This window comes from Dipodomys spectabilis, unplaced genomic scaffold (genome assembly GCF_019054845.1).
Source record: "Dipodomys spectabilis isolate Male_0828 unplaced genomic scaffold, ASM1905484v1 ptg000054l, whole genome shotgun sequence".
Classification (NCBI taxonomy): domain Eukaryota; kingdom Metazoa; phylum Chordata; class Mammalia; order Rodentia; family Heteromyidae; genus Dipodomys; species Dipodomys spectabilis.
The window spans coordinates 32,629,720-32,773,898 of NW_024870731.1; the positions used below are offsets into that span (position 1 = coordinate 32,629,720).

At 42.6% G+C, this 144,179-nt stretch overlaps 2 protein-coding genes, 1 long non-coding RNA gene and 1 pseudogene across 3 annotated transcripts; all 4 read left to right on the top strand.

Moving 5' to 3' along the window:
* The first annotated feature begins 8,985 nt into the window (after positions 1–8,985).
* Gxylt2 (glucoside xylosyltransferase 2) lies at positions 8,986–62,029 on the top strand. Its single transcript, XM_042680136.1, has 7 exons — positions 8,986–9,260; positions 28,642–28,834; positions 31,410–31,541; positions 43,554–43,805; positions 46,025–46,148; positions 56,647–56,819; positions 61,645–62,029. The coding sequence occupies exons 1-7, from the start codon at positions 8,986–8,988 to the stop codon at positions 61,825–61,827; spliced, it is 1,332 nt and encodes a 443-aa protein (XP_042536070.1). The 3' UTR covers positions 61,828–62,029.
* Positions 62,030–63,767: 1,738 nt separating this feature from the next.
* LOC122108043 lies at positions 63,768–64,268 on the top strand (annotated as a pseudogene).
* Positions 64,269–79,838: 15,570 nt separating this feature from the next.
* On the top strand, positions 79,839–127,572 carry Ppp4r2 (protein phosphatase 4 regulatory subunit 2). Its single transcript, XM_042679756.1, has 9 exons — positions 79,839–80,086; positions 81,059–81,140; positions 110,659–110,829; positions 120,482–120,575; positions 121,902–121,939; positions 123,442–123,516; positions 123,821–123,964; positions 124,525–124,811; positions 125,056–127,572. Exons 1-9 carry the CDS (start codon positions 80,053–80,055, stop codon positions 125,370–125,372), a joined length of 1,242 nt encoding a protein of 413 aa, XP_042535690.1. The 5' UTR covers positions 79,839–80,052; the 3' UTR covers positions 125,373–127,572.
* A 10,756-nt stretch (positions 127,573–138,328) lies between these two features.
* On the top strand, positions 138,329–141,802 carry LOC122108098. Its single transcript, XR_006147473.1, has 3 exons — positions 138,329–138,926; positions 139,922–140,147; positions 140,303–141,802. It is a non-coding gene; the product is annotated as an uncharacterized LOC122108098 (long non-coding RNA).
* The last annotated feature ends 2,377 nt before the right edge of the window (positions 141,803–144,179 follow it).

The following is a 144,179-nucleotide window of genomic DNA, read 5'->3' on the forward strand; positions in this document are numbered from 1 at the left end:
CTTTTTCTCTGGGCGACATAGCTGCCTACTCCTGATACATTAGTGGACTTATGCTAAACCACACAATCACTTTGGTATTTCTTGGTTGCTTATTGTTTCTGAGGGTGTGTGTGTGTGTGTGTGTGTGTGTGTGTGTGTGTGTGTGTGTGTGTGTGTGTGTGTGTGTGTACTCTTGCTTGGCTTTTTTGATCAAGGATAGTGTTTTACCCCTTGAGCCCATACCTCCACTTCTGGCATTTTGATGGTTTACTAGAGATAAGAGCCTCACAGATTTTTCTACCTGGACTGGTTTTGGATCATGGTCCTCAAATATTCAGCTTGAGTTGTTAGAATTACAGGAATGAACCAGAGCCCCCAGCTGTGAACCATTTTCTAGGTGATTAAAAATTGCATTGTTTGATCGGTGGATGGAAGCGCTCTTGTCTCCTTCATCACCGTGTGGTATAGATGAAGAATCTGGGACTTAGGAGAGCTGAGACACTGCTCCAAGTCACACGGCTATTAAGTAACTCAGGCAGGATGACAGCTTCCACTTTCCCCTGCTTCCAGCCTTTTGCCTATAAAACAAGTGTTTCTCTTCTTGATGTTCTTTTTGATGAGAGAAGGAAGAGAGAAAAGATAATAAAAGATGAAAGAAATGATTTCTAACTTCAAATAATTTAGGTCTTCATTACAAAAATAGAACACTGAAGGATTAGTAGTTGTGATTGCTAACTGATATTTGCAAAGGAGCAAGGACTACCAGTAATCACCCCTGCTGTGGCACCCTCCTGTAATTCATCCGGGTTGCCCAGTATAGCTAATACCATCCAACAGAAGTCTTCTGACTTGACATCTGAAGCTAGGTCATAAAATACTATGCCTGCCCTGATTCCTCATGCACAAAATTGTAAGTAGAGTAAAGTGGGGGTTGTTTCAAGTCAGTGGGTTTAGATTTGAACCTCCTGCTTGCTAGCAAGCACTCTACCACTTCCATAGAACCAACCAGTTAAGGTGGAACTTTGTAAAGCAGCAATTGATAAATGAAGCTTGGGGATAGACAGACAGACGACAGACAGACAGACAGACAGACAGATAGACAGACAGACAGACAGACAGACAGATAGATAGAGAGATTAGATAGACAGATAAAGAATGCAAAAGTAAATGTCAGATCTGGAGATGGAGGAATGCTTTGTGTTAGAACAATGACAAAAATCTCTTTTCTGAGGAGAAAGTCTGGGATTTGAACCAAGGCTCTGGGATAGAAAGAGCAGGTGAAAAGGGTTTGATCCAGGTCACTTGATCAGACCAGAAGAGTACAGAAATTGTGGCTACTGGACTGGCAGGGAGTCTCTGGTAAATGTGAGGGGTTGTGGATACCACAGGAAAAAATCTGGATAGCTGGGCAAGACTATAAAAACAACGTCAGACAGCAGTCTTCCCCACAGATAAGGAGAGTGAAAAGTGGGTTTGGGGTGGGGTTGCCATCTGATTGGTAGGAGACAGGAATTGTCTAGGCTAAGCCCCCAGTGTTTTTCCATCCAGGAACCCACATCAGCTAGGGAAACAGGGTCACTGTTCCTTGTCTGATCCAGATGGGCTTTCTGCCCCTGGCATCAGAGATAATATGGCATCTATCCCACATGTCTGCGCAGACACAGAGTGGTTAAAGCCAAGTTCTCTGATTTTGTGTTTATAAAGTCCCCTATCAACCTCTCTTCAACCCCCCCCTTTCATAATAAAAATAAAGCAAAACAAAAGCAGCCAAACTGGAAAACTTTTAGTCTCTGAACTTTCACCAAATTCCCCATTAAATCTTTATTTTTTAAAAAACTTTATGGAGGTATAATTTACATTTCATAATATTCACTCCATGTTAAGTGTTTCTCAGTGGTTTTTAGTATCGGGTTATGCAATCATCAACATAACCCAGAACATTTCCATCACTCCAGTGAAAGCGCTCTGCCCATTTATATTTCATCATTGTTCCCTGCACAAGCTGCAGGCTATGCATCAGCTTTGTTTCTTCATATCTACCTTTTCTGCACACTTGTGTGTGTGTGTGTGTGTGTGTGTGTGTGTGTGTGTGTGTGTGTGTGTGTGCTGGTCCTGGAACTTGAAGTCAGGGCCTGGGCACTGTCCCTGAGCTTTTTAGATAAAAGCTGGTGCTATTCTACTTGAGCCACAGCTCCACTTTTAGTTTTTTGGTGCTTAGTCAGAGATTAAGAACTTACGGACTTTCCTGCCCAGGCTGCCTTTGAACATCAATCCTCAGAATTTAGCCTTTTGAGTAACTAGGATTATAGGCATGATTCTTCATTGTCTTCTACTATGACTGCTGAGAAATCTGATTTTTATTCACTTGTAGGTATGCAGGGTTTTCTCTTTCTCTCTCTCCAAATTTTTTTCAGGCTTCTACTTTTTTCTTTACATTCTATTTTTTTTCTTGTTAAATATGTCCAGGTATAGATTTTGTTTATTTTATCCCTCTTGGAACTTGTGATTGTTTTCAATTAAATGATTTGTATCTCTTTAATTTCTATCAAATGCTCAGCCATTTTTACGTTTAACGTTGCCTCCTTTTTAAACCCTTGGTCTTATCTAACTGGAGATATATTAAATCATCTCACTGATTACTGCTATTGAATCATCTCCTAATCTTTAAACTCTTAGTTTGTGTTTGTTGTTGGTGCCTCGATCAAACCCAGGGCCTCACATAAGATAGGCAAGTGCTCTATTATGGTGCTATATCTGAACTTCTTAATTCTTTACATTTCTTTCTTTTAGGGTTACATTTTGAGTAACTTCCTTAAAAACACCTTTCAGTTTTTCTTCCCAGCTAGATTTTCTATGGTATTTGCCCCACAAACTGAGCTCCTAGTCTTTATCATATATTTTAATTTTTAGACCTTATACTTCTTGTTTTTGAATCTTGTGGTTCCTTTCCACAGGCTTATCAATAATATAGTTCCCATTCATTCCCTTATTGATATTCCTTGATATTCCAGACTGGCCTGTCTCAATGTCTGCTATATTTGCAGGTTGCAATTCTTGTTTCTCCTGGTTTATTTCCCCCTGTGCTTTATGGTTTAGACTTACAAAATCAAGTTCCTTGGAATTCTGTCTGTACTAATTCCTAGGAACCTGGTGTATTTGTTTCCAAGGACTGTCATAGCACAACCACAGCTGGGTGGCTCAAATAACAGAAATTCATTCTTGGAGTTAAGGAAGCCAAAAGCCCAATGATAAAATGCAGGCTAGGTCAAGTATCTTCTGAAAGCCTTAAAGAGAACACTCCTGGCCACCTCCAGCTTCTGGTGCTCCAGGGTATTCTTTTACTTGTGGCAGCGTGGTTCCAATCTGCTTCCATCTTCATCTGGCTGCCTTCCATGAGTATGTACTCTCTCCTCTCCTCTCTTTTGCTCTCAGTAAGACACTAGTCATTGGGCCTGTGCTAGGTGCAGAATATTTGAACACATGATGCCCAAACCTGATTTCCAAAATTTGAGGTTCTGGGTAGACATGAATTTTAAAGGTACACAGTTCAACCTATTAGACCTAGAATTAAGTGGTGATTGACCAGTGGAAACCTATTTTTGCTTTTAGTAATTAGAGGAACTACCAACCTGAGAGAGTCTTAATCTATAGTTTGTTTTGACTTCCTGTCCTCCCAGGGCACCCTGGGATGCAAAGCAAGACCCTGTGTCAAAGTAAAAAAGTCTAAAAAAGTTTTAAAAAGTCTTGTTGGTGCCCATTTACAGCCTGCTTAATGATCTTTGTACTAGCTATGTCTTTTAGCTGTTTTCTCCCATCTGTGGTTTGTCTTCCTCGTTCTCTTAACATTGTTTTTCACAGAACAGATGTTTTTCATTTTAATGAAAATCAATGTCTTTCATGGATTGCATGTTTGGTGTTGTAGCTTTTAAAATTGCAGCCTTATCAAAGTCTCTTAGATTTTACCTTGATGTTTTATTGTCTAGAGATTTTTTTCATTTTTGTGTTTTCATTTATAGGTTTATAATCCATTTCTGATTGTGTGTGTGTGTGTGTGTGTGTGTGTGTGCGTGCGCGCGCGGTGCGCACATGTGAGTGCGTGTACACCAGTCCTGGGGTTTGAATTTAAGGACTGAGCAGTATCCCTGAGCTTCTTTTGCTCAAGGTTAACGCTCTACAACTTAAGCCACAGCTCCACTTCTCGCTTTTTTAGTAGTTTATTGGAAATAAGACTCTCATGGATTTCTTGCCTGGGCTGACTTTGAACTACAATCCTCAGACCTCAGCCTCCTAAGTAGCTAGGATCATAGATGTGAGCTACTGTTGCCTTCCTCTGATCCATTTTCAATTAAGTTTTGTGAAGGATATAGTGTCTATAACAAGTTTCTTTTCTTTGCCCTTCTTTTTCTTCTCTCCTTTCCTCCCTTCCCTCCCTCCCTCCCTCCCTCCCTCCCTCTCTCCCCTCCTTCCTTCCTTCCTTCCTTCCATCCTTCCTTCCTTCCTTCCTTCCTTCCTTCCTCTCTCCCTCCCTCCCTCCCTTCCTCCTCTTCCTTTTGTTTTGGTATGTGGGTATTCACACATTTACTGAAAGGACACCTTTGCCAGGGCAATCATGGTATTTATGTGGTTCTAGGCCCTGCGTTCTGTTCCATTGATTTATCTGTCTGTTTTTTCACTGATATCAAAACCAGATTATCTTGATTGTTGAGCTTAAGTCCAGAATCTGGGTGGTATCAATGCTCCAACTTTGCTCTTCTACTTCAGTATTGAGTTCGCTACTCTGGCTACTCTGGGTCTTTGGACTTTCCACACAAACTTTAAATTGGCCTATCCACATGCAGATAGAGTCTTGGTATGTAGAGCAAACTGGCCTGGAACTCTTGGTCGTCCTACCTCAATCTGCAGTGTTGTCTATTTTCACACTTAACTTTGGTGTTCTCTGATCTCCTGAGATACAGGTAGGATCTCAGGTTTAATATCTAGTATTAATTTAAGGCAATTTAAATATTTCTTCTGGTTATCTCTTTTTGATGGTTTAATTATAGTCTGTCATTCTCAGGTATTTCTTTATAGCTTTTTCAGTTTTCTCTTTGCTTTTCCAATTCAAGACTCTTCTGTTGGCATATCTTCAAGCTCAGAAGCTTTCCTCAGTGGTGCTAAGTCTACTAACATTCTTCCTATGTGTTACAGAGGGTTTTATCTCCAGCATTCCTTTTCAGGAGAAGTAGCCTTCTATAATGGCTTCCAGTAATCCCCAACCACTGGTCAACCTGGTGTTAGTCCCTCCTCTTGAGTGTAAGCTGGATTGAACAAATAGAAGGCTGCAAAGTGATGGTGTGTCACTTCTGAGATTAGGTTGTAAAAAAAAAAAAAACCCACAAAAAAACCAAAACAAAACACAACAAAAAATGATTTGCATCTTACTGGTATTGTCTGTTTGGCTCTTCTTATAAGCCTGCCTTGATTGCCTGGGGTAGGGTACTTGGGAAGCCTCTGTCTCACAACCAACCAAGAACTGAGGCCCTCTATCCAATGATTCAAAAGAACTGGATCCTTCCAGCAGCCCTGTGAATGAGTCTCACAGCAGATTCGTCCTCACTCAAGTCTTCAGGTCTGGACCAACACATCTGAAGGCAGCCGTGCAAGAGGGAACTTGTAAAGCAAAAGACTCAGCTAACCTGTGCCAGATTCCTATTCCACAGAAACTGTGAGATGATGTATGTACTATCCTATGACACTAAATTTGGAGTGGCAGATAAGTAATCTAGGAGCTGAAGGAAAGGAAATGATTGCCATCTAATTTCTGGCTTGAGCAACTAGTAGCCATAAGTGTCAAGATTCCAGAGGGAGACATAGATTTGGGAGGCTAGAGGGTAATAAACACACATTTTGCCTATTAGATGGCCAAGTGAGGTGTTAGGTAAGCCATGCTTGCCAGAGTTTGAAACTGCTTTTCCACTGGCATTAGAAGTTATACTTTCCCACCAATCAGAGCAATGAAATCCAAAACCTGGATTAAGGAAGTAAATTGAGGAATCGGTTTGCTTCTGTTTGAGAAAACAGAATCCTCTGTTAGGTTCAGTCTAGCTAGTCCAAGTTCTACTCTAGTATTTCACACAAAACCCTTGGCTACTACTGAGGCTGCCTTTACCTGGGCCTCATGTTATCCTGGTGCATCTGTTCTAAGAAGGGAGTTGGCAAAGCAGATTTGGGGAATTCTTGTTTCATTGAGCCATATTCCAAAATAACAGTGGCATTTCTAAGTCTAAAGGCCTAAGTACCAGGTCTTAGCCTTGCCTAATTGGTCTCCATATTGGCCTTTGGCCTACTCAGGGCAAGTTGTTTTGTTAAAAATTATGTCCAATAGCCTAAGCTCTGTAATAGAATCTGCCAACTACAGTGTTGACCCAAAGCGTCCTTCCCACAATTCCAGATGTTAAGTCTCAGTGGAATGCCCCTCCCTTCCCCCTCCCTCTATGGAGAACCACCAAATTATATCTGCTCATCTGCAACATCTGCTGCCCACATTTCCAGCTTGCATGCATCCTGCTATTTCCTGGATGCCTGACTGACAAGAGGCTCCAGGTTCGTTTGATCCTCACTCTAGAACTTAAAAACTACAAATGTTTCCAAGGACGTAAGCTAAAATGTTAATACAAGAACAAATCAGAATATAATTTGACTTTCATAATGATGTGTAGGGCAACATGGAGTCTGGTAGAAACTCAGGGATGTGTTTTATAACTAGTGTTCTTTGTTCCACAGCTGTACCACAAGAAGAGTTAATAGAGCTCAGGCTGTCAGAGAGAATAATAGGAGAATGTGTTTGAATGGATCAGCTTGTTTCTGGGATGACCTGGAAGAATAGGTAGGAAATTCTGACCTTGAGCTGTCGATTGTGGATGTTACAATCTCTGAAGAATCCATTCTTTGGGTTGTGAAGTAATTACACAAATCTATTTCAAAAAGAAAGTAGACTTTGCACTTAGTATGATACATTTTTTTTCTTTTTTCTCTTACGTAGCCCAGGTTGGGCTCATTTATTATTGTGCTATTTACACACACACACACACACACACACACACACCCTCACTCTCTTTTGTCCCCCCTCTTCCCCACTGGTTCCCATCTTCCAAACAGTTACCCCTTTAGAAATCTATATGTATGGATAATATATATGTATTGATATAAAATATGTTATTATATATAGAAATGAACTTTCTATGGGGCACTTACTGTAAGCCAAGTGGAATGCATTTCCTTGAAAGTATTACTTAATCTGATGTCCACAAATACCACTGTGGCAAGCAGTATTATCCTACCCTTCCCCCTTTTTGGTGCCAGTACTGGGTCTTGAACTCAGGGCCTGGGCTGAATCCCTTAGTGCTTTATTCCTTGAGTCATAGTTCGACTTCCAGCTTTTTGCTGATAAATTGGAGATAAAAGTCTTACAGACTTTCTTGCCTGGGGGTGGATTAGTATTATGATCCTCAGATGGCAGCTTCCTGAGTAGCTAGGATTATAGATGTGAGCCACCCTACCTGGCAGTCTTTTTCATTTTGCAAACAAGGAAATGAAGGCTGAAGGAAGTTCTTCAGTTTGCTGGGGATCACCAGTGAAGCAACAGTGTCAGATTTCAGAGCTAGATTTTGAAATTCATTCTCTAATTTCTTTAGACTACATGACTCTAGAGTGTTTTTAAACAAAAATTACTGGCCATCACTGTATCACTGTATGGAGAGACCTGTCCTGAGCAAACCAGTTAAAGATGTCCCAGCCTGAGTGAATGTGCTCTCCCAAGTATGAAAGTCCCTGATTAAAGAAAATAAATCATGGGGAAAACACATGGAATGGACAGAAGAACGAGTAACTCAGGGCTTGAGGGAATCCTTTACATGTGTGAATGGAATGGGAGGGAGAGAGTGAGTACTCAAGGGATGGGGGATGGAGGTAGGATAATGGATGGATGGATGGATGGAGGATGGATGGAAGATTGGTGACAATGGATGAAAGATGGATGGGTGATGGATGAAGAATGGATAGTGGAGACTGCCTGGCTGGATGATTGATGGAAGATGGAAAGATGGAGGATGAATGGATGGAGGATAATGGATGGATGGAGGATGGATGGATGGATGGTTGATGAAGGATGGATGGAGAATGGATGGAGGATGGACGGAGGATGATGAATGGATAATGGATGGTAGATGGATGGATGGAGGATGGATGGATGACGGATGGATGATGGATGAAAGATGAAGAGATTGAGGATGGATGGATGGATGCATGCATGGTTGATGAAGGATGGATGGAGGATGGACAGAGGATGATGAATGGATAATGGATGGTAGATGGATGGATGGAGGATGGATGGATGACGGATGGATGATGGATGAAAGATGAAGAGATTGAGGATGGATGGATGCATGGTTGATGAAGGATGGATGGAGGATGGACAGAGGATGATGAATGGATAATGGATGGTAGATGGATGGATGGAGGATAGATGGATGACGGATGGGTGATGGATGGAAGATGAACAGATGGAGGATGGATGGATGGCGGATGGAGGATGCAAGATGGGTGGAAGATGAGTGGGTGATGGATGAAGAGCGGATGGATGGAGGATATATGAATGGAAGGACGGATGGAGTGGTTTGAATCTGCACTCCCTGAGGTCCCAGCGCCTCGTGGCCACGGGTGGGCAAGCCAGCCGGGCGGCTACTCCACACAGTACGGTAGAGAGAGCAGCTCCTCCGGGAGGCCCACTCCTCCCCGCCCTCCTCGCGGCTCCCCTCCTTCTTCTCCTCCCACCTCCTCCTCCACCGCCGCCCGGCTGCCGCCCGCCGCGGTCCGAGTCCCGGGCGGGCAGGCGGGCGGGCGCTGGAGGCGGCCCCTGGACTGTGCGCTCGTCGTCCTCCCCCCACCCCCGCCATCGTCTCCCCGCGCGCGCGCCACGATGCGCAGAGGGACCGCGCCACGCGGGGGCCAGCGCCGCCGGCCCGCACCATGAGGCTCCGCAGCAAGGCGGCGGCGCTGCTCCTGCTGGCGCTGGCCGCGCTGCTGCTCGCGCTGCTGTCCCTGCGCCCCGGCCGCGCCGAGACCCGCGAGCGCCCCGCGCCACCCGCGCGTGCCGCGTCCGCCCCGCAGCGCCACCCCGCGCCGGGGTCGGCGTCGGTGCCGGGGCCGGGCGTCCCTGCCCGGGCTCCGAGGAGGCGCCGGCCCCCACGTCCGCGCCCCCGGGCCAGCCGCCGGGGCGCGGCGCGGCTGGAGAAGTTGGCGAGGTGAGTGGTGGCAGCAGCTCCAGGATCCCATCGCCCCCCCCCCCCCCAACCCCAACCCCGATCGCTGCCGAGTTCGGGGGAGGCTGTGTGGGTAGGAGGACCAGACTCCCACCGTGGCGCCCCCCACCCCCGTGGCTCCAAGCGAGGGACGTCTGGGGGGACCGAGGGGAGTCGAGCTGTCAAGGCCGGGTAGCTCGGGCGTTCCTGCACACGCGTGCCCTTTGTTTAAATGTGTCCGAAAGCCGTCGAGAAGCGAGGAGGCTCCGTGTCGTTCTCTCGTCTCGCTCGGACAGTTCACCACCCGCAAACTTCGATCTGAGTTTGGGAAAGTTAAAGAGGTTTTACCCACACTGGCTGCCATTTGGTGAACCTGGAGGGGGGGGGGGGCGCTTAGGGCGGGCGCGCGTGGGACCCCGCGAGGTTGGCATGGACTCTTGTTTGGGAGGAGTGATGCGTGGTCTCGAGGACGAGAGGGCCCCCCTCGGGGGGGGGGGCAGGACTTTCCCTAGAATCTTCTGAGCTGCCCAGCTGGTGGCTCAAAAGAGTCCAAACGAGGAAAACGTGTTGATCTTTGATATTGTGCGGAGATTCTCTCTGCCTGACACCAGGTGCCTCTCCAGCCCAGCGTTTTTATCTTTGTCTCCCCCATCCCCTTCCCCACCGCCCCACCCCGTGGCTGGAGTACCCGCAGGTTGGGGCGGGGGGAGGGGGGTTGAGGTGATCTCCTTTGTGGTGGGGAGCTTTTCTTAACAGTCCCTTTGGTCTTGTAGTGGGGTCTGTTTCCTCTGCGCTTTCAAAGCTGTTGCTGAGGGCTCTAGCAATGTCTGCGTGTGCTCAGCTCCCTCCTTACTTGAAACGAGTAAAGAATTCTTTTTTGACCATAATGACTAAGTCTGTGTTGGCGCTTTTACTGCAGCAAAGAGAAGAGACACGAAACCTTAAGAAGAAATTGAGCTGTGTCAGCTTTTACTTCTCTTCTGCCCAGATGGGTGCTGGCAAGTTAGAGGGAGAAAAGAAAAGCCCCACCGTTTAAGAATTAAGCTTTTAAGTATTTACAACGCTTATGAACATATCCGTTCTGCAGTAGGATGGATAGGATCTCCCTCTCCCCCCCCCCACACACCCCCATACTGTTCTTCTTGTAATAGATTCTATCAGGACTTAACTGCCAGGTGACTGTGGCATGTAAATTTGATGGGACAACCTCTAAAATAATAACAAGTAAGGTCACCAAACACAGCTTACCAGCACTAACAGCAGTAGGTAACAATCATTGCAGTTCACCTTTACTTTATATGTAGAACAAATGCACACTACAACCCTTTGAAAGTAGTTCTCAAGCCTCCTAAAGTGGGCCAGCTACCCATCATCTGAAAACGTAGCAAATACAGGTTCCCAGGTTCTGCCCACTCCATTGGCTCAGAAACCCTGGGCGTGGGGCCAGCAGTCTGTGTTTTTGCACTCCCCACCCCCACCCCTTTGTTCTGCATACACATTCAAGTTGGAGAAGCTGCTCTGTGAGAGCAGTATTACTATTCTCCCCATTTTACAGATGAGGAAACTACTCTGGAAGGCTTAGCAATATATCTCGGCTTCACTAGGAAGAGGGGAGATGACAACCCAACTGCATGGTCCCAGGTGACTCTTGCCCATGCTGCTGATGTCATAGAGTGGTCTTGCTTGGGGATCAGAATGACATTGAGATTTTTTCCCAAAGAAACGTTGTAGAATTTTGGAGCTGCCTGGTTCTCTGAGGTGCTGGGAACATTGGGGCAGCACCTCCTTGTCTCTATCTGAGCAAATTGGCTGTGACTAGGAGGGGATCATGAGTGGAATCCAAATGGATGCTTTAGAGAAGGTATATTTCCACAGGCAACCGAGCCCCTGAAAGCCATTTTTCTTCTGAACATATCTCTTAGATGATCGTGGAAACCGTATCCAATACCAAAGGAATAAAGAACAAAATTTACAAACTGGGGAAAGAATTACACACACACACACACACACACACACACACACACACACACACAGAGCCACAGGAAGTCTCAGGCCCAAATGCATAAACGACTGACATTTCCTGGGACTTATTTATGCTTTCTGTTGCTACCTCCACAGCAATGGGCAGCAGATGGTCATGAAGCAGAAAGAGACCAGGAGGAAAGATCGCTGCATGGGCTCCTTTATGGCTTTCTTAATTCTGCCTGGGCTAAATTTTTGTGGTTTAGGAGGAATTTCATTTAGGGAGGGGAAAAAAAAAGCCTCATGGCTTCAGAAAACCAGTACTTTCATCTCTTTATGTGGCCAGGGTCCAGAAGAGATGGAGGCTACGGGATCTCATTTCTCCCTCTTTGGGAGGGTCAGACTTGTGTCTGTAGCCTGCAGAAAGCTTGGAGTTGGATGGGGAACAAACCACCACCTGCTGACCACTCACACATAGCCTGGGCTGGCTGGCCTCTCCAGGGTCCCGCTCAAAGTGAAGTTCTGCCACGTCAATGCAGAAAGCATAGCTCTCGCTTTCTACAGCTTGTTTTCATTTGGGAGAAGTTTCCAAGGACTTGCCTACTGAGCAGGCAGACCCTACAATTTTCAAACTAGTCATTTGTATTCAATCTGTCCTGTGGCAGCCTCATTCCTTCCGTAAGGAGCAAAGTTTTAGGTGAAGGGTAGAGATCTGAAAATGGACACCATCTTGGAAGTAGTGACCCTAGTATAGAAGAGAAATTAAATCCTTCATCTCACTTGGCTTTTTGGTGAGTTATACCTGGCTAACTTCCAAAAAAGAATTTTAGATGCCTTAAAACAGTAAAAGCCACAAATATAATAAGGCTATTGAAATAGTTATATAAAGAAAAGTCATACAGAGGAGGAAGAAATTAAGTACTATTTGCCACCATTACCAGGATGATTAAATGTTTAAATTTAGCTGTAAGCTTCCTGGCAGCCATGTCAAAAGAGAACCCATGATAGGCTACCTCAAATGTTAATTGAGAGATTCATTTTTAAAAAATTTTTCAGAAATGAAATTTTGAAATGGGAATTTTACTTGGTAATAGATTTTAGAAGATCATCTTTCCATCTTGTTTCTGAAAAACTCCTCCTTGTGTCTATATGTAGAAAAGGAAGTTTAATGTCATGCTATCAGCCCAATTCTTTAAATATGGCACCTGGAATCTAGCAAATAGGGGTCTGGTTCCAAGTCATTTCACCTTATTTTCTTCATCTGTCAAATGGGCAGATAAATTCAGCTCTGACATGCAGTGATCCTGGGGAGATGGGTGGGGAGGGATGATCAAGTTTCATAACAAGATCACAGTCCCTTTTGCTATCAGATTCCTGCAGAGCCATCTCCTCATTTATTGGCTCTAACCCCCACTTTCCTGACTACTCAACCCTCTCCCAAACTTTAATCTTTTCCTCTGTGTCGGCCTGGATACTGTGGTTTTTCTCTTAAAATGTGGTTTCTGAGGAGGCCCCGTAGGAGTCACTTGTCACTCACTATAGGACAGCGTTGTGCAGCAAATATTGATGGCTCATATACTCTGCTAGGTGCTCAGTCCATCCAGCAGTGAATGCATTTGCTGCCTTCCTGGAATTTGGGCAGGGAAGACGACACAGAAAGAAATTGCACTTGGCACCTTCCCCAGCTGCTCCAGTGAGAGGAAGGGTGCATCTTTGATCATCAACAGAAACCATTTCCTGCAATTCCCTTTGGTCTTAGAGATAAGTCTTCTCAGAGGGTTCTAGCCTGAGCAAAGAGATGATTTTATATAGCAGAATGCTAAGTTTGTGGCCATCCTGTAGTTATCTGATAGCCTCAGAGGACAGTCAAGGTCTCTAGGTGGGTTTTTTTGCTTTTTTTCAGTACTGGGATTTCGATTCCTGGGATTTGAGCTCATGGCCCTGTACTTGTTAGACAGCTGCTCTACTACATGAACCATAATTTGCTTTTGTTTTTAGATAATATCATCCATTTGTTTTAGATAGTATCATCCATTTTCCTCAGGGGCTGACTTTGCACTATGATCATCCTACCTCTGCCTCCTGGGTAGCTGGAATTTCAGGAGTGTATCACTCTGCGCTGGATGAGATCTCTAGATCTTGATCAAGATTTTGATCTTTATCTAAGTCTCTACTCTAGATCTCTATCATGTTTTGTAGTTTTCACTTGGTTTTATTCACAACTCATTTTTTTTTTCATGGTCCTTGACTCTCCTACGACCACCCTACCAGAAGCTCTGTTAGTTCTGTTTTGAAATATACCCTCCAGCCCACCATTTATTCCGCTTTCCTTGTTACTACTGAGTTGCTAGCTCATTTCCTACTTGGACCATTGTAGTAGTCTACTTTCCTTCCCCCTTTCCCCCCAGTTTCCAAACAGCCACAGATGTAATCTTTAACAGATATACCAGAGAAGGTCACTTTTCTGGGTAAAGCCCTCCAGTGACTGTCTTCCCATGACAGTAAAAGTCAAGTTCTCCATGTGGTCTTTGAGCTCTGCCTCATCTCAGCCCAAGCAGGCCTCTTATCTAGCTATCTACAAAACAGGACCCTTCCCCCCATTCTCTACTACCTTGCTCTGCTTGGTGTTGGGCTTTTTTAAAATGGCCTTTATCGTTAGCATTAATTAATATTCTATTTTATTTACCCCTTCCTTTCTTGTGCAGGCTGGTGGCTCATTAACCACCCTATCACCAACAGTAGAGTTGCCTCAGCAAAGGGACTTAGTAGGTCATTTTTGAATAAACTAATGAAGGCATTTTGTCTTAGTGCTATGCTGACTGTATTGTTATATATTATTTAATGATATCCAAACAATCTTATATTCCTTAGAATAGTGGAGATGCTGAAAGAGGATGATATTTTTTCCTCTTAATAATTATTTTTTAGAATGGAGTTACAGAAAAGTTGAGAAAGTATGAAGATTGCTACATATCTGGCTTGCTTTGTAATTAAAATCTTCTATCCCTATGATAGACTTATGGCAATTGGGGAACTCATACAGATACATTGCTTTAATCTTTCTTGACATTTCCTTAGTTCCACCAAATATACCCCATTCAGGAGTCCATGTGACAGTTAGTTAGCACTGTCTTTTTAATCTCCTCTGGGCTATGGTGGTTTCTCAAACTGTTTCAGAAGACTGGCAGATTTTTCCCTCCATTTTCCTCCCTTTTGGCTGTCCTGGAGTTTAAATTTAGGGCTTTGCACTTGCCAGGCAGGGTGCTCTACCTCTGAGCCACACCTCCAACTCTTTCTTGCACTAGTTATTTTTGAGGTAGGGTCCTTCTTGCCTGGACATGTATCTGGACCAAGATACCCCTATTTTAGGCCACCTGTCATAGCTGGATGACAGGGGCACACCACTGTGCCCAGCTCTTAGTTCAGAAGAGAGTCTCAGAAAACTTTCTCTCCAGGTTGGCCTCCAACCTCAATCCTATCTCAGCTGCCTAAGAAGCTAGGATTACAGTCATGAGCCATTGGTGACTGGATCCATTGGCTTTTAAAATTTGTGTGTATTTAAGGATCTGGACAGTTTTAAAGACAGTCAGTTATCTTGGAGGGTACCTTGCTATTGGAACGTGTCTGGTGTTTTACTTATGATAATACAGGAATTACAGATTCAAGAGGAAAGCCACAGAAGTAAAGTGGCATTTCCCACCTGTCATTTCACATGTCTATACTGTCAACATGACTTATGACAGCTAATACCAGCCCTGGTGATGTGAGGGAAGCTGTGCATGTCAGGTTTCTGCACTCGTCAGGGACTCCTTTCTACCTTCACAGCACTAGGGATAGCCTCACCTAAGGAGTGGGGGCTTCAGCTCCACCCCCTCAAGGGATGACTGTGTACATAAATTATTTGAGATTCTTGAGCATGGGAGATTTGTTTCTGTCAGGATGGCTGCATCCATCACCACTTGGATGGTCTAGCTTCCTTTTCTTGCTTTGATTTCCCAGGAGCCCTAGCAGTAGTTTACCCCCATCACATTGTCTTCAGTTTAAATGTCTACAATTTAGGGAAGGAAGCAGGAAGGACTAGAAGGTTATGATCAGATCAACTAATTACCTCAAACAAAGCAAGACCTACTCTGGAATGAGGCTTGAGCCCAGACCCACCCAGATCACCTAGGGGAATGTATGTGGTAGATTTTGTGGTTAGTTCTTGAACTCTATTTCCTTTTTGTTCCCCAGTGCTTATGTGAGCCACATCCCAAGGGACAGTCTAGGCCCATGAGAATAATCTATCACTTTCCCAGTGTAAGTTTTGTGTATCCAGGACTAAGAGCAGAGACTACCCTCCTCCATATCCAGCAACAGTTATTGGTGCACAGGTGTCACATGCTAGGCTGGGTTATTCAGCCAGGAGAGAGAGAGAGAGAAGATTTATTTTACACTGTTGGACAGACAACTCTTCTAGGAATATCCAAGGTAAGAGCCTAGCTGCTACTAGGGTTCCAAGGGAGCTAGCTTTAGGAGGAAGGCCTCACATTGGGCAAGTTGTAGAGAAAGAGTTCATACCCCAGTACTACCAAAGAAAGAAAAAGAAAGTAGAGGAATTCTGTATTTCTCCTGAAGAATTCCCAGTCCTTGGTTTATTTCAGACTGAAATTCTGTTCCTGAAAAGTTCTCCTGACAAAAGAAACTTCTTGATCATTTTATTGGGAGTCTCCAATTCTATTCCAGCCAAGAGTGGCTTTGATGTATTTAACATATTTAAAGATTATTTGGTGTGACTTATCCATGCTTTTCCCATCCCATCCCATGAAGGACTGCAATCTTCTAGTAGAAGTTCAAGTTGCACAGTTCAGAATCCACATTTACATAAGTGAAACATGTTAGAGAACATAACTCCAAATATGACTTTCATTACGGGTGGAGATACTAAGGCTTGAAGGGATTGAGTAATAACATGCACATCACCCCTGGCACAAGCTAGCTCAAAGAATGCCACTCACCAGATGGAGGACTGTTCGGGGTACTGTTACTGCCTACCCTGCCTTGGTAGTTACTGAACTGTAACTAGAGCCACATGACTAGCTGTGTGACTCTGAATAAATCAATCCTCAGCAAATCTTGGCTTTCCCTAAGTTCCGTGGTGAGATTGTGCAGGCAAAATGCTGGCACAATCCAAGGCACCAGAATTCCTTAGCAAATGGGTAGGAGGGGCAGGGGGAGTCTGAGGTCTCCAGGAAGCTGAGACTTGGCTTCCAAGTATGATGGATGGATAGCAGGTCCAGCCTCTTGGTCCTCATTACAAGGATGGAGGGGAGGAGGAAGGTGGGATCCTTGACTCTGCCTCTTAGTGAGTTAGACTGTCATTCTGGAGAGCTCCAGACCTGCTGTCCTGGCCAACTGGAGCCCTGATGTCTGCCTCAGGACACAGACTTGGACATTTTCCATCTTAGAAAAGCAGAGGAGCCCAAGAAAACTCCTCTGGTGATGTCAGAGGACACAGCTCTTTGGGAACATGTGTTTAACTTTGTTCTCATTCTTAAATTTTTTTTTGGGGGGGGGGGGTTGGTACCAGTACTAGATCTTAAATGCAAGGCCTAGGTGCTGTCCCTGAGCTATTTCACTCAAGGATCTACCACTTTAGTCAGAACTCCACTTCTGGCTTTTTACTAGCTAGTGAGAGGTAAGAGTCTCATGAACTTTCCTGCCCTGGCTGGCTTTGAACCAGGATGCTCAGATCTCAGCCTTATGAATAACTAGAACAGGTATGAGCCACAAGTGCCCAGCTATTTTTCTATATTTCTTCCTCCCAGTTGTGTGAGAATTTTAAGGTCTCCATTCATCATTGACCCTGAAGTCACAAGACTTAACATTCAAGTAGCAGATTTTTATCCCCTAGGGTGAATGGGTTCATGGAAATTGTGATTGAACACTTGGATCTTGATAGTAGTAAGTTGGAGAGTGTGAATTCTGCAAATAACATGCACTTTTGCTGGGCTGCCTCCTAGCTGGATTTGGTATGGATGTACCATACTGAGGGAAAAGTGAAGGCAAAGGGTAAATTTCAAGTTTATATTTTAAAATAATGAGAAGCATTGTCCAAAAAGAAATGAACTCATTACCTGACTTATATAACTGTAACCCTTCTGTATATCACCTTTATAACAACAATAAAAGAATAAAAGAAAAATCAAAAATTAAAAAAAGGAACAAGGAGAAGGGCTGAGAAAGGCAAGTCAGTGCTAGAGCCTGAGGCCATGGATTCAATCCCTACCTAGCATAATGAAAAGCAAGTAATAACAATGAGGATAATGTACAGTTGATGATAACTTAAGATATGATGGGCCCCGTGTTGAGCGATTTATTACATCGCAATAGGTAGGCATGTTATTGGGTAGGCAGAGCTTTTCCAGTGATAGAACCCAGCTCATGAGTTTGTCTCAGGCACAAAAGAAAAAGTGCTGGCTCATACAGCTGGAGCATGTGAAGGAGAGTCCAGCCTCCCTGTGTCCCCAGTAACCTCCTCAAGAAGTCGCCGTGCTGCCCTTGTTGGCTTGTCTTCTGGGCTTCCCCATAGCCTACCTGGGAATGTACCGTCAGATGGGGAAATGGGACGGGGGTGAGTCTCCAAACCTCATCGACTCAGGACACAGGAAAAGCTGAGAAAAGTGAGCTGCTCATCCTAGAAATGGATAGAACAAAGATGGAGAACAGTAGACACCCACTATAAAAATCAATATGTGCGTAGTGCGGATAAGGAAATTGAAGGCAAGGGATGATTATTAAAAGTATTTGCCCAGCATGGGGCAGCCACATGATTGCCTCAGAAATTGAAACCAAGCCTAACCTCTGTGTTTCCACCAAGCAAACTTTCGACATGAGGGAACAAATCTCAAAATCAGAACCATTTGGTCACTTTCTAGCAAAGATATATACCAGTCATACAATCTGCAAAATAACTGCAAGTGTGTAAATGTTGACTAGCGTGAGCTAGCGCTTGGGATGAGGGGTGTTATTGGAAGGGACCAGTTTTCCTCTTTTGTTGGTAACGCCCATAGGTTCCACTTCAGGAAATGAGATAAAATATATAATGCTCATCCGATTCTTCTCCCTGTGTGTCAACAGTCATTTGGGTCATTTTTAAAATCTTACTAACATTTTAATTTGGAAAGGAAGGGAGAGAGGGAGAAATCGAGTCTCATCCATTCAGGAACAATCATAAAGAAAATACTGAAACTGAGAATTCGTTCAAGATCCATCACGGAATTGTGGAGCGGGGAGAATGACATCGAAGTGAACGCTGGAGGCATGAGGTGTGCATTGTGTCCTTCCTGCACAAGGGAACCCAGAAAGGTTGTGAGTGGAGGCTTCGACTCTACTCTGTGCCAGGAACCCCTGCTGCGACTGCCATCTGCCCAGAGAGGGCTCCCCTTCTAACTCACTTGTGTCTAGTTCCACATACAGCACGATGAAGACAAGTGTGGCTTCTGGGAAATCACCTCAGAGTGTTGCCTGGTTTGGAAATGTCATTGTAGATACAAAGAGATAGGCCCTAGAAGAGAGGGCTTGAAATTACACTAGACTTAGTGTCAGCCCCAAATCTGATGACTCGTGTTCTTAGAAAAGAAGGAGAGGACAGAAGAGATGCATGGATTGTGTGTGGGGCTTATGTCTGTAAAGCCAACAATGGGGAGGCAGAGGCAGGATGCTTGGGAGTTCAAAGTCAGCCTAGCAAGACAGAAAGGAAAGAAGGAAGGAAGGAAGGAAGGAAGGAAGGAAGGAAGGAAGGAAGGAAGGAAGGAAGGAAGGAAGGAAGGAAGGAAGGAAGGAAGGGAGGGAGGGAGGGAAAGAGGGAGGGAGGGAGGGAAGAAAGAAAGAGAAAGAAAGAAGAAAAGAAAAAGGAGAGAGGGGTAGGGGAGCGATGTCTAAAATCAATGTCTAAAATCAAATACATGCACACAGTCACCAACTCCAGATATCAAACACCTACTAGACTTTGTTTAGGAACACAGCCATGTTTCATGAACCAAATTAAGTATGTACTATTAATAACTAAATGCATTTATCCAACGGTTTTATTAAGGCCCCATGGCAGGTTTTTGGACCGCTGTTCACATCATTCATATGATTCCAGGACTTGGAGGCCAGCCTCAGCTTTTCTGTCTTGAAAGATTAATGCTACTTGATTTAACTTCAAACCAAGGGTCATTAAAAGTGATTTAAGAGTTAGCAGAGTCCTTAGTGTCATGTCTTGGTTGCAAGGGAAGGGTCTAATCAGAGCTTCAACTGAGAAGTTTTTGTCAATTGATTCATGCCTTCCATAACCCGTGGCTAGCAAAGAGGCTCATGGGAAGCTGTGGCAGCCAGTCCCCATGAGGACATAATTACCCATCACGGTTCTCCTTTAGGAACTGTACTAGGGGATCTCTCTTTCTTCAGCTGTCATCTAGCCTCATTAGTTCCTTCCTCCATGCTAAATTAGCCAAATGGTCTCCACCAGAGAGGGTAGCTCCATGAATCTAATCTTCTCTAATAGGAGCACATTCCACGTGTGTGTGTGTGTGTGTGTGTGTGTGTGTGTGTGTGCGCGCACGCGCGCGCGCACTGAGACTTGAACTCAGGTCCTTGTACTCTCACTTGGCTTTTTCACTCCAAGCTGGCACTCTACCACACCAGTCACAATTCCCCTTCTGGCTTTCTGCTGGCTAATTGAAGATAAGAGTCTCTCAGATTTGTCTTCCTTGGCTGGCTTTGAACTGTGATCCTCAGATTTTGGCTTTCTGAGTAGTTAGGATTATAGGCGGTAGTCACTGATGCCTGACAATATCATAACATTTGTCTTCTACTGATTTTCCCCTGCTATGTCTGGGATTCCTTCCCTAAGTAACAGTAGTCGTAAGTACTGTAAGTACCCACCAGCCTGCACTGCTAGTTCCTGGCACAGCCTCAGATTCCCCTGAGTTTATATACAGCCTGTTAGTTCAGGAGATGAGCTGGTAGGAGGCAACAGAAAGAGAGGGTCTGAGAAGAACCAATTATTCACTTTAATAATTCAGTGGGTTTTGCAGTAATAGGCTACAAAGTAAATAGCACTACACATAAATGCTGTATTCCATTATTTATCCACTCCAGAAATGGAAGCTTAATTAAGTCACACGCTTGAGACTTTCAAGCAATTAAAGAAGCCGCTTGTCTCAAGAAGCGTGGAGGGAAGTGTGTGAGATTCGCCTCCTGCTAAGCCTCCTCTGGGAGGCTGAGCTTCAAAGGCCTGGGGCCTGGACAGTGGGGCCTGGACAGTCATGACCACATCACCCTGATTCTTGTCATATTCTTATACTATCATTGCCTGATTTATATTTTATGTTAGAAGAATTATATTATAAACATAAGTGCACTATTTCCTTACTGAATAGCCGCAATGTTTGAATTACAATCTTGTGTTTTTTTGCCTGTACCAACATTTTTTTTTGTCAGTCGTGGGGCTTGAACTCTGGGCTTAGGCACTGTCCCTCAGCTCTTCAGCTCAAGGCGAGCGCTCTACTGCTTGAGCCACAGTGCCACTTCTAGTTTTCTAGTATTTTATTGGAGATAAGAGTCTCACAGTCTTTCCTGCCCAGGCTGGTTTTGTACTATGATCCTCAGATCTCAGCCTCCTGAGTAGGTAGAATTACAGGTGTGAGCCACCGGTGCCCAGCTCTGTACCAACATTTGAATTCAGGGCCTCACTCTTTCTTGGCTGGTGCTCTATCCTTTGAGTCATGCCTTCAGCCTAACATTTTGCTATTATTTGGGGGATGAAGTCTCATGGACTTTTCTGCCCAGGTTTGACTTCAAACTATGATGTTCTGGTTCTCCGCCTCCTGAGTAACTTGGATTAGAGGGGTGAGCCTCTAATTACAATGCCTTTTAAAAATATGGAATTCCAAGATTTTTAATTTTTTGGAGAGTTGTGCCATCAGCACCACTATCTAACTTCATCATTTTGCACACTTTCTCATGACTGCTGCTATTTTTGTCTCCGTGGCTTTTCTTTCTATACGTTTCAGAAGGTGGAATAATAAACTACATGGCCTTTTACATTTTCACAAGGTTCACAAATTTGCTGTTCTCCAATGTAGCACGTCATGACTTCCTTCCCTTTTAAAAAATATAATTTTGCTGTGATTAAAGTGCTGTGCAGAGGGGTGACCATTTCCTAAGTCAGTTAATGAGTACATTTGTTTATTTCCCCCAGTTTCCCCTTCTCATCCCTGCCTACAAGTTGCATAGTTCATTTTCTACATAGTGTCTATGCCTGTATTATTTGGTTATTCTTCCTCCCTCCATTTATGTGCTCCCCCATTTGCTCCTCCAAAAGAAAGAAAAAAAGGAATAGAGAAAACTAACAAAAGCCTAAAAGTTAAACACCACCACCATTACCACAACAACCATAAAATCCTGTGCTTCCATTCCCTGGTTCCTTTTTATTGCCAAATAATATTTCATTTTTGGATATACCACATTTTATTTATCCATTCACCAGTTGAAGAATGTTATGAGGATTATGGATGATGTCGACAGGAACGTTTGTGTACAAGATTTCATATGGACATATGTGTTCAATTCTCATATGTAGCTAGGAGGAGAATTTCTGGGTCAGATTTAAGTATTTTTAGGAGCTGTCGGACAGTTTTCCAAGGTGGTGGCACTACCTTATAATCCCATCAGTAGGGTCTGAAATTCCTAGCTTCACTTTGTCTTCAGTTCATTGTTTGTTTCTACAGTGCTGAGAATTGAACCTAGAGCTTTGCATGTGATCAGCAAATGTTCTATCTCTGAGCTACCTTCACAGCCCCAAGGTTTTTGAGAGAGGATGTCTCTGCGAAGCCCAAGCTGGCCTTGAACTTTCAGCCCTCCTGTCTCCACTTCCCATATTCTTCCTTCCTTTCTCTCTCTCCTTCCTTTCCTCTCTCTCTCTCTCTCTCTCTTTCTTTCTTTCTCTTTTTTACTTTCTCTTTTTCTTTGTTTCTCTTTGTTTTTCTCTCTCTGTCTCTCTCTCTCTTCTGGACACTAAACTTGGAGCAAGCACTGTTCCATTTGAGCCTGGTCCCTGGCCTTTTTGCTTTTAGTTTGTAGTTTATTTTGCAGATAGGATCTCACAATTTTGCTCAGGCTAGCCTAGAAAATGATCCTATCTTTACCTCCCTCCCCATAGGTGAGATTGCATACGAGCACAACCGTACTTTCTTCATTTACTTTAAACAACAACAAGAACAACAAAAAAACTTTGCCAGAGCCTGAAATGGTCTGTCACAACACAAACAGAAGGTAATTGACAAACACAGAAAACAAAAAGTAGTGTGCATTTCTAACTGGGTCCCGATCCGCTTGCCTGCTGGGGTCCTGTCCTTGCGCTCTGCTGTCTCTTTGACTATAGGATCAGGCAGAGTTAGAAAGTTTGGAGACATCTCAGCACCAAGTTGAGACATTCTCATTGAGGATGCTGGAGAACTAAACACGAAGTAAGTTTCTCACCTTTTGCAAGTTGGTGTTGTTGATGCAGGTATTCCTGCCTTCACCTCCTTGGAATGCATAGAACAGGGAGGCTGAACTTCAGGCCAGCCCATTTCATACTGTTTTCACCAGGATCAACTCTGATCCACTCATGGTGGGGAGGAGCCAGGTGGATGCTACGTCCTTTCCTGCCCACAGGCCCCTAGGCATGGGAGACCCAATGGAAACACGGTGTTTTCCTGAGCAGCCAGGACACAGCAGGAGGAGGGGGCCACTGAGCAATGAGGCTGAGGAGGTGCTCCTGAGGACTGGGAAGAGACCCGAGGTGAGGACTCCAAGAAGCAGTTTGTTAGGGTCTGCACAAGGCAAGAGCATCAGCCCCTCCGTGGGCGGAGCTCTGCCTCTTGACAAACGGTGAGGTAGATGTAGATTCTCTGGCAGACAATCCGCTGCCCGCCCTCCATGGCTTCTGCTGTTTCACCCCCCACACAGCTGGAGATGGGATGAGGAGGGATTGTGATGGTGGTCGTGTCCAACAGGCCAGGGTGGATTCTGTGTGTGTGTGTGTGTGTGTGTGTGTGTGTGTAAGAATGGACCACATGACCGACAGAGGATGAGGAACTTAGTTTTAGGACCTATTAGGACTCTGGTTTGGTTGCTGAATTGTAAGTTTGTTTTAAGCTAGCTTAAACCAAAGATAATTCATTTCTTGGCTGAACAACTACACTGTAGGGGTCAGGTGTGGCTGAATCTAGGTAATGTCACCTAACTGAGCTTCTTATTTCCTGCTGAGCTGTTGATTCCCATTCGGATTCTGCCAATTTGCTAGCCAAGATGGTACCGTCTTAGCAGAGTCTTTAAAGGCTTGTGACTAAAGTTGTCCATTCCTATTCCCTTTTGGCCCACAAGAACATAGTTGCCACCCTTCCCTGCCCAAACTCAGGGATTCCAGGGTTATGAAGTCCCAGGCTCCTGGACTAGACTTCCCAGTCCTGGCTCAGCCCCAGGTGATATTTGAGAGCTGCTGAGTGGAGTGTGTTGTCAGTAGGAGCTGGTGAAAGGCACACCATTCCAACACCCCTCAGCTTTATCCTTCACGTGACCCTGCAACACCAGTGCTCATTCCCAGGAGCCCAAAGTGTATGTAATCAGAGAGAGAAGAGAGTGGAGCCCACAAAGGCCTCATTGAATCCCTGGCACGGACACATACCTGCCACCAGCTGAGGCTGGCTTTTCCTTTCCTGTTTCAGAACTTGTCAGCAGGCATCATGAAGGATTGCATTGGCAGGCAGGTCCCTGCTTTTCTGTACCCTACAGATCCATACCACTGGAGCAAGCCTAGGAAGGAGTGGCCTGCTGTGCTGCAGTGTGTGTGTGTGTGTGTGTGTGTGTGTGTGTGTGTGTGTGTGTGTGTGTGTGTGTTGTGTGTGCATGTGCACGTGTGCTTTCTCTTATTTTGGTGCTGGGGGTGGAACTCAGGTGGTTACCTATATTAGATTAGCTAGGCGTAGCTCTATATCCATTGGGATATATATCCAGCTTATGAGCTTCTTGAAAATGATATAAACATTTGTTCAACAATTTGGGCATCACTGGAACTAAAACATATAATTAAAAAAATGTTTTCTGAGCTATGTGCTGGTGGCTCACACCTGTAATCCTAGCTACTCAGGAGGCAGAGATCTGAGGATCACAGTTCAAAGCCAGCCTGGGCAGAAAAATCTGTGAGACTCTTATCTCCAATTAACCACCAGAAAACCAGAAGTGGCACTGTGGCTGAAAGTGGTAGAACACTAACCTTGAGCAAAAGAGCTCAGGGACAGTACCCAGGCCCTAAATTCAAGCCCCATGACTGACAAGAAAAAAAAAAAAGGTTTTTTCGTGGCCCACTCAACTTGAATACAGTTTTGAGTCCCTAGAAGTAATTACCATTTTGTATTGTGTGATTTTTATTCTTGTGTATAATACTTTTACTAAATATGTCTACAAATAAATTGTGTTCTTTGTCTTTTATTTTCTTTCTCTTCCTTCCTTCTTTCTCTCTCTCTCTCCTTCTTCTCACAGCTGGCCCTCTACCACTTGAACCATGACTCCACTTCCAGCTTTTTCCTGTTTAATTGGAGATTTGTCTGCCCAGGCTAGCTTTGGCCTATCATCTTCCGATCTCAACCTCCTGAATAGCTAGGATTACAGGTGTGAGCCACTGGTGCCCAGCTTTGGCTTGTTTTTAAACTTCATTTAAATGGTATCATTCCACTGCTATTCTCTTACAAACTGCTCTTTTTTCCTTTCTCTCTTGGACCTAATGCTGATATGTGCCATTCCTTTTCATTGCTATACAGTATTCCATTCTTTAACATGTCAAAGTATGTTCATGGTTTTCCTTTGCATGCATAGTGAAATTTATATCCAATCTTTAAAAAAATGTATTTTTATCTTCTTAAATTGTGTATTTAATTTTTTATTGTTATTGTAAAGGTGATATACAATGGGTTGTAGTTACATCAGTCAGGTAAGGAGTACATTTTTTAAAAAGTAATATCACCCCTTCCCTCGCTTGGTCCCAGTTTTTCCCTCCATCTCCACCCACAAGTTGCATAGTTCATTTTCAGCATAGTGTCCAATAAGTACCACTGCTATATTTGTTCACCCCTTGTCCCTCCATTTCTGTGGCCCCCCAAGACAAATATGCAAACAAGACGAAGAAAAGAGAAAACAGATCAACAAAAGGGGGAAAAACCCAACTCTTGTTTCCGTTTCCTGGAGTACTCCCACTCTTTTATGATCACGAACAGGGCTGCTGTGCAGGGTTTTGCACAGGACTTAGATGTTTAAGAGCTTCTCGATTGTTCATGGAGGAGGACATCTGCAGGGAGGAGTGTGTGTCTCCATCTTCACACTCGCTAACTACTGCCAAATGTACTTGGACTCCAAAGTACTTGGACTTCTGATGACCCCAGCAGGACAGGAGCTGCACCCTGCCCTGTATCCACATGGAAACCCAGAGTAGTTTCTTCATTTTTTGAAGTCTGAAAATCAAACAGAATCTCTATTATCTGAATTTTCTATTTCCAAGATGACTCAGGTTCAAACTTATTATTTGTATGGAAGTTCAATAGGTAAAATTAAACTAAGCAGACTTATTCTGTTTGGAGGAGCAGGAGAAGGCGATCATATTTTAGAGAGCTAAGGGGTTGAATGCGTTAATACCTTTGTTTTTGCTGCGGTGGGAATGGAACCCAGGGCCTTTTGCATGCTAGCCAAGTGCTCTACCACTGAGCTACATCCCAGCCCCAGTTGTGTCTCTGTCTGAGACACACTTGTGTTTTCCTCAATGGGAAGTTTTTAAAGCAAATGTTTACACTGGATTTTTTCCCATAGGAAATTTTAGCTGATGTCTTTTGTTTTTTTTAGCACTGGAGTTTAAACTTAGGGTCTTAAACTTGCTAGGAAGGTAATCTACCACTGGAGTCATACCCCTAGCCCTTTTGGTTCTGGTTATTTTTGAAACAGGCTCTTACTTTCGAGGCCAATCTATAGATGATCCTCCTGATTATGCTGCTCATAGAGCTGGGATGACAGACACATGCCATGTCTAGCCTTTTTTGGTTTAGATGAGGTCTCACTAACTTTTTCTCTGGGCCAGCTGGGAACCATGATCTTCCAGATCTCTCTCTACCTCTTAAGTAGCTAGGATTACAGGCATAAGCTACCACATTAGTTTTGATGATGATTTTTGTTTGATTGTCACTTTAGCTTTATAGCATATTTTTCCCCTTCCTTTCCCTTCACTGGAGTTCATTGGGAGTTGAATTTAATCAAGGGTGTGACAACCCACCCATGAAGTTTAGGAAGACCACAAGGATATGACTCATGCAGGCAAGGGGTCCTCATGATTCCCAGGCTCACCCCTGATTTAGTGCTTTTACTTTGACTATCCAGAGATGCATACAACACTCCCTCTCCTCCCTTCCCTGAACTTACTGGCAGCCTTCCACTTCTCAGGAAGGTTTCTTTTTTTTTCTTATTATTTAGGCCCCATCTTGCTCAGCTCTGTGTCTCACTCTTGACTTTTTGTACAAGTGACTTAGCTGCCAGACCTTTGACAATGACTTCATTCTCTTTACTCTTCTACTCTAGACTGCAGCTCCTTTGGGGGAGGTGTGTTGTTCACTGCTGTCATTCTAGAATGACACACTTAATACGTTTTTAGTAAAGATGTTGATTTATATATGAGCTTTGGTTAGCAAAGGAAAGAGCAAGAGAACATTTCAGATACAGACAGAGAAGATGAGGAGGGAGGAGGGGAGAAAAGGAGGAAGGGAGGGAGAAAAAGAAGGAAGGGAAGGAAGGAAAGAAAGAAGGAGCCCATGTGAAGATCTAAAACCAACACAGCCAGCTTGCAAGTGAGACAGAACAAGGGAAAAAGTGTGGTTATGACTGTTATGAATGGCCATCAATGTAGGAGGGGCTGTGGGCCATTCTAAGTGATGTACTTAGGAACAGCAGATTGGACTTGATCTTGCCTTAGCACATCATCATTGTGGAGATCATGTAGGGTGGGGATTACAGCTCAGGCTGGGCCACCAAGAAAGCAGTCACAGTGGCTGAGGTGAGAGGAGACAGTGGCCACAGCAGGCAATGAATGGCAAGGGAATGAAAAGAAGTGGACAGGGTCCAAAGAATGCCGCCATTCTGTGATCCTCAAAGTTGGTGGAGTCTCAGTAATGCACGCGCCACATCTGGACTTGGGTGAGCTATGGAGCAGAGATTCTATTAAGCGTGCTCTGAAGTAATCAAATGGGAAAGCTTTCCAGATGGCTCCACCCACATCTTCAACTTTCCTCTGGTGAAAGAAACCTGGAGTGGAGATGGAGAGCATTATTCAACAGAGCAGCGAATAACGGAGCTGTGTGAAGATTGAACTCTGAGATTTTGGAAAAGAGGGTAACGTTTGACATCCAAATTCTCCTGGTCTCCAAATCTTTTGTGCAAGTAAATTAGTTTCATCTGTCTCAAGATACCTTTTCCAGGCCAGCTTCCCCCAGCTTGCCTGCAAATGTTTCTCCGTGGTGTGTTTTGAGGCTTGGCTGGATCTCCTTGTCTGGAACAAATCTTTTATTCCTAGGAAATAGCTGGACTCTTATTACCCTCCCAGCTGTTGATTCAGTATTCGATACCTTGATCATGTGCAGGTTAACCCTGCCCCATCCCCTGCCCGTGTCTCATTAGGAGGTGTTTTTTTATCCTGAAAGCTGATTTTTTCACCCTACCCTCCCCCTGCCCCCCGTTCTTTGGTGAGACCATTAGGATTCACATGCGTTTCTTCAAGCCTCCTGAGATGTATGTACTGGGGTGGGGGCAGGGAGGTGCATTCATTGTCTTCTCTGCTCACCTCCCACACTTGCACTGTTTTCCTTTGCCCCCAGTGTTCATGCCTTCCATCACACCCTAAAAACATCCAGATGCTGAGAATATCATGTTGCCTGTTTCACATGGGAAAGCCCCAACCCACCCTCCTCCTGTTCAAGTTACACCAAATCTAATTTCCATGGCCTATGCAGGAGGGAGTGCCACAGCCCTGTAGCAGCTGTGGAAGCTTAGCAATGCTGTTTCCAAACAAGGGCCAGTAGGCAGCCAGCAGGCACGAGAGAGCTGAGAGCTGGCAGAAAGTCCCAGACACCTATAGCCATCCAAACAGTGACTCATCCTCTTGTTGCCAGGATAAATATGGGAATCAATGGTATTTCTTTTGCTCTTAAGCAGGAAGAATTGTCAAAAATGCTTATCACTTTATAAAATAGAACAGATTGTGCCTGCTTCTTGTTTTGAAATGTTCCAGCTATTCATTAGCTCTATGTGTTGTTGGTTTTGTTTTGGTTTATTTTCCTCTCTGAGTTTAGTTATAGCTTTATCTTGTTTTCTTTCTTTCTAGGAGGCCGGGAGAAGCCAGGAGTTTCCATGCTGTGCTCCCACGTGAACTCTGGATCCATCTGGCCGTGGTGGCCTGTGGCAATCGGCTGGAGGAGACGCTGGTCATGCTCAAATCAGCCGTGCTCTTTAGCCACAGGAAGATGCACTTTCACATCTTCACGGAAGACTCTCTGAAGTCCGAGTTTGATAAGCAGGTGAAGTTGCATAAATGGGGCCATGGCATCACGAGGGCAGGGCTGATTTGCATAACTGGGGCAGACATACTGCCCTGTAGAAGCTGCAGAATGCACTTGGCTGTGGCTCCATTGTGGGACCTCCCTCACCTCGTGTGCAATACAAGGACATGTCACCTTCTTTGGGAAGACACTGGCAGGATTTAACAGAATGATGCTTTGGGCTGCTCTTTTTATCCTTCATAGGGTTTCTACCTGTAGGGCAGATAGCTTTTTTTCTAATGTACATTTGAAACAATAAGTGACATGCTCATTGAAATCAATTCAAGTAATACAGATAGAAAAACAGATGTGTGTGTGCACGCGCGCATATATGTGTAGGTCCTAGGGCTTGAACTCAGGACCTGGGTACTGTTCCTGAGCTTTTTGTTGTTGCTCAAGGCTATCGCTCTACCATTTCCAGCACATCTCCACTTCTGGCTTTTGGGAGGTTAATTGTAGATAGGAGTTTCATGGACTTTGCTGTCTGGGCTGGTTTTGAACTGTAATCCTCCTATCTCAGCCTCCTGAGTAGCTAGGATTACAGACACAAGCCACCCACACCAGCTCCTGAATATTTTCTTTCAACACCCATAGAAGTGGCTGTGTGTGTGTTCTATATGTTTCCATGTGTAGACACACTGTGTAATGATGTACCCATCTACATATCCATATACATACACGCATGTATCCAGATTGAAACGTATTTCTTTTGCAAAATTAAGTTTCTGCTCTAGAGCTTGTGGGGCTTGCTTTTCTAGTCTGAAAACCATTTGGTCATGCTATTTTCCCGGTCAGCACTGGACATTCTTGCTGAGTGACTTGTCCTGTCTTGGTGACTAACTACAGAGCCACCATCTGTTCTATAACCAGGTCAGCATGTGCTTGGCTATTCCCATCTTGAGTTTTTCCAGTGGACAAGGAGAGCTGAGATAAGGCCTCTGCCCGCCATGGAGGTCCATGTGTGACCTTGGCCCAGCAAGCCAAGCCATTGCTTAGCTATCCAATGCTGGCAGAGAGACAACCTGCATTCTGTTGTTTCAACTGACCTGGGCCAACAGTGCCGGGCCAGGTCACCAGCTAGTCACCCTCAGGAGAAACGCCAAAAACAACACATTTGGCAGAGCAAGGCTAAATCACAGAGAGCTAGAAAGCAAGGATTATAGGGCTTGCTTAAGACATACAACCCTTCTCAGCCTGTTTTGTCATCTGGGTCATAGGGCAAATCATTCTTCTTGTGTGGTTTCAGTGAGACTGTGGGACTCAGTCAGAAATGTGTTTCTTGGGGCTGGGAATGTGGCTTAGTGGTAGAGTGCTTGCCTAGCATGCATGAAGCCCTGGGTTCGGTTCCTCAGTACCACATACACAGAAAAAGCTGGAAGTGAAGTTCAAGTGGTAGAGTGCTAGCTTTGAGCAAAAGAAGCTCAGGGACAGTGCCCAGGCCATGAGTTCAAGCCCCAGGACTGGCAAAACAAAGAAAATGTGTTTCTTCTTTCCTGCTGCAAAGATTCAGAGGAGCGGCTCCTCTCTGTTGGGTGCTTTGCTGGCTCCTGGCAAGCTGCTGCCGAGGCTGCTATGAGTCAGGTGATGTCACCCATTTCAGGCTGTCACCCAACACTGCAGCAGTGTGGGTGTATCCCAGGGCTACAGTTTTAGCCCAACAAAACAAAGTGTCAATTGCCATCCTGATTCCTCTGGAGGCTGAGGTTCCGGGGAGTTCTTCATTTGTGGGGTTTTGTGTGGCTTAGTTGCCTAAGCCTGATGTGTTGGGTGCTACCTGCTGTCTATTGCGTGGGTACTTTAGTTTAAAGATGTAGTTATTTTTGTCATCTCAGGTAGAAAAGAAGAAGAAACGCATCGTCTGACAGCTCTGGTCAAGTCAAGCTTCAGAAGGCTGAGACCTGAGAATCACATTTTAAAGCCAACCCCAGGCAGTAAAATCCATGAGACTCATCTAATTAACCACTAGAGAAAGTGGAACTGTGGCTCAAAGTGGTAGACTGCTAGCCTTGAGCACAAAAGCTTAGGGACAGAACCTAAGCCCTGAGTTCAAGCCCTATGACCAACAACAACAACAACAAAGAGAGAACTCAGGTTCATCTGATCTGTGCTTCTGTACTGCCCAGGGAACCAGGGGATGGTGAGGCCCAAAGGCAGACACAGAGCAGCAAGGTCTTGAGTGTGTGTGTGTGTGTGTGTGTGTGTGTGTGTATCATTTACATGGCTCCTCATTACTGAAAACAAGGCTGTGGAGACGATCCCTGCACCTTTATTTCTTGGGGCTTGTGGGGACCAGTTTTTAAGTTGCCTTCCTGGCTGATCCTTTGATTCCATGCTTCCAGTGTTTGTGCCCAGTCTCCCACCTGCCAACTCGGAGTGCTATTTGTGTTAAATCCTAGCAAGATTCACAGGAGAAAAGGTAAAGCTTGCAACTAATGATGGAGTTAGACTTCCTGTGGAAATGCCTAAGCCATTTCCTGTGGGTCATCCAAGAAGCCCGGGCTGTCTTCCATATTTCTTACAGTGTCTAATTACCCTTGCCTTCCATGTCTTTCAGTTACGACAGTGGCCCGACTCATATACAAAGAAATTTGAGCACAAAATCTACCCCATCACATTTTCTGTTGGAAACCCTCAGGAATGGAAGAAATTATTCAAACCCTGTGCTGCCCAGAGACTCTTTCTTCCGGTAGGAACACTAATTTCATAAGATATAGCTTGGGAACAACTTACTCTAGGAACCAGGGGGAAAGGAGCTGAGATGTGGGTTTAGAAACCTTTTGCTTGCAATTAAAGGTGGGTCTCCCTTGCATCTGTGGTTTGTAGACATGCAGGTCTGCCAGCATGCAGAGCATGTCTTGGGTTAAGTCACCTTTGTGACTATAACTACCAGTTACTAGCTGTGGAGATCTAAGCAAAGGTCCCAATTTCTCCCAAACCTGGTCTCCTTGATAGCTATGGCCCTGAGTTAGTTCTCAATTAATGTTACCATCTCTTAATGTTATTAACCTTTCAGCAATGACTACTACTTAATGAAAACAGGCTAAAGTATTATTTGGGAGGGCCCAGAGTTCTGATTCTGCCTTTCAGTCTTGAGTTTAAATTGCATGTTTTTGCTCCCATTAAAGAAAAATCTTTTTTTTTTATTGTGAAAGTACTGTACAGAGGGGTTACAATTACATGGGCAAGGTAATGAGTACATTTCTTATCAAGCATTGTAGCCTCCTCCTTTGTTTCCCCTTCCCATCCATTCCCATCCTCCCCCCACCCCCCCCCAATCCTCCCCGCCATTAAAGAAAAATCTTAAAAGCCAGGTACAGTGAGTCACAGCTGTAATTCCTGTTACCCTGGAGGCTGGGATCAGGAGGAGCATGGTTCAAGGCCAGCTCAGGCAGGAGACCACATCTTAACCAATAAAAATTAGATGTGGTGGCATGTGCTATCATCCTAGCTACACCAGAAATGAAAAATAGGAGGATCATGGACCAGACTGGAATGAACATAAAAGCAAGACCTTATTCAAACAATGAAATAAAAAAGGCCTAGAGGTATGGCTCAAGAGGTAGAGCTCCTGCTTAGCCTGGAAAGTCCTAAGTTCAAATCCTAGTACTACAAAAGAAAAAAAAACCATCCTAAATAGAAAAATCAGCTAAGGTATATACGAATTGAGAATACCAGTGAACAGAGAAGGCAACTTTGAATTTAACCTTAATATTTCAGAGGGATCCATGCCTTCCATAAGCATTTGTTGAGTGTCAGGTGCCAGGCCCGACTTGGCAGTGATGATATGTGGTCAGTATAAACAAAGTCCTATCCCCTTTGGAGCTTAAGTCTATCCAGGCATTAGAAAAATGATCAGGGCTGAGGTGGACAGTCAGTGTCATGTATGATGTCACATGGGGTTCAACCTGGTCAGAGGAGGGTCACAGATGACCCCTGAAAGCAGTGGCATTTGTACCGAGACATGAATCTGATGAGGCTTTAGAGTGACAAGGGTCTGAGGATAAGAGAGAGAAGGGGTCCAAGAAATGGGCCAAAGTTAGCCTGGCACTGGTGGCTTATGCATGTAATTCTAGCTACTCAAGAGGCTGAGGATCATGGCTCAAAGCCAGCATCGGTAGGAAAGTCCAGATAACTAGCATAAAGCTAGAAATAGAGCTATGGCCTAAGTGGTAGACCACTAGCCTTGAGTGAAAAAGCTAAGGTATAGTATCCAGGTTCTGAGGTCAAACCTCAATACTGGGACCAAAACAAAGCAGAAACATAACAACACCAAGAATTCAAGTTATAAAATTGTCTCCTTACCTTAGATAAAATATTTACAACCCATTGGAACCTCATTTGAAATTACTCTGACATGGAACTGTGACTTTAGAAAACAAACTGACCACATGATGGCATTCATTCATTCCCAACTAAATTAGCAGTCTATTTTGAATGAGAAATGTGTGCTGCCATCCCTTATCTCCTTCTGATAATAGAAAGTGGCCTTCCCTCAAAACAATACGAGAGATTGCAGTTGGCAGGACATTTAGTTTCTCTCAGTCCTGTGTTATAACAACAGATTATACTCTTCACATTTTTGGCCCTTGCTGTGATTTATTGATCTTTTAGGTAATTTGAAATGAAGTCTAGGTCATGTGTTCCTTGAATTTCCCTATAAAACTAATCAGGCCGGTATCAGTAGCTCACGCCTGTAATCCTAGCTACTCAGGAGTCTGAGATCTGAAGATCCATGGTTCCAAGCTTACCTGGACAGAAAAGTCCATGAGATTCCTACTTTCACTTAACCAGCAAAAAGCCAGAACTGGAAGCATGGCTCAAGTAGTAGAGTACTGATTATAAGTAACCAAGTAGGATGGTGCGACCCTGAGTTCCAGCTTCAGGACCAAACCAAATCAGGTGATGCAGAGAAAATGGAGATTATAGAACACAAGCATTCTAGCAGATAGCCACATGGCTAAGAACCATCATTTTCACCATAGAATTTGCATGTGCCCTCAACGTGAAGGAGAGACCCATTTTAAACTAACATTTGCTACCAGAATAACATCAGATCTCAACTCAGCATCTGAAGCCTATCAGATTCTCAGGTATCATCAGGGGAACTCAAATTCCACCAGTGCAAGGTTTATGAAGTCCTAAAAATCAGGAGACCTTTATTTACTCTTCTACTTGTGGAGATAATGGTCTAGGAATAGAATGATTATTAATCCAAGCTACACTGTAGCCAGCTTGATAAAGCTCTATAAGATGCATACTTCCTGCAAGTAATTGAGATGCGTCAAGTATTTAAAACACTATATTAGCTACAAATAAGTCAATTTTGTTCATTAAAATTGATTCTGAAAACTTTCTCTTAGCAAAATCCAGATGTTTTCCTGCCTGAAGAATAACTGATTTTTTAAATGAATGTGTATCAGCTTTCTCCAGTTAATAGGAAGTAGTGAAGTTTTTATAATAGGTCCATGCATTTTACTGCATGCTGTGCCAGTAGTTGGGGTTCTCCAGGGATCTCAGGAATATTTAAAATACCACAGGGATTACTGAGTGGCAGAATCTTTCATGCTTTAGTGTGGGAATGTGGAGATTCATATAGGCTCCTATTGTTCAGAAGTTGGACCCTTCCAGGGTGTTTTCATCACATTTTAATAAACTCCAAGATCACAATACTGCCTGATGTATTCCTTACTGCCATTACCTGCCACAAGCATCCACGTTCATGAAGGGAATTAGGAAGGAATATTATCAAGAGAGTCAGGATGAAACTACTTGTCCCTTCCAACAGGAAAGTCAAGGTCCAATGCAAAGAGAAAGCAGCAATGGAAAAGAAATATGAATGAATGAGACTTTGAGAGAACAGGCAACAATATCCTCAGAGAAAGAAGATACTAGTTAGGCATGGATGGCTCACACATGTAATACTAGATACTCACAAGGCTGAGATCTGAGAGTCATGGTTCAAAGCCAGCCTAGGAAAGAAAGTCCATAAGACTCTTATCTTCAGATAACCACCAGAAAACCAGAAGTGGTGCTGTGGCTCCAAGTGGTAGAACACTATCCTTGAGCAAAAGAGCTCAAGGACAGCTCCTAGGCCCGAAGTTCAAGTCCCAAAGCTGACCCTCCACCCCCAAAAAAGATATTACTTTCATGAAAGAAGCACAAGATTATATAAGAAATGAAATAGAGGATTAAAAAAAAAACTCTTCTAAGTTCATTAAATGATAGCTGAAATGAGTGACTCAGTAGAGGAAAGAAAAATTGAAGAAATCTTTCTGAAAGCATAGGAAAAGAAAACCAAAACAACAAAAATAGAAATAAAATAAAAAACAGCATTGGCTGAGCACTGGTGGCTCACACATGTAATTCTAGTTACTTAGGAGGCTGATATCTGAGGATTGCAGTTCAAAGCTAGCCTGGGCAGGAAAGTCCATGAGACTCTTATCTCCAATGAACTGCCAAAAACTGGAAGTAGAGCTCTTGCTCAAAGTAGTAGAGCAGTAGAGTTGAGAACAAAAGCTCAGAAACAGCACCCAGTTCCTGAGTTCAAGTGCCACAACCAGCACAAAACAACAACAACAACAAAAAACACCAGCCAGTGCCAAATAGTAAACAAAAATAAAATGATCAGAAGCTAGAGAAGCTGGTTCAACATCTGAAACAGGAACAAATCAGTTCCTGAAAGAACAAAGAACTCAAAAGAGTGGAAATCATGGGACTGGGAAGGTGGCTCAGTTGTAGAGTGTAGAGTGCTTGCCTTGCATGCATGAGACCCTGGGTTCGATTCCTCAGCACCACCTAAGCAGAAAAAGCTGAAAGTGGTATTGTGGCTCAAGTGGTAGAGTGCTAGCCTTGAGCTGAAGAGCTGTGGGACAGCACCCAGGCTCAGAATTCAGGCCCCACAACCGACAAAATAATTTAAAATAAAAAGAGGAAACCAACAGTGAAACTAATTCAAGAAAATTTCCCAGAACAAAAAGTTTAAGTTTCCAGATGGAGGGAACCTATCACCAGGTAGATTTCAAAACAATGAGGAGGAAATGGTCACATTATATAATCAGAAAGGCTTCAGACTTCTCAACAGCAGTGGCAGAAGTGTTAGAGTATTAAATCAATGCCTTTAACATTTGCAGGAATCCTTGTTCTACCAACCTAGAATTTTATACCCAGCCAAACTAACAAGTCAAGTGTGTGGATAGAGCCATACATTTTTGGATATGCATGGTTTCAAATTATTTACCTCCTATCAGTCCTGTCTGAAGGAGCTACTAAATCTTGTACTCTATCAATACTGGATACATCAAGAAAGATGAAGTAGGGGATGGGTAGCTACTCAGAAGGCTAAGATATGAGGATTTTGATTTGGGGGAAGAGAAGTTATCTCATGAATATGAGATGTCAGCCCTGTCAGAAGAAAAAATATTTTATTTCTCACACCTAGAACCTGCATGTTCTAATAGAAAGTACTCCAGAAAACTAGTTGGATGGCTGGGCATTGGTGGCTCATATCTGTAATCCTAGCTACTCCGGCGGCTGAGATCTAAGGATTGTGGCTCAAAGTTAGCATGAGCAGAAAATGTTGTGACATTCTTATATCCAATCAACCACCAAAAAGCTGGAAGTAGAACTGTGGCTCAAGTGGTAGAATTTGAATAAAAAAGCTTATGGACAGCTCTTAGGCCCTGAGTTCAAGGCTAAGGACCAGCACATACACACACAAAATTATCTGGGTAAATGGAGGAATGAAAAAAAGAATGGCTACATGTACAGATGAACAGATAGATGGATGCATGATAGATGGACAGACAGATGGATGGAGAAAGGGCTTTAAGAGCCAAGCATGGTGGTACGTACCTACAATCCCAGCTCTCAGGAGGTAGAGTAGGAAGATCACAAGTTTGATGCTAGCCTGGTCTGCATCGTGAACTCTTATCTCAAAAATAAGGAATAAGAGGAGGAGAGAACTCTTGACAATGCTTTAAGAAATGGTGCAGAGGATTTCTAGATCTAACACTTAGGAGAGTGTGTAGGCTTGAACTCAGTAAATGTTAGTTGGATTTGACCTTCAAATAGAAGAGGAAGGAAAACCTATGAGAAATCAGTCCTATTTTGGTGAAGGACTTCAGTTCTTGTGTGCAGTTGATTGGTTTTCAGGAACTTTCTAGCAGAGCACGGACTCCTGGGAGGCACCACCCAGCTGAGACACTAGACTGCTTACATGACAGTTGTCCTGGCTAGTGGGATGTCCACAGCCATCACGAAAGGAGATTATGTACTTGCTGGCTGGGATTGTAACACCTGATAAGAAAGAGGAGGAAGCAAGCCAAAAGTGGGCATGGAAGCAGCTGGAAGATCTGAGAAAGACATTATCTAAGAACATGATAGAGAAACCAGACACTTCCAGCCATGCAGATGAAATCTAAGACCAAATACCCATCTGATGACCTGGAATTTCAGGAACACCCTCTTGAACAAAGCCAGCATACAATTTCCCTACTCGGAAGCAATCTGAATCTTGTTTGCCAAGATGAATTATCACAAGAGTCAATTTCACTCATGGGAGCATGTACAAATGGAGCCCAGTCATTGGTTGTGCCCTGCTCCGGGTTAGTGTTTCTAATATGAGTATGTAAGTTATGTGTCATTCCACAAGGGGGCACAGTAGAAGCAAAAATAAAAACCAATGGGCTTTCCCTTTTGTAGGACTCTATTTTAAGCTAATAATTGAATGAAATAATCTTGGAAGAGTTAAAGGTTTGGAACACTCTTTAGTTGTAAATGTATACTTATTTTTTGAAAATTTCCAATATATGTCTTTTTAAAAAATCAGAAAGGGGACTGGAGGTATGGTTCAAGAAGGTCCTGAGTTCAAACCCCAGTTCTGCTACATCTCCCTCAAAAATAAAAAGTATTATATCAGAACAATTCTTTCCAAGTTTCCATTTTTCCTTCCACTTAGCTATTTTTATCAATATCAAAAGGAATGCTTGACCATTGGCCAGATCAGATAGATTTTTTTTTTCAACACAGAGACAATGAAGGGGAATTCTGAAAGGAGATAATTAGGAAGTATGTTGTGTGTGATTCCCTCCATCAGTATTTAAAACTATCCCTAAGAGCATGTGTCCATGTCTATGTATACGAATATATATTTACTATCTAAAGTGACATATACACCTTCATTGAACAGTGCTTACTGATCCTTAGCATGTGCCAGACCCTAGAAATATGATTATGAATTAAAGACTCAGCTTTCTATTATGCATGACAGGGAAGAAAGAATATAGGTACTAATCATTATCATTAGCAAACTGTTATTTTAGGTGGTGATAAGAAATTTGGGAGAGAATGAATTAGGGAATGAAGGCATCTGAAATGTATCTTTTGAACTGAGCTATGACTTCCTAGTTACACTTTATACTGACTAGCACAGAGGAAACTCACAGGCCATGTGTGCTGAACTTTTCACCATGAAGGGAGGAGAAAGGGTCATGCAGTGGCCGTGTGGCAGGAATAAATAAGAACAAACAAGTTTAACTTTGTTGTTTTTTTGTTTGCTATATTTGGGATTGAATCGGGGCCATGGACAGCTGGTCATATATTCTGTCACTGAGCTGTTTTCCTAGTCCTTAGCTGTGTGTGTGTGTGTGTGTGTGTGTGTGTGTGTGTGAGAGAGAGAGAGAGAGAGAGAGAGAGAGAGAGAGAGAGTACTGGGGCTTAAACTTGGGGTCCCTTTACTCTTGCTTGGCTTTTCTGGTCAAGGCTGGTAAACCACCACTTGAGCCACAGCTCCACTTCTGCCTTTTTGCTTGTTAATTGGAGATCAGAGTCTCACAGACTTTCCTGCTCAGGCTGGCTTCAAGCCTTAATTCTCAGATCTCAGCCTCCTGAGTTATTAGGACTACAGGTGTAAGCCACCAGCACCCAAGCAGCCCCTAGCTTTTTGAGACAATGGGGACGAACAGGAGCCCATTATGCCCTTCTCTCCACAGCAAGGCAGTGGCACTGGCACTGCCATTTGGTTTGTTGCTCAAATTTGAGCAATAAAACCCTCAGCACCTGGAGCTCCTTCCAATTGACTATGGGGTCCTTCCATTGTGTGCACCACCCTTTTAAAATGATTTTATTTATTTATTTTCAGTGCCAGTCCTGGGGCTTGACCTTGGGGCCTGTGTACTGTCCTTGAGCTTCTTTTTGCTAAAGGCTAGTGCTCTACCACTTGAGTAACAGCTCCACCTCTAGCTTTTTTTTGATGATTCATTGTATGAGAGTCTCATGAACATTCCTGTATAGGCTGGCTTCAAACCATGATCTTCAAATCTCAGTCTTCTGAGTAAGTAGGATTATAGGTGTGAGCAACTGGCACCTGGCTATGATTTTATTATTAAAGAAAATCTAAGCACATCTTTGCTTTCTGGCACCACAAGACACTTCAGACTCATCTTGTTCTTTTACTGCCCTCAGCCCTGGAGTCAACCAGTTTTTCTAGGAGCCCTGCTTCCTTCTGTTGGAGGGTGGTTTTCTGAAACCAAATCTGACCAGGTACTGTTTGCTCTCGCCTATAATCTTAGCAACTCAAGCGGCTGATCTGAGGATTATGGTTCAAAGCCAACTGGGAAAGGAAAGTCCTTAAGACTCTTACCTCCAATTAACCAGCAAAAAGCCAGAAGTGGAGCTGTGGCTCAAATGGTAGAGCCCCAACCTTGAGTAAGAGAAGATAAAAGACAATGTCCAGACCCTGAGTTCAAGTCCCAGTACTGGCAGAAAAAAGAAAAGAAAAAAAAAGACATTGTTCACGATGATCATTGCACTGATCTCTCTTGGTGGATGTAACTATTGTATTTCTACAAGTTTGCGTTCATATATAAGTTTAAAATGGCCAGACCTGTGAGAATACATTTCTGTTGTTTATAAGTCAGAAAAATAAAACATGCCTCACATAGGGTGTGTGTGTGTGTATGTGTGTGTGTGTGTGTGTGTGTGTGTGTGTGTGTGTGTGTGTAAACAAATGTATCAAGTAGAGGATTTGGGGCTTACATGATGTTGGGCTAAGTTTTGAAGAAAGAGGTATGATTTGACAAGTGAGTGTCAGGGTCCGGGAGGCGAGAGGCCGAGCATTGTGTGTGGCCACAGTGTGGGGCAGGTCTGAGTGCACACAGTGGGAAGACAGTGGCCACCAGCCTGGCTGAAGCAGGTGAAGTGGGTCAGTGAACAAAGGACTCTGAATACCAGGCTGAGAGGACTCGATTTGACCTTACCAGAGAACGGGGGGGGGGGGGTCCTCCAGGAAGACCCTGAGCCTGGCATCAAAACCCCAAACTCAAAACTCCAGGAATGGCCTACAAGAGAGAAGGGACAGGGCAGAGGGACAAATGAACAGGTCAGCATGTGTTATCATCATTCATGCCAGGAGCTTCCTCTCCAGATTCAGGAAAGTGAGCAGGAACTCCCCAGGTGTACCTGGTGCTGCAGGTGACTTGAGTGTCCCTCACTTCCTCCTCTTTGTGCCCAGAGACAGAGCTCCAGGCATCTCACAAACCTATGATAGACAGACAGACAGACAGACAGACACCCAGTGCAGCTGTAGAAGACCTTCACGATGCTATCAACCAAGTAGCCTAACCAATAATTACAAAATGTATAGGCTACCCCCCCCTTCCACCCCAACAACTGCAGCAGAGCAAACATTTGCTCCAGAAGCACACAGAACATTCACCAAGGCGGACCATATGCCGAGCCATAAAACCTGCCTTGGGAAATAGCAACGGGTGAAATCCCGCAGCCATTGTTCCCTGACAACGGGGCAATGAGGGGGCTGGTGGAGGACAGAAAGATATCTGGAAACTTCCAAGCACTTAAGAGTCTATCAAGACGCTTGGTGGAGACTGAACGAGAAAGCACACTGCACGTGGAGCAGCCTGTGGCTGTGCTGAGAAAGTGTGTGGAAGTGGTGCAGGGGACTTCAGGGGGACAAATTGTGGGGCCCCCAGGGACCGGTGAAAGAGTGCCCCAGCATGCTGGAAGGGTGATCAAGGCGTCTTGACATCAGGGAGAGGATGCAGAGGAGGAGAGAATGGACAGATCCTGGAGTTTGAAAGTGGGACCTCTGGGACTACTGGGGCTAGTCGTGGGAAAGATGGGCAGACCAAGGATGACCTCCATTCGTCATTGCTGTCAGGATCCTGTTCAAGTTGACTGAAAGCAGTCCTGATCACCCCTGCCCAACTTTATAGCCAAACGCTCCACAATCCAGCTGTAAACTTCTGTTCCTCCAGCAGCTAGCAGGTACCCCTATGCCATGTTTGCTCCGGATTGCAGCTGGGCCTTTGCACATGCTGCTTCATCTGCTCTGCTTATCACTATCTCTCAGCCTAACTGCCACCTCTAACGGGAAGTCTCCCTGGATTTCACTCCTGCCTGGTTTACAGACCCTGCTGCATGCTTCTGTGCTAGCTGTGGTTATCTGTACCCCAATATCCTCTTCTCTGTCTCCTCAACTCATGCTTCTGAGGACAGAGAGCAGGCTTCATTCAGCAGTACTAACATTAGAGCCAGTTCCTGATTAGCCAGACTCTGGATCCTCCTGGAAGTGGAGGGACAATACTGTCACATTGCCATTGGGCCCTAGTGGTTCACAACTGTAATCCTCGCTACTCAGGAGGTTGAGACCTGAGGATGGAGGTTCAAAGATGGCCTAACCAGCAAAATGCTGGAAGTAGAGGTGTGGCTCCAGCGGTAGAGCAAAAAGACCAAGTGGGTGTGCAAGTCTCTGAGTTCAAGCCTCAGTACATTCTGTCTGTCTCTCTCTCTCTCTCTCTCTCTCTCTCTCTCTCTCTCTCACACACACACACACACACACACACAGATCCCACATTGAACTTATAGAGGCCTTGCTGCATGTGTGCATGTGTGTGCATGTGTGTGTGTATACACACTTCTTGGTCTTGATCTCTCTTGACTGTCCCGGCAGCTCTGTGGAATGGGTGAGCAATGTGGCTGACATGGCGAGGAAGTTTAGGTTTTCTTCAGTAGCACTCAGGTCACATAGGCAGTGGTACAAATGGAACTTGAACACAGGTCGTCAGTTTATAAACCCACAACTTTGGGGAGGCAGATGGTTCTGGGGTTTGAATTGAAGGCCTCACACTTGCTGGGCAGGCACTCTAACCACTTGAGCCATTCCTCCAATCCTTTTTCTTTTATAGCTGGGATTCCAGATGCACAACACTGTGTCCGGCTTATTGATTGAGATGGCATCTCACTGACTTTTCCCTGGTCTGACCTCCTCAATCTCTACTTCCATAGGATTTGTGACTATAAGTAAAACCTCCCACTTTGACCACCAAATTGCACTGTGCACGTCAGGCCAGGATTGGGGCTGGAGAATCCCTGGCAATCCTGCAGCCTGTGTGCAGGAGGCTATGGTCCACATGTAGCACAGGTTGCTGGGCAGGGTCATTGAAGGTGGATAGGAGCAGTGGGTGGAATGGGCCAGGAGCCAATATAGTCAGCAGTGATTGGTACAGTCAGCCCCTGGGTGCCGCCTCCCTCGGCTCCCTCTGGAAAAGAAAGGCTTGATTCTGGAATTGGGTTTTCTCCACAAGGCATTAAAAAGGCTACTTGTCTGTCCTCTTGATAACTACTCCTCTTCCTATTATAATGTAGCCAACAAGGGGGAATCTTCAAATTTGTACCAGCAATCATTGCTACAGAGAGGCAATGGAGAAAGAATGGTTTTTTGTTTTTCTTTTGTGTTTTCAGATAAAGAGTAAAAAGGCCTCTGTACTTGTGTCTGATCCTGGTTATAAGTAGATTATGATATTATAGGGGGAGGAGGAGGGGAAAGCTACATTTCTCCTCAGCTTAACTCTGACCACAAACCAGGCCTTCTTGGTTAGCACCTGTTCCAAAGGGCTGGGGGTGTTGATAAGAGTAGGAACTAATTATGTGTGTGCTCGCACACAGGAATATTTGTGCTAGTACAGGGGCTTGAATTCAGGGCTTCTCGCTCCTGCTTGGCTTTTTTTTCACTCAAGGTTGGTGCTCTACCACTTGAGCCACAGCTCCACTGCTGGCTTTTTGGTAGTTGATTGGATATAAGAATCTCACAGACCTTCCTGCCCAGGCTGAACCACAATTCTCCAATGTCAATTTCCTGAGTAGCAAGGATTACAGTTGTGAGCCGCTGATGCCTGGTTTTTTTTTTAAAAAAGATTGTTTTAGAAAGGTGCAGAGCCACATCCATCAATGCTAGAAGTGGATGCAGACAGAATACCTTCCCCCAGTGCTTCGCAGAAACTAGTTTAGAGATTGTCCACATCAATGCCTGCCTGCTTGGAAAAAAGAACTGAGAGAGAAAAGCAGGTGACCTTGCTGGAGGATGGAAGGACAAAACCAAGCCACAATAACTGGCTGATGTTTTTGTCCTTTGGAAAAAATGGAACTACATCAAATATAGCCCGAGATCCTGGAGTTGAACAATTGACATTGAGATGTACCTTCTTTTATATCATCGTTGATTATCCCTCAGGTCAAAGGAGAAGGGAGAAATGGAGCCCAGAGTGGTACAATTCAACAATTCTACAATTCATCACTAACGATTGCTTCTAGCAACATCATTCTTCTATCTACTTCCCTTCTTCCTGACTTGCTTTTTTGTTTTGTGTCCCCCCCCCCCCACCCCAACTCTTCACACGCAAAGGTGATTTTAAAGGATGTCGACTCGCTTCTGTATGTGGACACAGATGTTCTCTTTCTGAGACCTGTCGATGACATCTGGAAGCTTCTGAAGCAGTTTAACTCCACCCAGCTTGCAGCTATGGCCCCAGAGCACGAAGTCCCAAAGACAGGCTGGTACAGCCGCTTTGCTAGGCACCCTTTCTACGGCTCTGCGGGAGTCAACTCAGGGGTCATGCTGATGAACTTAACACGCATAAGAAGTACCCAGTTCAAGGTAAGGAAATGCTTTGAAGTCCTTCGCTAAAGATTAACAGTCTTTTCATCCTGGGCTTGCCAAGGTTGAGCATGTGCTGATTTGGGGTCTGTAGTAGGTGGCCTAGAGGTAGGGATAGAAGAACCTAGAGTTTGGGATGTTTGTTTGTTTAGGAAAAGACCAGATGGCTATGGAATATGAAGCTGTTACAGAGGTACTATGCAGGTCTATCGGGCAGTATTTCAGAATTCCATAGCACATATGCTGCAACATTTTTTGGAATCATTCTAGAGGTAGTTATATAAGAATATGGAGTTTGTGCAAGGATATGCATGGTCTCCTAGCAAAGAACTGGAAGGAACTTAAAACAAAAGTTGCTTCTTCAAAAAAAGTTTTATCCCTGCATTAAAAAGCATAGGTTAATTATGGCTGGAGTGTAGCTCAGGAATACAGTACTTATCTAGCATGTGCAAGTGTTGTATGACCTTAGTTGTAAAAAACAGAGACGCCATATATACATTTTTTTAACATTTTTAAACATTTTATTTTAGCCAGTCCTGGAGCTTGAACTCAGTGCCTGGGCACTGTCCCTGAACTGCTTTTGCTCAAGGCTAGTATTCTATCATTTGAGCCACAGTGCCGGTTCTGGGTTTTTCTGTTTATGTGGTACTGAGGGATTGAACCTGGGCTTCATGCATGCAAGGCAAGCGCTCGTACCACTAAGCCACATTCTCAGTAGAAGAGCCATATTTTCAGAGGTCAAATTGGGAGTCTATTGGAGAGCCAGCAGCTGCGGGTGGACTCTTGTCACAAAGACCTGCAGCCCCTGGAATACACTTCATGTTGTTTGAAAACTGGGCCATGACAGTAATAAAGCAAAAAAGCCAGACTAGAAGTATGGCTCAAGTGGTAAAATATGCCAGCCTTGAGCAAGAAAGCCTAGAGAAAGTGTGAGGCCTTGAGTTCAAGTTTTGGTACCAACATAAAAGGTAAGATAAAGGGGAAAAGGAAAGGGAGGGGAAAGGAGAGGTCAGGAGAGGAGTGAAAGGAGGGAAGGGGAAGGAAGAAGGGGAAAGGAAGAAAGGAAAGGAAAAGAAAGGAAAGGAAAAATAGGTGTATCTATAAGTAATGATATAATCTCTCCAATATATTGAGAAAAAGTTACTTGCAGTAACATGTCATTATAGTGTAGTGTGCTGCTGACTTTTTTTTTTTTTTTTTTTTTTTGGGTCCGGTCATGGGGCCTGAACTCTGGGCCTGGGCGCTGTCCCTCAGCTCTTCAGCTCAAGGCTAGCGCTCTACCACTTGAGCCACAGCGCCACTTCCGGCTTTTTTCTTTTTGCTTATGTGGTGCTGAGGAATCAAACCCAGGGCCTCGAGCATGCAAGGCAAGTGCTCTACCACCGAACCACCTTCCCAGCCCTAGTGTGTTGACTTTTATGCCTTGGAAATTTCCAGAATACCTAAGAGGTTATACATTATTCATTGTGGATGCTTCTAGGAAAACTGGGAAGAGATTAGGGGAGAGTGGAGGAAGACATGTTTTTACTTTTTAATTTTGTTAATGTACTGATTGAATATGGTCTGTGAACGTGTTTTACTTTGAAGGTAAATAATTTGTTGGGTTCGTTTATTTGCTTGCAATAGGAACTCACTATGTAGCCCAAGCTGGCCTTTATCTTGCGATCCTCCTGCCTCTACCTCTCTACCCCCCACTGCTATTCACTCCCATGCAGAGTGTGGAATTAGAGGCATAAGCTACCATGCCCGGCTTTTTTTCCTTACTTATTTTAAGTGAATTATTTGCAGACAAATACACATTTATAATCTTCCAACTGTAGAGGTAGAGGAAGAAAGATGGCAAAATCTTTTCTAAATAGGCAGACAGATGAGTGGATAGATGGATGGACAGATGGACAGACGGACAGATGGATGGATAGATGCAAGATAATTAAGATACCTTAATTCTGTGCTCTGCATTTTGTTTCTTCATAGATAAGAAAGAAACCTAAGAAGGGTTTGATTTCAGGCATGGTCTTTCTGAACTATTCCTCGGTCCATCCAGCACCCATGCAGAAAAACTGTATGACTTCAGCCCGCATTTTGCTTTGTTCTGAGCCCTATGGCTAGCAGGATCTCTCCTCCAGCTGGAAGAAAAGGGAACCTACGACTGCGTACTTTCTCCATGGGCAAGGGGTATTTTCCTTGCTTCAGTTGCTCTCATGGTTTCTCTCTTCCAGAACAGCCTGAGTCCTACAGGCCTCGCTTGGGAAGACATGCTGTTACCTCTGTACCAGAAGTACAAGAATGCCATCACATGGGGGGACCAGGATTTGCTTAACATCATCTTCTATTTCAACCCAGGTAGGTTCTCTTTGAAGGATGGTGTGTGTGCCTGTCAGTGTGTGTCTGTGTGTGTCTGTGTGTGTGTGCACATGCGTGCATCAGTGTATGTATGTGTATGTGTGTGTCCCACCACACACATTAAAGGCCTAGGCTTCAGTGACCAGAGCCTGAGTGGTGCACATAACCGCCTGTGTTCCCCTGCGCCTGCCCTTTCATCTGCTCTCCCTCCCTCTCTGACAGAGGTGAGCTCCTGGCCACAAAAGGCCACACCTCCCACACTGCTTTCCATCTTGGCCAAGTTGCCTCTGCATGTTTTCAAGAACTGCAGTCAAAGTAGACATGATGCCCACAATGAAATGCAAACAGTCTAATCTAGGTGAGTCCCTCCGCCTGTCTGAGCTACACTGAGCCTGGTTCTCAGGGACTTCACGTTAAGTCACTTGTTCGTGGTTAAGAGAGGCTAGAATAAAAGACTATATATCTATACCTATATTTAGATATCTCTATATATATAGATCTATATCACATGTATGAGTTTCCTTTGCAAATGGAGCTGTGGAGAGGCTATAATGAAGGACTGTTTCCCACAGCCCCGTTTGCAAAGGATACTCTTATATATTGTAAATCAGTGACTTGCTGGTTGCGGGGGGAAGAGAGAGGAACATTTCTAATCTGTTTTCATGTTACTACCTAAAGCTAATAAAATATCCCTTTCCCCCCCTTTACTAAAATCTTATTTGTCACTAAAATACAAGCCATGTTTATTCTGGAGAAAAATCTTTGTCTTTCCTGAGAAAAAGGACTCTGCTGTTTAAAAATCCTGAAGTAAGTCAGGTGCCTGTGCTTCATGAATATAATCCTCGCTACAGAGGGGGCTGAGATCTGAGGATGGAGGTTCAAAGCCAACCTGGCAAGAAAAATCCATTCAGGCCTGAAATGTATGTGTGGTAGGACTCACACACAAGAAGACAAGAATCCATGAGATTCTTATCTCCAATTAGCCAACAAAATGCTGGGCTGGAGATGTGGCTCAAGTGATAGAGCACCAGCCATGAGCAAAAAAGCCAAGCAAAAGTATGAGGCCTTGAGTTCAAGCTCCAGTAGTAAAAATCTTATAATAAAAACTTCTATTGATAAAGATTTCTGCCGCTGTCTAGGTGTCAACTGTGTGCCTTTAAAAAGAAAAACATTCTATCAGGCTCAATTCCATATGTCTCTTTATCCAAAAGGACCAAATCCTGGAAAAGAAAAGACGCTGGCTGACGCTGAGTGTTTTGGGGGGAAAACTTCTGATACTAATTCAGACAGCAACAAGAATGTCTTGACCACCCACTATGTGATATGCTTTCATTATCATTTCTCAGTGACAGTACCAGGAATTTAGGCTTCTCATCCTTCTGCACATTTGATCTTTTTTTGAAGGGTGGGTATATCGGTTAGGATTCTTGATTGCAAAAACGGGGGTCAGGGGGGTGGGCAGGTGCGGAGAATCTGTGTATTTAATCTAAACGCAAAAGATGGTTTTTAAATGGAAACCCAGGCAGGCAGGCAAGCAGGCAAGCGGGCAGGCTTGGCCCATCACCTGCAGTTCAGGAGAAACAGGAGATGGGGGAGGTAATGTATACTGTATTCTACTAGAGCTGCTCATCCTCTCTCTTTAGGTTTTTGTTCTGCTCCTCAGGCCTCAAAGAAAAGTCCTGAAGTTTTATGCTGCAGTTACAGCCTGCACCAAAAAACTGACTTCATCTCAATTCTGCATTCCCTGATTCGAGCAAGAGTCAGCTGGGCTGGGAGTATGGAGCTCAGGAATTAGGCTGATGTTTCTTACTTGTTAAGTAGCAAATGCAACTGTAAGCATTATCTAAACCCACCCACGTAATCACCCTGGCCATTTCACAGAGAGAAAACCCGGGGAGGGGTTATTTCCAGCATAGCTAACAAGTGAGAACCAAAGGTTTTCATCCGGGATACCCAACTCCAAATACAGGAGCAGGGAGCTTCTCAGAGATGGATGGGGTGGGAGATTCTAGAGTGCCCAGCAGCTTATCCCATGATGTACCCTTTGCCTTGTTCTTTTCTTTGTGTTTCCCCCTCTCTTTTGTGTGGCTAAAACTATCTGAAGTATCTCCATCTATATTCCAAGCTGAGAAATTCAAGATTCACTCAGTCACATGACCCCAAATCCTCTTAGCCTCTTACATATGGTTTGGGGATATGGTCGGTGATAATGAACCCTGGAAGGCCTTCAGAAAGCTGGTATGCAGTTGCACTCATGAAGGCTGAACCCAGCTGGGTTTGGGGGCTTCTGCATTCCACATCTTAGACCCAAAGAGTCACAGATGCTCTAAAATGATTACAAAGTTCTTCTAAATCCTAATTCTGAGCAGTATGAAGCAGTAACCAAGTTTTCTGGTTTTAGATCTGTATTGAGTAAATCCACTGACACTGGTTGAACTTTCTACTTCATGCTTTATCTAAGCACTTAATTAAACATGGGATCTTTGGGTGGGCACCGGTAGCTCACGCCTGTAATTCTAGCTCCTAGGAGGCTGAGATCTAAGGATCCCAATTCAAAGCCAATCCAGGCAGGAAAGTCCATGAGACTCTTGTCTCCAGTTAAGCACCAGAAAACGGGTAGTGGCATTGTGGCGCAAAGTGGGAGAGCACTAGCTTTGAGCAGAAAAGTTCAGGGACAGCACCCAGGCCCTGAGTTCAAGCCCCCAACCAAAAACAAAGAGACAAACAAACAAACATGGGATCTTTGGACCTGAAATCCAGTTCGTAATCAACAAGTGTGAGCACAAGGTGAGGGAGAGAGAGTGATTTTATTGTCCTGCTTCCTCAGGTTGCCATAGAAGAATCAATGGACAATGCCAGGGTTGTTACGATTATGAGAGTCTCCTGCAGCCAGTAACTGCATTTTTTAAAGTGTGTTTGCAAATCCTTAGCTAAAACATGTTGTAAAACTGCTCTAATTACACCATGAACGCCTGTGGGTGTGTAATAGCCTTGCCAGGTAATGCTTTGCAGAGGGGATAACTGAAGTCCACGGGGCTGGCAGGTAACTCTTTCCAATGGGCATTTCTTGGTAGATAATGCAGGGCAGCCTCTTCCAGGGTGAAGGACTAAAATTCACATCTTTTCTTGTCTTTCTTCTTTTTTGTGTGTGCTGGCATTCCAGCTCAATCCTTGTGCTCTCGTGACGTTTTCCATCCTGGCTGGCACTCTACTTGAATCAGTCCTCTGCTTCCAGCTTTTTGCTGGTTAATTGGAACCAAGAGTCTGATTTGTCTGCTCAGGCTGGCTTTAAATGGCTACTCTCAGCTCTCAGCCTCCTGGGTAGCTAAGATTCTAGGTGTGTACCACTGGCCCTTGGCTGAAACTCACATCTTGACAGGTGAGTTCTAGCCTAGGTTTACACAAGGGGTTCATCAGACAAAAACCCTGAGGGAACACTAGGAAAACACTTTGTCTGGGCTTTGTATGTTGTATGTACTGGGATCTGGAGGATCCTAACTCCACGTGGGCCAAAGAAAGGTAGATATGACTATATGGATCAGATCAAGCCAGGCTTCATGAGAACTGGGTCAAGGAGTAGAGCAGCAGCCATGAGCAAAAAAATTGAGTGAGATCAAGCAACCTCTAGTTCAAGCCCCAATACCAGCACAAAAAAAAGAAATTCAATGTAGGTGACAAGGAAGAGCATCCAACAAGGGAAGAAGCAGTAGAGGTTCATCTAACGGGAGGGGGACCTGAAACACTCACCCATGTGTGTAGATTGTCTAGGAGCTCGGTGATTGACGTGAGGGAGTCTGAAGGCACTCATGGTGTCCCTCAGTCATGTGACAGGTCACTCCAATGTCCTTATTTAAGGCTTTTACCCTTCCCAGATGTGCTAGAGCCCTGGCCTTGGCTGTGTGATTACACAATAGGCTCTTCACACCAATGGTACCCGACTGTAGGCAGCTGCGAGCACTGTGTTGTTGGGTGAGGGACCCAGATACTTTCCATGAAGCAATGGCAGATCAAGTGCAGGGAGTCTGGGAAGTTCACCAGCCCTGACATAAGCACAAGAAGAAAAGAATGTGTGAGAAGGTGGGGTCTGGTCTGTTGGTCACATTGCAGGGCTCAGAGTCTGCCCAAGGGTTGGTTGGTTTGGTGCATGGAATTAACAAAATGGAGTGAAAGCCAAAGACACCAAAGCAAAAACATGAGAGAAAAGGGAAGTTGAGATACGAAGGAGAAGCAGGTAGCAAGAAAAAGGACCAAGATAATCTTGGTAAAGGAAGGCATAAATTTCATTCATTCATTGAGGCAAAGTATTTCTATATACTCCAGTCTGGTCTCCAATTCATAATCTTTCTGCTGTCTCTGAGTGCTGAGGTTACAAGTATGTGCTACCACACTTAGCTGAGCAGATATCTTTTGAGAACCTACTGCTGTGTGCCAGTCTGGTGGAGGGCATAGTATCAGGAAAGACAGGCAAAGTCTCACTTTCATGAAACCCACTTATTCTTAGAAGTAGACTGCCAAACCGCCACACAAGTTATAATAAGTGGAATGATGAAGGGGATGAATGAAGAGGTGAGGAAGACTGTCAAGGTTGTCAGGAATGAATAAAGAGCTTGCTTGGATTGTGTGATAGGGAAAGTTCTCTCAGAACAACAAATTGCCCTTTTCTGGAACAAGTTACATTTCTGAAGAAGAAGAAAATGCTGGGAAAGCTCAGGTGTAGGTCCTGACAATAAAAACAAACAAATAACAACTAGTAACAATTGGACATTTCAACAGCCTCCATTCTGTTAATAGGGCTAGAAAGGGAGCAGGGCAAGCATGATTACTACAAAGTTAAAAGGACCAGGCTGAACCTATTCCATAATCTTGGGGACCTTAAGAGTATGAAATCATAAAAGTCAGGATCAGTTAGTTCATATAGAGGTTCATAAGAGCTCAGCAGCCCATGAAATAAATAGATTTATGAAAGCATCAGTAAGGGATTTTACACCCACAGGTAATCGGTTAATGAGATCCTTTGTATAAAGTGAAAAATAGCAGAGACTAAGGGCCAGCCTTTAGTCAAGGTTGGCTTGACTTTTTGGTTTGCTTTGTTTTGAATCAGGGACTCCCTGCATAACCTGGGTTGGTCTCAAGCTCACAAATCCTCTTGCTCTTCCTCCCAAAACCTGGGGAAACACACACCTACACACACACAACTTAGGCATTGTCCCTGAGCTTTTTTTTTTGCTGTTCCGTCAAGGCTAGCGCTCTACCACTTGAACCAAAGCTCCACTTCCTGCTTTTTGATGGCTAATTGTATTCTCATGGACTTTCCTGCCTGGGCTGACTTTGAATTGGGATCCTCAGATCTCAGCCTCCTGAGTTGCCATGATTACAGGTATGAGACACTGGCACCAGGCGAACCCATATTTTAAAAAACAAACAAATATAAATGGCAGTGGCTTGAGGTTTGGAGACCTGTTTTCAAACCACTCACTGTGCTTTTTCCTCAGCAGTGGGTAAGACAAGCCGAACATTTTGCTGTGCTGTCTTTTTTAAACATCTGACTTTGACAGCCCTGCTAGCCATGCTTAAAATAGATCCATTTTGGAACAGGTTATTTGTCATGTGCCAGCCACGTGCACGCTAGTGTGTGGGCTCTGAAGGGCTTGGCTTTCCTTCCCAGCCTGTGATGGAGTAGTAGGTCAGTCTCCTCTATACCTTTTCTCCCCATACATGAAATGCAGATTTCAAAGTGTACCCCAGGCAAAGCCCATCTGTGAAATAAAATGCAGCATGCTATATTTAGCAGTCCACTGGTGATTGCCCTTGCTTTGGTTTGTGGAGAAGTACTCTTCCTCACATAGGCATAAGCAGCTTGAGACCTTGCTCTCCCAATATTCCCTGTAAAACCAGTTAGACCACCTCCTAGCCAGAGCTGGTTCAACCAGCAACAGCGTTGAAAAGCTGACATTAATTAATCCCCTCCTCCAGATCTCTGGAGATGTTCCACTTCCTGCTCCAGTACAGCTTTACTTCAGGTTTTCTCTGTCTTGAATCTGTTAAGCCAAAGCAATGGACTTACCTGATTTTACTCTACTGTCCTCCTCCTTTGAAGACATGGCCTTAGTATCAACAAAGCTAAGATGGTTCTTTTATTTTATTTTGCAGTACTGGGGATTGAATTTAAGGCTTCGTACTTGCTAGGCAAGCATTTTTTTTTTGGTGGGGGGGTGTCCGGTCATGGGGCCTGAACTCTGGGCCTGGGCGATGTCCCTCAGCTCTTCAGTTCAAGGCTAGCGCTCTACCACTTGAGCCACAGCACTACTACTGGCTTTTTTCTTTTTGCTTATGTGGTGCTGAGGAATCGAACCCAGGGCCTCAGGCATGCAAGGCAAGTGCTCTACCACTGAGCCACCTTCCCTGCCCCACTAGGCAAGCATTTTGATCACGAGCTACACCTTCAGTCCCTTTGCTTGTAATTTATTATTGGGGGAAAGGGTGGTAAGATCTCTGGTAAATGTTGCCTTGGACCACCAGCCTCCTGTTTCCACCTCCCAAGTAGTTGGGATTATAGGTATGTACAAACCAAACCCGGTTCTTCTAAGACATCTTCTGATATCCAAACATTTTATCATCAGACACCATTTTCTTCAAATGGTCTTCCAAGCCTCCATTTTAGACTGTCAGAATTCCATCCTTATTCAAAGTTTCAGTTTAATAAAACTTGGTGGAATCATCCTCTCATCTCACCTTCCAAAAGGGAACTGTCCTGTCACTGAGCCCTGAAAAAACACCTTCCTTTGGGACCTGCTGTGTCCTGGGCAGAAACAGCACCTTGTCACCTGGGACAACAAGGCTTTGGAGTGATGTGGTAAGCAGGCTCTGGGTTTGAGTACATGCTTGGTCTATGCACTTTTCTTGCTGTGAAAAACTGCAAAGGGAGCTGGATGCTAGTGACTCATGCTTGTCATCCTAGCTACTCAGAAGGCTGAGATCTGAGGATTGTGGTTTGATGTGAGCCCAGGCAGGAAAATCTGAGACTCTTATCTCCAATTAATCACCAGAAAACTGGAAATGGAACTGTGGTTCAATGTGATAGAGTACTTGCCTTGAGCAAAAAAGCTCAGGGACAGTATCTAGGCCCAGAGTTCAAGCCCCTGGACCAGCTAATAACAACAACAACAACAACACAATAATAATGATGATGATGATGATAAAAAATGCAAAGAAAGGATGTAACAATGTGGAATTCATATTTTCTATTTGAGATTCTACAATTGAGGTTCTTAGCAGGTCTTTAGAAATCTATAAAACCCTGAACTGGCAAGCAAAAAAATTTTTTTGTAGATCTTTCTATGTTGCCTATTGAATTCTGGTAAAGCTAGCTCTAAAGCTTTCATTGGATTCTCAGAGAGATCTGTTGCCCACACTAGGTTAGGAATGGTGAGCTCCTGCAGGTGTAGAAACAATCAGAATGACACTTATTACAGGCACACTGTGTGCTAGAAACTGGGCGGGGCTTGTTCCATGTATCTGCCTTCCTCCTTGTCACCTGGTGCAGTGGTTCGTGTCATAAAAGTAATAATCCTGATAGCAGTTGTCACAGTTTACGTTGACTGTGTGTGTTCTGCATTCCAGTCGTGAGTGTAGATGCACCATCGAATAACCCTCCCTATTTCTATGGGCAAGTATTGTATAGGATTTTTCCCATGTTACAGATGAGGAAACCAAAGTATGAACAAGTGATGTCAACTGTTTGCGTTGGCTCAGCGTGGGGCAGAGCTTCATGTTCAAACCCAATGTGTGGGCTTGAACACTTGCTCTCATCCTCTGTTGGTGGCCACAGCTGATATGGAGGCCTCACTGCATGCAAGCCTGGATAATTGGTCCTCTCATTTTTGTCCTCCATTGAAGTTAGATGTTTCAGTGACTCATCAAGGTTATAGATCTAGAAAGTAGAAAAAGCCAAACTTGAACCTACATCTATTTGATTTCAAAACTTGGGCTGTTTCTATTTTGTGCTCTGGCTTTGAGTCCCTTTACTCAATCCCTCAGGGCAATGTTGAGGCTGGAGAGAGAGAAAAAGACTTCTTTTTGTAGAGGATCCAAAAGGACAGAAGAGGCAGAAACTGTCCTCCATGAAGACAAGGACTGGACTTGTCCCATTACTTAATTTGTCCAGCAGACAATAATAATTGTTAGTTCTGTCAATTGGTATATTTATAGACAGGCGATTCTAGGGCAGTTCGTTCAGCTGCTGACAGTAGCAGGTGCAATATATATGTCCAGACAGATACCACATGAGTGATAAGACCCACTGACTTACAAAAGGAAGGAATGGGACTGTGCCAGGCACAACTCAAAAGAGCTTTAAAAGATTTTCATTTTGTTAAATCTCAAATTCACCCCCCCACCCTTGCTCTAAAGTGCAAAAAGGTCACACAGCCATATTGAGCATGGCCATGCATGCCTATAATCCCAACAGGATTATAGGAAGCTGAGACAGGAGGATCCTGAGTTTTAGGCCAACCTGGGCTATGTAGTAAGACTCCTATCTAAAAGGAAAAACTGAAGATAAGAAGGAGGGATGGAGAAAGGAAGGAGGAGAGAGGGATGGAAGGATGGTCACACAGTTACTAGAGCAGTTGAGTTGAAGTCTAGGTAGTGTGATGAAGATGTTCACTGCTCTGTCCTACTTAGGATTGTGTATGTGCCAAGGTAGAGGGAAATGCAAGCAATAGAAACACCCCTGGAATAGAATCTCCTTGACCAGAGGTAGGACTGTGTATTGGGAATGATTAGGAATTGGAGAGAAGGACTTGGATATCTCTGGGCTAGGAAGGGTAGGAATATCACACCACCTGCAATGGTGGGTTTTGGTGCCCTCCCCTTTTCTTGGCTCTCCATCCCCAGGCTTTGTCTAAGTGACTTCTAAGCAGTGGTCCTTTGGAGGGGAAGTGAACAAGCACATGGGTGGTTCTAAGTCTCCAGCACTCTCTCCTGATCTGTGGCAGTTACTGAGAGCTTTGATCTGTGATCCTGTGGCCCCAGCCCTGAAAGGCATCCAGCAGAGTAACTGGGAAGCTAGGGGTCATGAACTTACTGCTAATCGTATAATTTTAGTCACCGGAGGGAAACGTGAGCACAGTAGGATTAGAGCCATTTCTCAACAGCAGCCCTACAGTGATGGGGGTTGGTTCTGTTCATTGCAGGATGAGAGTTCTTCCCTGGCCTGCTGGATGTTTAGAGCACCCCTTAGATGCCAGCCACAGGCTCCCCTACATATTACAACCAACAGTGTCTCCCTCCAAATATTACCAAATGACCCCAAGGGAATGGGGGAGGGGAGACTGACCCTGATTAAGAACCACCTGGTTAGAGATACAGGTGCCCGCACAGGCTAGTTAGTGTGCACACATAGCATGGTGTATATAGCTTTCTTGACTCAGTGTGGGGAATGGAACTTTATGCTTCAGACTTTTTTCCTTTTTCTCTTTTTTTTGGTGCAGATCCTGGGGCTTGAACTCAGGGCTCAGTGCTCTCAGTTTTGTTTTTGCTCTACCACCAAACCATGCCTCCACCTTTGGCTTTTTGCTGCCTAATTAGAGATAAGTCTTGAAGTTTTGTCTGGCCAGGCTGACTTCAAACTTCAGTCCTCAGATCTCAGCCTCCCAAAGTAGCTAGGATTATAGGCATCAGGCACCAACACCTGGCCCCTGTGTGTGTGTGTGTGGGTGGATGGAGAGGGTGAGTGCCCATCCTGAGGCTTGAACTCAGGGCCTGAGCACTGGCCTTGAACTTGTTTTACTCAAGGCTAGCCACAGTTCTATTTTGGCTCTTTTGGCAGTTTGTTGGAGATAAGCATCTCAAAGACTTTTCCTGCCTGGACTGGCTTTGAACCACAATCCTCAGATCTCAGCTTCCTGAGTAGCCAGGATTATAAGCATGAGCTACCAGCCTTTGCTCTCCTTTGCTTTTATAGGTGGTTTTTGTTTGTTTTCATCTGAATAGGAAACATAGCTTTGATTATGACTCTTACTTTGTAGAATTGTCTATAACCTAAAACCTTTAAAAAGAGGGATGATAATGCCAACCACTATTGAACACTACTTTGTGCTTGACACTCACCTGAGCACTTTAACAAATTCATATAAGAGGAAGGCATGTTATGCCTGTTTGACAGGTGAGGAAACTGAATCACAGGGTTGTGATTGGGTGAACCTCGCTTCCATAATGTTTGATACAGTGAATCAGGATTCAGGCCTCATCTCTCCAATGCCCATGTTTGTCTTCCTGTCTTATGCACTGTACCTCCTTCCTTTTTTTCCTGGATAAAACCTACATGATCCCAACAGGTGCCCTTCCAATCCTTGACTCAGGCATTTGACAGCATCATGCTCCTGTGCAGTGAAATCAGGCACAGTGTATAGCTTAACGAAGACAACAAGTTGAATCACCAGACATGCAGCCCACAGCTGACCCTGACTGGAGGCCTGTGTCTTCTTGTGTCCTGCAGAGTGTCTTTATGTGTTTCCCTGCCAGTGGAACTACCGTCCAGACCACTGCATGTACGGGAGCAACTGCAAAGAGGCTGAGCGCGAAGGCGTGTCGGTGGTGCATGGGAACCGGGGTGTCTACCATGACGACAAGCAACCAACTTTCAAAGCGCTCTATGAAGCAATACGAGACGTAAGTGTACCCTGTCCAGAGACACGTACTTATGAGCATGGCATTATGTCAACAGGCCTTTCGCAGGCCATCTATTCCCAAAGATAACTCCTGTGCGATTTGCCATCATATGGAAAAGAAATACAAGAAAAATGCTATTCAAACTTGGTGCTGGTGGCTCATGCCTGTAATCCTAGCTTACTTAGGAGGCTGAGCTCTGAGGATTGTTGTTCAAAGTCAGCCTGAGCATGAAAGTCTATGAAATTCTTATATGTGATTAACCACAGAAAAGCTGAAAGTAGAGCTGTGGTTCAAGTGGTAGAGCATAAGCCTTAAGAGAAAAAGCGAGGGGACAATGCCCAGGCACTGAGTTCAAGCCTCAGAAGCAGTGTAATGTGTGCACATGTACACGCACGTGTGCGTACACACACAATGCAGACACAGTTCCATATATTGCCTGATTGCCAGCTCTAACCCCTTGAGCTATCAGGTTCAAGGTGGGTTATTGGAAAAAAGAGCCAGCCTGGCACTGCCTGGCTTATGCCTTGTGTTCCTAGCTACTCAGCAGGCAGAAATCTGAAGAGTCATGGTTTGAAGCCAGTCAGGGCAGAAAAGTTCTTGAGACTCTATGTCCAAAAGTAACCAGCCAAAAGCCTGACTTGAGGTGTGGCTTAAGTGGCAGAGTGTCAGCTGAGTAAGCAAGCTGAGCAAGCTGGAGGTCTAGAGTTCAAATCTTAGTACTCAAGAAAAATAAATGGAGGAACCAAACTAAAAATAGCAATGACATCTTTTACTCATTTACCCCGTAACAGCATGAGCAAGAGTAAAAAAGAGGTGCCCCCTCCCCAGTGCTCCAGGCACAGGGTGAAGGTCACGTGATGCCCCACAGATAGTGGGAATCTCCTTATGTGCAAGGAGCCCCAGACAAATGGAATCCACATGTTTCTAGCCCTGTGGGCCAGAGAGAGAGGGAGGAGAAGGGGAGAAAGGTAGGTATTGAGTCAAAATGGAAGAAAGGCACCCCAATAAGGAAGCCCCGAAACAGGCCTATGAATGCAGACTTGAAGATAAGCATGGCTAGCCCAGGGCAGAAGCCTGAGCCTTTGTCTGTGATGCCCTCAGGAACTGTGCAGCACTGAGCCTGTCAGGCAAGTCCTGTGATAGCCTGTGAATCTGAAAGATCATAGCCACAGTTCCCCATCCTTGGTTTTGCTTGCCATACTTTCAGTTACCCTAGCTAACTACAGTCCAGATATATTCAGAGGAAAATTCCAGAAAGAGTGGATTAGTTTTAAATTGTGTATTGTTCTGAACAGCATGATGATGTCTCATGTTATCTGCTCTGTACTGATCACATTGCCAACGTATCCACCCTGTATTCCTTTTCCTCCCATTAGTCATTTGACAGCCATTGGTTCAGGTCTAATTACAGTTTCAAGCACCCTCTCAGAGGCTGAGAGTATCCCCCATCATATTGTACCAAGTTTTGTGGGACCTCTAGATCTGCTCTCCTTAAAGAGATGGATCAGCTAATGTTAAGCAAGATTTAGACATACATGAGGTCAGGCAGGGGTGGCTCATGCCTGTCATCCTAGCTACTCTGGAGGCTGAGATCTGCAGATTACAGTTCAAATCCAGATTGGGCAGGAAAGCCCACAAGTCTCTTGACCACCAGAAAACCGGAAGTAGAGCTGTGGCTCAAATGGTAGAGTGCTAACCTTGAGCAAAAGGAAGTGATAGCACCCAGGCCTGAGTTCAAGCCCCGGTACTGGCATAACAAATGTAATAAAATCAAGACATGTGAACTATCTTCTTGCAGCAAACGGGAAGGCTAATGTAATTTTACTTTGTGATTCACCTCCTAAAGTCTTTTGTGTTCCACACTTGGGGAAATGCTGCATTCCCTGAGCTTTCTAGGAGAAAATGAGCAACAGATACTGCTACCTTCCTGAGACTAGAATTCCAAAACAAAGAGCAGGGAGAAGCATCCATGGACCAAATCTGCTTCGTTGCCTGCATTTTTGTAAGACCTGTAGGCTATTAATAGTTTTAAATAGATGAGAAAATTAAGAGAAGAATTTTATAGTGTGAAAAAATTGTATATGAGATTGAGATTTTAGTATTCTACACATGGAGTCCCCAAAGACACAGTATACGTATCCATTCACCCCATCTCCAGTGAGTACCAACAGAGACTGTAGTGTTCACAAAGTCAAAAATATTGGCTAAGCCCCTTCGTAGGGAAAGCTTACCAGTTTGACATAAAGTATACAGACCCCATTAGAGTTTTAGGGAGTACAGCACTGGGGTTTGAACTCAGGAACTTGTACTTGCTAGACAATTTGTGCCATTTCCCCGGCCCTTTTTTGTTTTAGTTTTTTTCTTTTTTCAGGTAGGATCTCACACGTTTTACCTGGGAGTCAGCCTCAGACTATGATCAACCTACCTCTGCTGCCCAGATAGCTGGGATTATAAACATGAACCACCATAGCCTGCCTTTTGATTGAGATGAGATCTTTCTAACTTTTACCCCGGCTTGCCTTGAACCATAATCTTTCCATCTCTACCTTTCCAGTAGCTGAAACTACAGGTATGTGCTTGGCCCTAGAGATTGTTTTCTTGAAGATCTAGGAACCTACAAGGTTTCTAAACAGGCTTTGTCAGAAATGAGGTAGGGAAGAATCTTTGTCACAGTAACATTTTTGGGGGGTACTTGTGAAAATGCATTTTGCCAGAGAACTCTAGCTCAAGAAACCTTGGGAGTTGTTTTCACTGCAGGAGAAGAGCTAAGCATGCACCTATACTTCTTCCTTCTTCTATGTGTCCTGCTGTTGGGGTTTCAAAGGTCAGGTGGTTACATTACATGGAAAATCTCTTCTGCACTGTGGCATTCTCCTACTTGGACACCCTTACACTGATGAGTAGGGGCAGAGCAGCCCCCTGCAGGGCTGCTCTAAGGTGCCATGATCTGGCAGCCCAGGTTTGGAATTGAGCAACTATGGTTCTTGTTTTCCTGTGGTTTGTTTTCTGTGGGATCAGAAAGAGGATCAAATAACAGCTTTATAAAGGAGTCTGTCTGTGCACTCCGTCTATTCATTCAGGCATTTCAACCAGGACAATCACTAATCCCAAATCAATGTGTTACACAGATACTGTCGAAAAAGATGTGTTTCCTAGCTTGGTGCCAGTGTGAATGCCTATAATCCTAGTTACTCAGGAGGCTGAGATCTGGAGGATCGTGATTTGAAGCTAGACCGGGCAAAAACGTTCAAGAGATTCCATTTGAAAGAAAAAAAAAGAAAAGGAGAGAAAAAGAGAGAGAAAGGAAGGAAGAAGAAAGGAAGGAAGGAAGGAAGGAAAGAAGGAAGGAAGGAAGGAAGGAAGGGAAAAAATGGGGGAGTTGGACTTCTTTCAGGGAAGCCCTGCAGGAGAGTGACAGGCTCTGATTTATGTTTGAAAATGTCACCTCGGTGTTTGGTGACAGGGGCACAAGCATGGAACACAAAGACTTTGTGAGACCAACTGCAGTCACACAGACAGGAGTGGGGGCCGGCACTGGCTTGCATGAAGGCAGGAGTTCTCGGAGAGGCTGTGCTTTTTGCTTTTTGTTTTTGGTCAGTCGTGGGGCTTGAACTCTGGGCCTGGGCACTGTCCCTCAGCTCTTCAGCTCAAGGCTAGCACTCTACCACTTGAGCCACCGTGCCACTTCTTGTTTTCTGGTGGTTAATTGGAGATAAGATTTTAGAGGCCTTTCCTGCCTGGGCTGGCTTTGAAATGGGATCCCCAGATCTCAGCCTCCTGAGTAGCTAGGATTATAGGTGTGAGCCACCAGCGCTGGGCAGGGGCCGTGTTTTTGTTATGTAGTCAGACAAAGTTTCAGAACTTGGTGATGGGTTTGCATGTAGGCATGAGGAGGAAAGGAGTGAAAGGTGGCTACCAGGGTTCCACCCTGGCTGGAAAAGACAGATTGAGGTCTGTCCTTGAGGAGCATTATCACTGGTCTAGGTTGTGCTGGGAACGAAAGAGTATCCTCAGGCTAGTCTAGGACAGAAACTTCTTGCAGAGCATCTGTATGCTCAGGCTGGAAAGAAACTTGTGTTGCTGATAAACAATACTGCAGCAGTATTTCTGCTGAACTTTAAAAGCTCTGACGTTTTCTAGGAAAACAGACAGGCCCCCATTATCCTCTCAGGCATCCTGCCTCTTTTCTGGCTCCTCCCCACCTTCTAGTCTTTTCATATAAAAGGTCCATAGTGACTTGATCTACTAGCAGTCTCTCCTCTTTCAACAAGCCTAGAAAAAAATTTTTTTTGGGTGGGGGCGGGGGGGGGGCCGGTCGTGGGCCCTGAACTCTGGGCCTCGGCGCTGTCCCTCAGCTCTTCAGCTCAAGGCTAGCACTCTACCACTTGAGCCACAGCACCACTTCCGGCTTTTTTTTTCTTTTTGCTTATGTGGTGCTGAGGAATCGAACCCAGGGCCTCAGGCATGCAAGGCAAGCGCTCTACCACTGAGCCACCTTCCCAGCCCCTAGAAAAAAATTTTGATACCTGTTCATGACTCAGTTCAAAAGATTTATTTTAGAAAACACTTCTCATGCACATAGCAACAACAAAATATCCAGCTAGTGCCTCTGGCTCATGGATTGTAGTTCAAGGCCAGCCCAGGCAAAATGTTGGTGAGACCCTCATCTCTACCAATAGTTCAGCATGGTGGTGCATGCTTGTCATCCTAATATTCAGATGACTTAAACCGCCTGGCTCCCCCATGTCGTTTGTTAGTAAAAGTGGTTTATGTTTTACAACAGCAGTTCAGTAACTATACTTTTTTTTTCTTTACCATCTTTCAGTTTCCCTTTCAAGACAATCTCTTTCAATCCATGTATTACCCGCTCCAGCTGAAGTTTTTGGAGACGGTGCACACTTTATGTGGCCGCATCCCCCAGGTGTTCCTGAAGCAAATTGAGAAAACGATGAGAAGAGCTTACGAGAGACATGTCATCATCCACGTTGGTCCCAATCACATGCACTGAGCATTTCATCTTGTCACCGTGGACATATGGGTCTTTATGCTACCTGGCTCTTTTCGTGTGTGATTGATCATTGAATGGTACTCCATGACTGTTGAGTTTTAAAAGCCTTGTTAAACATTGCTTAATTCATGACCCCTAAAATGGAATAAGCCTTTCTTTGACTTTATTTTTCTAAAATCCTATTTATCTCTGTTCAATCATTGAAAAAACAAATAGGACCAGGTGTGGTGGTACCTGCCTTTAATTCTGCTACTCGGTAGGAAGATTGTGGAAGCCAGGCCAGGGAAAGTTTGCATGAGCCCCTCTCTGGAAAACAAACAGAAAAGCAAAAGGCCTGGGGGATAGGGCACGATGGTATAGCCCTGAGTTCAATCTCAGTACCATTAACAACAACGTAACATTAACAAAAACAACCCTCATTATTATGGACTTAGCATTGCTCCAGCAGACTTCTTAAGCTGTTAAATGGGAACTTTTCCAAGCCTTCCAACTCCTGTTTAGTGTTGGAGACACCATTTCAGTGGTATGCTGGGTGTGACATTTATCTAGCATTCCCACACTCTTTTTATGTAGTTGACTTCCTCATACACCCTTGTTGTAAAAAGTAGTACTTACATAAAAAACAAACAAACAAAACTTGTGGAGACTCTAGGTCATGGGCAAAACTCAAGAGGAGATTAGACATAATTCTACCAACCCGTGGGAAAGATTTAATATTTTTAATGTATTCCTTCCAGACTCCCTTCCTGAACTCCCATTTCCTAAACTCCTTCTGCATTTTCTGTTATTCCAAGTATTTTAAACAGGTTATCTCCATAGAAGCCACCTTCTGTGCTGAGATTTTTTTATGCAGGAGTCTAAAACATTAGATGCGGATTCTTATGTCTGCAGCATTCTTACAATGTGAGAAGTGTTTACATTTTAGCCAGTTGGGCAGTGTATCTGAAGGTATTTATTTTAAAACTTGCTTAGATTTGCAGAGGACTCAATTGTAAGAAATTTCTATGCAACAATAGCTTCTGAAAGAAATTCATTAACTGTGTTGAGTCCCTGGGGGAAATTCTTTAGCCAAGAACTGTGACTCTGCATTCTGCCACAGACAGACAAAAACATTTGATTTCTAAAGTTGTCTCTAGGTGTGCTCCTGTCTCTTTTGTGAAGAGAAATTCAAGAACTTCAAAATTTATTGTGCTCAAATAGTTCAGATAATTTCATTGACATGAAATTTCAACTTCCTACCAATCTGAGAAAAGCCTCTTTTTTTTTTTTTAAAGTTTTTTCTAGGGCTAACCAATGTTAACCAAGAAACCTTGCAGGCCTTAAGCATCTTGCTATAGTAGAAGTGTCTTCTATTTGCCAAAAGGATCTGAAGTCAACTCTAGTACCTGCATGGGGACATTTTACATAATTCTTTTGGGTATGTGTGTGCTGGTTCTGGAGCTTGAACTCAGGGCCCCTTAGCTTTTTTTGCTCAAATATAGTGCTCTACCACTTGAGCCATAGCTCCACTTGTAGCTTTTGAGGGCTGGGGGTAGGGGTGATTAATTGGAGGTTAAGAGTCTCATGGACTTTGCTGCCCAGGTTTGTCTCTGAACTGTGATCCTCAGATCTGTCTCTTGAGTAGCTAGGATTACGGGCATGAGCTACCAGCACTCAGCTGATAATACTTTATCCCAAATGACTTTTGCATAACTGATTACATTGATGTCTCCAATAGCCTAGTGAACTGAGAAGAGGCCTCTGTCATCTCTGTTAAGATAAATAAGGAATTTGTCACCCAAAGAAATGAGCACACCAGAGAGAATCCTCTGCCATCTGAAGCTCTGTGGCTGCCGGCCTCTTAGGGAGGGGGCTCCTTTCTCTCCTCTGGGCCTGAGAGGGAGAACATGAGCACAGTAAGAACACTGCCTGGGTCCTGAAAGTGGCAGGTGGTGGAGTGGGACATTAAGACTGTAGGATCGGGGCCTGATTTTAAGCTGAACCAGGATGTGGTGGTTCTTCCGGTGCGAAATTTTAGATTTTGCTGGGTCTTCCCGTAGGAGCTGTGATAAACTGTGCTGATAACACTGGAGCCAAAAACCTATATATCATCTCTGTGAAGGGGATCAAGGGAGATAACTGAACAGACTTCCTGCTGCTGGTATAGGTGACATGGTGATGGCTACAGTCAAGAAAGGCAAACCAGAGCCAAGGAAGAAGGTGCATCGCAGTGGTAATTCGACCACGAAAGTCATACTGGCGAAAAGATGGTGTGTTCCTTTATTTTGAAGCTAATGCAGGTGTCATAGTAAACAATAAGGGGGAGGTGAAAGGTTCTGCCATCACAGGACCTGATGCAAAGGAATGTGCAGACTTGTGGCCTGGAGTGCGTCTAATGCAGGGAGCATCGCATGATCCTTCTGTGCATTTGTAAAAATCTAATAACGCATTAAAAAGGATTTCTTCTCAGAAAAAAGAAATGAGCACACCACTATAATTACTTGTTTATAAGACAGGTCTGGGTATGATGCGTCCTGTTTTTCAAGGAAAGTTGTTGGAAATAAAAACATCAAATACCTTCTAGTATATATAGAAGGTAATCCGAAGGTGTAAAACCAAATATATTATTTTGTTGTTAATATCAATACGGTAGTTTACATATCAGAATCCAGTCAATCATAGGTGCTGTATCAGCAGAAAATGTCATGGGGTCCGGGGATGAAATCTCAAAGTTCAGAGAAATGTTAAGGGTATTCTATTCATATTAGTATTAAAAACCTACAGTAGTCACAAATTTAAATCTAAAGGATAAAGGTCATACCCATTCTTTCCTTTGACCATTTGGGGATCCTCTGCTTAGTTTTGTTAGGAAAACAGTCACTATGACGTGAAAATCTTACATTTCCTCATTTTGGCCAGTGGTGACACCATTCATTATTCTGTCTGTGTCTTTTGGGCTAAGATAGCACATAGACTATGAGTGCAGAGATCTTGAATCTCCTATAAAGATTTCAAAAACAACAATGCTTTTTCTTTCATGACAACCAGGTTTACTCACAACTCTCTTATATAGGTGTCCACTGCATACATGAGCATGATTGCCAGCAAAGATCAATGATAGAATTCTAGAATATTCTAGAATGATAAACTATGCATCTATGACACTTTAGAACAGGGTATGATTTTCCACCCTGGAATTCCTATAGTGTAGCCCGAAATTAATTATTTAATATGCTGTATCTTTTAATTTAATAGGCTGTAGCTTGTCTGCCTTTGGTTAACTCCCAGGAAAAGCTTTTGAAACTTTTGAAAAGCCATAAAATTTAAAACGTAATCTATGATTTGAAGTTTGCCAAAGGTTAGGCTTCAGTCCCATCAGTCCTATGAATTTATATTGGGAAGAACATGGGTGGGACCTCTTCTCTTCTCTTTTGTCCTTTTTTTCCTCCTCTCCTCTCCTGTCTACTCTCTTCCTGTCCCTTCTTTTCTCTCCCTTCTCTCTTCTGGTATCCACCCTTTTCAAATTCTGTTTCATGTAACAGTGGAACTCCAACATGAACTCAGGGCCTTGTACTCTCACTTAGCTTTTTTGTTCATGGCTGGCATTCTACCACTTGCGCCTTCCCTCTAATTCTAGCTTTTGGCAGGTTGATTGGAGATAAAAGTCTCTGGGTCTTTTTTTTTTTTTTTTGCCTAGGCTGGCTTTGAACTGAGATCTTCAGACCTTAGCCTCCTCAGTGGCTAGGATTATAAGTGTGAGCCACTAACACTTGGTGGGACCATAGTTTTGTATGCATTGAAACCAAAGCTTCCAGTAGCAATCACTAGAAAATACTGATGATATTTTCCTTGCCATTTTATCCCAGAAAATGTGACTTACATTGAAATTTTTAACATTTAAAATTTTAACTGGCAACAAAATCAATTTGCATTTTTCCTCAACTTCTAAAATGACAATTTGGCATTTGGGCATGGTGCTGTAAGTTTTATTCAGTGCTTTCCTGTGAGTTTTGACTTGCACTGAATTTGGTATTGACATGGGTAAGTATGTGGACTTATTTCTTTTATTGCAATTATGCTCATGAGCAAAAATAAAGAAGCAAGCCAAACCATGCACAGTCGTTTATATTATAATTCACAGTGATTGATCACAAAATTATTCCAAACCTGCCCTGCAAATAGAACAACGTTCAAACAAATTTGACTTATGTGTAAACATTGTCTGGTATTTATGCATGGCATGTGTTTAATTAACCAAAGAGAACATGATTTCATGACCAAGTTCATTAATACGCTGAGTTTCATGAGAACACCTACCATTAACAGTCTTATGGCTGGCAACTTTTCTCATATTTTGTTTCTTTCCCATTTTTTCACATTCTTTTCAATTTTCCTTTCCCTTTCCATCTCGGATGTAAACTTCTGAGTTGTATATGAAACTGGGCTTTTGTGACCAAGTGACAGAATTTGGGGATCTCTTTGCAGGCAGTTCTAATCCTTAGATCAAATCTTCATGATAAGAATGTTCTAGAAATTCAAGAGAGAGAAAAAAATCAATCAACCCATCATGCACATGCGCGTGTTGCACATTTGTCATACCTGTGAAATAAAGAATTATATCTACATCTTAGGTCAAATCATTTTACAGTGACATTGTTGGTATTTAAAACGAACGAGATTTCTCTGGCAAAGAGATGAGAGCTTTGCCCTAGTTTTTGTTTTTCACAAGGCAAAACTGGAAATATGCTCTTAAGTCTTCAAGATGAAGCATTTGTGTACGTTCACTTCTGAACGTGGAAGGATCCAGTGTGACTTCTGCCCCAGCAGGCTTGCGCATTTGTGTTATCACTGATGAAAGACAACCATTGCTTTAAGTCTCAAGGAGACCCTGAATGCAATTTTTTTTGGGGGGGTCCGGTCGTGGGGCCTGAACTCTGGGCCTGGGCGCTGTCCCTCAGCTCTTCAGCTCAAGGCTAGCACTCTACCACTTGAGCCACAGCGCCACTTCTGGCTTTTTTCTTTTTGCTTATGTGGTGCTGAAGAATTGAACCCAGGGCCTCATGCATGCAAGGCAAGTGCTCTACCACTGAGCCACCTTCCCAGCCCTCTGAATGCAATTTTTAATGTTGGAAAACTGTTTGAAAAGGCTTTTGTTTGTCCTGGGTGGCTAATTCCTGTAATCCCGAGGATAGCAGTTCAAAGCCAGACTGGGCAGGAAAGTCTGTGAGACTTCTCCACAAACTACCAAAAAACCTGGAACTAGAGCTGTGGCTCAAGTGGTAGAATGCTAGTCCTGAGCAAAAAGCTTAGGGACAGCTTCTTAGGCCCTGAGTTCAAGCCCCAGGATATCCACTAAAAAGAAAAAAAAATGTTTGTTAAAATTAGCATAATAAAGAAAACTGCAAAGAAAGTGAATTGTTATAGTAATTACAAAGGGATACTGAGTATGAAGGTTAATTACTGTCTTGTCTTTTTAAATGTTACCTCCTGTTTCACCTTGTTTTTAAATTAAAAGTTTTAAATATATGTCTTTTGGTGTTATTTTGGAGTTGCATCCCCTGCTATGTAGATGTAGAAATTAATTTTTCACAGTTCTACATTTTATATAGCAAAAATCAATCCTGACTTATTAGCTAGTACACGTTTCAAAAAGGGTGAACTAAGCTAGGCATTAATAGCACATGCCTATAATCTTAGCTATTCAGAGGTTGAGGCCTGCAGGATCAAGGTTCAAAGCCAGCCTGGGCAGAAAAGTCCACGGATACTCTTAACTCCAATTAACCAGCAAAAAGGGACATGGCTCAACAGGTAGAGTGCCCGCTCTTAGAAAGAAAGTTGAAGGAGAGTGTGAGGTTCTGAGTTCAAGCCCTGGTATACACACACACACACACACACACACACACACACACACACACACACGCACACACACACACACACACACACTAGTTGAACTAAATGTCAGGCATGGTGACATGTGGTTGTAATCATAGCACTTAGGAGGCTGAGGCAGGAAGATCTCAAGTTCAAGACCATCCTGGCTACATGGCAAGACCTTATCTTTAAAACAAAACAAAACAGACCCAAACTGAAGTGTTCCCAGAGTTTTAGGTTGATACAAATGTTTTCCTCCATAATCCTTAGTGTTTTCTTAAGTCCATATAAATGCTCAGTTCATCCATTGGCTGTCTTTTGGTTTGGAGGTGGTTTTCTGGATAAGAAAACCCACAGCAAAATATTACATATGACGCGTAATGAGGTTCTACATATACTTAGACAAAGGTTAAATACTAATTCTAGCATCTTTCTAACACATAAGCAAGTTTCCGAACACCAGTCCATGCCACACTACTGGAATAAGACAGGGAATGAGCTCTTCACATACCACAGAGGGGGAATAAATGAAGGAACACCTGTGAAACTCGAGATGTCAGCAGGAACCCATGTACTGTGACCGAAGCTGAGCTACAAGAAAGCCAGGTGCTTTAGACCTGAACAAATGACAACGTGTGTGTACTTGCTGGTTTTTTTTTTTTTAATCTTTTCAATTCTTGTGTCTTCTCAGAGAACTGTGTCAGCTCTATAGACATTTTGGTGAATGAGGCTAAAGTGCTTAAGAGATGAGAAGTAAAGGAGTTGGATTGCAAACAGAACGACTTCACGTGTCTGAAGTTCTTAATGAATGAATGCTGACTGGAGTAGTTCTTAATGAATGAATGCTGACTGGATACAAGCTTGCTGAGGTTACCTTCAAAGGTAACTGACCTCTTTGCCTTGACACAGTCCTAAAGGAGCTAGAGCTTGGGCCCTGGAGAAATATGGCATGTCTTCCATGAAGATTTTTTTTTTACACTAAATACAGTCCTCGGTGATGGAATTCAGTAAACAATAGTGGTTTAAAGACATTCAGAAAAGAAAAATAAAAAGACACTCAGACAATCTTGGATTTAAATCCCTGCTCTATCCTTTATTAGTTTTGTGATTTTGTGAAATTAGGTTAACCTCTCTTTGACATAATAGGAATTAAAATATCTACCTTTTGAGGATCACTGAGAAGAATAAAGGTAAAGCTCACTGGGTACCAGTGGCTCACACCTGTCATTCTAGCTACTCAGGAGGCTGGGATCTGAGGATTGCTTTTCAAAGTCAGCCTAGGCAAGAAAGTTGATAAGACCTTTTTTTTCTTTCTTCTTTTCTTTTTTTGCGGGGGAGAGGGGTCAATCCTGGGGATTGAACTCCGGGCCTGAGTGTTATCCTTGAGCTCTTTTGCTCAAAGCTAGCTCTCTACCACTCTGAGTCACAGCATCACTTATAGTTTTCTGGTGGTTAATTGGAGATAAGCGTCTCATGGACTTTCCTGCCCGGGCTGGCTTTGAACTGTAATCCTCAGTCTCCAGAGTAGCTAGGATTCTGGGCATGAGCCACCAGCACCTGGCTCTTGTGAGAGTCTTATCTCCAATAAATTACCAGAAAGCCAGAAGTGGAACTGTGGCTCCAGTGATGAATGTTAGCCTCAAGCAAAAAGAAGCTCAGGACAGTGCCCAGGCCCTAAGTGAAAGCCCCAGGACCAGCACAAAATAGAATGTAAAATAAAATAAAGATCTTAGATCAATGCTGGTGTAAAGCACTAGCTAATCTTACTATTGCTTAGTGTGGGAGTGGAGTATATTGCTGGAGATTGCACCCAGCCCCTTGTGCATGCTAAAGAAATGTTCTACTACTAATGTACTTCCCCAGCCCTATTTCTTATATTACCGTAGCAACAGTGAGGATCCTGAGGAATTTAAGTACAATATGAAATTCCAGCCGAGATCTGAAAATTGGGTATCAAAGGCAACTCAGGCAGACTTATCTACAATTAACCAGCAAAAAGTAGGAAGTGGAGGCATGGCCAAGTAGTAGAGTACCAGCCTTGATAGAAAAAGCTAAGGGACAATGCCCAGGCCCTGAGTTCAAACCCACAGGTACAGGCACACAATAGGAAGTTCCAAATATCTAAAACATTTACATCCTCATAACCCCTGCTTCTAATAAATAGAGTTTTCAGGAATACCAGATGGAAAGCCAGGCGTCGGTGGCTCACACCTGTAATCCTAGCTACTCAGGAGGCTGAGATCTGAGAATCATGGTTCAAAGCCAGCCTGGGCAGGAAAGTCCATGAGACTCTTTTCTCTAATAAACCACCAGAAAACCAGGATGTGGCATTGTGGCTCAAGTGGTAGAGTGCTAGCCTTGAGCTGAAGAGCTGGACAGTGCCCAGGCCAGGAGTTCAAGCCCTGCAACCAACAACAACAACAAAACAGATAGAAGGAATAGTATCTCTTTCATTTACTATAGTGTCGAATACTTGCTTTCCAGGGAGACTACATGCAGAAGTCTTGCCTGTGCTTTTAGAGGAATGTAGATGGCAACGTTTGAAAGAATGTGGCTTTGATGGTTTTCCTACCCCATTGCAATCTGTATTGAGTCCTTTAGCCAGTACACAGCTCCCTACCCCGCCTCCATTATAATAGATCTGTTCCTCTCTGTTCTCTCCCACCGTTCCAACTCAGTAAAGGCCACTGACCAATGCATCTGCCTTACCCCAGAAATCTGAACATTGTCCTTGTCTATTCTTCCTGGTTTTACACCCTGTTTCTCACTAAATGTGTACCTTGCCCCTAGACCACCCCACTCCTGGTACCAATTTCTTAGTAGCTAGAAATCTTTGAGTTGCAGGAGGCAGAAAATACAACTCAAACTAGTATAGGATGAGAGATGAGGAGATCGTGTTTCTATCTCCTGAACAGTAACTGAGCTAGTTTCTTGTCTTTGCAGCTGCCACTGCTCTTAATACTGCTCTTTAGGTTCCGGGCATTGCAGTCTTAGATTGCTTCTCTGAAGCCTTTCTTCATTCTGTACTCACTTGGCTCCCTCCAAATGATACCCCAACTCCTCCACATGCAAAGCCCTTCTTCCATGGATCCTCTTTCCACTTTCTACAACATTCAGGCTTTTTCCTCAAATGGCTCAGGTAGTCTGTGTAAGCAGCCCCCCCACCCCCGCCCTTCACCTTGAGCTCTTCTCCCCACTTCATTAATTCCTACTGCTGGTTTATCTCCTGCTTCTTTAAGAGGCTGTGTTCCTTCTCCCACAAGGCTGCCCTATTCCCCTCTGGGATCTTTTGTTTTGCCTCTTTCCTTTACCTGGCCAAGATCTACTACCTTTCAGGTCTCACATAAATGCCACTTCCTGTGGAGGTTCCTATAATCTACCATGTAAGGCAGGTCCACTTCTCGTGGTCACTTCTCTGGATTATCCAGTACCTTCTTTTCATCTGTTGGTTTAAAAAGTAACTACTGCCGGGCTCCAGGGGCTCATGCCTGTACTCCTAGCTACTCAGGAGGCTGAGATCTGAGGATCATGGTTGGAAGCCAGCTCAGGCCGGAAAGTCCATGGGACTCTTATCTCCAAGTAAACATTAGAAAACTGGAAGTGGTGCTGTGGCTCAAAGTGGTAGAGTGCTAGCCTTAAGCAAACAGAGCTCAGAGACAGCATCCAGGCCCTGAATTTGAGCCCCATGACGGACTTTAAAAAAAAAGCAACTACTGATTTGTGTACAACCATTAGTTGTTAACCACCTTTCTATGTAAATACACAGCTCATGAAGAGTTGTGTCCTTGCTGATCTTGTCCCTATGCCTCAATGACTAGTAACGCATTACCATGCTCAAAAACAAAACAAAAAAACTTGATATGCCAGGTGCCTGGTGGTTCACACTTGTAATCCTAGCTATTCAGAAGGCTTAGATCTGAGGATCCTAGTTTGAAGCCAACATGGGCAGAGAAAACCAAGAGACTCTTATTGCCAATGAGCCATCACAAAGCTGGAAGTGGTAAACACTTCAGCTTTGCTGAAGTGGTATAACACTAGCCTTCAGAATAAAAGCCAATGAGAGTACAAGGCCCTGAATTCAAGCCCTAGCACCAGCATAAATGAATGAATGACTTTTTAAACTGTAACAGCACACAACTCAATTAGTACAGTGGGGAAAGACAGTATAAATAGCTTGTGTAAATGACATAGCCCAAGCATAGCCATGAACTCCAAGGCTCAAATGATGCCAAGGAAAATGTATCATTTTAACAATGCTGTTTTTATTTTAAATGAATGTTTTATTGAAAAACCACACATCCTTCTAGGATTTCAGCCATAAAATTTCCATGTCATTTTGATAGAGTCATTGCATCTCTGGAGAAATCTTTGTCTCCGTGTCCAGAAGAAAAAATGTTATTGCTAACCTGGGTCAAAAAATGAAGAAAATTGTTCTCTTGGTATTTGTTTTACAGCAACTATAATATATCTTTTCCCTCTAATGGAAAACAATCATCAGCTGAATAAAGTCATCGCCCAAAATAATTCAGTAATCTAATATAAGTGGATGATTGGGAGGACATTGTCATAAACTTGTGCTGCCGGCAAAGAGTAATTTACCAGACCTTCACTCCACAGTCATTATAGACTGTCAGAAGGGATAGTTAGAGTCAGGAATGTAATCATTATCTCCTGTATACCTTCCTATAAAATGTATGACTTTAAAGAAACTCTAGCTGGGTGCTGGTGGCTCACATCTATAATCCTAACTACTCAGAAGGCTGAGATGTGAGGATCATGTTCAAAGCCAGCCAGGGCAGGAATGTCTGTGAGACTCATCTCCAATTAAGCATCAGAAAACTGGAAGTGGCACTGTGGCTGAAAGTGGTAGAGTACTATTCATGACCAAAAAGAGCTTGGGAAAGCACTCGAGACCCAAGTTCAAGCCCACAACTGACGGGAGAAAGAAAGAAAGAAAGAGAAAAAAAGAAAGAAAGGAAGGAAGGAAGGAAAGGAAGGAAGGAAGGAAGGAAGGAAGGAAGGGAAGGAGGGAGGGAGGGAGGGAGGAAGGAAAGGAAAGGAGGGAGGGAGGGAGGGAGGAAGGAAAGAAAGAAAAGAAAGAATCAAACAAACTGGTGAGTGCCTTGTTCTTGTCTCCTTACTGAGCAGTTAGCATTTTGCAGAAACACAGCAGTTTTTTTTTCTTCAGGATTGTATTTTTGGTGAAGTGACAGGGCAAATGCAAATGTCATATTAGGACATTAGTCTTCATTTAAATTTTTGTTAATTAGAAATTATTGTAAGCACCTAGAGTTAGAGGAAAAATACCATGTGATAGTAACTTCAATGTATCATGTGTTTACCACTTGAAGGTTGTTTGTAAATGTTCCTTTCTTATTCTGTGGTCATTTATACATGTGTCGTGATATAGAAGACTGGTAACAAAAGTAAAAAGGGATGTTTTATTGAGAGGAAGTTTATATAAAGTTAAAAAATAATATTTACAGTGCCATACTTATCATCCTAGCTACTCAGGAGGCTGAGTTGTGAGGATTGAGGTTCAAAGTCAGGCTGGGTAGGAAAGTCACAAGACTCTTATCTCCAATTAACCAAAAAAAGTCAGAAGTGAAGGTGTGGCTCAAGTGGTAGAGCACCAGCTTCGAGCAATAGGATCATCCTCAATAGGACTGAGACAGTGGAAGTCAAGGAAAGAGTAAAAATTCACTCATCCTAAAGGACTTGGAAGAGATCCAGTGACTCATTGACACACAGATTCTGGACTGGAGCGTTTCCTATAGGACACTACTGAGTCAAATGCGTATGTGCGTGTGTACACACAATACCTCCACATGAAGCTGAGGTAGGAGGATGGACGATGCACACTGATATACAATAAAGATTTAAAGGCACCAATAAAAGGCCACAGGAATCAAAGAACCTCCAGGGCTTTACATAAGGTATTCTTAAAATTTTTTTTTTTTTGGGTCCGATCGTGGGGCCTGAACTCTGGGCCTGGGTGCTGTCCCTCAGCTCTTCAGCTCAAGGCTAGCGCTCTACCACTTGAGCCACAGCGCCACTTCTGGCTTTTTTCTTTTTGCTTATGTGGTGCTGAGGAATCCAACCCAGGGCCTCATGCATGCAAGGCAAGCGCTCTACCACTGAGCCACCTCCCCAGCCCCTATTCTTAAATTTTTTTAACTTATTTTTAACAGATGCACAAAAATGTACTATATGATGTTTGAACACATGCATTCATTGTATAATGTTTATATCAGGCTTAACACATCTATCTCCTTTCCAGGGCATTTATCATTTCTTTATGATGGGAAATTTAATTCTTTTTCCTCTAGCATTCTGAATTATTTAGCATATCATCACACTGCTTCTACTCATCCTGTTGGGCAATAGCTCAACAGTTTCTTGGTACCATTGTTCCACCTTTCCTCCTCTGTCTCTTCCTTCTTCTGCCCAGCCTCTGCAAACCACCATCTACCCTCAACTGCTGAGATCAACTTGATTTAGATTCTATACAGGAATGAGATCATGGGGTACTTGTCTTCCTATACCTGGCTTATTTCACCTAACATAATAATGACCCAATTCTCACATATGATTGGATTTCATTCTTTTTTTTAATGGATGAATAGTATTCCATTCATTATATGCATAAACCACCTAGCCTTTTCTCCTTATTCATTAATAGACTTGGGTTGTTTCCATTTCTGGGTTGTTGTGAATAATACAGTAAACATGGGGCACAGGGTCTCTCCTACATATTGATGACATTTCCTTCATATATACACCAAGTGGTGGCACTGGTAGACCATGTGGTAGTTTTGTTTGACTTTTTTTTGTGTCAATATTGAGGCTTGATCTCAAGACCTCCTGTTCTTGCTTAGCTTTTTCTCCCAAGGCTCACACTCTGTCACTTGGAGCCAAACCTCCACTTCTGGCTTTTTTGGTAGTCAATTGGAGATAAGTGTCTCACGAACTTTTCTGCCCAGGCTGGCTTTGAACCACGTTCCTCACATCTCAGCCTCCTGAGTAGCTATGATTACAGGCGTGAGCCACCAGCACCTGGCAGCAGTTTTTTTAATTGTTTGTTTTTTTTTCTGAGAAATCTCATACTGTTTTTCATACTGGCTGCACGGATTTATATTCCACCATCAGTGTTCAAGTGTTCCCTTTCCAGCACCACCTTGCCAGCACTAGTGTCCTGACTCTTGATAAGAGCCGTTCTTACTAAGTGATCTCTCACTGTGGTATTGATTTATCTTCCCTTGATCATTTGTGCTATTGAGCATTTGTATGTCTTTTTTTTTTAAGAAATGTCATTCTAGGTCTATTGTTCAATTATTAATTGATTTCTATTTGTTACTGTTTTTTTTTTTTGAGTTCCTTATATATTCTAGCTGTTGCTCCTTTGTCAGAATAGTTTGCAAATCTCTTCTTCTATTCGGTAGGTTATCTCTTCATTCCACTAATTACTTCTTCTGCTGAGCAGATACATCGTGGAATTTTACCCTAGATTATTCCCTGTTCTGTTGACTTCCTCTCCTTGTCCCATCCCACACATGGATCTATCTCAAAAGGCCAGACAAACTCCAGTAATTCTCCTTTGGTTATAAAAAGATCCTCCTCCATGTTTCCTGACGTAGTCCTGACTCGTTTCTCTTACATTTCTCTCTCTGTCTCCATCTCCTACCACCTACTCTGTCTTGTTTAAGTTCAGGCCTTTTCCTTTTGTCACACCCACGGCGCTGGGCTTCTGCTGCCGGGTGTGTTCCTCCATTAGAGCCCTATTTCTACAAGGAAAGAGATCATTTTACTCTTTTCTCCCCAGCACCTAGGAACCATTCACAAAGGATTTATCTTGTTAGTATTACCTCCCTCTGTCTAGAGAACTTGTAACTTATTTATGAGTAGTATCATCATCATCATCACCATCATCATCATGATCATAATCATGATCATCATCGTCATCCATAGCCCTTGGGATTGAATTTAGGGCCTCTTGCTAGCCATTTAAGACAGGTCCGGGTCTTTTTTCCTTTTCTTTTTTGCTGCTTTAGTTTATTTTTCAAATAGAACTTTGCACTTTCAACTAAGTCATTCTTGAACCATGATCCTCCTGCCACTGTCTCAAAAGTAGCTGGAATTATAGCTATGTACCACCATTGCTGGCTTTCTTTTTTTTTTTAATTAAAAGAATTTTTTTTGTGTGCCAGAACTGACACTTGAACTCATGGCTTCAACACTAACTCTGAGCTTTTGTGCTCAAGGCTAATGCTCTACCACTTGAGCCACAACTCAACTTCCAGCTTTTTTTTTGGGGGGGGGGGTAATTTATTAGAGATCAGAGTCTCATATACTTTCCTGCCTAGGCTGGCTCTGAGGATTGAGATCTTCAGATCTCTGCCTCCTGAGCAGATAGGATTACAGGGGTGAGCTACTGGCACCTGGCTTGTTTTATGAGACAAGTTCTCAGTAATTTTTTGCTCCAATTGGATTTGAACTGTACTTTTCCTGTCTCTGTCTCCCAAATTGCTGGGATTCTAGGCATTTATCACCATACCCAGCCTGACAACTCTTCTTTTAGTGCAAATCTTTTCCAGTCTTTGAGCGAGTACTTTCTAAGAAGCAATTTCTATCCTGCTCTAGAAGAGGTTTCTAAGGTTTCTGAACACCTAATTCACATATTTGTCTTCTGCCTTAGATTAACGTCTTTAATGTCTCAACTCTTTTGGTATTTTACTTTGTAAGGACAGGTCAATGTTTGGAGGCTCAGAAATACCTCTGTGTTTTGACTCAAAGGCTGATGTAGTTACATAACTTTGGACAAATTAGTTCTTATGTCCTCTTCTGTTACATGTGATAATATTGCTGATCTTACAGGATTTTTGTGAGAATTAAATTAGATTTTCTGCTTTTTTTTTTGTTTCTACTATTTGGGATAGGATCTTGTTATATCTGCAGGTCTCAAACTAATGATCTTCCTCCTAAATGCTGGGATTACAGGTGTGAATGACTATGCTGGGCTTCAATTATTTTTAATAAGCTGGAAGAATGTCAAATGGAAAGAATTTAGTATTCATGTTAACATTTAACTTATTGCATTAGTTTTCTATTGCTGCGAAGAAATGTTACTGAAATTTAGAAGTTTTAGATAATCATAATCATTTATTATCTTCCACAGCTTCTTTGGATTGGTCAGAAATAGGGAAGTGGCTAAAATGGGCCATGCTGCCAGAAGCACTCTCTTAAGACCATGCAATTAAGTAATGGAAGTCCTGAGGATCCACTTTGAAGGCTGAAATTCTTCTCTGTGTGGTTCTTTATAAGGTTGTCCAGTGTTCTTCTGGCTTTGTCCATCAATCCCCCAGTGAACAACTTACCAATCCAAAGAAGACATTGCTGGATCTTTTATGACTTTAGGGGCCATCTGCCATTCCCTCCATCAGATTTATTAGAAATCCTCTGATTCAGAGTGGGGACAATACACAGGGACATGAACACCGGGAAACCAGAATCCTTCAGTGCAATTGTGGGGAATGGAATGGCTTCGTAGAAGGTTCTACAATGCAGAATTCCCAGGAAAATGGGAGAAATGAATCAGAGAAAACCTTCAGCCTTAATTTGTATCTCTTCTCCCTTTGCAATCTTAAATTCTAAACTCTGGAAAACTGACAGAAGACTAAGTCTTATTATAGCCTAAAAGGAATCAGGGAAATCATCCCAGAAGTGGTATTTAAGCTGAGGCATGAATTATGATAGGAAGGTAGCCTAGTGAAGGGAGAGAAGGACTTTCCAAACAGAAAAACTCTATGTGCATAGACTTTTAATTGAGAGATGAGGGCAGGGAGGTCGCTCAGCAGTAAAGCATTTGCTGAACATTGCAAAGCCCCGAGTTCCATCCCCAGCACCACAAAGCTGCAGAGCCACATGAGTTCTGAGAGCTATAAAAAAAAAAGTGTGATCAAAGCTGTGAGTAATACAAGGGACAAAGCAAATTGAAAGACATTAACTTTTGTTCTCTAGTAGAAAATCCAGTAGAACTTTTTGCCGTAATGGATTTTTCCTTCTTCCCTCTCTTCTTCCCTTCCTTCCTTTTTTCCTCCTTCCCTTCCTCCCTCCCTCCCTTCCTTCTTCCCTTCTTTCCTCCTACCCTCCCTTTCTCCCTCCCTCCTTTCTTTCTTCCTCTCTCCCTTTCTTTCTTTGTTGGTTGTAGGGCTTGAACTTAGGGCCTGAGCACTGTTCCGGAGCTCTTTTGCTCAAGGCTACTACTCTACTACTGAGCCACAGTACCTTCGGTTTTCTGGAGGTGGAGTGGAGATAAAAGTCTTATGGACTTTCCTGCCTGGACTGGCTTCAAACCGCAATCCTCAGATCTCAGCCTCCTGAGTAGCCAGGATGACAGGCATGAGCCACCAGTGCCTGGCATGGATTTTTCTTTTTTTTTTTTTTGTCGGTCGTGGGGCCTGAACTTTGGGCCTGGGCACTGTCCCTCAGCTCTTCAGCTCAAGGCTAACGCTCTACCACTTGAGCCATAGCACCACTTCCGGCTTTTTTCTGCTTATGTGGTGCTGAGGAATCGAACCCAGGGACTCATGCATGCAAGGCAAGCACTCTACCACTGAGCCACCTTCCCAGCCCATGGCATGGATTTTTCTTTACCCAAGCTATACATACAGAAGCTACCAGCCTGTGTGGCTGTGCAGCCCTTGACAGGGGTCAGAGAGAGATTGAGGAAGTGTGTGTGTGTGTGTGTGTGTAAATATATATATTTGAGTATATATATACTCATATATATATATATATATGTGGCTGTGCAGCCCTTGACAGGGGTCGGAGAGCGATTGAGGAAGTGTGTGTGTGTGTGTGTGTGTGTGTGTGTATATATATATATAAATATATATATATATATATTTGAGAAACTCAGCGGCTGAATTTGACATTTTACTGAACTTTAAGTTAGATTTAAATACCTGCCTATGGCTGGGGCAGCTGACTTATACAGTAGTATAGCTCTTACAAATAAGAAACTTGCCCGAACAGCCCTGAGGGTAGCAGACAGGCTAGGTTAAGCTTTGCTTTGGAGGCAGTAGGCTGCATTAGATCACAGGGATCCACCGCAACCGAAACCTAGAGCACAGTCAATGTGGCCAAGAGTGTGATGACGTCACCATCATCGCGCCTCTCCCTGCAAGGCAATTAGTCTTCGAGCCGGACGCCTTGCACACTGAGAGTCTAGAACACATGGGAGACCTGTTTCTCAGAGGGCAACACTTGCTGGAATGATTTTGGACGTGGAGGTTTTGTTTTTGCTTACATACATCACCTAGATAAAAGGCAGCACCTCCCCCGCTCCCTTTTCCTTTTGCCAGTCGTGGGGATTGAACTCAGGACCTGGGCGCTGTTCCCGGGCTTCTCCGTGCTCAAGGCTAGCCACAGCGCCACTTCCGGTTTTTATTTTTGGGTGATTTATTGGAGGTGAGAGTCTCCCGGGCTTTCTGCGCAGGCGGGCTTCGAACCGCGGTCCTCCGTTCGCAGCCTCCCGAGGGGTTTAGGATGACAGGCGTAGGCCACGGGCCTGGCGTCTTCCTCGGTCAAGGCTTGTTTCTGTGAACCCCATTTGATCGATGCAAAAAGCGGGGCTGTCAGAGTAGGTAAGCAGTGCAAGGTCACCCGGGGAGAAAGTCGCCGAGGGGGGCTGTGACGCCGGGCCGACCCCGCAGCTCGCGGCCGGCGTCGCGGCGCCGCCCGGCAGTGGAGCGGAGGGGGCGGCTGCGCCGGCGGGCGGCGGTCTTTAAAGGAGCGCGGTCACGTGACGGGCGCGCGTCTGTTTACGGGGCTGGGTCCCAGCGGCCTCGTGGCTCAGACGGGCCGAACGAGGCTCGGAGCGGCGAGGCTTAGCCCGGCAGGTGACGCGGGAGGGCCGCGCCCCGAGAGCGCAGGCAGGTGGAGGGCTTCCCGGGGGTGGGGCGCGGATGGGCGGGGCGAGACGGGGGTGGGGCAGCACCCGCACAGCGCGGCAGCGGGAGGGGCGGGGCCTCGCTTCACGCGGCACGCCCCCACCCCACCCCCGCGGCGCACGCGCACGCGCGCTCGCGCGCGCGCTCGCGACGGGCACGAGGACGCCGGCGGAGAGCGTGCGCGCGGTGACGTGCCGGGCGCCATGTTGGAGGGCTGGTGGTAGCCGCTCGGGGAGGTGCTCGCTCTCTCGGTCTCGCTCTCTCGCTCGCTTCCCCCGGCTCCCTTCGGTGCCCCCCCCGGTCGCCTGCGTGCCGGAGTGTGTGCGAGGGAGGGGGGAGGGCGTCGGGGGGGTGGGGGGAGGCGCTCCGGTCCTCAGGAGGCCCGCGGAGGGAGGCGGAGGCTGCGAGGGGACTCCGGGACGCCATGGACGTCGAGAGGCTGCAGGAGGCGCTGAAAGGTGGGGGGAGCCGCCTCACTCTCGGCGCCTCGGGATCTCCCACCCCCACCCCCCCGTCCCTTGCCGGCCGCGTCTCCCCGGGCCTCCGGGCCGAGCGACTCGCCAGGCCCGGGCCCTGCGGGGCGCGCTCCCCGCCCATCCCCCTCCGCGTCCCCGGGGGCGGGAGCCCCGCGGCCGCTACCCCCCCCCCCCCCCGGCCCGGGCTTTGTGTGGGCCGGCGGCGTCTGGCGGGGGAGGGGAGCGGGGCCGTCCGCGCGGGGCCCGGCCCCGTCCCCGAGAGGGTGGGGGTGGGGAAGGGGACCCTGCCCCCCCCCCCCCCGCCGGCCGGTCCGTGCGCCCCTCGGCACCGGCCCACGCGCCAGGCAGTGGGGTACTGGGAAAAAAAGTAACGAGTGGGAGACGCGGGGTTGGCAGAGCAACTTTGAAGTTGTCGCGGAACGCCTTTGCCAGGCGTCCGGACGCCGCCCCCGCTCCCAGGTGGTCGCCGTCCGAGCAACAGGCTGACGGTGGCCCTCAAACTTGGGACGAGCGGGGCTTCAGCTTGTGTTGAAACCTCCACACCTAGAATCCTTTTTAGGGGGGAGAGGTGGCTGCCTGAGGTAACTGGTGTTCCTTAGGGGAAGAGAAGGAGGATTTGTTGTGGAAGTCCCCAATAGATAAGCGTTTTGTGGAAGGTGGGAATCCGGGGGAGTTATATCGTAATTAGGTACATCTGAAGCTGGTGTTCCCCTCGGCCATACTTAGAGAATCACTGTGTTTGCACGGAGGGTTTTAGAGTTGGGTGCCCCCTTTAGGAGGGTTCCAGTTGTCTCGGAGGAAGACTTGGGGGGGGGGTGTTGAGGGTTTGTTGTGGGTATTTGATTGGGGGGCTGATTTCTAAAATTGCCTGTGTATATGGGGAAGGACTGGGAAGTGGAGTTTGTTTCTAGAAGGCCTTTGAGAAATACTGATAACCTATTTCTTCTTTTCTAGATTTTGAGAAGAGGGGGAAAAAGGAAGTCTGTCCTGTCCTGGATCAGTTTCTTTGTCATGTAGCCAAGACTGGGGAAACCATGTAAGTTGAAAATAGCATTGATGTTGCAAATCTACAACCTATCATTCAGAATGATGGAGAGAACAAGTGTATTTTAGAAAAATAATCTGCCTAAATTGAGAAGACATCATTGAAAGGATTTAATAATATATAATTCTGCATGCTCTTCACTGAACTAAAAAAATTACTTTAAAGTTTTCTATGTATCTCTATCTCTGCTTTGGTTTACCTGGAGAACTTTTGCTAGAGAAAAGAATGCTTATTCCAGTATGACCCATTTTGGCCATTGCATATGATCATATTTCCAGAATTTTGTGGCTTTGGTTTTGTTTCAGAGACTTCTGATGTTGGTTTTTCTCATATTGTCTTGTATTCAACCTCTGTTGTCCTATTTGTCTATTTGTATATGCAGATGTTTGAAGTGTGACTTCTTTTTACTGTTTGGAGGAGTCAGGGGTGATCATCTGACAGATACTAGATGGCAAAGTTTTGACTGTCCTGTAAACTTTTTAGATTAACTAACTTATTACATATGCTCAACATTTTGGTAGATTTGTATTCAGATGTTCCTAATCTGAAACTTTAAAGTTGGGTTATTTTGAAAGGGAAAATTCTTGTTTATTCTGTAGTTTGTATGGTAGAAGTTACTTTCGGACTTCGGCTATATTAATCTGTGAAAGATAGTATAATTCTCCCAGTCTTATTTAGATTGTAGTCTTGGGGCAGATTTGAGGTGGTGAATAGGAAAAGTTTGGGTTTAGTGTTATATTGGCCTTCTACTTAAGTGTGTAACCTTCAGCAAGTGATGTGTAATTTCTGTCTTTATTAACAAGTGTTTATTTCTCAAAGATTTGCTTTGGGTTATGGTCTAGCCTTTTTAGGAAGAAAAACTTCAGGTGCTGCAATGAAGTATAAAACCAGCTGAACTTCCTCAGTGATTCCTTTAAATACCCCAGTCAAAATGACTATAGTGTGTTTAATACTAATATTTCTATTAACTATATTTTAAAATTGATCCTTTTAGTGAAAAAAATCATTTTTAACTCTGTTACAATCTTTATAGAACATGTTGGTTAAAAAAATTTTTTTTTGGTTGGTTTGAACTTGAAAGGTCTTGCCACACTGTTGCTGAGACCTGTCTGTAGCCCTTTTTTGAGCGGTTATTTTTGAGATCTTCCTCTCTGGACCTCAATCCATCTATTTCAGCAGGGATTACAGGTTCATACCACATCTCCCAGCTTCTAGAGTATAATGAAATCCTGCAGACTTTTCTTTCTCACCTGGCCTCCAATCCCTGATCCCCCTGTTCTCAGCCTCCCAAATAGATACAGGTGGAAGCCAGTGACACCTGTACCTGGCTGCATTTTGATTTTTAAAAATTAATGGACTATAGCTCAGTGGTAGAATACTTGCTAAGGCTCCATGTCAGTTCCCAAGACTGCAGGAAAAACAAAACTATTAGTCATGGTATTTTATGCCTGTAACCTACTTGTAAGCTACTTGGAAGACAAAGGGTATAGAATCTCTGGTTTGAGGCTAGCTTAGGCAAAGGTATCTATGGAACCCTGTTTAAAAAAAAAACAACAAAAAAAGGACTGAGGGCATAACTCAAGTGATAGAGCCTTTAAGATAGATCTTGGGGTCGATACCCATTATGGTAAAAAAAAAATATTATTTTTGGGTGCAAAGTCAATGATTCATATTTATATGGATTACCCTAAAAAATATAGGTGCCATCTTTCAAAAATAGATTGAAGCTCAGCGCCAGTGACTCACGCCTGTAATCTTAGCTACTCAGGGAGCTGAGATGGGAGGATCAAGGTTCAAAGCCAGCCCAGGCAGGAAAGTCCATGAAACTCTTATCTCCAATAAACCACCAGAAAATCGGAAGTGCTGCTGTGGCTCAAGTGGTAAGAGCACTTGCCTTGAGCTGAAGAGCTGAGGGACAGTGCCCAGGCCCAGAGTTCAAGCCCTGCTACCAACAACAAAAAATTGAGCCCTAGAATAAAATACTTAGATTGCCACCCTTCCTTTATTGTTGATTGCTCCTGTAACTTCTGTGTAATACCAGAGGAGAAGCATTTATTTAGAAACTTTATGATCTATAGGATTATCTGTAGGATAAATACTTAAAACCTCTTATTCTGTTTATCGGGTCTGTCAAAATGCCTACTCTTTTTGATAAAATACATTGCCTATAAAAGTATTAGTAGTTGAAAGTTTCTAAAAAAAAGCCTTTTAGTATCCTGTCACACTGGATCACCAAGTTGTTGGGGAAATTAATCTGAATTTTTCAGTTATTTTGTCCTGATAGAGGACTTTGAAACTCTGCATGCCTACAACTACATTCAGGCATTTGTATTATTTAGGTATTTTGTAATGTAACAGTTGGTGCTTTTAGATTTCTTTATTCTTTTTTTTTGTTGTTGCTCATGGGGCTTGAATTCTGGGCCTGGGCACTGTCCCTCAGCTCTTCAGCTCAAGACTAGCGCTCTACCACTTGAGCCACAGCACCACTTCTAGCTTTTTCTGCTTATGTGGTGCTGAGGAATAGAACCCAGCGCCTTAGGTATGCAAGGCAAACACTACCACTAAGCCATATTCCCAACCCAAACTTAGCCTCCTTTTTAAGAAAAATCTCCCCTCTTCTGTGTGTGTTGATATTGGGACTTGAACTCAGCCCTTTTCACTTAAAATCGCTCTATCATTTGAGGCATACCTCTACTTCTGTTTTTTTTTTTTTGCTGGTTAATTGGAGATATTTATCTCCAGTTTGTCTGCCCAGGCTAGCTTTGGTTGAATTGTGATCCTCAGATCTCAGTTTCCTGAGTAGTTAGGATTACAGGTATGAGCCACCAGCGCTGAGCTAAAAGTTTTCCTTTTTTTGTTTTTAAATTTTTTATTGTGATTAAGTGATTACATAAATTTCACAGTATTGTGAGATAGTAATACTTAAAGTCACAAACACATTCTAACCTTCACGAGGCAAATTGTCATTATCGTGGTCTATAGTTTGTGAATTCTATGAACTTTGACAATACAGCTGTTTCTTCCACATTGGATGATATGTGCATTTCTTTCCTTTTGCTTAGTGTTAGCTGTTCCCTCTTTCTCTCTCATTCCTCCCTCCCATTGCTGCTCTTGAGTTGCTTAGTTCGTTTTCATCAATGTCCAGTGCAGCTGATGTATGTTTTCCCCCGTTTCCCTCTAATTCTGTGTCCTCCTATTTTCCCTCAGATATGTGCATATATACTAAATATGTGATCAACAGTATGGGGTCATTTAGTAATGACAAAACAAGGGAAGTGGAGGTCCTTTGTTTCTCCAGTCCTGTTTACTTTGTCGTATGTCCTTACATTTTGTATTTAACATCCACATTTCAGGGAGACCATGTGCCTTTTGTCTCTTTGCTCTTGGCTTACCTCACTCAAAATGATTTTTTTCTAGTTCCATCCATTTCCCTGCAAATGCTATTATTTTGTCCTAGATTTCTAATGGCTGCATAATATTCCATTGTATATAGGTACCACAATTTTTGGATCTATTCATCTGTAGTGGGGCATCTGGGTGGTTTCCATCTTTTTTTTTTTTTTTTTTGTGGTGCTTGGAATAGAACCCTAGGCTTTTGTGAAGCTGGTAGCCTCTGAGTTATACTTGCTGCCCAAATAATGGTTTGGTTTATTTTACTTTTTTTTATTCCTTTGGTGCTGAGAATTGAACACCAGGCCTTGATTGTGGTAGGCAAGCATATTCTACCATTGAGCTCCATCAGCAGCCTGATTTCTTTGTATCACTCTGATCATACCCTAATAATAATTACTGCCATTCCTAGGGCTTGAACTTTTTTGCTATAGGTTTTCTTGGTTTTGACTAGTACTCTGCCACTTGAGTCACATCTCCAGTCCAGCTAGTTAATTGGAGATGGAGTCTTGAGGACTTTTCTACCCAGGCTGGTTTTGAACCAAGATCCTCTGGATCTCAGCCTCCTGATAACTAAAATTACAGGTGTGAGCAGTCAGCACCTAGTTCATAAATGTTATCTTTTGAGGCTGAAATTTTGTTGTCTGTTTTACATTTATAGCTAAAATGACGCTTTTCTAGTGTGTAAAGTTTCTAATAGAAAAATGAAACTTTGAAGAAAAGCTACTCAGATCTCTTTGTTTTTGTGTGGGTAGGTTGTAAAGATAAGACTTACATAGTTTCTGGCCATTTTCAATGAATGATAGCTAGAAGGTGTTAACAGTGGTACTTGACACTTTGTTTATGGATGAAAGTCTGACAGTACAGGATATTTTTCTTTCAAAAAACTAATGATATCACCCTTGAAATTTTTAGCTTGAGGACGATTTGGAATTCAAAGTATAGACATTATTATTGAGGAAGGGGTTATAGGAAAATAAAGAGTTTTGAACTATTTTTCTTCCTAGTCTTCTAAAGTTCTCCACAGACATCAAATGTAGGAAAGATGTCAGGACATTGAGCACTAAATTGTTAGGAGTAGAGGTAGTACATAGGTGTGTAACTAAATCACCAAATTAATGGTTTGTTTCTACTTTTTTTTTTGGGGGGGGGGGGGGGGAGTCCTGGGGCTTGAACTCAGGACCTGGGCACTGTCCCTGAGCCTCTGTGCTCAAGGCTAGTGCTCTACCACTTGAGCCACAGCGCCACTTCTGGCCTTTTCTTTGTATATGGTACTACTTCCGGCCTTTTCTTTGTATGTGGTACTGAGGAATTGAACCTAGGGCTACGTGCATGCAAGGCAAGAACTCTACCACTAAGCCACATTTCCAGTTTTTTAAAACTTTTTTTAACATGACTTCTCAATGGAACAGTTTCTAACAATGCTAAATATATAGTATGTGCTAAACAGAACCACAGTGGGGTTCAGTCATGAATTTAAACATTTGGATGGCTTTCAACCATGATCAAAGATATACTTGATGATGCATGCAAGGCAAGCACCCTACCACTGAGCCACCTTCCCAGCCCAACCATCAAGTCAAATTTTAAGTAACTTTCTCCTTTTTGTGAGATGTGATATTTTAAGACGAGAGTAAGGTGTTAGAGATGCTTCTTGTTAGTGAGGTGGTTCTTTCTAGCCTAATATACTTATTGAGATTTGTAATTCAGAATCAAGGATATAGAGCTGCTGGTTTTTCTGTTTTGTTTTTGCTTTCTTCCAGTGCTAGAGATCAAACCCAGAGCCTCATACTTGGTACAGAAGTGCTTTACTAACCAGCTCCATCACTAGCCCAGAATTTTTGTTGTTGTTTTTTGTCGGTCGTGGGGCTTGATCTCTGGGCCTGGGCGCTATCCCTGAACTCAAGGCTACCATTCTACCACTTGAGCCACAGAGCCACTTCTGGTTTTCTTGTGGTTAATTGGAGATGAGTCTCATGGACTTTCCTGCCTGGGCTGGCTTTGAACCATGGTCCTCAGATCTCAGCCTCCTGAGTAGCTAGGTTTACTGGCATGTTGCCCAGCTTGAGTTTTTAATTAACTCCTGCCTAAACAAAAGTTCTGGTTTTTGGGTACAAAATTTTGTTACCAGGATATTCCATAATTTTGCACATAACATTGCATAATTCCATAACATTGCACATTAGGAAGTCTTTCTGCTACTGAGTTTAGTAAGAATCTTAATTTTTTAAAAACTTAAGTGTGCCTAGTTTTAAGAGTGGTTTTAACCAGGTGCTGGTGGCTCACACCTGTAATCCGAGCTACTCAGGAGGGAGTTGGGATTTGAGAGTCATGGTGAAGCCAGCCAGTGCAAGAAAGTCCATGAGACTCATGTCCAATAAACTACTCAGAAAAAGCTGAAGTGGCGCTGTGGCCCAGATGGTAGAGTGCTAACCTTGAGCACAAGGAAGCTTGATGACAGTGCCTAAAACCTGAGTTCAAGCTCCAAGACCAGCAAAAGAAAAAGTTTTACCTAACCATATTTCTATTATAACGTCTTTTTTTTTTTTTTAATGCCATTTGTAGGGCTTGAACCCAGGGCTTGGATGCTGTCTCTGAGCTTTTTAGCTTAAGATAGTGCTATACCACTTAAGCCACAGCTCCATTTCTGGCTTTTTTGGGTAATTAGTTGGAGGTAGAGTTTCATGGACTTTCTTGCCCAGGCTGGTTTTGAACCTTGATTCTTAGATCTCTACCTCCTAAGTATCTAGGATTGCAGGTATGAGCTACTGGAGCCTAGCTGATATAATTCCTTTTGAGATGCCTTTTAGACTTTAGGTTAGCTATATCTGGTAGTCAACATCAGTCCTACGCTATTGTTTATCTGAAGCTCATCCTTTTGTAGATTATTTTTATTTTTCGTGGTACTGAAGGTGAAACTCAGAACTTCATGAAAGGTAGGCAAGTGTTCTACTACTGAGCCACATCCCATAGTAGATGATTGAGAACAGGGTCCTGGAATCCTCCCCCCCCCCCCCCCCCCCCCCCCAATGAATTGCAGCTTTGTAACCCACTTTGGCCTCCTGCCTTAATCTCCAGAATGCTAGAATTACAAGGTTTTGCCACTCAACCTTCTGATGGTAGTCAAAAAAAATTTATCTTATAAATTACCCAGAGGATTTTTTTTTCCTGTGCAATTATTTTTCTAGGTTAGGCCTTAAGGGGCATTTTAAATAACGTTGGGGCTGAGAGCTGGTGATTTACATCTGTAATGCTAGCTACTCAGGAGATGAGATCTGGAGGGTTGCAGTTTGAAGCCAGGCCTGTGTAGAGACAATTTTTTTTTTTTTTTGATTGGGTGGATGGGTTGAAGTTGTCCAAGGGCTTGATCTCAGAGTCTAGAGCTTTCTGTTTAAGGCTCACACTCACCATTTGATCTAAAGCTCCACTTGGCAGCTTTTAGGTGGTTGATTGGCGATGAGAGTGTCATCTGCTCAGGCTGGCTTTGAACTGTATCCTCAGATCTCAGCCTCCTGAGTAGCCCCTCAGATTCCTAGCTGACTCTAACTTGTTTTTTGGGTTGGTCATGGGGCTTGAACTGGGCCCTGTCCCTGAGCTTTTATAGTCAAGACTAGTGTTGTATCACTTGAGCCACAGCTCTACTTCTGGTTTTCTTGGTTACTTGGGAGATAAGAATCTCATGGTCTTTCTTGCCTGGGCTGGCCTTGGACCTTGATCCTCAGATCTCAGGCTCTTCAGTAGCTAGGGTTATAGGGGTGAGCCATCAGTGCCTAGCTCTGTAATATTTAAATACAGATATTTCATAAAAAATTTTTTTCTTTAGGTTTCATGAAAGTCAGTAGTTTTTTATTATTATTTTTCAGACTCCTTGTGTCTGCATGTTGAATTTTTTTAATATATCTTCAGGATGTTTTGAAGTGTTGATTCCTTTTAAAAATTTCAATTATTGCTAGGCATGGTGACTCCCACCTATAATTTTAGATATTCTGTAGGCTGAGATTAGGATGGTCAAGGTTCAAGCCCAGCCCAGGCAAAAAATGTGTGAGATCCCATCATAAAAATAACAAAAAGACTGAGTTCAGTGGCTAAGCATGACATCATAGCTGTGCTGCAAGTGTAAATAGAAGGATTGTGGTCCAGGCCATTACTTGGCAAAAATTGATACCCATTTGAAAGCTCTTAAGTTCAAACCCCAGTTCTACCAAAAAGGGAAGAAAAGAAAAATTAGCAGTATTTAGATATATTGACATATAGTATACAGCGTTTGTTGAAATTGGAAATGTTTAGTTAACTAAGTTTGGATAACTGCATTTATGAAGCCATTGCTACAATCAAGATTGTGGACACAGGTATTGTATTTACTTCCAGAACTCTCCTTAGCCTGTTCTGTAATTTTCCCCAAGGCAACTTTTTATCACATTAGGTTAGTTTGAATATCTTTTGCATTTTGTATAAATGGTATCATACAGTATATGTTTTGGCTTCTTTTAGCTTACATAATTATTTTGAGATTGGTACCTGTGTGTGTTCACAAATCTTTTTTATTTCTGTGTAGTATTCTTGTAGGGATATACCACAGTTTTTGTACATTCACCAGTTGGGTGGACATTTGGATTATTTCTACTTTTTTCTATTACATAAAAGTTTTTGTAAGAGTACCACATTTTTTTTCTGTGAGTAATTAGGGATTGTATGGTTGGATTATATGCAGGGTATCTGTGTAACTTTTTTTTTTTTTTTAATCCTGGGGTTTGAACTCCAGGCCTGGGTGCTGTCCCTGAGCCTCTTTGTGCTCAAGGTTAGCTTCTGTACCACTTGAGCCACAGAGCTACTTACAGCTTTTTTGAGTAGTTTTTTGGAGATACAAGTCTCACTGGGATTTTTCTGCCTAAGCTGGCTTTGAACTGCAGTCTCAGATCACAGCCTCCTGAGTAGCTAGGATTACAGGTGTGAACTACTGCTACCTGGCTTATGTGTAACTTTTTACAAAGGAAAAACTTTTCCACTGTGATTTTTCCACAGTTAGTTTGCATACCAACCATTGTGTGAGTTCAACTTCTCCATGTCTTTTCTACATTTATTTTTACTCCTGTTAGGGCTCAAAGCAAAAGGACCTTGTCCTATTTTTTTCTCCTTAGCTGTTTAGCTAATTTGCATTTGCATGGCATTTATTTGCCATCATGTTTCCTTTGTAATGTAATCTTTGCTCACTTTGAATTGTTTGAAAAGTTTGGACAGGCTTCATGTATTTCACATTTAAGTCCTTTATCTGACTTGCTTTGCACTTAATCTCTTCTGTTTTGGGCTTTTATTTTGCTCATTTGTTCTTAACATAGTTTCTAGTTTAGTTTTTATTTTGGAAGTAAATGAAAGTTTTATTTTTTATTTCTCATTGTTACCCGAATTGTTACATGTTTGAGTAATTTTTCTCACTTGTCTTTTAGATAATGTGATACAGTTTGGTCTGTTTGAGCAAATTTTTCTGGTGTGACTTTTGTTTCTGTGGGGGAGTTAGTATTCTTTTTCTTATAGTAACTTCCCATTGGGTTTGACCTTGATATTCTTACATATTTTTATGTGAAATTAGTTTTTCTCACTTGTCTTTTAGATAGTGTGATTTGAACAAACTTTGCTGGTGTGACTTTTGTTTCTGTGGGGGAGTTAGTATTCTTTTTCTTATAATAACTTCCTATTGGGTTTGAACTTGATATGCTTACATATTTTTATGTGAAATTAGTTTTTATGAACTTTGAGGAGGAGGAATGGTTCAAAGTAGTTTTTTAGCAATACAGACTCACTGTTTTTGTGATGAGTTTAAGGACATGCCAACTTTTATACTGAAATTTTAGGATCTTCTGCTTTTAATTGTTCTTGTTTTCCCTCTACCTGATCTATATTTCTTCTCATTGTAGGATTGGTTTCTGGTTAGGAGCTGTGTTGGATCACATTTTAGAGCTCAGAGTGAGCACATAGTCTTTTGTCCTTTTAGATCTTTTCTGCACTAACAATTAGAGAGGGCAGACTCCATCTCCTTTAAGTATTACTACTAAAATTGGTTTGCCATGATTTCTAGTGAATTACCTGTTGGCTCTGTTGTGATTCTCCTCATGGAAGCCCTTCAAGTGTGTGTGTGTCTGTGTGTCTGTGTTTGCACCCGCACCATTTTCTCTTGCAGATTCTGATGATGTTATTAGGACTTTCAGCTTTTCTTCAACCACTTCTTGGGATTCGTTGGAATACCTTGTCAGCTAATTTTGTTAATATTGTCCCTCAATTTTTGGTTTTGCTGTCTAATGTGACATGGTGTTTTGAGAGATGAAGAACTAAAGCACTACTATCATCCTTTCAGCTTCTTCATTTATAAAATGGGGATAATAAATAATAGTACCTCAGATAGTGGGCAAATAGTACATAGAAAATTGCTTTCTAGTGTTAGGGATTCTTTCCAGGGCCTCATGGTAGAAATACTCTTATCACTGAGCTGTATATATATCTCCAGCCTGGTGATTGCTATTGTGGGTTTGCTTTTTTCCTTCTGATCTAGATTCCTTGGATTCAAGTATCCTGAATATCAGTAAGAAAATAAAAGGTGACTTAAAAGTGCCTATCGACCTGGGCTTCAGTAGCCCACTCCTGTAATCCTAGCTACTCAAGAGGCTGAGATCTGAGTATTCTGGTTCAAAGTCTGGCTGAACAGACAAATCCAAGAAATTCTTTCCTCCTACCAATAATCTGGAAATGGTGTTGTGGCTCACAGTGGTATGTCCAGGCCCTAAATTCAAGCCCAGGACTGGGATCTCGCCCCTCCAGGACAAGTGCTTATCAATAGCTAACATCTGCATTATAATAGAAAGAAAATCTTTAAGCCTATGAGCCTGTTAGTCTAACATAGTATTTAAGCATTGAAAATCATTCCTAAAATGCAAGCCACATTCTACCTTTATAATTTTGTACATTCTTATAAAATTGGTGTAAGAATTTAATCCTCTTATTAGGTTATCTCTTTTTTTTTTTTCTTTCCTTTTTTTTGTGTGTGGTGGCAGTACTGGGGGCTTTCTGCTTGCTAAGAAGGCACTCTACTGTTTGAGCCGTGTCTGTAGCCCTTTTTGAGATAGGATCTCACTTTTTGCCCAAGCCAGCCTGTACTGCATTTCTCCTGTTGATGCTTTCTTCTGTAGCTGGGACAAGTGTGCATACAACCATATGCAGCTTTTCCTGTGGAGATGGTATCTCAAGGAATTTTTTTTCTTGGCTAGCATCAAACTATGATCCTCCCAATCTCAGTCACCCCAGTAGCTAGGATTATAGGTGTGAGCCACCATGCCTTGCTTCTTCCTTTCTTTTTTTTCTTTGGTGCTGGTCCTGGAGCATGAACTTGGCCTAGGCCCCGTCCATGAGCTTGTTTCGCTCAAGGCTAGTGCTGTACCCCTAAAACACTGCTCTACTGTTTTTTTTTTTTTTTTTTAAGTGATTGGCTTAATTGGAGATAACAGTCACATGGGCTGGTTTTGAACCATGATCCTTGGATCTCAGCCTGTTGAATAGCTAGGATTTTAGGTGTGAACCACTAGTGCCTTTTTTTTTTTAATGATATACTACAGCTAGAGGAAAAGTTTGTTTTATTCTTTCCCCAGGATAGCTAGGATAATCACTGTTAATTTTTCTCCATTAATGTCGAGGTCAGTAAGACTTGAAACTGTTGATTGATAGTCCTGGAGCTTGAACTCAGAACTTGTTCCTAAGCTTTGTACTCAAAGCTAGTACTCTACCACTTGACCACAGCTCCACCTCTGGCTTTTTGGTGGTTAATTGGAGACAAGAGTCTCACAGACTTTCCTGCTTGGCTGGCTTTGATCTTTGAACCTTATGATACGTAAGAGTCTCCTGTTTATGTAAGATTGCAGGTATGAGCCAAGGTTCTCTCATGTACTGTTATGTGGGTACATGGGGAAAATATAGTAGATTTTCAGTAAAGAAGTTGACTAGATGCCCATTTGTTTGTAAATACCCCCAAAATTGTAGCAGTTAAGGTGTGAATGAGAAGAAATGTGTGGTTTTTTTTTTCACTACCTGCTGTAAATTACATGGGTTTACAGGTAGACTGCACCTGAGTGATAAGTGCAGTGGGAGCTAGGCATGTCAATTAAAAAAAATTATTGTAAAGGTGATTATAGAAGGGTACAGTTAAATAAGTCATGGAATGAGGATATTTCTTTTTGAACAGTTCCACCTGCCAACTTTGCTTTATGACTAGTGATCTTTTTCTAGTCTTCAGTCTCCTGAGCGCTCAACTGATGCTTGTGATATTCATTCCAAAGTTTTACCAGTATTTGGCTAGTTTGCTGATTTTGAGTTAATACATGGTAGAAAGGTAATGTCATACTTTGTAAAGGAGTGTGTCTTGTCCTTAACATTTCCAGTGACATCAAAGCCTAAAAACTTTTAGTAGATCTATTTTGTGTTTGTGTATGTATATGTACATATGCATTGTATATGTGTATATACATATACATGTACATACATGAATGTATGCATGCAGGTCTTGAACTCAGGGCCTGGGTACTGTCCCTGAGCTGCTTTGGCTCAAGGCTCAAACTCTACCACATGAGCCACAGATCCACTTCTGCCTTTTTAGGTATTTCATTGGAGATAGACTCTTACAGACTTTCCTGTCCAAGCTGGCTTCAAACTGTGATCATCAGATCTCAGTGTCCTGAGTAGCTTGTGTTTTAGACATGAGCCACTGGAGCCTGGCTGTAAATATAATCTTTATAGAGGGTGATTTTGACACATATATCTGATGGGATTGATGCATGTATTTGAGTTGAAAGTGCATGAAACAGTTTTTAATATTCTTTGTCTTGGATTTGTTATCCTCATCAGGGGAAAATAGTATTCTCGCAATATTGGGGGGTAAGTGGTAATATTTTCATTTATAAGTGATGAAACCAAATAAAGTATATACTATTTGAAATTTGATATGTTAATTTTGCCCCTCTTTCTGAGAGGCAAGCTTTATCAAGTGTTTCCATTAAAAATTTTGCATACAAAAGGCCTGGGCGCAGTCCCTGAGCTGCTTTGGCTCAAGGCTCACACTCTGCCTTGTGAGCCACAGATCCACTTCTGCCTTTTAGGTTGTTTACCAAAAAACAATTGTTTTATGATGGTTGTATTTTAAGTATGTTGTTAGTGGTAACTTCCAGGGTAACTTTTGAGCTGGTAGTGTTATTGTTTCTTACTTGGTTTTTAGAATGGAGACTGCTGTAGAGACTGATTTATCTTTTCAATGCTTTTATGTACTATTTCTGCAAGGAGTGGTCTGAATGTGAGTAAAATATGGACTTCTCTTTGCTCAATGAGTATAGTATGTTGGTTTGAGATATTTCCAATTTGTAAAGCTATTGCAGAGACAAGTTGTGTTTCTGTTCTGTGAAGGTTTTGATTCTTCTCTAGTCTTTGCTTCAGTTCATATAGCAGCCTTACACTTTGTCATCAACTTTCTTTTAAGTGTCTGATTGTTGATTTTTGTCATCCTACTTTAGAATTTGGTCAAAATTTGTGCTGTAGCCTGGATTATATGAGGCTGCAGATTGGATTAAATGGACAGTGCTTGCTTAGTAGGCTTGAAGCCCTAAATTCAAACCCTAGTACTGTGCTACCTGACATAGCTTTAGCTGGATAGATGGACATGGCTGGAGGCTTCTGTGTGTACAGCTTGGTTAAAGAAAAATCCAAGCCCGGTGCCGGTAACTCAAGCCTGTTATTCTAGCTACTCAGGAGGCTGAGATATGAGCATTGCCTTTCAAAGCCTGTCCAGGCAGGAATGTCCGTAAGACTCTTTGCCTCCAATTAACCACCAGAAAACTGGAAGTGGCACTGTAGCTGAAAGTGGTAGAGCACTAGCCTTTAGCAGAAGAGCTCAGGGACAGTGCCCAGGCCTTGGATTCAAGCCATGACTGACAAAAAAGGTTGTTAAAATTATTTTTAATGCTTCATAGTTCTAAAAAATTAAGTAGGTGAATATCATATGCATGAAAAATTTCTGTCTTTAATATCTATTCATATTTCTGCTTTGGTAAAGATGAGTTAATTTTAAGTATTAAATATTACTGAAATTCTACTTGAGGTAATTCTTAGTTTTAAATTTTTTTCTTCTTTTTTTTTTTTTCCCTTTGGTTGGTTGTGGGGCTTGAACTCTGAGCTTGGGTGCTGTCCCTGCGCTCTTCAGCTCAAGGAGAGTGCCCTACCGCTTGAGACACAGCGCCACTTCCACTTTTCTAGTGGCGTATTGGAGGTAAGAATCTTATGGACTTTACTGCCCAGGCTGGCTTTGAACCGCGATCCTAAGATCTCAGCTTCCTCAGTAGCTAGGATAACAGGCATGAACCACCGGCCCCCGGCTAAAATTTTTCTTATAAGGAAAAAGAAAAATAACTTTCTTGAATGTGGCATCAAGCTTCTACAAGTTGCCTTTAATGCTTGCTCTTTAGATATTTTTTTCTTGTCAAAATACAAAAATACACCTTGTTTTTAGGGAATGCATAGTATTCCACTGTTTTGTTTTTGTTTTCCCACTGTTTTGAATGTTTAGTCAGTTTAGCTGTTCTTGTTGGTCCTTTAGGCTGTTTAGTTTCCAACAAGTTTCAAACTGCTTAAGGGAGCATATTTACTTTGGCATGGAACAAGAATGGGATTTGGGGTTCAAGATTATGTACATTATTATCTCTTGACTACTGTAGCCTGCCAGTCTTCCACCAGAAAACAAAAACCTTTTCTCAATCTATGCCAATAACCGCAGTGTAGTGAGTTACCACTATACCTTTGTCAATATTGAGCTTTTAAGTTTGAAAATTTGGTATCTAGTCTAAATCTGTCTATGGATAATTTAGTTACCATGATCTTGAACAGTTCCTTTAGTAATACTTAACAGTAAGTATTACACATATTTTCCCCTGCTTTATTTTGTTAGCTCAATTGATTTTTTTATTTAAGAATTAAAAAAATTAAAACTACCACTGAGCTATGCTCTATACCATCTTAAAAATAGTTTTGAATAAATCCAAAATTTATTTGAATGTGATTTATGGTTTCTAAGCTTAATAAGACTTGACAGTAAATCAAAGATAATTTTGAAAATTTTATCCAGTTTTTAACATAATTGTATATTATTATTGCTCACTTTGTTAGAGAGCAGGGGTGACCAAGTCTAGAAACATACTTGGCTTTAACAATTGGAGGAGATGCTGCTGTTGCTTCTAAATTAACAACTTCCATTACATAAAACTTCCCTAAGCAAAACATTATCTGGTCCACTATGTTTCTAGGGTGCCAAGGTTGGGAGATACTGCTTATAATAAATGAATATAAACTTAAAAAAGGATCTGAGCAGTTGTATCCTCTCACTTGTGAAATAGTGACCGTACTAATGTCTTTGAAGGCCTTTAACATGCACTTAAATTAGAGAGTTGATGGAGATAACCAGTTTAATTTCTTACTTTTTCTAGAGTCAATGTGTAACCCCTTCCTTTTATAGGGGTGGTGTCCAGTACTAGGGCAGCTAGTTCCTTTATGTATGTGTGTGTGTATGTGTGTGTGTATGTGTCTGTCCGTCTGTCCGTCTGTCCTCATGTAGGATATATATTTGAATGCATGTGTTAACAACACTTTCTTATACATTGGATGAATAGTAAATTGACACCAGGTACATAGATGTAGACCAAGATGGTTCTGGAAAGATGAAGTTTCTACTTCATATAATTTGTTTTTATTCTTCTACAAGCACAGCCGTCAGCCATCATAGTCTGTAAATTTCTTAATCTGTTGCCTCTAGATGCCATTTGTAACTTTCCAAATTAAATTCAGTTCACTATATATGCAGTTTTCTGTTCTTCCCAATTGTTAAATACGAAATTTCTTCCTCCTACGTGACTTCAGCTTGCCTTTTATTAAGATTGTTCAGATAGTTCTGTACAAATAGTCCATGAGTATCTTGGTAGGGATGTGATATGTTCTGAGAAATGTGATCTGCATATATCACAGAGGACACTTAACCAAATCTAGGTGGTACAAGTAACACTTGATGTGACCTCTTGATGCAGACCAGTGCCTGACATATGTGAGGCTGCTGCCAAACACAAAAGCTTTATGTTTTACAGTAAACGTCGTTTTATAATTAGATTTACTTTTAATGATAAACACCTAATAGTTAGCATAATAAAGTATTCACTGTATGTTTTAGACTTTTGTAAGACTGAAGGTACAGTGTCTGTGTATACCAACATTACCACAGATGTGGAGATTGTAATGTATTATCATTTTGCTGTCTATGACAACCCTAAGGGATAGATATTTTTCAGTTCCTTTGTAATATATATCCTATATGTGGTTTATTGCTAACCAAAACATAGTTTTACATAACAAACTGGAAAATTTTACTAGATTACTGTCAAGTTTCTGTCATGCATTGAATGCATAATGGTTTGCTTCCTAGTCTGTTTTTTACTTGTTCTGTAAGCTTTGAGGGACTGAGCTTGACTTGATTTTTTTGTTTGTTTGTTTGTTCTGGTACTGGGGTTGAATTCAGGGCCTTACACTCTTGCTCAGCTTTCTTTCTTACCCACATCTGGGCTCTACCACTTGAGCCTGGCCTCCACTTGTGGCTTTTTGGTGGTTAATTGGAAATAGAATCTGATTTATTTGCCTCTGTTGACTTTGAACCTCAATCCTCAATCTCTTCATCCAGAGTACGTAGGATTAGAGGTGGGAACTACTTGTGCCTGCATGCATGTGAGTGTTGGTGTGTCATTTGAATGTAAGGCCTCTTGCATGGTTGGCTGGTCCTTGCTTTTGCTTAAGCAGGCCCTCCATTGCTTGAGCCACACCTCTAGTCCTCTTTTTTCTCTTTAATTTTGAGATAGGGTCTTGCTTCCTGACAGAGCATGCACCTGAGCCCTGATCTCCCAAATATTTTAGGCTTAGTGGGATGATAGGCACATGCCACTAACTCCAGGCTTCTCTCTGCAGATGTAGTCTCAGATTTCTTTGCCTGGGCTGCCATTGAACTGAAATCCTTCCTAATTCAGCCTCCCAAGTACCTAGAATTACATCTAAATCTGAACGCTCTGTGTGTTGTGTTATAAATGAATGTCTTCAGAGATCAGTTTGCTTTCTCTTTCAATTTCCATATGATTCCAGTGTGTCTATTAGCTCTGATCTAATCCTCCCCAGTTTTAAAGGAAAATAATTTTCCCGTTCTATGTTCTCTTTTTAACCAAAAAAACCCCCCATGTTCTAGTATATTAATGAGTATTATAAACATTTTTTTCCCCTGACAATTTAGGCTGATTGGGGGCAAATTTGTTTTTTCAGTCTTTTTTTTTTTTTGGATCCGGTCCTGGGGCCTGAACTCTGGACCTGGGTGCTGTCCCTCAGCTCTTCAGCTCAAGGCTAGCGCTCTACCACTTGAGCCACAGCACTACTTCCGGCTTTTTTCTTTTTGCTTATGTGGTGCTGAGGAATCGAACCCAGGGCCTCAGGCATGCAAGGCAAGCGCTCTACCACTGAGCCACCTTCCCAGCCCTTTTCAGTCATATTTTATGTTAAATACACGGCCTCTTTAAAATAGAAAATTGCTGTGTAGCTTGAGTTAGTATAAGAGTATTGTGGTTTAGGTATCTTAACTATGACAGTTTTCCCACAGTTCTTGAGGCTGAAAGTCTGAAATAAAGCAGTCAGCATAGTCTGGTTGTAGTGAAGTTTTCTTTTGGCTTAAGTATCCTCATCTTAGTACAGAGTGTAGGAGTTTTTTTTTATTGGTGATGAGATTAGTGCTAATCCCATCAGGAAGGCCTCATGCACGTGACCTCTTCTAACCATAATTGCCTGCAGAAAGTCCCATACCCCACATACCATCACAGTGGTGTGATGTTCAGGGCTGCAAGATACTAATTTAGTTTATAATACAGCACAGATGGAATAGCTGAATCTTTTATGTTTACCTTTTAAATTCAGGTATAGATTGTTTTATTGGAGATATTTCCTTGGAAACTCCTTTTGACCTAGGAAATAAACATTTTAACTTTTATATACTTAGGAAATAAACATTTTAATTTTTATATAACTTTAAAAGGATAGGAGAAGGGGCTCAGATTTACTCAGTACATACTTTGTGACAATGCAGATACTTTAACATACATTAAAAATCATTGGTGTGAGCCCATCGCCGGTGGCTCATGCCTGTAATCCTGTTTATTGGGGGCTGAGATCTGAGGGTTGTAGTACAAAGCCAGCCAGGGCGAAAAAGTCTGTGTGAGACTCCGAGACTTCAATAAACTACTCAGAAAAGGCCAGAAGTGGTGCTGTGGCTCAAGTGGCAGTGTTAGCCTTGAGCAAAGAAGCACAAGGGGCAGCACCTCGGCCCTGAGTTCAAGCCCCAGGACTAGCTAAATAAATACATACATTAATAAAATTACTGGTGTGGATTTTCTAAGAGGGAATTTCCTTTCTATGCGCTCTATTCACTGTGTAGTAGTTGTATAATTTTTTATTCTTTCATATCTAAAGCCAACAAATACTTACTGAGCATGCACTTAGTTCTGAATTTTGTGTTAGGTTCTGGGGTAGAGTAGTGAGCAAACAAAACAATCTCTGGTAGCATTATTTTCATAGTAAAGTATTAGATTTTATTTAATATTTGCTCACTGCCTTTATTAGTATTACACTATCACATATCTGAACATCATTTTTAATATTAGGCCCAGGAAATCTTTGATAAATGTACATCATTTTTTTTTTTCCTTTATTCATTTGAGATACTACATAGTATGGGCTGGTCTTACTTTCTATTTTCTTCCTCAACCTTTTTTCCTCCAACCTGGTATTGGGGCTTGAGCTCAGGGCATCATGGTGCCCGCCCTCCCCCCCCGCCCCTCCCCCACCGTCATTCAAGGCTGGCATTCAGTTATTTGAAACACACCTCCAGTTCCTCCTCCTTCAGTTTCTCCTCCTTCAGTCTCTTGAGTAGCTGAGATTATAGGTGTGTACTGTTGGGTCATACTCAAAGAACCTCTTTTAGAGAAATTAATTATAATTGATTCTTAAAGGAGTCTTAAGACTAGACTAAGGTTCAAAAGGAGGTCAGCAAATAACCATTACTTTTTAGTGTCAGGTATTAGAGAGCTTGGCTAGATTAGATGGGAATAAAATTGAAATTACTTTATATTTTTGCTTGTAATTTTTAAATGTAATTTTATTGTTGTTAAGGTGTTGAGTACATAAATCATAAATCAGGTGATAAGTACATTTCTCTTTAGGCCAATGTCACCCCTTACTTTACTCTCCCCTTCTCCCCTCTTCCACACCCCCCCCCCCCCGTCCTTCCCCATCCCTGCCCAGAAGTTACATAGGCTCATTTTTTCCAGTGTATACAGAATAGTATATCTTCATTTGTTCATTCTTCTTCCTTCCTGTATCCCACATTGCTCCCTGAAAAGAAAAAAAAAAGCAAAAACAAACACCAACATCACCACCACTACTCCCATTATTACTACTAACAAAATACCCATGTTTGCATTTCTATAAATAGTATTTTATATGGTCCAAGAAGTTACACCTTTGGGTAATGAAAGAGTATCCCTTAGGCTGTGTGTAACTGCCTAGAGTCCTATAGTCTATTATGGCTAGTTAGATTTAGCTTCCACATATGAGAGAAAACATGCCATTGTCTCAGAGCTTAGCTTACCACACTTAAAATGATTTGTTCAGGATCCCTCTATTTCCGGGCTGGGAAGTTGGCTCAGTGGTAGAGCGTTTGCCTTGCATGCCTGAGGCCCTGGGTTTGATTCCTCAGCACCACATAAGTAAAAAGAAAAAAACCAGACGTGGCGCTGTGGCTCAAGTGGTAGAGCGCTAGCCTTGAGCTGAAGAGCTGAGGGACAGCGCTTGGGCCCAGAGTTCAGGCCCCACGACTGGACCTCCCCCCCCCCCCCCCCAAAAAAAAAAAAAGATCCATCTATTTCCATGCGAATGACATAATCTTACTCTAATGACTGTAATTCCATTCTGTATAGGTACCATATTTTTGGATCTGCTTATCTATTGTAGGGCATTTTGGCTGTCTCTGTAGCTTGGCATTTGTGCAGCAACGAACATGGACGTACACATGTCTTTATTGTATTCTGACTTGTAATGTTCTGGTAGATGTCCAAGAGTGTTATGACTGGGTTATAGGAAAATAATATGTTTTGTTGGTCATGGGACTTGAACTCGGGGCCTGGGCACTGTCCCTGAGCTTTTTCACTGAAGACTAGTACTCTACTACTTTGAGCCACAGAGCCACTTCGGTTTTCTGGTGGTTAATTGCAGATAAGAGTCTCATGAACTTTGCTGCTTGGTCTGGCTTGAAACTATGATCTCCAGATCTCAGCCTCCCAAGTAGTTAGGATTATAGGCTTGAGCCACCAGCACCAGTCTAACTTTTTTTTTCTTAAGATTATAAAGTCTTAACATTTGATTCTGACCTAGATTTAATACAGTATTAGTAGCTATTTCAATATTTAAGAGAAACATGTATTAAGATATATTGATTCCATAGCTGTATTTGCAACCAGGTGCCTGTGGCTCATGCCTGTAATCCTGTCTACTCTAGTGGCTGAGATCTGAGGCTCAAGGAATGTTCCATGAGACTCTTAACTCTAATGAATGACAAAAAAGCCAAAACTGATATTGTGGCTCCAGTGGTAGAATGCTAGCCTTAGTTTAGACCCCAAGACTAGCACAGACACAAAATAGGCACACAGACACCACACACACACACACACACACACACACACACACACACACACACACACACACACACACACACACACACACACACACACACACACACACACACACACACACACACACACACACACACACACTTGCTCCTTTTGTTTTTGAGACAGAGCCTTGCTATGTAGCCCAGGCTGGCCTTGAACTTACTACAATCCTGCCTTAGCTTGCTGGGATTGTAGGTGTATACCAATACGTAGCAATGCTGGCTCTAAAAGACTTCTCAGTATTATTAAGTGGCAGTAGGCTGGTTTAATTAACAGTAAGTTTCAAGCAAGATTTTTTTTTTTCCCTGTTGGTCATGGGGCCTGAACTCTGGGCCTGGGCATTGTCCCTCAGCTCTTCAGCTCAAGGCTAGCGTTCTACCACTTGATCCACAGCGCCACTTCCGGCTTTTTCTGCTTATGTGGTGCTGAGGAATCTAACCCAGAGGCTCATGCATACAAGGCAAGCACCCTACCACTGAACCACCTTCCCAGCCCCAATAAAAAATTTTATGAGACATTGTGGCATATTTTTATATATCGTTAGTAAAGTCCAATTTCCCCTTATCCAAAATAGGATTTGCCTCAGATTTGGAGTTTTTTGGATTTTTTTGGATTTTAGAATGTTTGCATTTAGAGTATTTGCTTACCAGATGAGCTTTTGTTCCCCTCCCAGGAAAAAAATGTAAAATCTGAGACTTTTTTGGGGGCTAGAGGCTCATGAAGCTTGAACTCCAGGCCTGGGTGCTGTCCCTGAGCTTTTTTGCTCAGATCTAACACACTTCTCTTTAAACCACAGCTCTACTGACTAAATGGTGGTTAATTGGGGATAAGAGTCTCACATACTTTGCTGTCAGGGTTGGCTTGGAACTATCATTCTCAGATCTCAGTCTTCTGAGTAACTAGGATTACAGGTTTGAGGCATTAACAGCTTGAGCCATTGGCATCTGGCTAAAATTTACTGAGACTTTTTGAGCATCAATTCTTCGGAATACTTAGGTGCAAAATTTGTATTTTTCTACTAGGGATACTCAGCCTGTATTTTCTAATATTCACATCACACTTGTGGATAAATTGGTGTTCTTGGTTTTGACTATTTGGAGACATTGCTTTTAAAATTTATACTTAAGCAACATAGGACTATAAATTATGAAATCACATGAATAAAATAAATTTTTTCTTTGAGTGCCCCTCTCCCTTGTTAAGGATTAAACCAAGACTTTGTGCTGCCAGACAAGTGCTGTTTCACTGACCTATACATCCCCAGCCTGTTTTACTTATAAATATTACTGAATTCTGGTATACTGAAATATTAAAAAAATGGCAGGATATTTGAAAATTTTTAATTACAGAAGTAAGATAACGTGAAAGCAATTTGGTGATTGCAATTCAAAATAGCATGCTAATCTTGACAATACTTAATATTATGTGCATTTAAATAAAAATGCAAGTTGCTTTAAAAGTCATCAAGGAATTTTTTTTTTCTTAGAACTAGATGTCATGATGCATAAGGAGAATGAATTTTGATGTTAAAATACCTTAGGTTGATTGAAATCCTTGGTTTTGCCACTTAACTAGCTGTGCAATTATGGACAAATTTGAAACAAACTTGAGACCTATTTCTAAATTGTCTTAATAGTAATGTACTACCTAACTCCAAATTACTGTGAGAATGGAGTTAACTCAGTATGTTCAAAGTGCTTAGGATACTTCCTAACATTTGTGGTATGTGTTTGCTATTATGCATTGCAGTACAAACACAAATCTGTACTCCTTTTAGTCACTAAAATAGTGACACACATATTACTTGTGCCAAATCTATTCTGAAAGTTGTCATTTTTCTACCTGCACCTCCCCTCTTTGTGTTGTGAACATTGCTCAGGCAACTAGGTTTTGGGATATTTATTTACTCTTTTACTGAATCTAGCACTCCATGCATCATTCTTGGTACTTGATAGGTATATGGGACAAGGAGAATGCCATTTTAAATGAGCTAATTAATGCGGCAACCTTACTCAGAAGATAATGTTTGAACTAGATGTGGGAAATAAGGTATTTATTAGTCATGTGGTATAGGGAAGAGCATCTCAGGCAGAGGAATCTGTCAGTGGAAAGTTCCTTTAATAGTGTGCCCAATCTGAAGAGGAGACTACTGTGCTTAGAGTAGTTTGACCAAATGGGGGAGGAGGTTAGGAATTGGGGGACACTTGTATAGGGCATTGTAGACTATTACACTGTAAAAAGGCATCCCTGGACCAACTAGACAAATATAACTCCATCTTTGTATCCCTCCCACCCCAACCATAGAAATGAGTTTCCAATATTTTAAATTTAAAATACACTAGGTCTGTTCAAGGGTATGTTTTGACTTTTGTTCCTAAGTAATGGTCATGGTGCCCTTACTTAAGGCCATGTTTTACTTTTGTTAATTCCCACTTGCCTTCTACCAAAACAGCAATAACAACAAAACACCAAACCCCCCCCCACAAAAAACAAAAAACCACTAGGGACTTTCCACTCTTAAACAAAATAAAATAAAAGTTTTTAGTATATAAGGAGCCTTAAAAACCAACTCAAGACTGCACTTGGGTGTCCCAAAGGCCTGCTAATAAAGACTTTCTGTTAACTGTATTCTTGTGTCTATGTGTTCTCTCCTGGTGGGTCACCTCATAACAACAAGGACTTTATATGCTTGAATGAAATCCGGGGTCGTTGTAGTTTTGAATAGAGATGTGATATCAGTGATACCAGACCTTCATTAATTTAGTTAAAAATTTTTTGTGGTACTGGTTCTGGGGCTTACACTCAGGGCCGGGGTGCTGTTCTTGAAGTTTTGCTAGTGCTCTACCACTTGAGTCACACAGCTTTACTTCTGGAATTTTGGTGGTTAATCAGAGATAAGAGTCTTACAGACTTTCCTGCCTGGGCTGGCTTTGAACTGCAGTCTTCAGATCTCACCTTTTGAGTTGCTTCTATTACAGGCATGAGCCACCAGTGCCTGGCTAGACCTGAAATACTGGAAGGATTGTTCTATGAATGGCTCTGCTGAGAATGTTTCAGGTTAAAAAAAGGGGGGCGTGGAGGTGCTGGGAAGGTGGCTCAGTGGTAGAACGGTTGTTGCTTTGCATGCATGAGACCCTGAGTTTGATTCTTCAGCACCACATAAGCAGAAAAAGTCAGAAGTGGCTGTGGCTCAAATAGTAGAGTGCTAGCCTTGAGCTGAAGAGCTGAGGGACAGTGCCCGGGTCCAGGGTCCGGGCACTACAACCAATCCTTCCCATCCCCGCCCCCCCTCCCTGCCCAAAAAAACAAAACAAAACTAGACATGAGTTGCTCATTCTTCCTTTATCTTTTTTGGTGCTAGGGGTTAAACCCAGGTAACAGTATACGACCAAGACCTATGTTGCTAGCGCTATATAAGGGTTAGTTGAATTCAGATTATGAGTTGTGAGTGGATTAAGTAGCAGAAAGTAGTAAAGAATCTTTACACTTTATATTTATTTGAAGGTACAACTGATATCCTGATAGGTACAATTAATATTTATTTGATTTCCTGATAGGGTGTAGAATGGAAGAGAAAGGAGTCAGTGACACAGGAGCTTACCTAAATGGAATTTTATCACAGGGAAAAGGCTGGGGATTCAGTTTGGGACATGCTGAGTGTCAGCTAGGTGGAGACATGAAGTAGGGAGCTGGATATATACAGTCTAGGGATCAGAAGAACTAATTGATGTGCAGATTGTGTTAAAAGAAATACCCATATTGAGTGAGATCATAGGCACCTATATAAAGTGAGCTACTGACTGCTGTAGCATTAAATGGTGTGGAAAATTAGAGAAGGAAAATGAGGAAGACCAGTGTGGGAAGAAAGAAAAACCAGGAAAGTAAGAATGATCTGCCATGTTTAATGCTCTTGATGGTGAGAACTGACTTTTGGGTATAACAAGCAGTATGGAGGTCATTAGTTACCTAGACAGAGAAGATTAGATTTACTGATGAGGCTGAAAGCTTGATTGTAGTGGATGTGAGCCTCGTAAGGAATTTTATTTCGGAGGACAGCAAATAAATTGAATGTGAGAATTAGAGTAGAAGAGATGGGAAGAAAAAGATAATTTTAAGATGGGGACAATATCTCCATTTATATGGTAAAAAGCTGGTATGGATGTAATTTATAGGAAGAGTAGAATTGCTCTAGATGTCCTTGGGCAGGTGAAAGTAGACAATCTGGTATGTAAATTTGGAGAGCTTAGTTTATCTGTGATAACTGGCACCAATCTATAGTATATGTGTGTGCATACTAATGAGTAGGTAACTGGAAATCCCTCTGTATTTTATTTATTGTACCAATCTGGTAGTTTGAATTAAGAGCCTGGGTGCTGTCCCAGAGCTTTTTGCTCAAGGTTAACACTCTACTACTTGGGCCACAGCTCCACTTCTGACTTTTTGGTGGTTATTTGGAAATAAAAGAGTTTTATAGACTTTGCTCCCTGAGCTGGCTTTGAACTGCAGTCCTCAGAGCTCAGCCTCCTGAGTAGCTAGGATTACACCTGTCTTGTATTTTATAATTGAAATGGGCAGCAAGGTCTTTTGAGTGTGAGGGACAACTCAGTGAAGAATTGAGAGAAAATATGAAATATTTAATGTAGACAAGTATAGGAGTGATTCCATAGAGACATTAATAAGTGTACTAGAGATTAGCCTTCATATTTGGGAATTTTAATAACCTTGTTTTATTACCACCTGGGTTTGGGTACATGTTTGGTAGGGGTTGCATTAACCAGTGAGGCTGATATTGCAAGTACTCTGAACCCTAACAGGGACTTGCGAATCAGCTGTATGCTATGGAGTAATTGTAGTGATTAATTATTGTTACTCAAACTTTATAATGAAGTAGGAGAATTCTAAAGGGGTTAGGAAGAACAAGTTTAATATCTGTAAAATGTCTTTGATCATGAACTATAAAAAGTATAACTGGCTGAAGTTTGGCAAAGTAAGTGATACATATGTTTTTTTTTCTTTTTTTCTAATTCTGTATTTTTATTCTTTCTTTTGGGGGGGGGTGGAGTGGGTAGGGCCTGAACTCTGGTCCTGAGTACTGTCCCTCAGCTCTTCAGCTCAAGGCTAGCGCTCTACCACTTGAGCTATAGTGCTACTTCTGACCTTTTCTGCTTATGTGGTGCTAAGGAATCAACCCAGGGCCTCATGGATGCAAGGCAAGCACTCTACCATTGAGCTACCTTCCCAGCCCTATTTGTGTATTTTTTCATCAAAGTATTTCCTGTATTTTCTGAAAGGGAATAGTTTAAGAATGAATGGAGAATTAATATTGGGGAAGCATTTTCTTTCTCTAATGAAAGAGAATTATTTAAAATGCCTATAGGCCAGAAACTGCCTTAAGTTGACTGTTGTATGACAGTACATCATACTTTCTTAATTTATCTTACTAAGGTTTAACTGTACTAAGGTTTCTTACTGTACTAGTTATTCTTACTGATGCCGTCTCACGATGCTGGCCTCATCTTATAAGCTTTCTGCATGTCTCTACTATATTCCCTGAATGTTCTCCTTTTGAGTATCTTGAGGAAACTGAAACATTGAGTGCTTACCAGGTGTCAGTCACTTCGCTCCATACTGTTTATACTAATTTTAATCCTCATAGCATTAGAAGTACAGACATGTACAATTTAACAACTGAGATTCAGTCTGTAAGATAATGTCCTTAGTTGAGTTTGTCATCATTCAAACATAGTACACTAGCTACTTAAACCTACATGGTATAAGTCAGTCATTTGACGTAGCCTCTTGATGCAATCAAGATATACAGGAAATGTGATCATGAGGTTGCTGCTGCTTTACAGTAAACTTAAATGAGTGGATGTACTCTGCAGAATTATGACTAGGAAGTAAAGTAGGCACATAAACTAGCAACAACAGTTTATCATCATGTTAGGTATGTTCTGTAGATTATTATGTATGTAATATTTTCATAAAACTGTTACTGCAATAGGTTTGTTTAAAACCAGCATCATCATAGCCAAATGACTAGTGCTGCACTATGTGGCTGTACTGACTGGAGTGATAGGAAATTTCAGTCTCCTGTTATTTGCATTTCCTTTTTGCCACAGTTGTTGAATATTTCTGTTTTAGCTATTTGTACTTTTAAGAATTGAGTTCATTTGCGCATTTATTAACTAGGTTGTTGATACTTTGGGGGGAGTTTAGTATTTTTGGGGCTTCTTATATATTCAGTTGTAATTCTTGTCAGATACGTACCTGGCAAAGATTTTTCTCCAATTCTGTAGGCTATCTCTTTTCTTGACTGCTGTGCAGAGGCTTACGCTCTTTATTTGCTGAGCTGTTAAATGTTCTATTTAGGAAGTTATTGCCAGTGTCTATATGTTCTAGAGCCTGTACTAGTTTCAAATTTAGTGAATTGTTGAGTTAATTTCATCAAGGTATGTATTGGCACTAATTTATTTTTTACATTTTTATTATGAAAGTGATATATAGCAGGATTATAGTAGGAACCAATTTATTTTTGAGAAGTTGAGTGTAGAGAATTTATGAGCATTTAGGATAATTTTATTTTCATATGAAATTCCAACTGAGGTTTTGTTTTTATAGCTTACATTCTAACACTGAGTATACATTCTTAAATTATTATTATTGGGCTGGGAAGGTGGCTCAGTGGTAGAGCGCTTGCCTTGCATGCTCGAGGCCCTGGGTTCGATTCCTCATTACCACATAAACGAAAAAAGCCGAAAGTGGCGCTGTGGCTCAAGTGGTAGAGCGCTAGCCTTGAGCTGAAGAGCTGAGGGACAGCACCCAGGCCCAGAGTTCAGGCCCCATGACCGGACCCAAAAAAAAAAGAAATTATTTTTATTAATTTTTGATGCCAGTCCTAGGGCTTGAACTCAGGATGTGAATGCTCTCCTTGAGCTTTTGTGCTCAAGACTAGTGCTTTGCCACTTGAGCCACAGTTCCACTTCTGAGTGGTTAATTGGAGCTAAGAATCTCATGGGACTTTACTTCTTGGACTGGCTTTGAACTACAGTCCTCAGATTTCAACCTTGTGAGTAAGAATTATAGGCTTGAGCCACTGGCACCTGGCAAGATAATTACCTTTGTTGACAAATTATTAAGTGATTTTTTTTCCCCATGGCTTGTTTTAGTTTCTGAATTATATATTTTCAGAGAAGTATTTTGCCCTTTTTTTTTAGTTGAGTTTCAATAATTTTAAAGGCTTTTTAAACAATATCACATAGTATCACATGAGCTGTGTCCTTTTGAATTTAAGGTGAATAATAAAACATTTCCTAGGCTATTAAGCTATTTTTTGCTTAGAAGTTTAATTATCGTTGACCACAAATATTGTCAGCTGTTTCTCATGAATGACAGGTTTACTTCATTTATTTATGAGATAAAATCATAATCTCCTGGTTGGAATAAGCATTATTTGCATGGTAGTCCCTTCAAGTAAAAAGGGTAGTGTATGAAAAATAGGGATTGTACAACTCATTGCAGTATTCAGGTGTTGTTCCTGAGCTCTCCATACTATGCTATGTACCAGGAATCTTTTGACTATATTTATCTTGGGTTGCATAGAGTTCTATAAACAGTTGTTTTCAAAAATATTGTATTCAGTAAACTTAGTAGTTTTAATTTTATACAACATATTAAGGAAGAGTAGGCTTTTTCCTCCTATGAGGATCATTTGATACTACAGCTTTAATTTGTGCTAAATTGCTGTCTGTTTTATCCACCATTGCTTTTGTATCATCAGTGCATGCCAGTCCAGTAAAAAGGCCCAACTCTTATTATAAAAGCAAAAGTTTTGATTGTTTGGCTGTAATGTGCTGTCGTAGTTTATATGGTTGCTAAACGGGATAGAAGAGCTACAGCAAATTAGCACTTGTCTTATTTTGTGCAATTATGTCTTGGTAGTAAGAGACTAACCTGCCACTAATGAGAGCACTGTCTGTTGAGGGATGGGTCAGTATTCCTGTGTGCTTGAAATTTAGGTGTTAACCAAGGTATCATCACAAAAATATCCGCTTACATGGTTGGTGAAATGTAGAAAGATTCCGTGAATGAAACATTAGAAAAGTACATAAATAAGGAAATTGTTTTTGCTGTGCATACTGATTGGATATAACAGTATATACACCTCATAAATGACAAAAGAGCATGAAAATACTCACTGCAAGAAAATGTTTTTTTTTAGTTTCTTGTTACCTAATCCAAGTAACCATTATAGCTTTTGACTTTGAGAGATTAAGCTATAGATTCTTTTCTGACCTGTAATACCTCCCTGATTAGATTTGTTATGAGGGGTAGATTCAAAATTACTTATTTTTATACACAAAGGACCTACCAGCTATAGTCTTTGAGTGAGTTCATTTTAAAAGTCAGAGGATTTATTTCTGGGTCTTTAGTCCTATTCCATTGGTCCTCAGGTCTGTTCTTGTGCCAGTACCAAGCTGTTTTGATTAGTATGGCTTTGTAATAGAATTTGAAGTTTGGAGTTGATATTCCTCCACTGTTCTTTCTGCTAAGGCTTGTTTTGCTATTCGGGGTCTTTTATTGTTCCATATTAATTTTTGGATTACTTCATGTACATATGACCATATAAGATGATGCTAAGTAATGAACCCCAAGATAGGGACACAAAAGAGGTTTCATCTTTGTTGCTATTCTTTTAATGTGCCTATAATGTACTATGTGATTTTTGTTTGTTTGTTTCTTTTGTATGTTCTTCCCCCACAGTATAACCCCTGTTTTCACTGTATTTGATTCTAGTGAAATACATCTTGTATATACATTTTTCTAATTTGGGGAGGGGAAGGGAAATAACAAAATGCTGAAATAAGAGTGTAGGTTGACCCATTTTAACAATGAGATGTACAAGACAAGATGAAGACGAACTTTACAACTTTGGTGGCTGGGGGGGTAGGGAGGAGTCAGAGAGGTCGGGAGGGAAGGGATGGTAGGGGAAAAAAGTGGAGGGGTAACAATGCTCAATAGGAAATGTACTCTTTACCTTACTCATGTAACTGTAACCCCTCTTTATAGAACCTTTACAATAAAAAATATATATTAAAAAAAGTCAGGAGTTGGGTAGTTTTATGGAATCATTTGAAGCTTATGAGCATAAAGGTTATAGGTGATATATTCTCTTGAGCAAAGACAGTAATACTTAGTTATTGATTAGTTTTGTTAATATTGACATTTATATTTCGTAATTCTGCTTTTTGTTCAAGAATTTATAAAGCTACTTAATGTTATTTTCAATTTTTGGTTTGTAGGATCCAGTGGTCCCAATTTAAAGGCTACTTTATTTTCAAACTGGAGAAAGTGATGGATGATTTCAGAACTTCAGCTCCTGAACCAAGGGGTCCTCCAAATCCTAATGTTGAATATATTCCCTTTGATGAAATGAAGGAAAGAATACTGAAAATTGTCACTGGATTTAATGGGTATGTACTTTAGTATTTTAAAGATTTAAATTTTCACAGATCATAGATTTTTCTTTAAGTTTTGATTTATCTTATTTGATAATTTTAAGGGCCTTATAATTAATTAGTGGCATATATGATTTTCAGCTTACAAATATATTTACAGCCTTCTTAAGAAAAGCTTGAATTTTATGAGTACATGGTACTTAAATGAATGTGATAATGGAAGCTATTCATATAAATCTGATAATTTGTTTTTCCTATATAATTTATATTTGGTTAAAAAAATCACGTGTCATAAGAGAACTCACATTTCTTTTAAAATGAAGACCAGTTTAATGAAAGTATTCCAGTGACTTCATTTAGGAAATTTTGAGTCTCCTCCCTTCCAACACATAACAATTTTTAGTCCTCTGTAAAACATTAAAAATACCAGAAAGACATTTGTAATAAACTAAAAGGTGATCTTTTAGTTTAAGAAACATTGCTGTGCTTCAATTGTGTCATTTTAATCTCTGGTTTAGGATTTAATATATTTAAGTTCTTTATTGAAAGAAAGCAATGTTTATAAAATTGAATTGTTCACTATTTAGTATTAACAATGAATTATGTTTATGCTAATAATAAATTCGTATTTATATGTAGACTTTATTAGAAGATTACATTTAGTTATTGCTGATGTAAATGGTCCGGTTATCCAGATGTTTATTCACTTGGGACTTGAAACAAGTATGTAATCTAATTCTGCTTTTGAAGTTTAGGAAGTTTGCTCATATTATTTGGCTGTGCTTCCGCTTTGAGTCTGTTATCAAAATACTTTCTGGGAGAGGATACTTTAACAATACCAGCTCACTGGCTGTAGTTTTCCTCTGGGGCTCTGGAATAGGAAGGTGACTGTAGGGCCTTGTCTAGAAATCATTTAACCATATGTGTGTTTCCTTACCAGTTGTGATTGGATCTTTCCTCCTCCCTTTTAAAAAAAATGGTTAAGGTGATGTACAGAGGGGTTACCAGTTCATAAGTCAGTGTTACCCTTTCTTTACTCCCCAATTTTTCCCTTCCACCCACAAGTTAGGTCGTTCATTTCAATACAGTGTTGAGTACCAGTGCTGCATTTGTTTACCCTTCGGCCCCCTCAATTTCTGTGCTCTCCTTACCTTCACCTCCTCCCAAAAAACCCAGATCAACAAACAAACAAGAAAAAAAAACAAGAAAACAGAAAAAAAACGCTCAAAAAGAAAAACAGACAATACCATCACCAACAATAGGAAAAAAAACAAAACAAACCTCGTGTTTCCATTTCTTGGAATTCATTAAGAAAAATACCTTATGTTAGAGACCTTTTGTTCTTCCCCTAAGAATTTCCTACTTTAGTCTCCATGTGTGTGAATGTCTGTAGAGTCCTCTATAATGTATCATGTCCCATTGTATTTTAGATCTACCTTTCCCTTATGAGAGAAAATACGTATGTATGGCCTTTTGTCTCTCTGAACTTGGCTTACCTCACTTAACATGATTTGCTTTAGGTCCATCTGATTCCTAGCAAATAATACTAATATTATTCTTTCTAATGACTGTAAAATTCCATTGTGTATAATTACCACATTTTAAAAAATGCATTCATTTGTTGTAGGATATCTGGGCTATTTCCATAATTTAGCTATTGTGAATAGTGCAGCAATGAACATGGATATGCAAGTGTCTTTATATAGTATCCTGGCTTACATGTGGGTAGATCTCTGAGTGGTATACCCAAGTGGATATGGAGGTATGGCTAGGGAAGCTTTATGTTTACACTGCTTGTCCACAGTGTTTGTACTGGTTTACATTCCCACCAACAGTTCCATCCTCCCTTTTAAACAAGCACCTATCTAGAAACCACATTATGTATTAGAAGTGTGTTGTGTAAGCTTGAGGATTGAATAGAATGTCCTTAAATCAGTATATTTGGAGTATATGACATTTGTAAATGCTACAGACACATATCTTTCTAAAATAGGTAATGAGTAATTCAATGTTATGAATCATCTTTTATTTTCAATGAATTATCACTAATGAAAAAGGAGGAGTTAAGGTAAAACAAGTCAAATTATACCATTTCTTTGAATAGTAAATTAATTTTCTTGTCAATTTGTAACAGGAAATATTTTAATTCTTTCAGATGAAGTTAGACTAGATATAGATTTGATTATTAAGTAAATCTAAATATTTATAATTCCTTAATCTGTAAAACAGGTATTTATCTACTTCAGAAAATGATTTGAACAGTCATTAAATGCCAAAGCATACTTAAACATAATTGCTTTAAAAAGTTTTTCGTCTTAAATGAGTATTTTGAATTTAAATATTTTCATTCCAGTTTTGAGAATGGCTGTTCATGACTAATTTTTAATCAAGCAGAATCCCAGTGTTTCTCCTCTCCCTCCTTTTTATTTTTAGAGAGAGAGAATACATGAGAGAGCACCTTACTATGTAGCCTGATTGGCCTGGTTCCTGCTTCTGAGTGCTGGGTGTATACAGGTGTACTCAACCATGCCTGGCTAGAATCTAAGGCTTAATTGGTGGTACATTAAGAATTTTTATTTTAAAACTGAAGATGTGGCTCTAGTGAGTGAAAATGAAGCCCTGAGTTGAAGCCCAAGTATCAGCACCAAAAGCAAAAATACCCCAATAATCATTTTATATATGCTTTGTCTTTGTTACACTGGTATTTTGAAAGACCTTTAATTCAGTTTTATTTTTAACATTAAGTATAGTTTTTTTTTCTTCAAGTAGTTTGAGGGTGTCATTTCTAGTGTTACACCTCTCCACTCATTTTTAGTAGGTTGTTTCTAGCAAAAGTGACAGAGGCTGGGAATGTGGCTCAGTGTTAAGAGTGCTGGCCTTGCGTGCATGAGGCCCTGGGTTTAATCCCTTAGCACCACATAAGCAGAAAAAGAAGGGGTGCTGTGGCACAAGTGGTAGAGCGCTAGCCTTGAGCTGAAGAACAGAGGGACAGTGCCCAGGCCCAGAGTTCAGGCCCCACGACCGACCAAAAAAAAAAAAAGTGATGAAGCATGTTGGCACTTTTGGAAAGATCCCCAACTGTCATAAAATTAGATAAAGGGAGGGATGTTAGTAGAGTCATGTTACATACTAGTTGTAGTTTCTTTCCACTAGAGCTTTGACATCTCTCCAATTGGTAGATTTAAAGTTATGTCTTTTGCCAGGAATGATGGTGCCTACCTGGAAAATGGGACAGACTAGTGTAGGAAAGAAAGGAGGGAAGTTAGGAAGGTTAGAGGATGTTCTCATTTCACTTCTCCAGAACTGAAGATAATGTTTTAGGTGAGAAACACCAACAATAAAAATTAAATAGAGCAATCACTTGAAGTAATAGTTCTTGTCATTTTAGGACCTCTGCTTGGGATTATAAAGAATATATGGTCTTTCATAAAACAAGAACATTATCAAAACTTCTTTCTAATATACAGCATCATGAATATGTCATTTATACATTGCTAGTAGTACATGTACATAAAGGGATTTTGAAGGATAGATATATTTGCTAGTAGTTAAAAAAATTTTATGTTCTCTAGTTACTCAAAATGGATAAATAAGGAATGTAAAAGCAAGTAATCCCTCATAAACCTGTTCTTGTCAGTGCTGTTCTCATTTAAGATCTTTCTAAAATAGGTGATGAGTTTGGCTCTGCTCTATATTCCTTTTTGTGAATTTTAAGAATCATTCCTTACTGTTTTCCTACCTTAATAGAAATTATATGGTTAAATGTGGTAATCTAGTAAATTTTTAAAAGTTGAAAAGTAGTAACTGGAAGAAAACTAGTCTTTTTCATAGTATTTCATTTGATGGAAAAAAATAATTTAGATAATTGTAGCACTGGAAGAGGTGATTTAAGATCCTTGTCTTCATACATGAATTATTTTTGGAGAATGATACAAACATTTGCAGCATTGAAGTTCTTTGCCGTTGTTATTGAAAGGCTAATTAGTATGTATGTATTTTTTTGTACCTGTCCTGAGGCTTGAACTATCAAGGAACCAGGGCACTCTCCCTGACCTTTTTCACTGTAGGCTAGCTCTCTATGAGCCACACTTACCCTACCAGCCTTTTAGTGGTTAATTGGAATAAGAATTTCACAGACCTTCCTGCCTGGCCTGGCTTTGAATTGTGATCAGTTGTGAATTGTGATCAAATCTAAGCTTCCTAAATAGTTAGGATTGCAGGCATGAGCCATTGTTGCCTGGCCTTTTTAACTAATTCTTTTTATACTTCTCCACAATGCAATTTTTAGAAAATTACAGTTTCTGATATTTGATTGGAGAGGTGTAAAATAACCTTGTTAAGGGTATGTGTGTGTGTGTGTGTGTGTGTGTGTGTGTGTGTGTAAGTAAATTTCAAAGCCTTAGTACACAAAGAATGTATTGCTTTAGGTAAATATGGATTCACAACTTTGGTAAGACTTAAAAGTAAATAAAACTATACATCCAGTCAGCTTTTGACAGCTGAGGTTAGTTACAACTGACTAGTTTAAGTAAGTATGTAGAAAAGAAAGAATTAAAAAATACTGGCTCATACAGAGAAGAGAAAGTAAATGTCTATTTTGACATTTAGTATACTGTAATAATTGATTTTATGGTCTGTTTTGATTTTTTTCTCCAGGAGTCTCTGTGTTACATGCTTTATGGTTCTTTTGGGGAGTAGGAATGAAGAAAGTTGCTTCTGTTACATAAAGATAACAGTTGGTAATTGTTTTTATCTTAGAAACTGAATGAAATAGGCATTTTTTTTTGAGTGCTACCTTTTCCAGTTCAGTAGTTTGACGTCTATCCGAATTTTACCTCTTAATGATCATTTAACCAGCCTAATATGTTTTAGTCATGCTTAAATAGGAAATGCCTTGTTTAGGGCTTATATTTAAACAGCAGGACTGAATTGTTTATGTTCAGCAGCCTTTTTAGTATTGGAATTTTTACAGCTTTTAGGTTTGTAAGGCATGGAGACTGGTTGTACTCAACAAGACAAACAGGTGCTTTCCATTTCCTTACAGATGAGTAAAATTTTATTGTGTATATGTACCACATTTTCTTGAGCCATTCATCCACTGAGGGACATCTAGGTTGATTCCATATCGTGGTAAACAGTGCTGCAATGAACATGGTTGTACTAGTGACTTTAGTGTGGCCTGGTTTGTGGTCCTTTGGATAAATGCCTAGGAGTGGGATTGCTGGGTCATAGGGAAGCTCTATGTTTAGTCTTGTAAGGAACCTCCATACTGCTTTCCAGAGTGGTTAAAGGAGCTTACATTTCCACCAACAGTGTAATAGAGTTCCTTTTTGGCCACATCCCCTTCAGCACTTGTTACTGTTACTTTTCCTGATAATAGCCATTGTAACTGGAATGAGATAGAATCTGTGTTGTTTGATTTATGTTTCTTTTGTGGCCAGAGATATTGAACAGTTCTTCATGTGTTTATTAGTCAATCTTTTTTCTTCCTCTGAGAAGTCTCTTTAAGTCTTTAGCCCTTTTATTGATTAGTTTGTTGAGTTTTTGAGGCTTTATTTTTGGGGGGTTTAATTTTTTGGGCTCTTAGTATATTTTAGATCTGAGGCTCTTGTCTGATGCATAGCTAGTGAAGATTTTCTCCTCTTCTGTGGGCTTGGAAAAAATTCAGTAATTAAGTAAGCCAGAGCCAAAGGAACATAGGCTGCATTGTCCCCCTCATTTGTGGTAACTAGAATATGCCTATGCCTAGAATATACATACAGATACGTATTACATATATATAAGCAATACTCTGTGAAATTAACTCCCAAGAAAAGGAAACGAGACCATTTTTTTAGTTGCCATTGTTGCTCTTGTCTTTTCCTTTGGTCTTGTTTGTTTGTATTTGTGACAAATACAAAGGAGGATAAGGGAGGGCACATAAAAGGTAGAACAAGGATGAACAGATAGAACAGGATACTCACTGGACACTTGAAAATGAACTGGATATCTTGTGGGTAGTGGGGACTGGAGGGAAAAACCAGGAGAGCGCGACGGAAGGGGAGGCATGGTTCAAAAAAAATCGTACTCATTATTCATTATACCTGATTCAAGTATCTATGACACTTGTATAGCAGCTTTACAATAAAAAATGACAAACAGCTACTGTAAAATAGTGGTTAGCTGCTTTCTTTGGCCTTAAAGAGAGTGTTTTTAAAGGTTGAGTTTTACACTTTTGATTTTATTCTTCTGTAGTCTTTGGAGAATTTGGTGCTTTCCTAAAGTCTTCATTAGATATTGAAGGGATAAGGATGATTATAAGAACCAAGATTTATTGAACACTGTAGGTGCTGTTAGGTGCTTTACATACATTACATCATATTTAGGCCTCATAGTAAGTACATTAATAAGTGCATTCTTAGAGTCTGTTTCCTAAGAACATGAAGGCTTAGGTAGATTGAACTAGGGTAAGGTCTAGCCAGCCTTGGTTTTAAACACACCTACTTAATCATTTGTATATGGAAAGATCAATGGTAGTTTATATTTCTGAATAATATTTGGTAGTATCTGTTACTATTTGATCCTTAATATGTAGGGATTTTGTTTAAATTTATTGAATTTTATATGCATACATATATTCAAATTAGAAAAGCTAGCTACTATATTCATTTTACAATATGAGCAGAGAAAGTATTGCAGAATAAATTGTGGATTCATTCATTCATTCATTCATTCATTCATCGCCCGTCCTGGGGCCTTGAACTCAGGGCCTGGTGCTCTTGTCCCTGAGCCTCTCAGTGCTCAAGGCTAGCGCTCTGCCACTTGAACCATAGTGCTTGGCTTTTTCCATGTAGTTTATTGGAGATAAGAGTTTTATGGACTTTCCTGCCCCAGCTGGCTTTGATCTGTGATCCTCACATTGCACCTTCCTGAGTAGCTAGGATTACAGATGTGAGCCACCGGCGCCTGGCTGACACATTTAGTTTTAAATAGCTCTGTTTCTTTTTAACTACTTACTTTGTAATATACTTTTAGTAATGAATGCCCTTTCCCAATCCACCCACAAATGTAAGAATTCTGGTTTATGTTTTTTATCATGAATAAGTGGCATGCATAGTTTTTACATCTTCATTTTTGCTGTTTATTCTTATCATGTCTTCAGTGGATTTTTTTAATCATTAGGAAGAATATTTTCATGAGATTAGCTTAAACTTGTGTGTACTATGTCTAATAAAAGAATTAACACAAGGGAGCCTTTCATGTAGTCATACCAAATACATTTATTTTGGATTAGTTTATCTGGTTTATTCTTACTCTTTTAAAGATCTGTGTCAAGTTAACTGTTCCCAGGTTTCTGCTTACTTGCCTAGCATAGTTTATTCTATCTCTACAGTACGGTCTACAGATATTATTAGTACTTATTATCGTTGTGATTACTTACATATCCTGCTTTTCAGCAAGCCTGGGTATTTCTATTTTATAGCAGCACCTAATACTTAGGGAATAGATTAGAGGCATGTGGAGACCTTTCAATAGTATTTTATATTGCTACTTTCAGTGATAGATTTATTTACAATATTCAATATAAGGAAAAGTTGTATGGCATTTTAGTATCACCTACAGGATACTTGGTCAAATTACATTAAAAAGCTTCTGAAAATGTCTTAAGAATGTAAATTCATTCTATCACATGAGTGCAGACATTGTTGTTTAAGCCCATTCCCCTGTACCCCAACAGCAGTGTTAATACCAACAGAGTGTTAATAATTGGCCACCATTTATATAACTCCTTTAAAAAAATTAGCAAAATATTTACTAAGTGTTAAACAGAAAATTTAAAACCATTGAGCCTTAAAAGCTAATTTTAAGAGAAAATAATTGGTTTGGGTGTGGAGATTTTATAGTTGGAAAACAAGTCATAACTAGACAATATTTTTCAATTAGTGCTTGAATACCAGAAAATTTGGTGCTATTCTGTATTCTTCAAGTAGTGTATAAACTGTTTGGATTACAGTGTTACTATACAATAGATGTAAGGAGAGTAGTTAATGTGTACCTTGTGTGTATTTGATGGGTTTGGGGATGAGTGACATACAAGAAGGGCTAAGGTGCAGGTATATCCCTCTAATATTTGAAGTACAGCATTTCAGATACACATATATATCAATAAACCATATATTGACCATAGTAATAATGTTGTATCCTGTACTTAGAGATTTTTAGTTAACTATGACAAAGGAAAGATGAGAAACTGATGTGTTATATGTAGTGTGTTACATGTAGTTATATGTAGTATATTATATGTAGTACTAACTGTACACTTGTAATTTTATGTTGTCTTTATAGGAGTGAATAAAAATATGATCTGTTTCATCATTACTAATGTTGTTGGTGTGCATTGTTCTTTTTTCGGTTTTAAAAGATCCTTTATCTTGACTTTGTGCTTTACTATGAATCAATTTTCAAAAGTAAACAATATTAAGAGCATAAGAGAATTTCTTGTACCAATCGTAATGAACATCACAGAGGTTTTTGGGGATTTATAGTGAATATTTATGGTGTCCTTTCATCTTTTAGTATCTTTTTGTCAAAAAGTTTCTTTTTAAGTTTAAAAGTTAATTGAGTAAAAAAATTAGGGCATTTGTTTTAATATGAATAACATTTACTTAAAACACTTCAAAATTTGTTGTAATCTTATATTCTTATGAGAATTTATGATAATCAAGTGTAGCTCTCAATTTAATAATTATTTTGTCAAGTATGTGTAGTACAGTAACAAAGGATAGGATTTGAAGTTAGAGACATTGGGTTTGTGTCCTGGCATTGTTACTCACTTGCTGCTTTATCTTACAGGGGACAATATTGTGTCAAACTGCCCATAAGAAATGTTTTGAATGCTAACTACTGATTTAAAGTTTTTCTAATTCTTGTCATAAGGAGAAATAGATTTTTGTATGGCAAACACTGAGTATAAAGATAAAGTAATATTTATACATTTTTGTTAAACATTTGTCATGCAGTGTTTATAACTTTGTTTTTCAACTGTAATTCTCATGATTGCTACTAGGTATATAAGATTAAAAACCTGTTTCAGATTTATAAAATGATTTTGGTTCCAGCTTATGTCGGTTGTGTATTTGCTATGGTGAAGTAAAAATTGCATTTTGGTGAAAGTATAAGATTGATTAAACATGTAGATTGTATATAAAATTGTAATAATGGAGCCAAATTATTTAAAATACTTTTTCATTGGAATAATTTCTTACTCTATCCAATAGCAAAATCATTTATAGTTTTACTTGAACACTTAAGAAATCTTTATGTTCAGAAGAAAGGTTGAAGTTTCTGTATGTAAATAAAATAACTTGATTGTGTTACTCCTCTTGTAAACTTAAAATTGAATTATCAAGATCTAGAATATTGTATTAAATTTTTTTTCTCTCCAGTCATTTTTGAAGCATTCTGTTAATTTTTGGTGCCTTTTATTGATTCTTAAAGATAGGAAAGCTTTGTTTTTGTTAAATAAAGACAGGTGTGCTTATTAATCTTGTGTGTTTTTAAATGACTCATTCATTTTCTGTTGTAGTTTATTAGTATGTGGGTGAATAAAGCTTTATCAAAATAAGTAATATTCCCAGTCTCTTGATAATTAATGACCTCAGACCATAAAATTATATTTTTTTTGCAGTATCCCTTTTACTATTCAGCGACTATGTGAATTGCTAACAGATCCAAGGAGAAACTATACAGGAACAGACAAATTTCTCAGAGGAGTAGAAAAGGTATTTATTTTATTATGGGAATTACATTAAACTGCAGCCTTACGTATTTCAGAAAAGAACATTAATAAGGACTTTTTCAAGTACCTTTTCTTGAATTAGGTTGCCTTGTTTTCTAAGTTACGTTTCGGGGGAGGATAGGTAGATAGGTGACAGGAGGGGGAAAAGAGGGCCAGAAGCAATCACTTTCAAGTTTAAGGAAAACAATACATTATCTCTTAAATATCTGTAATGTGTTACAAAATATTAAAGGTTCTGAGTAGCTCTATAAATATTTGGAGAGTGTTTTGCCAACTTGTAGAATTCTGGAGTTCAGAGAGACTCTGAAGAGATAACTTGATAGAGGTGTTCACATGTTTAAGTGAATATGGAGTTAAGAAATTGTCTTTGGAGTGAAGAATTGGAGCAACTGAGATTTGACAAGGACTTATTCTCAATTGATAGTTGATTGTAAATCATAGTCTAATGTTTCAAAAGATTTGGATTCAAATCATAGTATAGTGTTTCAAGATTTGTATTATAAGATTTGTATTTTAAAAGGCAGTTATTTTACCCTGGGAACAGGATTCCAAAACTATTGGAATAGATCTGAGGGCCTTACTGAACCATTATATGCTGTGTTTTCATGTGCTCAGTTGAGTATGATTCCTGGAGGGGAGGAAACTGCAGTGGTTTATTGGTGTTTATTTTTCAGCCAGAGGTCCATTTTAGAGACTTGGATGGCAGTATTGTCATAGTGACTACTATACCAGAAGCATTGCCTACAAATCAGTGCAGAGGTGCTTCATGGTTCTGTGTCTGTGGGCCAGTTATGAATCTTGAGTCTCACTTTTCTCCTCAGGAAGTTGGGATGGTAGGACTGCAAGGGGATTAAATACCAAGCACTTAAAAGGATATTGCTGCAAAGGCTGGAGTGTCTTCTTGAACTGCATAGGAAGCTCTGGATATTGGATATTTCTTTATAAGGAAACTATAAGGAAACCATTTATGCTTACACTAAGAGGCTTGGTCTCACATTAATCTTCAAAAGAGAGCATGAGTCTACTCTTGAACATATGGTACATGATGTTAAGGCTCCAGAATAAATAACTAGGGTAGAAAAAAATAAAATTAGCAAAAACCAGATGGTTTAGTAGTATTTTCTTTCAGTCCTTCATTTCTCTTCTCATCAGTTTTCGTTTTAACCTTGTCTTTTCTTTTATTAGCCAAGTTGGAATGACGGAAGCTTAACCCACTGGAATGATTTTTGAGAAATTTAAAACAATTAACAAACTTTTTATGTCATAGTGATTTTCCTTCATATTAAATCACCAATTTTTGTTATTGCAGAATGTGATGGTTGTTAGCTGTGTTTATCCTTCTTCAGAGTAAGTATGGAAATTTTTTTTCCTACTTTGGGTATATCATTTAATTTTTCTAATACATTGCTAATAACACATGCATTGTGCTGATACATAATGTGATACATTATTAAATTTTAATTTAATATATTCATAAAATAGGTTGCATTTTTCACATGTAATTAAATATAACATTTAATCATGATAGCTGACTACCTCGTCCCCAAAATAGACTATTATCAATAATAGTACCCATGTGTTTTTTTCTAGTAAAGAGATTTGGATTGAAAAAATTGGTAATTTACTGTAATTCTAATATTGTTGGGCCCTGACCTACCATCCTAGGGGCTTTTAGAACATAACTGATAGTTTGGAATAGCTATTTGATGATGGTATTCCACTTTGTGATACAAAAGAAATGGTAGTTGTCAAGATTTATGAGGCAAGGTAAGGACTGAGTTTAGGACATATGTTCCTTTTTTTTTTTTTTTTTGGTCATGGGGCTTGAACTCTGGGCCTGGGCACTGTCCCTCAGCTCTTCATCTCAAGGCTCTAGCGCTCTACCACTTGAGCCACAGGGCCACTTCTGGTTTTCTGGTGGTTAATTGAACATAAGAGGCTTTAAAGACTTTCCTGCCCGGGCTGGCTTTGAACCGTGATCCTCAGATCTCAGCCTCCTGAGTAGCTAGGATTACAGCCATGAGCCACCAGCTCCTGGCTAGGACTATGTTCTTAACCTTAGCATTATTGACATTTGGAGGACATAATTATTGTGTGTAGACTCCTTGGGAATTGTAGGTGTACCAGTGCCCTTGGCTTCAGTGGACTGAGTGAGCTAAGTGTCTGTCCTCCATCTCCACTTGCAGAACCTTCAGAGATTGCCACATGTGGGGAGCCAGGTGTAAAGGACGAGAGAAGAGGTGGTCTCCTTTTGAGAAACACTGGCTTAACATTAAGCTTCCTGTGCTTTCATAGGGACAATAATAGTGAATTTGTTTTTAGAACTCGTGGTTTACCTGTGTTGCTAAATAAGATGCCAAGTTAATCCTCTAATGCGTTCCTTCGCAGAGAAACTATTAAAAATTGTATTTTTTAAAAAGAGCTTAGGTTTTGAACTTTATTTTTTAATTTTTTATACTGCTCTTAGGGCTTAAGCTCATGGCCTAGATACTATCCCTTGATAGTTTTTGCTCAAGTTTAGCACTCTGCCACTTTGAGGCATAGCTCCACTTGCGGGTTTTTTGAGGGATTGGTTAATTGGAAATAAGCCTCATCAGTTTTCTACCTAGGCTGGCTTGAACTGAGAAACTCATATTTCAGCTACCTGAGTAGCTAGGATTACAGGTGTTAGTCATTGGCACACGACTACTTAAATATGGATGCTTTTGCTAATGAATGTGGGGTAGTTTGGAAACTGAAAGCTGCAAAATTAAATCTTCCATTCTCATAAGATGTTACAAAAGGTCTTAAGGCACATAATTCTTACATAAATAAATAAAGAACTAAGCCATCCATAACTTTTCTTTTAGGAAAAACAGTTCTAATAGTTTAAATCGGATGAATGGTGTTATGTTTCCTGGAAATTCACCAAGCTACACTGACCGGTGAGATTATTGTTTTTTAAAAAATACATATCAATAAAATCAAAAATAGATCCAAAGACTTCACATTTTCCCGATTTTGAATAGCAGGTTTTAAAAGAAAGTTGGACATTTTTATTATGAAAGATATAGGATATTCTAGCTCCTAATGTCTGTCCTAGATAATATATCTAAGTTATACTGAATAATAGGTAAACCATGAATCTGTAAATCAGAATTACAGCAAACACTGTGCCATATACATAAATATACTATAGGAGGAAAGACTTGCTACAAAAATGGAAAATAATGTTGATTTTTCTTATAGGTCTAATATAAATGGCCCTGGAACACCCAGGCCACTTAATCGACCAAAGGTTTCTTTGTCAGCCCCTTTGACAACAAATGGTTTGCCTGAGAACACAGACAGCAAAGAGTCAAATCTACAACAAAGTGAAGAGAAAAACCACAGGTTTGTTTGTGTGTTTTAAATTAAAAGAGCAAAAAGTTTTCATAGGAGGTCAACATTTATGGTTTTTGTGCTATTTACAACCAGTGAGTTAAGCTTTGTAAGTGGTGAGACTGCATTAATGTATTGTCATCATTTCCATCATAGATGTTATAAGTCATCTGGAGGTACTGTGAAGTACACTGGAAGGGGTGCAAGGGACTCGACTGTCTTCACATTTTCATGTCCTTGGGGGGGGCTAATTGGAAAATGGTCATATTTTGAGCAACAGAACCATGCTTTCCTGCAGTTGTAGGCACCGTGGCTTATGTCTGTTACTTTAGAACAGGTGAAGGTGGACATAGAATTGTACAGTAAGGTCATGTAAATGGCCAAGTAGGCCCTCTGAGAGGTACTCATCAAACAGTTAAAGTTGCCTTGAAATTGTTCTCTTTTTTTTCTTTGCACAGATGTAATTTAACTTTGACACTAAAATGCAATTTAAAAATTTATACCATAAAAATGAGACTGTAGAAGATAAGGAAAATAATGTTATTAATGATACTTTTGAAAAACAATTACAGTGATTCTCCACCATCTGAATCAGAAGTTTCCTCAGTAAGCTCTATAAAAAATAAACATCCAGATGAAGATGCTGTGGAAGCTGAAGGGCATGAGGTAAAAAGACTAAGATTTGACAGAGAAGAAGTCAGAGAGTCGGCCAGTCAGACAACTGCCGGTGAGATTTCTTCAGTTGAGGTGGAAGAAACAGAAACATCTTCATCTCAGGATAAAGACAAAGAAAGTAGTCGTTCCAGGCAGCACTGTTCAGAAGAGGATGAAGAAGAGGATGAAGAAGGGGAAGAAGAAGGTATATAGAGACCATCTGTAAAAGGGTGGTTAGATCCTCAGTTTTTTACACTTTATTTTTTTGTGAAAGAATTTAATGTAATGGAACTCCTTACAGTGCTGATGTTGGGCTTTTCCCCCAGGAATGTGTAGTTGCTGCTCAGTTTCAGGGAATATGATTTGAACTATAGGATATCAGAATTCATGAAACTTAAATTATGAAGGTATTTGGAAAAAATTTAACAACAACATTTGCTTATTTTTAGAGTCTTTTATGACATCAAGAGAATCGACTGCAGAAAGAAAAATTCAAGAAAAAGAATCTGATGATGCCTTAACTGTGAATGACGAGACTTCTGAGGAAAACAATCAAATGGAAGAATCTGGTCTGTCTCAAGCTCAGAAAGATTTGCATTGTGAAAGTAGTGAAAGTGCAGGCCCTGAAGGTAGTGGTTCTGACTGCCAGGAGACAGAAGAATTAGTAGGATCCACTTCCAGTAAAACTGGAGAGATTGCCTCAGAATCATCCATGGAAAATGACGAAGCCACGGAAGGCACAGATGAACCAATGGAACAAGACTAACTACTTAGAAACCTTTAGATACAGTATTTTACATACAGTCCTGGTTTTACACTGTATAAAACTTTTATGTAACAAAGTGGACCTTTAGTTTTACAAGAGAAGCAGGTTGTAAAATAAAGTACTTTAAGAATAAATCCTGAAAGAGTTGTACCTTTAAGAACTGTGAATATCAGCTCCTTTGGGTCCTGCTTACTGCTGACAGGTTTTTGGTTTGGGGTGGGGGGGTCTGGTCAAATCAGTGGTTTGTGTATAGATTTTTTTTTTTAAATTTAGAATTAAAGTTTTTAAACTGGAAGGTAATTATAATTTTGAAAAACTTTTAAAGATGAACATGTTTAGTTTATACACATACAAGGAAGCTTTTTGTCTTGTCTTTTTCTGACAGCTTTAGGAGTTTTCATATTTTGGTCATTGTTTCAGCATTTTAACATGTGAATTATAGGGTTTCATGCTGGTTTCCAGATTTTATTGTTTGTCTATGTACAATGGAACTTTAAGTCATATATACATATATATATATACATATATATTATTCTAAGGGGGGAAATGTTATATTTTTCTGTTTCTATAAGAGATGAATACAGTGGATACTTTTTCTATTGGTAATGATTGAGTTCACCTCTTTCAGAAGACATTTTCTTTCTCTTCTGAGTAAATCAAATAAAATCTGGCCCTTGTGAAACCCTGGAAATCTTAAGTCTGTTGAAATACCAGGTTAAACACATTCCAAGAGACCTGTTCAAACTAAAATTCTTTTGTATACTTCTGAGGTGCCTGAGGGGGAAAATGACTATTATTTATGAGGAAATGTGCTTTATCTCGGAGATTGTGTTCAAACATAGTTTGCTGTTTTGTAGAATGAGCGCTTATGGAGCCAGTATGTGACTGACCATCTCGCAGAATTGGACAGGCTCCTTAACTTTTTGCTTGTGTTTCTGAACATTGTGAATATTACACATTTCTTTCTAAATTATTCTAGAGTATGCACATGTCAATGGTACGAAACACCACAGTACTGGAAGGATCCACATACTACTTTAGTAATGTACCTGAGCTAGGACGACTGCAGTTTTAGAGGTACACAGAAGCCACCATAATGGGTATGACATTTTGATGGGAATTAAATATTTTTGAACATGCTTCTTCGACAGCCAGTGTTACATTTTTCAGATCAACACAAAGCACAATGATTACTCTAAACTCAATATTTTCAGATTCACATATTGAAAGTCATGCAAGCTGCAACCTCCCTGTCAAAATTACTGGCTGCCAAATTTATACCTGTTTCTTCAGCTGTATCTTTTGATATTTAGAATTTTTAAATTTCTGTAAAGTAGATTTTGTAGAATGTAATGTGTTTACTGCCTTTGTGAAGCGGTATATAATTGTATAATTTCTGTGTGTAAACTGAATGCTTGGGCTTTCAATACAGTATTCATATAAAGCAATAAATGTTAATGTTATGAAATAATCGAGTACATTTTTATCAGACAAATTCCCTTAAGTTTCAGTTACCTGAATACACAGATGAACTTAAAAGCTGATGCAATCGATCTCTGACATTGTGTCATATTCTCTGGGTGATTGGAAAGGAAGCCACAGTTACGTTTTGACTACTTCCAATTTCTTTGACTAAAGATACCACCATCGTTGGCTCCGTTGTTTGTAGAATAATATACTACTGACTGCTTGGTACTGTCGCATTCACAGCAGCTACGTTATGTACTTGTGAATATGTCTTAACAGTTGAGATTAAAACGGAGTGGATTTTGTACCCAAGAGGGAGAAAAAAAAATCAAACATTGTAATTTTTTTTTGCTACAATATTAAGATGAAACAAATTTTAAATGTGACATTCATTTTTAGTGATTATTTTCTTGAGGAATTTTGCCAATGAGAACAGATTTTAAACATTTTAAGTTTAGAAATCTTGGGATTTTTCTTTAGGGTATTTATGAAATTGTCAATAAACCTATTCTCTAAGCTCCTGTGACCTTTTGATAATTTTTATTTTCATTGTAGTGCCATGGACCATTTGTAACCAATCGATTGACTTCTGTTGGTTATAAGTTGAAGACTTAGCATTGTGACTTTTGAGGTCTGTGGTTTTGTTTGTAAACTTGCAATTGCTATTTTTGCAAGGGCAAATGTATTTCTTTATTAAATAAAGTACAATAATGGTGAATGTACCAAAACATCACTTAACTCTATGAGAAATCTTCATTTTAATCTCTATAGTTTAATAGTTTTGATATTTATTAGATCCTCATGTTGATCACAGTCAAACTTGAGATACATGTAGAAGGCAATGGGATATCTCCTGTAGGTAGGATAGATGGAATGTGTGGTTTCATTTGTTTCAAAGTGAAACTGCTTGGCTGACTTCAGATGATACTGTTGGCTACTGGGAATATGTTTCCATGGTGTGCGCATAGGTGCACTTGGCATAGGCTTTGGTCAGTGAAATGGCATTTCTGATAGTAACTCATTTGTGACTGTTTCTGAGGCTTTTAGGCAAGTTTCTTTGGCACGTCAAGGGAAGTTGTAGCAAAACATCTAAGAGAATCAAAACGAATCACTAAAGTGTTTAGTTATTTGGTGTTGAAACTAGCCTGTAAAGATAATTTGAAGATGCTGAGGAGAAAATTGGAAATATAAACAAAATAGTTTCTACAACCTTGCTCCTTGAAGAAGTGGAAACAGTTCTTAAAGCTTTTAAACTTTTTTTTTTTTTTTTTTTTGGTCGGTTGTGAGGCTTGAACTCTGGGCCTGGGTGATGTCCCCTCAGCTCTTCAGCTCAAGGCTAGTGCTCTACCACTTGAGCCACAGCACCACTTCTGGTTTTCTGGTGGTTAATTGGAGATAAGAGTCTCACAGAGTTTCCTTCCCTAGGCTGGCTTTGAACCGTGATCCTCAGATCTCAGCCTCCTGAGTAGTTAGGATTACAGGCATGAGCCACTGGCCCCCAGCTTTTAAGCTTTTTTGGGGGGGTCAGTACTGGGTTTGAATTCAGGGCCTTCCAACTCTCTTGGATTTTTTTTTTTTTTCACCTCTCAGCTGGTGTCTACCAATTGGGCCACACCACCTTTTTGCTGGTTATTTGGAGCTATACGTCTCCTGGATTTGTCTTCCCTAGGCTGGCTCTGAACTGCTATCCTCAGATCTTAGCCTCCTCAGTAGCTGGGGTCATGGGTGTTACCCACTAGTGCCCAGCCTCAACCTTTAAAAAAGTACATATTTTTCCATTCTGAAAAGTGTGGTGGAACAGGAATATGTAAGTGTAATTTTTTTAGTGTTGATTCATAAGTTCACACAGATACACCTTTCAGACATGTGGCCAGAGCACTGGAATTTCATTTATAGAGCCATAACAATTTGGAAACTATCCCAAGTCTTGGGCCAGAAAGTGTGATCTGTTAAAGCATTGAGATTCAAAGGATTTTATTTTTCTGGTGTAGATAGGCATGTATTTATGCATTTTTCATTTGTAAGTCAGCAAATTTTCAAATAATGTAGATGTAATATACTAGTTTGCCTATAAAGGTACTTGAGCAGAATATAAAACTGCTACAGTGTTTGATTATGAAAAATGTAAGATTGAAAATGCAACTTGTAGAACCAAAGGAAATAATGTCGGGTAGTCATTCAAATTGTCTTCTGAACAGAAGTTTCATAAACATGTTGATTTTGATAAAATGATCAGTTCTCACAATTTGTGCTAATCATAAAATGGATACATGCAAAAACATCTTGTAACTTTATATGGAATTATTAAAATTAGATTTGCTGGGTTATTGGCCTAATAAGGATGCTAGTATGTATTGGTTAGAATATATTTCACATTAAAAAAAATACCATTACACTTCAGAACTTTTATTTCATCTTGGAGCCTAGATTACTTTGCCAAATAAATGTATTATTTTCATAATGCAATAAAATATAAAATAGAATATCTTCATGTGTGCATTTTATTTACTAGTTCACCCTTGCTTCCCTCTACCCACTCTATAGTGAGGAGCAGGTATTTCCTGATCTCCAGGGAGAGAAGCTGGATTCATGGTTTTATTACAGCTCTTTCTGTAGTGCCAAATAGAGTTTTCATTTGGAGAGTGCAGCCAGGTTCAGGCCATCATTGTGGGAAAATTTTGCCAGGATTTTCAAATGCAGGATTTGGCTGTAGCCTACATGTACAGGTGAACATTGGTGTTGAAATCTTACTCTGACAACGATGTGGTTAAGTGTAATTACACAAGGGGAAGAGAATTGATTACAACCAATCTGCCCTTTACGCTTGATCTTTTATCTCCACAGAATTACTGGCTACAGTACGCGCCTGGTTCCAGGTGTGGGCTGCTAAAGGAAGACTGGTCCTTCCACTGAACAAGAATTAAGTTGACGTGTCCCTGGCTATGTTTGCATGTAAAATGATTCTGTTCCCTTGTCTATAGCAGTGTTAGAGCAACAGATTTTAGTTCGGAATTTAGTTTGGTTTTTGAGTTCATGTGCAAATATTCAGATGGATCCCAAAGCAATGTGGTATGTTTTAGTGTTCTTAGAGTTTGGACATTCAACCTTCTGCTTGGCAGGCAGTTAACCTACTATACACACACTTACATCTCCAGTTCTCCCCTTAGTTTGGCCTGGATTGAAATCCTGTTAATTACTTTTCATCTAGCTGGGGTGACAGGCGCCTGTTTCTACATCCAGCTTTTTATTGGTTTCAAAGTTTTGTTGTTTCTTCTGGCCGAGGCCGACTTTGAGCCTTGGTCTTCCCAAATCTCGGTCTCTTGAGGAACACGAGCCACCTGCCTGGCATTGTGGCTTTTCACTGTATAATGTAATACATGAAGAGGGCAGCATGTCCCTCTTTACTAGTATATACTGTGCTGTGAAAGCAGCCTGCCTGGCTTGGTGCCTGGCCTGTGTGCTCCCAGGAAGTGAACACCCCAGCAAACACAAATAGGATGGTTATCCCTGACCTATAGAAATAACTGCACCTCACCTGCTAGGGGAGGTTATGTTATCAACCCGGTCATCCTCATTCCATTTGAGACAATGTCTGGGACTTGTTCCTAGGGTAGTAATGATTGCATGGAGCAGTAATTGTAGCTGAGTAGGCTTGTGAGTTCTTTCCTGATTTTCATTTTGCTGGAATTTGGTGGCTGTTGGTATCGTGTTGTGAGCCATACAGTTCTCTGCATGCGTTTTGGTTAGGATGTACATTTAGGGTGTCTGCAGTCCTACTGCAGCCTGCTGGTACCAGAAGTTATTTGGTTAGAATCAAGGCTGCAGTTGCTCATAAATGATAAAAGGTGGCAAGCGTTCCAGTCCTTAATGTGAGTGTATTGTAGTAGTTAAGTAGCAAGAGTAACCTTTCTCCTGTGGGATTTAGAAAAAACAAAACCCCTCCTACAGCCTGGCAAGATAGGTGGGGACTGCAAGTGGGTGTGTCTCTGTCCAGGAGGATTTAACAGGTCGCCAAGTATGTCATCTATTTCTAATGTTGGGGACTTGACACAGAAAACCAGATACAGTTCAGCCTTGGTGATTGGGAGTATAATGTGATTTGCAATCCCTGTGGTCATTTTGACACGTTAGTGTACGGAGCATTGAAAGCATATTCTCTGCAGGAAGTGGACAAAAATTCCCGATGCATTTTCTAAACAATATGTAATAGAACACAAAGAATTCCAAGTATTTGTGTGTGAGGCTCTGAGTTCAAAACTCAATACTTCTATAAGCAAACTGGTACCAGCTTCAAAACAAGTTAACTTTTTTAAGGCTTCCTCACCAGGGACTGCTGGTAGAGGCTGAGATCTGAGGATCACTGAAGTCAGTCCAGAGAAAAGTTCATGAGACTTAACCGGAAAAAAGCCAGAGGTGGAGGGGTGGCTCAAGTGCTACAGCACCGGCTTTGAGTGAAAAAATGCTGAGAGAGCTGGAGACAAGGCTTCCTCTTCATTCCCAGCAATGCCCGCCTCTCGGCTTGTTTCTTGCTCCATTGTGCCTCCTTGTTAAGCTTTCTAAGGGTATCACTTATATTTCTCCAGCTAGACCTTCAACACATGATCCATCTTTTACTTCTAAAATTATGTAATTTGCATACAGCAGAAGTTCACATAGAACAAAATAGTACCTGTCAGACTTTCAGCACCACTATCTTTGTTTCCAAATTCCTCTGTTGTACCCTGCGCAGCCCCCCCCCCCCCCCCCCCCCAGCAAGTGCCTTTAACAAACAGATGGGGCATAGTGCTAGAGAGCAAGGATTTTGAAGCGGATTCATCTGTAAGGTGAATGGAATGAGGGACCTGCCTCAGGGCTGAAAGGACCCATCAGGGAAGTGTCTGGCAGATGTTGGCAGATGTTGAGCCTTGTACGTGTGTGAAGTCCAGGCCCAACATTTCATAGCAAGATCTGTAACTTTCCAGAGACCTCAGAGTTTTGCAAACACGAGGCAGTCACCAGTCTCGCTGACCCTTCCTCCCCCCTGTGAGTGGCACCTACAGTGCCACTTCCAGTCTGTTTACCTGCTTTCCAGTCTTCCAGTGCATATGGATGAGCCTTAAGTGTATTTAACCAGTGATGAACTATATTTAGCATACCTCTCAATGACTTCATGGTATTTGAGCTTCCAACCATTCACAGCAGCTGGATATCGGCACATTTCAAATCAGTCTCCTCTCTACCCTCTTTACTTCCTCCCTTGCAAAACAAGTACACAAACCCTTTATGCTTGATTGTTTAAATCGTTACTAAGTAATGTGCTTAAATACACGCCCTTGTCCCTGGGGAAGTAGGGGAGGGAAGGGTGATTTCTGGCAGGCAAGCCACTTGTAGTGCACGCCATTTGTGGCTGGGTGCTGGTGGCTCATGTCTGTATTCAGGAAGCTGAGATCTGAGGATCACAGTTCAAATCCAGCCCAGCCAGAAAAGTTTAGGAGACTCATCTCCAGTTAACCAGAAACAAAAACAACTAAAAGTGGAGATGTGGCTCAAGTAGCAAAGCACAACAGTCGAGTGAAAGCACAAGGCCTTTGAGTTCAAGCCCCAGTGTCAGCACCAATTTAAAAAAGATGTGTGAAGTAATGAGGTCATTTGGCCCTTGGGGAAGAACATGCTTCTTAGGGATCTTCCTGCACACCATTTGGACCTGTCTATCAGTCTCTCCTGTCCTGACAACTTCATCTATTCTGAGGAGGTCTTTGGCTATTTCTTCCTTGCTTGCAGTGGGTTGGCTTGTGATGAATGATTCTGAAATCAAACAAAACGCAGCTATATTCTGTCCATGGGTGTGTGCTTTTCTTTGGCTTTGCTAACTTGTGTGGCTTGTTAAGAAAAATGCAGCATCTCATGCAGTCACAAGGACAAATACGTGCTTCTCTAATACCAGATTTACTCCTGGTTGCTGTTTCTGACTCGAGGATGTCTTTGTGAAGAATTGGAGGGCAGTCTTTCTCAGGATATGTTTGGTGGTGATTACCTTTGTCCCTATGATACACAAACTTCTGGAATGATGGCCCTGTGAACAGCCATGCTCAGGCTGGGGAGATGTGTGTAGCTTCACAAGATGATGCAAGGAGCAATCTGGAGCCAGGCATCTCAGAAAGACCTGGGCCCATACAGGTAGCCATCTGCATATTCACTGAGGAATCTAGTCCTGGGGTCACAGGAAGTAAAGACAAACAGGGTCAGTAAAAATGTAAGTTGGTGGTCGATGCTTTGTGCCTGAACCCAGCCGGGAGAAGGATGAGATCCGGAAGGGAGGTCCTGTTCCAGTAGGTGTCTGAAATGACATATTGGGCGTGACAACTGTCTCCAAAGGGACAGGAAATCTGCTCCCTAGGGCGTGGTATCTGGCTGACTCTGGGAATGCCCTGGTGTCCAGACTGGGGCATTTCTTTTTCTTTGATCTCTTTTCTTCACACTCACAAACTTTCAGTTAAGGACTAGATTTGACTTCTTAATGATTTAACCTAATCATCTTACCTTGCATGAAAGCCAATCTTCAGAGACATTTTACACATACTATGCATTTGGAAGTGTATAATGGGGATTCACTAGCAGAAGTGAGGTCACGAGGTGTCAGCAAGACCCGCAGATCCTCATGGCTTCTGTTAAAAGAGCTTACACGGTGGTCAGGGAATGAGAGCCCACCTAAGCCAGAGTTTTTATTTTTACTTTGTGCCAGGCAGGCACTCTACCACTAGCCATTCCCTCTGCCCTTTTTTGCCCTGGTTATTTGGACAGCATGTCTCTTGTTTTCCTGGGCCCATACCTGAACTGCAGCTTTTTCTCATGAATATCTTTGCCTGAGCTGGCCTTGAACCACGATCCTTAGGATCTCAGCCTCAGGCTGACCTCCACCACTGACCCTTCCAATCTCAGCCTCCCAAGTAGCTAGGATTCGTATGAACCACTGGTGCCTGGGTAAGCCTGTATGAAGCCTGTATGTTCTTGGTTTATCTCAAGCTAATGTCAGAGGGGCTAATGGCCTCTGGTCCAGTTGTAAGGCTTCAGGTACCGTGCTAGTGTTTTGTTTATGTGAGGACACTCCCTCCTCTTCCCCTTCTCTTCCTTCTGCTCTGCTGTCCGTTTTTTTCTGAGCCAGAGTCACCCTCCTACCTGACCCTCCCAAGTGCCTGGACTACAGGTCTGTACCCGTGTACCTGGCTTAGAATTTTCCTGAGTATTTATTTGATATGTTATGCAAGTTTACCTTTATTGTGTGAAACAAGTTACAGTCATGTTTTTTTTTTTCTCCCCAGTTTTGTCTTTTTTTTCTTTTGGTCTTTGCACGACCAAAAATATCACGAGCAAAAGCTTACTTGCAATAATTTGATTTTATCCATTTTTTCCTCTTTCCTGAACTGTTGTTTGGGATTTTAAATTATTTTTTAAAAAAATTTTCCCTAGTTTAAGTTAGATAGTTTAATATATTTAATATCTGGTCTGTTTGGAATCCCTTTCCTTCTCTCCTTCTTTCCCTCCCCCCCTCCCCTCCCTCCTTCCCCCCCCTCCCTCCCTCCAGTCCCTCCCTCCCTCCCTTCCTTCCTTCCTTCCTTCCTTCCTTCCTTCCTTCTTGAGAGAGGGCTTTTCTTATGCAGTCCAATAGTCCACCTGGTTTGAAAGTTACTGTTCAGTCCAGGCTGGCCTTGAATTCAAGCCTGTGTCTTGGCTTGGCAAGTGCTGGGATGGTGGGCACTCACCACCACACCCTGCCCTTCTCATGAATTCATTTGAGTACAAAACCCCTTGAGAGGTTCCCCGGCATCTCATCAGTAATCTCACCAGGGGCCCAATTCATAACCCACAGCACATAGCTGATTCTCTTAAAACTGAGTGCCGTTAGTGTAGCCTTACGGCAGCCTGACATCCACAGCGTGCCAGAGAGCTCATTTCCTGCTCCACCTCCCCAGGCCAGAAGTAGGTAGTGGAATTATTTCCCCAGAAGAGAGAAAAAGAGGGCAGCTCAGTGAGACACATTCATTTCTCTCAGGACACCCAGCTACCAGCTAGGTAAAATGAACAAGATTCTCTGACGTTAAATAAGGCTCAGTTTTCCTTTGCTTCTACTCTGTGTGGGGCAACCAATAAAACACCTGCGTGTGGCACCTGTGCCTCTTCCTGTCTTCCAGACCTCCTCCAGACCCCACAAAACTACAGGCACATTAACTGCACTGCTGAAGACCGGAAGTTCCCTTTGCATTTGTCACTAAGAAACCCCTTGGATGTGAATTGTCTTATTATTAGCCTTGTGTGGGGGTTGTAGTTTGCAAAAGGCTCAGGTTTCTTCAGTTTATGCGTCTAGCCTGCTGCGCTCTGCACCTTTATGCATCCATATACATAATATCAAATACGTAACACATATAGTTGACATGATATATTGTATACTATATAAGTAATACACATTCATCCATATATTAATATATAATGTGCTATATAATCTAAACTATATGACCTAATAATATATACTATAAATGTACTATATTATATCTATACCATATCCACTGTTTCCAGTCGTGCCCCCAGGAGCGCGTTACTATGGAGAGGGGAGGTCTTGAAATGCGCGGCCATCAACAACTATCCCGGGCTTCACCCTGCGCCTCTCGCTCTCCTCCCCATGGTCCTCGCGGAGCGGGAGTGCGGCCTCGTGCTGCCCTCTTGTGGTCGTGTGTTTAGTTGCAAGACTCCGGTGGAAAAGAAGAAGCCAGGAAAGCACCGCCTTGGCCTGAGGCCTTTGGACCCCCGCGGAAACCACGTACCCGGGCCAGGTGGGAGGGCACCCCGCCGCGGCCGGCGCTCGCGCCCGGCCGCGCTATCGGCTGGGCCCGTGGGTGCCCTCGGCGCGCGCGGGCACGGCCCGGGACCGTTCCCTCGTGAGGCGCAGCGCGGCCCCGTGCGCGCCCCTCCCTGGCAGAGCGAGTCTCCGGGCCGTTCGCAAGCTTCCCCAGGGCCTGGCACCCAGCCTTGCCCGGGTCGTTCCGGACGCAGGTCGGGGCCGGCGGTTGCCTGGGTCGGCCCGGACGGAGGTTCTCCCCCACCTCCCGCAGAGGCCGGGCGGCAGGCGCTGGGGACCGGGGCCCGCGGGCGGCCCGGACGGAGGCCCTCCCCCGGCCTCCCCGCCTCCCGCAGAGGCCGGGCGGCAGGCGCGGGCCGCGGGCCCCGCGGGCGGCCCGGACGGAGGTCCTCTCCCGGCCTCCCCGCCTCCGCAGAGGCCGGACGGCAGGCGCTGGGGACCGGGCCCCGCTGTGGGCCCGGACGGAGGTCCTCCCCCGGCCTCCCCGCCTCCGCAGAGGCCGGGCGGCAGGCGCTGGGGACCGGGCCCCGCTGTGGGCCCGGACGGAGGTCCTCCCCCGGCCTCCCCGCCTCCCGCAGAGGCCGGGCGGCAGGCGCTGGGGACCGGGCCCCGCGGGCGGCCCGGACGGAGGCCCTCCCCCGGCCTCCCCGCCTCCGCAGAGGCCGGGCGGCAGGCGCTGGGGACCGGGCCCCGCTGTGGGCCCGGACGGAGGTCCTCCCCCGGCCTCCCCCGCCTCCCGCAGAGGCCGGGCGGCAGGCGCTGGGGACCGGGCCCCGCTGTGGGCCCGGACGGAGGTCCTCCCCCGGCCTCCCCGCCTCCCGCAGAGGCCGGGCGGCAGGCGCTGGGGACCGTGCCCCGCGGGCGGCCCGGACGGAGGTCCTCCCCCGGCCTCCCCGCCTCCGCAGAGGCCGGGCGGCAGGCGCGGGCCGCGGGCCCCGCGCTTCGGTGGGACGCGGCTCCCCCACGTCCCGCGCAGGCTGTTCTGGAACCGCGATCTAACAGCTTCCGCCTGTCGAGTGAGTAGGAGTCCGGGCTCCACGCAAGGTTTCACGCTCCACTCTTTGCTTCACTTTAAGTTTATTATCTTTAGGTATCACGTTTCATTCTTGTTTACAGAAATGGAAGCATCCCTCCCTCCTTCCTCCCTCTCTTCCTCCTCCCCTCCCTCCCTTCCTCCTCCCCTCCCTCCCTTCCTCCTCCCCTCCCTCCCTCCTCTCCTCCCTCCCTCCTCCTCCCCTCCCTCCCTCCCTCCCTCCCTCTCTCCCTCCTCCCTCCCTCCCTCCCTCCTTCCCTCTTTCCTTCCCTCCTCCTTCCCTCCCTTCCTCCTTCCCTCTTTTCCTCCTTCCCTCCCTCCCTCCTTTCCTCCCTCCCTCCCTCTTCCCTCCCTCTTCCCTCCCTCCTTCCCGCCCTTCCTCCTTCCCTCCTTCCTTCCCTCCCTCCCTCCTCCTTCCCTCCCTCCTTTCTTCCCTACTTCCTTTCCTCCTCCTCTCCCTCCCTTCCTTCTTCCCTCCCTCCTTTCCTCCCTTCCTTCTTCCCTCCCTCCCTCCCTTCCTCCCCCCTTCTTCCCTCCCTCCTTTCCTCCCTTCCTTCTTCCCTCCCTCCCTCCCTCCCTTCCTCCCCCCTCCTTTCCTCCTTCCCTCCCTCCCTCCTCCCTCCCTTCCTCCTTTCCTCCCTCCCTTCTTCCTTCCCTCCCTCCTCCTTCCATCCCTCCTTTCCTCCTTCCCTCCCTCCCTCCCTTCCTCCTTCCCTCCCTCCTTTCCTCCTTCCCTCCCTCCTCCCTTCTCCCTTCCTCCTTCCCTCTTTTCCTCCCTCCCTTCCTCCTTCCCTCTTTCCCTCCTTCCCTCCCCCCTCCCTCCCTCCTTCCTCCCTTCCTCCTTTCTTCCTTCTCTCTCTTCCTTCATTTCTTTCTCTTCCTTTCTTCCTTCCTTTCTCTTCCTTTTTTCTTTCTTTCTCTTCCTTCCTTTCTTTCTCTCTCTTTCTTTCTTTTTTCCCTTCCTCTCTCCCTCTCTATTCCCTCCCTCCTTCCTTCCTTCTTACTCCCTTTCTTTCTTTCCCTTCCTTCCTTCCTCTTTCTTTTTTTCTTCCTTCCTTCCTTCTTTTTCTATCTTCCTTTTTCTTCTCTTTCTTCCTCAACTAATAGTGTAATCCCATTGAAGATTATTATCACAGTTCATGAACAACTTCCCTTTCTCCTAGCTGGAGAATATTCTGTGATCTATCCCGGAAGACTCTGTGTTTCCTCCAGAACTGAGCTGCTACCGCCCCGGCAGCTCTTTTCAGGGGGCGGTGGGGGGGGGGGGGGTGCTGACTGTGCCCATCTGAGGCTTTCGCAGGGTGGAGGTTGGGGGGTGCCCTTGCCAGTGCGCAGCCCTCCGGAGCTGACACAGCACAGAAAAGAGGGCACTGGCCACGGAGAAACACGCTCACCTGTCCCAGCCCACGAGTGGAAGAGAAGTATAAGAAAGCCAGATTGGTAGGTGATCTCACAGGATCAGGGGCTTGATGGGCACACATGCCCTAGGCAGTTAGAGTCTGTGGGTCCCGCCCCCCCCGCCCCCCATTGGGGTTTACATTTGATCTCCATGTCACTATATGGCCTTACTTTGCCTTGGGTAATTCAGCCCATGCATCTCTTGAGGTTGGTGGTACTTCAGGAGCGGGCTTTTGGCCATTTCTTTGTTGTTCTGAGGTGGGAAGGTTTTAGGGTTTTGCTTGCACATGTACAGCTTCTACCCATTGTCACCCATTGCAGTCCACTCTTCTCCTGGCGAATCAGCCCCTGCTAATAGGTTTTGTCTGTCTCCACAGTTTCCAATGCACGGACCGTGTCTCATCCACACCTCGTTTTCCACCTTGAAAATGTCCACCACTGACGATTCTCACCACCGCTAATCGCACCTGGGTGCTGGGCCCATGCTTAGATGATTCCTCTTTGGAAAGGCCTTAGCAACATCTCGGGGGTGGGGGACGGGCTGGGGACCTCCTGAGCTGGTGGTGTCCCCTGATCTCTGGCCTGGGTGGCACCTTCACCGAGGCCGGTGGACTGGCCAGGCTCTGCTGTGATCTGCGGGAGCCACTCGCCTTGTGTCCCTCAGCAGCTCTCGTGACTCAATGTGTATCTTTTAAACAGCTCAGCCCAATAAACTGACAATATCACTGCAGACGCAGAGGAAAGGTACTGGGGGGGGAGGGACGTGCACCCCGAGCCTCAGTTTACCAGCTGTAGAACAAGATGTCTGACTGCAATGGTCAAAAGGGTGAGTGTCACACTCACTTGGAAAGCTTCTGTTGGCTTGTTTGGTTTGGTGCTACTGTAACTGGGCTTAGAACTGAGGGCCTGGGCTCTGTCCCTTAGCTTCTCTGCTCAAAGCTGGCACTCTGCCCCTTGAACCACAGCTCCAGTTCTGGCTTTTTGGTGGTTAATTGGAGATGAGTTTCATGGACTTTCCTGCCCTGGCTGGCTTTGAATCTTGATCCTCAGGTCTTAGACTCTTGAAGAGCTAGGCTTACAGACATGAGCCACGGATGCCTGGTTGGATATAATGACTTTTGAGAATTATTTTCTCGATCTAAGGCCTTATGATCTTGTATTTAGCCACTTTATTGTTACAAAACAAACTTGAGCTGAGCACCAGAGGCTCATACCTATAATCCTAGCTACTCAAGAGGCTGAGAATGGAGGGGGAGGGGTCAAAGACCAGCTTGGGCCCGGAAATCTGTAAGATTCCTATCTCCAATAATCACTCCCAAAAGCCAGAAGTGGAGCTATTGTTTAAGTGTCAGAACACTGGCTTTGTGAAGAAAAAAACAACTGAGGGATAGTGTCCAGGCCCTGAGTTCAAGTTCTAGGACTAGTATGTGCACATGCACAGAAAAGCCCCCAAGCAGTCCCCTTCCCTGAAGAAAACAAGCATGAGTGGAACAAATGGAAAAAAAAAAAACCCAAACCCATTGACATCTTTCATGGGTGTTAGATGTGCACGGCTTGAGTGACAAGTTTCCTGGTCTCTCCCACACAGAGCTGCCACAGAGCAGAGAACTGTCACCCGTGTCTGTGGCAGACGGCATTTCCCAGGCCACAGCACCCTCTCCCGTGCCACCAGCTCTTTAGATATGGTGACCTTGGCAGTCCAAGAAGCGGGGGCTGTGTCCCCTGTCCCTGGATCTGGCTGGGGGTGGGGGAGGGGAGGCTGGGGACGCTTCGTACACCAAACAACCTGTTCCTTAAAGTGTACAATTTATGTGTTCACAGTTCCTAGACATGACCAATCAATCTCAGAGATTCAGCGTGGCACGATGGCCACCATCCTGGCTGCCGCCACCCCATTGCTCGCCCATGAGTTAACCCTGGCTCACTCTGCACAAGTCATTAGGTTGGAGTCGGCTGAGCATTTCCATGCTAGCCAGTGAACCCCAGATGAACCCCAGGCTCCTCATGACTGACGCTGGGCAGGTGAACAGCTCTGGGGAAAGTCCAGGTAGGTATGTCGTTGTACCTGGCTGCAGCCCACCTGTGTCTCGCTTCCTCCCGCCCTCGGGGTGTGGATCTTGCCTCTCAGGGCATGTCTGTGTCTGTAAGTCCCTAGTCAGTTGCCTTCTGTGCAATCCTGGAGTTTTCTTTCTCTTTCTTCAGTTCCTTGGCACCTTCTAACCTTGGCAGCCAGTGACCCTCTAGCAATAATAAGCTTCCAAAGCTTCTCCTGGATGTTACGTCTCAGGTGCTACCAGGACCCTCCCACGGTCCCTAGCCCGCCGAGGTTTAGCCAGCCCACTGCAGGGGCTTTTGAAAAGATGGCGCCGCTTGTACTCATTTCACCTGAGAGCTCTGGCCTTGTCACGGCACCCCACAATGCCAAGGTGTACCGTGACCCCGCTCAGTCTTCATCACCGGCAGCCCCCTCCCCTCTGGCTGGCTTCCCTCAGAGGGGGCCCATTCCCCTGTGACAGCGGGACAAAGAGCCCAGTGTCCCCCAGAGCCACTGTGTTTGCTGGAGGAAAAGCCAGCCTGCCGTGGACTGTCTATCCGGGCATTTCGTCACTCTCCATTCTTCTGGTTTCTGTCTGGGAAATTCACCCTGCTATGAACTTTTGACAGGAAGAAATCTGCTTTAAACAGGGGAGAGCCTCCACAGTGATGGACAAGTAGACCAGGTGGCTATTCTTAAGATGTCTGTCATCCCAGCTACTCAGGAGGCTGAGATCAGAGGATTGAGGTTTGAAGCCAGCCAGGGCAGAGAAGATTGTGAGATGCTTATTTCCAATGAACCTGCCAAAAGCCGGACATACAGGCATGACACAAAGAATAGAGGGCCAGCCATGAGCAGAGAAGCCAAGCAAGATCACAAGACCCCGAGTTCAAACCCCAGTGTCAGCACACACTCAAAGAAGAAAAAGAAAGGTAACAGGCCACTCTGTTGGCTGTAACCACCACATTGCCTGCCCATGAATTAACCCTTACATTCCCACACCTTTGAGAGCATTGATTGGGCACCCATTGTCATCCATGGCGCCCTGGCGTAAGGGTTATGAAGATCTCTCTTCCCTGCCTATGAAGCGTTCAAAATCTAGGGACCAAAAAGCTTCGCTAGTGAGTTGTGAGATGCTCCCTGGGCCATGTGCCAATGAAGCAGCCCACCCCCTCCCTCACGGGAGTGATGGAGGAGGCCTTCTTGGAGTGGTACCTGGGTCCTGTCTCACAGGGGCAGGTGCTGAGGGGGCCCTGCCAACTTCGCCCTGACATCTGTCTCAGGCTTAGTGGCCCCAGCTTTGCCCCTAGCCTCAACTTCCCTTCATTCTCGGTCCTGGTGGATTTGCAGGGCAATGCCATGCATCAGGGTTTCGATTAGCTGACCCCTGTCCTGAAAACAGGTTGCTTGAGGAAGGCTGGCAGCCCCACACGCTGCACACACTCCAGATCCGGTCTCCTGGGCTGCAGGAAGCCCTTTCTTGCTCAACCCAAACAAATCTCCCCTTCCCTCCAGGTACATGCTGCCTTTGAAGTCCTCTGAAAAGGATTCAAGGTGTAGCTTTACTTTGGCACAATGCCTTAATTCATGTTAAGACTTTTTTTCCCCTTCCACCATGATACACCCTTCCTGCATATAACTTGATTAAAGTCATGTGTGACAAGGAATTACCCATCAGTTCAGCGGGAGTGAAAGTTCATCTATTTTCCCAAAGACCAATCAAGTCCCATTGTTGGATGGGACACGGTGGATCCTGGGTGTCGCAGTTCAGATCATGGCCACTAGAGGGGGCACGACGCTTTGGAAAACGGGGCCTGGTTTCTCTCCAACCTCCCTCTTCCCCTCCCCCCCCCCCCCCCCCCCCCCCCCCACACACACACACCAGGCCAAAGGCTGCCTGTTTCCCTCACAGCCCTGAGTCTGTCTGCAGGTGGAGCCGCTGGGAAAACTTGAGAACTTGGTGTGACTCCTCTCTTTGCACACATTCAGTCCTGTCAATAACGCAGACCAGAGGTCAGTCCTGAGTGGATGTGGTTCGCTGACAATGGTGGCATGAGGCAGACATGGGGGGGGGGGGTCACGCCTGTCATCCTAGCTGCTCAGAAGGCTGAGAGCTGAAGATTGTGGTTCAAAGCCAGCCCCAACGGGAACGTTTGGGAGACTCTTATCTCTAGTTAACCACCCACCTCAAAGCCTGAGATGGCTTAAGTGGTAGAGTGCCATCCTCGAACAATCAATGCTCAGGGACAGTGCCCAAGCCTTGAGTTCAAGCCCCAGCACACACACGCGCATGCGTGCGCGCACCCACACACACACGTTGTTGTAGTGGGCAGGGGCTAGAGGCAAATATGTTGCTCTCACCAATAAGGCAGAGGCTGCCCAAGGCACGGCTGATTGTTAAGAACTGATATTGGAGTCAGGTAGCCGCGCGGTGATCGTGGCCGGCCAGGGCCTATGTGGTGATTGCTAGCTGTGGTGCGCCCGCCTGCCTGCCCGCCCGGCTGCCTGCCCGCCCGCCTGCCTGACCACCAGCCGGGCACTGGGAAGATCTGAGAGACTTCTGTCCCCAGGACGTCACCGAGTCTGCCCCTGGCCCCTGCACCTCACAGGTGACATTTCCCTTGATGTCCCTGCCCATCCAGACACAGGGCAACCAGGCAGTCGGCTGTTTGCAGGAGCAGGAGGGACAGGAGCTGGGCCGCTCTGGCTCTGTGTCCCTCATGCCACCCCACAGGCTTTCCTGAAAGTTCTACTCAAGAGCCCTGCTTTGCTGCGCGTATGTGCTGCTGACAGATGCCGGGCAGGCCTGGGGCTGGATTCTAGCTCAACTCATATATATATTGTCGGTCATGAGGCTTGAACTGGGGGCCTGGGTGCTGTCCCTCAGCTCTTCAGCTCAAGACACTTGAGCCACAGCGCCACGTCCAGTTTTCTGAGTGGTTTATTGGAGGTAAGAGTCTTATGGACTTTCCTGCCCTGCTGGCTTTGAACCGCCATCCTCAGAACTCAGCCTCCTGAGTAGCTAGGATGACAGGCGTGAGCCACCAGTGCCCAGACTGAAATTGTCTTTTAATAATAAAAACGTGACACACACTTAACGTGTATACAGCGCCTGCCAAGGGCCACCGGTACGGAAATGCGCGTGGTTTTCATTCCCTCCTTAACCTCTTAACCATGGGAGCAAGCGAGGACAGAGCCCCACCTGGTGGGGTAGGGAGGCTGAGGCGATTCTGTTTATTCCTGGCAGGACCCCAGAGGTCTTCTGCTGTTTTGGCCTCACCGAGTCTGGCCTGGCAGGCAGGAGCCGCCACCCCCAGTTCCTGTGGCACGTGGACAGTGGCTGCCTCCCCCCCCACCCCTCCCCCTCCCCCCACAGCTGTGTCCACCGTGTGCTCTGCTCGGTGGGGCCTGGCCCGCTCCAGCTCCCCATCTGAATTCCTCCACTCATCGCTGCGTGCTTCACTGGGACTACAGGAGAGCACTACCACACCCGGCTTTGCGCACCTTGATGAACTGGTCCACTGCCAGCAGCAGGGGGTACGGGGGGGGGGTGCCCCTGGGAGCTCTCACACGCCGGCTTCCTCTCCTTTTCTAGTCTGCCTCCTGCCCTGAGCTGCCTGCAGTTCCTATGAGATTATTTTATTTCGTACTTGAAATCTCTACGGTTTACTCATTTGAGGTCGACATAACTACGTCTCGCCATTGATGAGTAATTGGGTTGTTTGTACGGATTTAAGTTTCTACGCCCACTGTCGCTGTCCTTCTTCCAATCCCAGCACGCGAGGTGGGCAGGGGGCAGGGAGGAGAGCAGGTTCCTGGGGTTCCAGGAACCCCGCCTTGTTTTGGCAGAAGCTGCCCAGCCGCTGTCTGTGCTGGCGAGCTGGTGGCCTCGTGGCAGGGGTAGAGCAGACGCTGTCGGCGGCACCCAGGGGGGTGGAAGCCAGCCGGGGGCCCCTGCGGCCCAGTGAAGGCCAGATCCTGGGGCTTCTCCCCATAGGGCACCCCAATTTCCTTCTCTCTCTCTGTCTCGCTCTCTATCTCTCT

Coding starts and splice junctions, on each gene's coding strand:
- Ppp4r2 (XM_042679756.1), top strand. CDS start 80,053: ATGGACGTCGAGAGGCTGCAGGAGGCGCTGAAAG. Junction 121,940..123,441: donor TGTGTTTATCCTTCTTCAGA/GTAAGTATGGAA, acceptor CTTTTCTTTTAG/GAAAAACAGTTCTAATAGTT. Junction 123,965..124,524: donor AGTGAAGAGAAAAACCACAG/GTTTGTTTGTGT, acceptor AAACAATTACAG/TGATTCTCCACCATCTGAAT.
- Gxylt2 (XM_042680136.1), top strand. CDS start 8,986: ATGAGGCTCCGCAGCAAGGCGGCGGCGCTGCTCCTGCTGGCGCTGGCC. Junction 28,835..31,409: donor AGTCCGAGTTTGATAAGCAG/GTGAAGTTGCAT, acceptor CATGTCTTTCAG/TTACGACAGTGGCCCGACTC. Junction 46,149..56,646: donor CATCTTCTATTTCAACCCAG/GTAGGTTCTCTT, acceptor TGTGTCCTGCAG/AGTGTCTTTATGTGTTTCCC.